At 46.5% G+C, this 144,179-nt stretch overlaps 1 protein-coding gene across 1 annotated transcript; it reads right to left on the bottom strand.

Moving 5' to 3' along the window:
* Nucleotides 1-48,176: 48,176 nt before the first annotated feature.
* On the bottom strand, nt 48,177-108,198 carry fscn2b (fascin actin-bundling protein 2b, retinal). Its single transcript, XM_038777156.1, has 5 exons — nt 106,603-108,198; nt 62,690-62,846; nt 59,767-59,888; nt 58,524-58,691; nt 48,177-48,647 (listed from the first exon to the last, which is right to left on the bottom strand). The coding sequence occupies exons 1-5, from the start codon at nt 107,423-107,425 to the stop codon at nt 48,442-48,444; spliced, it is 1,476 nt and encodes a 491-aa protein (XP_038633084.1). The 5' UTR covers nt 107,426-108,198; the 3' UTR covers nt 48,177-48,441.
* Between the last annotated feature and the right edge of the window lie 35,981 nt (nt 108,199-144,179).

Consider the following 144,179-nt stretch of genomic DNA (forward strand, 5'->3'; position numbering starts at 1 on the left):
TCTTACAGCAGACTTGTTATTGGTGCTGAGAATGGTTTGTTAGATTAAAGCCTCTTCATTTCTGTTACCAGGGACACGGTTTTGCAGTTTGGGTTCAGCCCTCGATATCCGGGTTAAATACAGTTCCTGCCTCTGCACAATGTCGGGAGCAGTAACGTGACAGAGATTAGCATAGAATTGGCCAAACAGTAGTCAGGGGGCGTGCTCGCCATCCAATTAAGGACGGCGGTAGGACTTCCAAAGCTGCAGGGCCAACAGAAGGACCTCCGACACTGAAGGTGCTGCAGCCTGATGTTGCAGATAAGGGAGAGAAAGGACAGCTCCATCTTGAAGCAGCCACTCAGCCACTTTTAATTTCCTTGAGTTATAAAATGGCCCAGGCTGCCAGGCTACCATTATGATGGGCAAACTATCCCACAGCCTGGCCTTTGACCATAGCTGTGGTGAGGTGCTTAAGAAGGTCTCGGAGTGCTTGTTCCCCAGTCTGCTGCTGGACAATTGCTGTTCTCCCAGTGCTGCAGGGGGCCCGCAGAGCAACTGGAAAATAGCACAGCAGCCGGCGGTGCAAAATTACACGTCTGCCCACCTCTATTCCCACCCCAATCGGCCTGCCAAAATCCTGGCACAGTTTCAAAACAAGCACATATTGGGCACGATCTAATGGAAAAGTTTATAAGCGTCATTTGTGGTGGGTTGTTTTTTCTAGAATCCCTACAGTGCAGAAGGAGGCCACTCGGCCCATCGGGTCTGCACTGACCCTCTGAACGAGCACCCTACCTAGGCCCAATCCCCCACCATATCACCGTAACCCCATCTAAAGGCAATCTAGCAAGGCTAAACCATCTAATCTGCACATTTTTGGACTGTGGGAGGAAAGGGGAGCGCCCGGAGGAAACCCACGCAGACACGGGAAGAATGTGCAAACTCCACACAGTCAGTCACCCAAGGTCAGATCCGAACCGGATCCCTGGCGCTGTGAGGCAGCAGTGCTAACCATTGTGTCACCGTGCCGCCCCTTTGATGGGGGTTTCTCCTTGGCGAGTTCCCCAACGCTATCTAACCACATGTAGTCACATTTTTGGGCCCTATGGAGTTTCTCCCCGGTCACGCCCACAACTATTTTCATCACTGGGGAGCTGAACTCACTGGCCAGACTGGTTCCTTGGAGATCGGGCTACCATTTTGAAAGGGTGACCTGATCTCTAAGAGGGCTTGTGGGTCACCCACACCCCACACCCATGGGCAATGATACCTCCCCACACACATGGGCAATGATACCTCCCCACACACATGGGCAATGATACCTCCCCACACACATGGGCAATGATACCTCCCCACACACATGGGCAATGATGCCTCCCCACACACATGGGCAATGATACCTCCCCACACACATCAGCAATGATACCTCCCCACACACATGGGCAATGATACCTCCCCACACACATGGGCAATGATACCTCCCCACACACATCAGCAATGATACCTCCCCACACACATGGGCAATGATACCTCCCCACACACATGGGCACTATCCCAGAACTCCCCCAATTGATGACACCCCACTATGGGGTCACTGAGTCTCCCTCTTTTCATGTGCCCTTTTGCCCTCCCCCTATCCAGGACCCTCACGTTTCACCCCCCAACCTTCCAGAGGCCCCTTTATACCCGTTCTACCACCCCCCACCCTTCATATCCCCCTCCACCCTCCTTTCATGGGCATTGCTCCCCTGGCCCTTGGCAATGCAACCCTGGCACCCATGTACCCTGGCACTGCAACCCTGGCAGTGCTCCTGCTGACTTTGCAGTGCCACCCGAGCATGCCGATTGTGGCTAGGTGTCAGTCTGGCAGTGGCAAGGTACCCGCATTCCTGGAACTCCCTCCCTAACAGCACTGTGTGTGTACCTACACCACATGGCCTGCAGCGGCTCAAGAAGGCTGTTCACCACCACCTTCTCAACAGCAATTAGGGATGGCCAACAAATACTGGTATAGCCAGTGAAGCCCAGATCCTGTGAAAGAATAAATTAAAAGAAAAATCACCCAGAGAGGTATTATGGATTGAGTTAGGAAGTGAAACTAATTTTCCATTTCTTCTGTTAGTGGCTACAGTACATTGTCAGGGTCTGCACAATATTGCTGGAAAGAATGTACACAAATATATATACACACACAAATACATATAAAAATACATATACACACACAAATACATATACACACACAAATATATATACACACACAAATACATATACACACACAAATATATATATACACACACAAATACATATACACACACAAATATATATACACACACAAATACATATACACACAAATACATATACACATACATAAATACATATACACACACAAATACACATACACACACAAATATATATATACACACACAAATACATATACACATACATAAATACATATACACACACAAATACACATACACACACAAATATATATATACACACACAAATACATATACACATACATAAATACATATACACACACAAATACATATACACATACATAAAAACATACACACACAAATATATATATACACACACAAATACATATACACATACATAAATACATATACACATGTACAAATACCTATACACACACAAATACATATACACACGCACACAAATACATATACACATACATGTGGTGATTGTGTATCAGTGTAGATGCAATACAACTGAGCAAGCACTAGAGGGAGCACGGGAGAGCTATAAATACAGAGGGACAGGAAGTGAGGACACACTTCACAGAACTGGGAGCAAGACACACAGGCAGGCAGCATTTGAGGTAGCTGTAAGTTGAGCTCTACAAAACCGCACAGTAAAGGAAGGCCGATTTGCGCTTGCGCGATTGATTCCTACGCATGACGTCACGAGCGTCATGACGTCTGAGAATCCGGACCACGCCCACTTAAAAGGGAAATGCCCGAAAATTGAAAACAAGATATTTAAAGCTGTAAAACCAAATTTCCTTGCCTCAGAAGACATAAAAACGCCTGAACTTAAACCAGCAGTTGAAAATAACTCTCACAACACCCTGGAAAAAGCAGTCTGCACCACCCAAAGTGAAGAGAACAAAAAAAAATCCGAAACAAAAAAAGATGATTTGTTTATCGAACAATACTACTCCGACATGGCTGAGTTATTCGGATATGCTGATCACAGCATCAGCGACACGATCGCAAAGCTCAACACAAATCTATTCGTGGTAGATGAATCCAACACCATGGTGCCATGGCAGATCGTCAATACATTGGATGACAGCAATACCCAAGACGAAGACGACGCCACACAGAGAGCACAGAAAGACTCCACAGAGCGAGCAATGACAGGCTCCACAGTGAGAGTGATGAAAGACTCCAAAAGGGAAGCAACAAACACTCCCTGGTGAACACCATGCATGAATAAGACCATGAAGGTCAACCCGCCGTATCTGAGCAACTGCAAGCAGACTATGAAAGCCTACCAAGCTCACATAAACAAGAAGAAGACAATGTACATCTACCCACTTCATGCGAAAATAGTGACAAGGTGATCACACTCGACATACAGGAGGTACAGGATCACAGCGAGACTGACAGTTCTCAGCTTGTCTGTACAGAAGCACAGAGTAGGGCCACCCAAGAGTCCAGAGAGACCACGCCAATAGAAACCATGCAGATTTTGACTCCAGGAGAGGAGCACCAAGAGTCCAGTGAGACCACGCCAATAGAAACCATGAAGATTTTGACTCCGGAAGCGGAGCACCAAGAGTCCAGAGAGACCGCGTCACATGAAATCATGAAGAATTTGACTCCAGAAGAGGAGTACCAAGAAAGCAAAGACGAGGAATCAAATCCACCACAAATGACTGCTGTCACCAGCATTAATGCAACATCAGATCATTCTCACCATTCTCGAGACCAACTCGCACCAATAACTGTGACAATGTCTCAAATTATCCACACGGGACACTCATTGAGCATAACAAGAAAAACAAAAACCACAAGAAGCACAGCAGAAATGAGAACAACAACAGCAAGACCAAAAGCAGCATGAAGCACGATAAGAACAGCAAAAATCGCAAGAAGCACAGCAGAAACAAGAACAACAACAGCACCAACCAAAACTACAAGCACAACGACAAAAACTACAAGAAGAACAACAAAACCAACAAGAAGCATAACAAAGATAGCGACAACAACAAAGATAGAAACGACAAAAACAGCAACAAGAACGGCAACAAAAACAACAAAGACAGGAACGACAGAAACAACAGCAATGAAACAACAATTTGTACAAAATGGTACAACTCTGCACATGAAGGACAATGCCACAGCACACTGCAAAGCAATGACAAGACGGCAAACATGCCATGGGATGACAACAAATCGCACAAACTCACATCTGCTCCAGGACAAGCAAGCACACCAGCTTTAAAGGCAGATGACATACTAAATCGATACCACAAGCACAGAAAAAAGTCCATGTCAGTCAACATCAGTGGTTCGACCATGCAAACACCATGGGATGATGTATTGGTTACTTAAAATAACAAGAACACCGACAACATTCACAACGGAGTTGCAATATCAATATCACCACGTAAACAACAAAAAAAAGAAAAAACTGAGTGAACAAATTCATCAAGTTTGGACTCATAAATGTTTTTATTAACATTGGACTCATAAATATAAATTGGCTTTGTAAAATATGCAATAGCACCATCACTTGTATAGATACACATAGCATAAGTAATCTAACTGTTTTGTACAATTTTCTTTAACGATGTACAGCAGAAAATATGTAAATAAAAAAGGGGGGATGTGGTGATTGTGTATCAGCGTAGATGCAATACAACTGAGCAAGCACTAGAGGGAGCACGGGAGAGCTATAAATACAGAGGGACAGGAAGTGAGGACACACTTCACAGAACTGGGAGCAAGACACACAGGCAGGCAGCATTTGAGGTAGCTGTAAGTTAAGCTCTGAAGACAGAACAAATTCACAATAAAGCATCTTCTCCACCTTTGAGACTACGAGCTTTATTAAGACACAAGGAACAACACAATACACATACACAAATACATGCACACACACAAATACATACACATACAAATACATACACACACAAATCCATACACACACATATACATATGCACATGCAAAACCACATTTACACACGCCAATACATGTATATAATTTTTTTTTTCAATTTCAAAATTATATACATTGCTGTTCATTTTCATTTATTATCCAGTCACACAGGTTCCTTGTTAGTTTCTCTATTTACAGTCTGTTGCTGTCTGGCTGGCTCAGCCTACAATCCTCCCTATCGCCCCCCCCCCCCCCCCCCCCCCACAGCTCCCCTCTTGTTGACCCCCCTCCCTTCTCCCCCTGTTTCACTGCTGTTCCCTATTTTGTCTTGCTGGGTCTTGCTACCTCACCGTGCTCCCCCCACTTCCCCCCACTTCCCCCCCCCCCCCCCACTTCCCCCCACTCCCTGGTCCTCCCTTGCTTTCCTCTTTCTATCTTGTCCTGGCTATTTCCCCCTGGCTACTGGCTATTTATTCATTTACGTGTTGGCCACAAACTTGTCTCGGAACAGTTGGGTGAATGGTTCCCATGTTTTGTGGAAGCCATCTTCTGACCCACGAATGTTACATATGCATAATTATCTGGCTATTAGGATCTATCAGAAGAGGAAGGAGGAAATTGGGTGGGATGTAAAAGGTGCTGCCAATTTGCTATCACCTCTTTTGCACACTGTCCAAGTCCAGTTTCACACCCGGAATACCTAACATGCTTTTCCTGTCCATCATTAACTCAAATCATTGTGTTAAAAGTAAAAAAAATTAGAACAGAGGAACTCTTGAAGAACACAAAATGCTCGAACTGGAATTCCTACAACACTTTAATTGACCTCCATATGAACTTACCCAGTGTCTACTTACAAGCTTTCATATTTTTCAGCTTTAGTAGCCAGCTTCACGTTAGCAGAAGAATATTTTTAAAAATAAATTTAGTGTACCCAATTCATTTTTTCCAATTAAGGGACAATTTAGCGTGGCCAATCCACCGAGCCTGCACATCTTTTGGGTTGTGGGGGCGAAACCCACGCAAACACGGGGAGAATGTGCAAACTCCACACGGACAGTGACCCAGAGCCGGGATCTAACCTGGGACCTCGGTGCTTTGAGGCAGCAGTGCTAACCACTGTGCCACCGTGCTACCTTCGCAGAAGAATATTGTATTGTGTTTGAAACCTCAGAGCACTTACCGATACAGTGTGAAAATTGCCACAGGGTACGTTCTTGGGAGAAGAAGGCTATGCTAGTGCAGGTTATTTTCTATCACACTTTGAGATTAACACAGAGTTTGCTGCATCAAAATATAAAATAACAAAGGCAGTAGCTCAGGAGTTGAAGTACCCTCTGACTCACCTTTAATTTGCAGCCTGAACAGCAATTAACCTCGCTCAGAGTTTACTGAACAGTCAGACTCGGCGACACGGGGATGGCACGGTGGCACAGCGGTTATCACTGCTGCCTTGCAGCACCAGGGACCAGGGTTCAATTCTGGCCTTGGGTGACTGTCTGCGTTGAGTTTTCACTTTCTCTCTGTGTTTGCAAGGGTTTCCTCTGGACTCTCCCATAGGCCAAAGATGTGCAGGTTAGGTGGGTTTATGGGGTGGGGTAGTGGGCCTAGGTAGGATGCTCTTTCAGAAGGTCGGTGCAGACTCGATGGGCCGAATGTCCTCTTGCACTGTAGGAATTCTGTGGTTCTATGGATTTGAAGAGGTCGCAGCTTCACCATGGTAACAGAATTATGCATTCTGTATTTTCTTTACAGGAAACTACAATTGATGTAATCTGTACACTACCACTGGAGAATCCTCATATACAAAACGGCATCTACTGGGCAATGCCTTTCCACCGCACTTCAAATGTCACATTCAAGTTTATATCAGAAAGGATCTGAGTTAATGGCGAAAGTGAGGGCAGGAGGGTGGTGCAGTGGTTAGCACTGCTGCCTCACGGCGCCGAGGTCCCAGGTTTGATCCCAGCTCTGAGTCACTGTCCGTGTGGAGTTTGAACATTGTTCCCGTGTTTGCGTAGGTTTCGCCCCCCCACAACCCAAAGATCTGCACCATAGGTGGAATTGGCCGCACTAAATTGCCCCTTAATTGGAAAAAATTAATTAGGTACGCTAAATTTGTTAAAATGGAGAAAGTGGAAGAAGGAGCAAAGACGGTGACTTGCACCAAGAGGAGAAATTCTTCAAGAACTAGAATATTTCAGAGTTCAAATACAACCTCATTACACATCTCACGTGAGACTTAAAAATAAGGCAAGGGTTTTGGAATACTTCATGGCCCTGAACCCACGCTCCCATTAAAGGTGGGGGAGTTGGGTGGGGGGGGGGGGGGGGGGGTACTCAGATGATTTAGTAGGCTGATTACGTCATACTTCCAGTAACTGAAAAATATTATCGGAAATAAAGTTGAACTTTTCACCCCCCAGGCCATTCAGATATTGGAATTTGCACTTGGAACTACAGAGCCATAAAGTATGCTGCTGAGTTTTCGACACCGCTCTTAACCTTGCCTGTGTTTAGCACTCGATTTAAATGATGGATCTTTTTAAAATCACCTCACTATTAGCTCAGCAGGTTTAGCCACTGAGTAATTGGGCTAGCTGACCAAGGAGGCTTGCAGGTCCGATCCCCCACCTGTCCTGAATGAACTGATCTCAGCCAAGCCAGCAGACATTGCAATTGACCCAGCAGCTCCAAGTTACAAGGGAGAAAGCCTGAACAAGAATCTCACTGAAGAGTACTAGTCAGTGACACCCTTATCCGAAAGTGCATGTTTGGCCACTATAGGTGTCACGATGGTCCGCGCCATTGTCAAATAGCTCTATTATGCAAATAGTGGCCACTTGCTGGGCGAGATATTGGAAAAGTGACTGATGCTTGTGGAAACACACCGGCCTAAAGCTTATAAGGAGCCTGAGGAAGAAAATTGATTAAAAGAACTGGCTTTAAAACAATGTGATGAGTAAGTGTTGTTTCTTTGACTTGTGAGTAACAGCAGATAAGAAACTCTGCAAAAGCTGCCATTCTGCTTTTAATTATTTGTATCTCCTCCCAGTACCTACAGTACCAAGGACGCTTCTGACACAGCCAGGCAGCAAAACCATTTCCATATAAGGGGATGCATGGTTTTCATCCAATCAAGAGCCAGCATTGATTATCGGAGGTTAAGTGAGTCATTAGCCTCCAGAACAGAATCATATGGTAAGAAATGAGGAAGAGGTCAGAGATTAGATATTTTCCTTTTGTATTTTTCAAAATAAATGTGCGGCATATTTCTCTGCAGCGGATCAAGAGAGGAGCACCATTTGGCTTAAGTCACTAACTAATATTAACCCTTAAGTTCTAACCCTGTGAGGTATTAAACTGACACAGAATCTGACCAGAAAATGTGATGTTTCTATTGTAAACACATTTAATGCTGCTCCCTCTCGTGTTGCCAATGGCTGAGGGCTTCAAATGTTGTTGGCGGGAGCATTTAGTCAAAACTTCATGCAACGCTCCAATTCCACACTACTATTTACTGCACCAACGGTGTCAGGGTCTGGTTTATTTAACATGGGTGACTAACCAGTCTCAAGAATGACTAAAGTCATTCTGCAATTCAAAAAGCCAAAGGCAGCTTCCTTCCCGTCGCATATGCTTTGATTCTGGCACGTTTCGACCAAATTACATAGCAGTTTCCTCCTTCTAAAGCTTATTATTAAAAATGACACTGTTTGGGAATTTGAATTGATTTGGTGCCAACAGAGAGGAGCTGTGAGGAAATGAATGCATACTCCAAGAACACGCAAAACCACGATGGAAGATTGCGACACGGAAATGATTTTGATGCCATGACTAAAAATAATAAAAGATCAGTGATTGAGGTCTTTTATTTTTAGCCTTTTTTTTGGAGGGTGAGTGCAATTGGCTGCCCCAATGGCCTGGACTGGCACGAACCCCTGGCTGAATAGCCGGGAAAAGGAACCTGGCAGGAGAAAGAAGCAACAGGGGAACCCGAACAGGAAAAAGCAGAGTGTTTTTTAAAGCTATAAATTGGTTTCTGCAAACCAAGGACTGATTTATTCCTTATGTGCAGATTGATACACTGTGGGCATTTTCCCAAGCTTGTATTCGAAGCAAGGAGGTAGTTTAGGTAAGCAAAGGGAGTTTCCTTTAAACTCAAAGCTGTGTGTTGTGAGGGGGCTGAGTTTGTCGTGAGAACGAGGATCACTTTGTCCATGGTTTAATTGCAGACTATCGGCAAAACCTTCCAGCCCTGCCACGACGGGTTTTCCAACAGGGATGTGGCAATTTATTTAAACCCACATTGGCTTCGATGGGGCTGGAAGATCTCACCAGCGGAGGGGCAGGAAAATCTTGCCGTCTGGGCAGAATCATCTCCTGCCATCAGCGGCGGGGTGGCAGGGCGGACAATAGGGCAGGAGGGGAAAAATTGTTTTTCTGGTGGCAGGGATGACAGCGGGAACTTGCGAACCTGATGCCCACAGCAGGATAATGACAGTTCGCTATTCCCGCCTAAGGCCGTCGGGAAGCATCTCATTGGCAGGATTCAAATTCCTAGGTGTGCACTTCACCAGCAATCGGATCTGGTCCACCCACATCGACGCTACGACCAAGAAAGCACAACAGCGCCTCTACTTCCTCAGGAAACTATGGAAATTCGGCATGTCCACACTGACTCTTACCAATTTTTACAGATGCACCCGACTGGAAATGTCACGTCCATTCCCATCCAATCATCTGGCCCGCCAGCATGAGTTCACGTTGGTTTGAAACACAACTGGACCAATGTGATGTGCGCATGTGAGGACCTCGCGGAATATAGGATGCAGGAGATGCGAGATGTGCAGGGGCCAGATTGGGGTGTTGGGCTAGAGGGGGTGTTCATGGAGCACGAGGAAGGGGGAGGACAGGGAAGACACAGGAGAGGATATTGGGTGGGGGGGTGGTGGTGTTGGCATGAAGCCCTGTTGGGTTCTTGGTTGGATGGTGGGAAACAATGCAAGAGCCATGGGGGCAGCACTGGTTAGTGTGGGCAGAGAAGGGTTCAGAGGCTGGGGTAAGTGGTGACAATCATGGAGTCTTGGCAGGCAAATCAAGGGAAGAGGTGGTGGGAGGGAATGGTTATTATTAAAGGGGGCAGTGGGATGAAGAGTGAGGGTTGAAGAGTGAGGGTCCGTTGGTGGCGGGTGAAGGGGCTAGTTGGGGTTGTTGAAAGGGACTTGGAAGTGGACATGGATCCTATTGGTGGGCAGGACAAGGGGACAATGAGTGGGGTGGGATGGCATGTGAATGATTATAGGCTGCAGGGCTGGAAGAAGTGGTGTTCAAAGATGATGATAGGGACGACAAAGGTTACACGGAGGGTGTAAAGGTTATGGGAGGAGGGTGTGGGTTACAGGTGGAGGGTAGTAAGCATTGGAGCATTTTTGGAAGGAACCATACACCATTGCTGCTGAGGCACTGTCCACTCCGCAGTGTCCAACTCACTAAATGCTGCTTGCGAGGAGGGCTATCAGGTTGGCAGAGCTGCAGGTTCACTGATCGAGGACAGGTATTTCTATGGACTGGAGCAAGGGGACAGCATGTGAGAGAGGTTGTTCACAAGGACCTGGGAAGATCAATGTCTCCAGGTGCAGGCACGATTCAGGAGGGCTTTCCTCCAGCTGGGGGCAGGAGGGGGTGGGAAGAAATAATGCACAATCATTGAAATGAACAGAAGCAATAACCACCCAGCAGACCTCATTTACATGCAACTATATATGCACTTACAAGTGTGCAACAACAATGAACAAATGTGCGACCAGAGTGAACTCAGATTTTCTTAATTTTTCTTATCCTACCATTGAATCTTGGTGCTTCCCTGACATCCACAGCAGGGGTAGAGGCAGCCTATTGACCACTATGCTCTCTCATCTCTGATGAGTTTGGTGTTAGTTCCCTGGAGGCTTGATGCCTAGAGAGCCCCGGTTTTCTTTGGACTCTAAGCAGCCCCAGAGGTTGGAGCTAATGGGGTCACAGACAGAGGGAACTCAGAATGCTTGGAGGGAGGTCAAAGTACTCTGTGCCCCTCTTGCGTAGCCACCGTGAAAGCTTGCCCATGGCTACGGTGATCGAGTGCGTCTGTGCGCAACTCCGACAATAAAATGGGCATTCTGCTGGTATCCACCATCCTCCGCATTGAGACCTCAATGCGCACAAATGCCAGAGAGCAAGCAGACGGAATTCTCAACCTTGCCTGCCACTCTGCAGAAGTGCCTGATAACTCTGCTTGATATTTCCCCTCGCTGCATCTCCAGCATCGTGTCCATGATCTCTCCCAGAGGCTCGTTGTCTGACTCAGATTTAGCACAAGCCTCTTTCCCAGCAGTCCTCTGGGTGCCAGAGACCTTGGCTGTCACTGCCTCCTCAAGCAGCGGATGGGTGTCTGTGTGGTGACCACCTGAGTATGAACTTGGATCTAACCTAATTCGGTGACCCTGTGTGTCTCTGGCCTGGTGCAGGGTGCAGGGGAATGCTGTGATGGCTGAGCAGGTGAGAAGTCATCATCATCCTCCTTGGATGTCCGTGGGCTGGGACTGGGATTGAGACCTGGATCGGGGTCTGGCCTCGCCCTCTTGTTGCTGGCACCTGTAGTGGAAGGAGGAGGGAATGAGGGTTCCTCCCCCCCCCCCCCCCCCCCCCCCCCCCATTGCACAAAGCCTCACCCTCTGCTTTTGATGAGCAGAGATTAAACATGTTTCCTTACTGCATTTGGGGGCCTCACGGTAGCATGGTGGTTAGCATCAATGCTTCACAGCTCCAGGGTCCCAGGTTCGATTCCGGGCTGGGTCACTGTCTGTGTGGAGTCTGCACGTCCTCCCCGTGTGTGCGTGGGTTTCCTCCGGGTGCTCCGGTTTCCTCCCACAGTCCAAAGATGTGCGGGTTGGGTGGATTGGCCATGCTAAATTGCCCGTAGTGTAAGGTTAATGGGGGGATTGTTGGGTTACGGGTATACGGGTTACGTGGGTTTAAGTAGGGTGATCATTGCTCGGCACAACATCGAGGGCCGAAGGGCCTGTTCTGTGCTGTACTGTTCTATTCTATTCTATGGCTGGGCGAGGTCGGCCTTCCCATCACTACTGGTCATGGTCCTACCCTGCCAGATCTGCAGCCCAATCCTCACGCTGTGTGAGGGCTCAGAATTTGGGCATGTCCTCTCCTAGCTTCTCGCTCTCGTGCCTGTTGTGCACTAACTTGTCCTGCCTGAGGAAAGACTTGTGATGCAGGTGGCATTCACAGGCTGCCAACCTTCACCCACAAGCCATTGGCAGCTGTGTGCCATGTGAAAGATACTCTAGCTGCACCCTCCAGAGCCACCAGCTCCAGGAGCTATTAGGTAAAAGACAACAGAGGCGTGGCAGCTACAGCATCTGGAGTTTCGTCTTCAGTCAATTCCCCACCCTCCTGTCCCCCCGCAAACTTTGAGCCTTTGTTGTGGCTGCCAGTGACTCACAGTCACCTTCTCACCTGCAGACTGCATGGACTGCAATAAGGTTCTAAGGGCGCATCCCAGCACCTTGCAAAGGACTTTTCTGCAGGGGAAGCACAGATGGTGGTTTTGCCACTGAGGCCCATGTTCCATTTTCCATTCAGTGAGGTAAGTATGGGAGGTAAACTGTGCATTTACCCAGGGAGAGCGGGTGAGATCAGTCATCCTTTTCCTGCACTGCTGGCTGGTCCTCCTATGCGTGGAGTTGCCACTCACCACTCTGGCGACTGTCTCCCATGCAGGAATGGTGAGGCAGGTGGGCCTCCTCCTCCCACCCCTTGGATAAAGGATGGCCCTCCAGTCCTGCACTACTTTCCAAGGTGTGTCCAGCGAGACATTGCGGAACCCTGAACCAGGTGCTGATTGAATCCTGCCTGCCGCGTCCTGCTCCAAATCCCAACACGCGAAAAAAAAATCTGGGCAGCACGGTAGCACAAGAGGATAGCACTGTGGCTTCACAGCGCCAGGGTCCCAAGTTCGATTATCTGTTGGCTCACTGTCTATGCGGAGTGTGCACGTTCTCCCTGTGTCTGCGTGGGTTTCCTCCGGGTGCTCCGGTTTCCTCCCACAGTCCAAAGACGTGCAGGTTAGGTGGATTGGCCATGATAAATTGCCCTTAGTAACCAAAGAGGTTAGGAAGGGTTATTGGGTTACGGGGATAGGGTGGAAGTGAGGGCTTAAGTGGATTGGTGCAGACTCGATGGGCCGAATGGCCTCCTTCTGCACTGTATGTTCTATGTTCTATGAATGAAGAGCTGTCCAGACGACCTGTGAATATGGCGTCTGGATATGGTGGCGGGCACACAAATTCATGCCCGCCATTATGTCCAAGTGCTAATTGTTGGGGATCACCTGGCTTCACGATTAATTATCTCTGCACTGTGTGATTTGGTGGGTTTTCCCGTTAGGCCCTGCCTTCCTGCCCCTGCTACGGGATGTAAGCCTGGAGTGGACAATTCACCCTATGTCCATTACGCCTGCATTAAAAGTAGATAAATACGTTACTGTTTGACTATGCAGGTACAGCCAAAACTAACCAACAAATTATATAATTATATGCCAGTATGATGATTGCACAGGCATTAAAATACTGCTGATACAAACATTTTGAAAACAATGCATTAGATCAGCCCCAGTGGCTTAATCCCCTTCAGGGACAATAATTAAAAAGACCTTTGGAAGAAACAATCTTTCATGTTTGTAGATAAGTTCATTGTTGATGAGAACATAGAGTTCCAATGGTAAAGGAGGAGGACTAAACTGGGCAAAGAATAAAATATATTAAGGAAAGACTGCAGAACATATCTCGGAGCAAACCCGTCTGAATAAAATGCTGCCAATGAACAAGTTCAAATGAAATGGGTAATCAAACCGCAGAAGTTTAGCAGCATTGATTTGAATCTCTCCATCATTGGTGGCTGTGCCCCTGGCTCTGGAGTTTTCTTCTGAAATCTTTTTTCTTCTGTTTTCCTCTTTAAAACCCAACTCTTTGACCAAGGCGTCCTAATATCGATTTACACGCTTCAGGGTCAAATGGATCAATGGGTTGTTGGGAGGGTTGTGTGTTCCCTCCGATGTTTTGACTCCGCCTTTGTACATTCCTGATGAAGTCTCTCGATGTGCTTGGCGCTTTCCCGGTTGAACCTTCTCCGTTTTGGTCAGTCACAAGCTAAGGGCTCCCATGAGTCGAGAGGAGGTTTGACCTCTTCAGTGAAGCTTAATGGAAGTTGCTGAAGTCTCCCGCAGTGACCGAGTTCCAGATAGAGCAGCTGCTTCGGGAGTCTGGAGTCAGGCATACAAACATGTCTCACACAGCGGAGCTGGTTTTGAGCGATTTTGAGTGGTTTTCAGCATCTTGAGCTGGGCTAGTTGGCGAGAGAGAGAGAGAGAGAGAGAGAGCTGTTAGACCACCTTTCAGCCACTGGATTTGGAGGATCTTATGAAGACATCACTGGTGGTACTCCAGTACTTTTAGGTACCTGCTGTAGGTTATCCAATGTCTCCCAAGCATAAAAGAGTGCAGGGTTCATTGCTGCCTAGTAAACCATGACCTTAGTGTCTGGTTTAAGATTCCGGTCCTCAATCTCATAGCCTTCACCTGGAAAGAAGATCACATACCAGGGGATCTCAGAAGTGCTGTGGTTGTGGCTATATTCAAAAAAGGGGACATGTCCGATTGTGGTAGCTACAGAGGAGTGTCCCTGGTGCCTGCCACAGGCTAGATCATTGCAAGGATGTTCCCCATTGACTCTTCGTAGTGGCTGAGCAATTCCTTCCAGTGTTGCTGTGAGGCAATTTCAAGACGAGTGCGTGGAATATCACCAGCCGCTGTACATGGCCTTTTATGACCTCACAAAAGCCTTTGACTCTGTCAGCCATGAAGGCTTATAGAGTACCTGCCACAAATCTGGCAGCCCTCAGAAAATTGAACCACCCTCTCCCTAAGGAATCACTGGCCCTATTTTAAGTGAAGCCTGGGGTCAAACAAAGCTCTTTCATTGCACTAACCCACTTCCCCATTTTCCTCACTGCAACTCAGCACCTCACCTCCAAGAAATCACCCACAGGCATGGAGACCAGATGGGAAACTCTTCAACCTATGCCACCTTTAATCCAAAACCAAAATCACTCCAATCTCAGTTGTACAGTTCAATAGCTGACGCTCTGTGTAGAAAATTTGTTAAAGCGTTTCTCATTGTGCTCTACTGTCTGGATAGGTGTCTTCAGTTTTAGAATTTCTATAAGTTTCAATTAATGTCTGGACCTATCATTTGTTCTGCATATTAAATGCAAGCATTAAGTAGTTTTAGTTCTCTGATAATAATCTGCCTTCTACTCAGCAGGTAGCAGCCACCTACTTACAAACCATTTACAGAAAGTTTCAAGCTTACAACAGTCCTAAATCACTCGTTAAAGGAGATATTTTCAGTGCAGATACAGGCTAAGCACATGAAATGAAATGAAAATCGCTTATTGTCACAAGTAGGCTTCAAATGAAGTTACTGTGAAAAGCCCCTAGTCGCCACATCCCGGCACCTGTTTGGGGAGGCTAGTACGGAAATGGAACCGTGCTGCTGGCCTGCCTTGGCCTGCTTTAAAAGCCAGCTATTTAGCCCTGTGCTAAACCAGCCCCTATTCATTCAAGTGCAGTAACTCATGATTTAACAGTTGTGCAGTAATGAAGTCTCCTTAATGATCTCAAGTCCAACAGACAGCATCTCCTTTCATTGTGTAAACATTTTATGTACATTTTTCTCACCAGTGAGGTTTTACTAGCCAGCTTGACATGGAGTGAAACATCTAGATAGCTGTGTGCAGCAGATGTAAGTAAGTTTATCCACTACAGATGGAGTATTGAGACAGTAATATAAATGGAAACCGTGGTCAGAATTTAATGCTCCCGTAGATGTTTGGTGGTGGTGGGGGGGGGGCGCATTTATTTGGGCAGGAGAATGGACACCTTCCTGCCTCTGCCCCAATTAAGTCCATGCAGGGAAGGACCATGGATGGCCTACAGGTCCCAATCAATGCCCACTTAATGGCCTTGTTGCACCAACACTGGTATTCACACATGGCAGGCGGGGGACTTGCCATGCGGGAAGTTTGGAAAGAAACCCGTTGGACAGCTCTCCAGCCCCTCTAGGAACAGCGCTAAACTGGCTGGAAGAGGTATTGCAACGCCGTACCTGAGTTTAAGTCCCCGGACTGTACTTCAGTTGGGGGGGGGGGGGGGGGGGGGGGGGGAATGTCCCGTGAGATCGACAGTAGGGCTAAAGACTTTTTCTGTTTGGTACCATGATCCAAACAGCATCTGTGATCCAAAAATTGAGGCTGGGTGGGAAAAGGCCTTTCAGTGGCCATTAGGTGGGGCATTGTCGGGCTTCTGGTCTGAGACCCTGCCCGCCTCACGGTAAACATCTCGGTCAAGGAAGGCAGGATCTCAGAATAAATCCTGTCCATTCAATTTGATGCTCCCTCTCTCCCGGGCTCAGAATCAACTGGAGGGGGACATGAGGAGCGTAACATTCTGGCCGAGGGTTTGGTGTTTTGTGAGCTGCTCCCGATGCTTTTACTTCATGTTCTCAACAAAGTCTCCCAATGTGTTCGGTGCCTTTCCAGAATGAACCATCTCCATTTTGGTCAGTCATAAGCCAGGGTGTCCCAAATTGTGGGTATGTTTAACCTCTTCAGAAATGATTGGGCGGCCAGATATGGGTGGCACGGTAGCACAGTGGTTAGCACTGTTGCTTCACAGCTTGGGCCATTGACTGCGAATTCTGTACGTTCTCCCCTTGTCTGCGTGGGTTACCTCCAGGTGCTCCAGTTTCCTCCCACAGTCCAAAGATGTGCAGGTTAGGTGTACTGGCAATGCTAAATTGCCCTTAGTGTCCAAAAAGATTGGATGGGATTACTGGGTTACAAGGATGGGGTGGAGGCGTGGGCTTAAGTGGGGTGATCTTTCCAAGGGCCGGTGCAGACTCGATGGGCCGAATGGCCTCCTTCTGCACTGCATATTCTATGATTCTGGTGCGCACCGGGACCAAGCTCATTGTCGACTCCTTCTCCGAAGTATATGTGAAAATGGGCCTTTTACTCAACACGCAGAAAACTAAGGTCCTTTTCCGAGCAGTTCCCACAGGGAAATATCACTTCCCACCCCATCGATTAAGATCAATGGCAAAATCATGGAAAATGTGGACCATTTGCCGTACTTTGGCAGCCTCCTCTCGATAAAGGCTGACAGGGTGAAGAAATTCATCATTGCCCCCAATGTGCCAGCTCCTTCGGGCGACAGAGGCAAAGAGTTGTTGTTGTACGGAATCAGGTTTTTTGACTCACCACACCTGTGCAGACTTTGTTGTCCACTATCCTTCCAAATGCTATTGTTGACTTGCCTATGTATAAAAAGGACTTGCTGAGATGTTTGTGCCTTACTCAGCCTTGCGTAGCTATTACATCTTTGACCAATGTGTAATTTGATGAGCAGCTGAAACATCTTGGCTGATCTACAGATCAAAGAACCTGCCTCCAACTTGCAGGCAAAAATGTCTTCCATCTTCATATTAGGATTTATTGAAGGAAAGACTGTTTCCACCTTAAAACGATTATTCCAACAGCTTATTTAACCTGTGCATCTACTGACCAGCTCAACATTTGTCCCTCAGTCTACAGCACCAAAAAAATCATTTCAACTGCTCATTCATCCCATTTGTGCAATCCAGCTTTGCAGCCATTGACTGTTGGATTTGCCTACGTAACTGCCCAGGTTTGTTCTCGGTGACTAAGGAACAGATGTTGCCCACACATCTCTTCTGGCCTTGTCAGACGGCTGTCCTTCAAGTTCTTTTGAATAAAACTTTTCAGTTTTCTTGAAGTGGGCAAAAAAAAACCAATGTGGTTGGTACTGTTCCATAAATGAAGAACACCCCAGACTCTGCTAAGGGGCTGGTTTAGCACACTGGGCTAAATAGTTGGCTTTTAAAGCAGACTAAGGCAGGCCAGCAGCACGGTTCAATTCCCGTACCAGCCTCCCTGAACAGGCGTCGGAATGTGGCGACTAGGGGCTTTTCACAGTAACTTCATTGAAGCCTACTTGTGACAATAAGTGATTTTCATTTCATTTCATTTTCACTCACTCCCTGGTCTGTTATAGTTTCTTCACTAGAACAAGGGGAGCACGGTTTAAAAACGACAGATCTCCCAATTAAGACGATGAGAAGACATTTTTGCTCTCAGACAGTCATGAGTCTTTGGAACTCATTTCCCCAGAGAGCACTGGAGGCTGGATCTTTGAATATTTTTAAGGCTGAGGTCGATAGATTCTTGACCAACAAGTGAGTCAAAGGTCACCGCTCCTGATTCGTATGTTCGCATGTGCTGATCTCAGCAGGGCGGGAATTGGCGTGCTGCACTCCGTCTCAAGACTGGAAATCTTGTGGTACAGTGGGCAGCATCCCTACCTCTGAACCAGAAGCTCCTGGTTCAAGGCCCACCCCAGGACCTGATGGCCAAGGAAAGTGGGTTCATAACGTGGCCAAACAGGCTGAGTATCAAACTGAAAAATCCTTCCAACACACGCAAATGACAGGCAGTAAGAGCAGGAGGAACTCCATGTCAGCCATGCTTGATGGGGAGTGGTGCTATTGAAGCTATAAGCCTCTATGTTCCAGGACGTCCCTCAAAATGGGAACAGACGAAAGTCTGCCTTGCACACCACTAGGTGTGGGAAGAGAAACAAAAGCTCAGTAGTCAGCTGCCTTCTGCAACGTCTCCACATGTGGACCTTTGTATAAGCAAAGGATCAAGCTTGGCAGCAATGTTGTCTCAAGTTGACCAGTCAGACAACACTTAGAGCGCAATTCTCCACACTCACGACGGTGCGGAGAATAGCGGGGGTCGTAAATTTTTACGGCCACGCTAGTCTGACGCCCTCCCGCTATTCTCCCCCCCCCCCCCCCACGCCCGACTCCCGACACGAATCGCTGCCGCCGTTTTTTTACGGCGAGCAGCGATTCTCAGCTGGCCGATGGGCCGAAGTCCAAGCCCTTTACGACCGTTTTTAGGAACGTCAAACACACCTGGTCTGACCGTTCGTAAAAATGGCCGTAAAGTTCGGATCTTGGCAACCATGGCACCAATTGGCACGGCAGTACCACGGCCGTGCCAAGGGTGCCATGGGCCCGCGATCGGTGGGCACCGATCGCGGGCAGATGGGTCCGATTCCCGCGCACTCTTTGTCCTTCTGCCGCCCCGCTGTATCCATTCGCGGGGCGGCTGAGGGGCATCCCGGCCCGCGCATGCGCGGGTTTCGCGCAAATGCGCGATGATGTCATCCATGCATGCGCGGGTTGGAGTCTTCCAATCCGCGCATGCGCGGCTGACGTCATGTGACGCGTCAGCCGTCGCAAACTCTGGCAAGCGGGCTTAACGAAATTCGTTAAGCCCGCGATGCCGGAGTTCACGGCCGCGGCATGCTAGCCCCGACCGGGGACCAGAATCGGTTCCCGGTCGGGGGGGCGGAGCCTGGCGTCAAACCCGCCCATTTTTGACGCCAGCCTTACGATTTCTCCCGGTTTGGGAGAATCGCGCCCTTAATACCTTGGCGAACATCTCACACCACTTGGATAAGGCACAAGAGGGCTGCTGGATCTTGTGAAAGCAAAGGCTGGATGGAGGACCTTGAAAAAGGGGAGAAAATTGAAATAAAACAGGAAGCTGCCTCATTTACGTTTCATTGGGCGGAGTGGGGTGCAGAAGAACAAAAAATATTAGCAGGAAAATTCGCAATCCTTGATTTGTTATGTACTCTGGGATAACACAGATTGCAACTGGATGCAGCTTTAACAAAAAGATACAGCAGACCTTGAAGTTAGTTCAATCTGATTTATTGAACCAGTAGCACAGTTAGCACAGTTCTCTATGAGTTCGACTCTCTGCTAACCTAAGTGTGGTTACTCTGTCTGACTGAACCAGACTAGCTCTTAGCCACGTGCTGGAGGTGTGATACTGTACATACACCCTGACTCACTCTGTAGATGTTCATCAGTGGAAAGAGGCGGAGTGTGAGTTTTATCTGTGAGTGTGTGTCCTGTCTGCTTATTGGTCATGTCCTGTTCTCTGTGTTCATTAGCTGCCTGTCTGTGCCTGTCTGTATATCATTATCTGCATGTCTGCATATCATGACAATCCTAACCAGGGCCGGAATGCTCCCCTACCCGGCGGGGCAGGGGGTCCTGATGGAGTGGCGTGAACCACTCCGGCGTCGGGCCGCCCCAAAGGTGCGGAAGTCTCCGCACCTTTAGGGGCCAAGCCCTAAAATTGAGGGGCTAGGCCCGCGCCGGAGTGGTTGGTGTTCCGCCAGCTGGCGTGGAAGGTCTTTGGCGCCATGCCAGGCGGGGCCGAAGGGACTTCGCCGGCCGGCGGAAGTCCGTGCATGCGCCGGAGCGTCAGCGGCTGCTGATGTCATCCCAGCACATGCACATTCGCCATGGTGAAGACTATGGCGAAGGTGGAAGGAAAAGGAAAAGAGTGCCCCCATGGCACAGGCCCGCCCGCCAATAGGTGGATCGCATGCCAGGCCACCGTGGGGGCACTCCCCGGGGCCAGATGGCCCCCCCCTCCCAGGACCCCGGAGCCCGCCCGCGCCGCCTGCTCCCGCCGGTAAGGTAGGTGGTTTGATCCACGCCGGCGGGAGAAGTATGACAGCGGCGGGACTTAGGCCATCACGGGCCGTAGAATCGCCGGGGGGGGGGAGCACGCTGACCGGCGCGGAGCAATTCCCGCCCCCGCCGAATCTCCGGTGCCGGAGAATTTGGGACACGGTGGGGGCGGGATTGACGCCGGCCCCGTGCGATTCTCCGACCCGGCGGGGGATTGGAGAATCCTGCCCCAGATTTCTGCTAGAATGTTTATTTTCGCCTAGGATTGCAACACATGTCGCTGGTTTAGCTCACTCGGCTAAATCGTTGGCTTTTCAAGCAGGCCAGCAGCATGGTTCAATTCCCGTACCAGCCTCCCCGGACAGGCGCCGGAATGTGGCGACTAGGGGCTTTTCACAGTAACTTCACTGAAGCCTACTCGTGACAATAAGCGATTATCTTATCTTTCATGTTTCATTGGAGTGGAAGAGGGGCTCATTAGTTGCTGTTGTGCCAACGATAGTTCTGTTTTACTAAAGTGAAATATTTTTCGGTTCAGAGGAACTGAACCTGTCATTTACTTTGTTTCCTTTTCATTTTTCCATGTTTTCTGATCCTTGTTTTCAGGGCAATGGTCCCAACTGTGGTGAAATCTAATGAGGAGTCCATACAATTTAATTGGTGACAATTAACACACACAAAGGTAACTAGAGCATGCTTAACCTTTATTCTGCTTTTACTGCAGTGCTTTATAAAGCAGATACAAAAAAATGAGCACATGTTCTGCTCATAGTTCAGGGACATAAATGAAAAATTGCCTCTTGAAAGTGTCATGCTAAGGCTATGGCAGTGTGATGATTTACTGGGCTGTAAACCAATTGCTTGGAGAAATGATGTAGAGAGATGAGTTCAAATCCCACCACGGCATCTGGGGAATTTAAATTAAGTTAATTAAATAAATCTGGAATTAAATACTTGTATAAGTAATTGTGACTGTGAGACTACTGGGTTGTCGTAAAACCCATCTGGCTACCAATGCCCTTTAGGGAAGGAAATTCTTACCTGTTGGACTTAGATGTGAGCAAAGACAGTCAGCAGTATGATTGACTCTTGACTGGCCTCTCAAATGACTGAGTAAGCCACCCACCATGCCCTCAAGGGCAATTAGAGACAGGAAATAAATGTCCGGCCATGCTAGTGACGCCCCCACATCCTGTGAATGAATAAAACAAAAACGTTGTGGCTCACTTGGTGCCACTCCTATCTCTGAGACAGAAAGGCTGTGGCTTCAAGATACACTTTAGAGACTTGAACACTGAAAATCCAGGCTGTCACTGCTGCCATACAGCACTAGCTCATGAAGCAGCCTATCAGATTATCAGCCACTGCTTCACACTAAAGTGTGCCAATATGGAAACAACCACAGCCACTTATTAAGTCTACATACTCTTTTTATTCATATCCAGGGATTTTACATATTTACATATTGTTGACGCTATTGTCTTGTTAAAAAAATAATAAAGGCGGCAATGTTAAAGGAATGAGCCAGACTTCTGTTAATTGCGACAATTGCTGTGACGACTAGAGTAAGCATGGGCAGCTGAGAATAAAATAAAACCACATCACACGGAAATGAGAAAGCAGAAGAGGAATTTGTGATGTTTGTGTCAGTCCGTGAGTCATTAGCCAACTTTAGGGCAATGATGCACATATTGACTCATATTCCAAATAAGTTCTCATCTGAGGTTGGGACTGTTTGGGGTAGGTTGGTTGCAGCAATTCCGTTCTCTCAGTGTTGCGATGACTTGCTGTCAGCGTTCAGTTCTCTGGAAAGGAGAGGTGTAGTCCTTCCCCCCCCCCCCCCCCCATTCGCAGCAGTACTGAATGGTTTTCCAATCTAATATGAAAGTAAAATCATGGGTAGACTGTTCAATGAACAGCTGCGGGAGACCAAGAAGGGACAAGTGAAGATCAGTCAGACCCTCATTGTGAATGTCGTTGAATACGTTTTCTAATCAAAAAGAGAAATAGGCGCAATGTAGCAATGAGAAGGTAGAAATTTAGCTTAAATTGATTTCACAAAGATCTGGGAGAGCAATTCCTCTTGCAACTAACTGTGTCTTTTACTGCCCTGAAGTTGATTCCTTTTCCCTAGTTGATAAGAATAGAGGTTCTGCAACTGTCATGTTCCTTGTATAGTTCTCCAAGATAGCTAAAAGTCGTAGTGTTGACAAAGAACATCAAACTATGTATTCAAAACAAAACTAGTTTAGTTACACTACTTTAAATGGTTCGCACACTCTACTAAGTAATAGCTAATAAAACAGTCTTAAATCTAACATTTATCTAACAACAAAATCTAACAACATGACTCCGTTCACATCATATATCTATCCAATGAGCTATGGCACAGCAGGGATACTTAAGTCTCATGCAGACTTCCTGTCAAATAGCTTGTTGACCAGGGTCATAGGTTCATGGTCTGTGCGTCCAACCAGTTAAATAGAATGTAATGCAGGTAGATATTTGTCATGTTGGACTGGTCAGTGGCATAAAGGGGAATCGTACCCTGAAGGTGAGGTCCTCCACTCCTGAGCAGACACCCATTATGCCCGACAAGTTTATGAGGGAAATACTTTAAATGGTGCACTCAAACCAGGGTTATTCCCACCTCCCTCCTTTTTATTTCATTGTGTTTCAAAATGTTATTCCTATTTGCTTGTGTTACATTCAACTTTAGAATGATGTAAGTCAAATGCAGATATTTGCACCTAGATTTCACGAGATGTGTACTATTATACAATCGGCGAAGAGAAAACTGTGTATTCATGCCATGTTATGGGGGGGTAGGGGGAGCTATCTGCTCTACTTTCACGTGTGGCTCTGTGTGAAAATTTACTGTTAAGAGCTGCACCCAATCTTTTTTTTGAGCTGGTCTCTAACCATTGCTGTGCAATAATGCGCATTCCTGGGCCTCCAATTTTCTCTGGATCCGCAGATGCTGAAAGTTATTGCTTAGCCTGAGCACTGTGCAAAGGCCACTTTACACTCGTGGTTTCTAAAGTACACAACGGAAGCTGAAGAACGATGTGACAGCTTGACTTTGAAACAGAGCAGCCTTGACATATCTGATCATGTAACAGAGAATGAAGTTCTGCCTCTCCCTACCTGTAAATTGCAGCCTCACCCTGGTGTGCAAGCATTCCAAACACAATGTTCAGGTTCTAAGGGTGTATCTCGAGTTGATAGCTCTATCAGGCCACCACGGTGCTGTGACGCAGAAGGGATAGGAACCTAATTATACTGAGGGTCATCAAATTCTAAGACCATGTATCATGAAAGGACAGGGTAATAAAGCTAGAGTATCTTTTTATAATTTTCCTTAATTACACTATTCCTCTCATGATACATGGATTTTGATGCCCCTCTGTGTAATTCCTTCTACGTATCTATTTATAGCTACTTAAAGGCGAGAAGGATGATGTAATAAGGTGCAATTTCCTGTGACAAAGTAATTGGGAAGGTATACCTGAAATTATGCTCATTTGTGCATCTATTTTGTCAATGCCTATTTACACCCAAATTTCATTTACCAAGTATGAAAATGAACCTAAACAATTGCTTCTTTTTAGGCCTGAAAATAATTGCGGAGTTTACCGATCACCCCGCTGCGTGTTTTTCTGAGGCGGAGACGTCCCTGACTCCGCCATTGTCAGTGGGATTTCTCGTTGACAGCACTCCTCGTCGCCGGGAAACCCGTGCGCCAATGTGGGACCAGAATGTCCTGCTGGCGTGAACAGCCGGTAAATCCCTCATAAAATATCGAAGACATTTAATTATCATTCATGCACATTAGACTCAGGGGACAGATGTTCCACTGGTTGTTTCAGTGTGATTCATCTAAGGCAAAAGGTTGAGGAATATGCAGTGTATGTTGCATCCAGTGCAAATCAGGTTGCAGCGATCTTTTGCACGCTTTTAAGAAACATCCTGCAGGAAATAGAATCATAGAATTTACAGTGCAGAAGGAGGCTATTCGGCCCATTGAGCCTGCACCGGCTCTTGGAAAGAGCACCCTACCCAAGGTCAACACCTCCACCCTATCCCCATAACCCAGTAACCCCACCCAGCATTCAGGGCAATTTTGGACACTAAGGGCAATTTATCATGGCCAATCCACCTAACCTGCACATCTTTGGACTGTGGGAGGAAACCGGAGCACCCGGAGGAAACCCACGCACACACGGGGAGGATGTGCAGACTCCGCACAGTCAGTGACCCAAGCCGGAATCGAACCTGGGACCCTGAAGCTGTGAAGCATTTGTGCTATCCACAATGCTACCGTGCTGCCCCTTTCACTTGGGCTTTCCTTTACCACTTTAACAAATCCTACGTCTTATCCTGTTTTACCACAGCAGCCTTCCCAGTGCTTTTCTTCTCATTCAAGTATCCCTTCCCCCAAATCGAATGAATTGTGACTTTTCAATTATTGCACCAACTGTGGCCCTTTGAAGATGATGTTAAAATGAAAGCTCTTTTTAGGTGTGCTAAAAGACACGATTTAAAAGTTTTTAATTATGGAAAAATGTTTAAAAGCTAAGAAACTGACTAAGGCACTAAAACGAAACCAGTGAATGCTTCTGTATAGTTTTTTTCAATGCTACTTTCAATTATTTAAAAGCAGGTTACTCACAGGAGTGGGCAAGAGGCTCCTTCAAAATGCTTATTTATCGTGATAAACCCGTTGAGGGGTATTGTCGCTGGGCTAGTAATCTAGAGACCAACGGTAATGCTGTGGGAACCTGGGTTCGAATCCCACCAGGGCACATGATGGAATTTGAATTAATCTGGAATTAAAAGTCTAATGACGACCATTGTCGTAAAAACTAAGGAAATCTGTCTTCCTTACCTACATGTGACTCTAGATCCACAGCAATGTGATTGACTCTTAAATACCCTCAGTAATGGGCGATAAATGCTGACCCAGCCAGCGACGCCCACATCCCATAAACGGATAAAGAAAAAAAACTTTCAGCTCTAAAAGCAAAACGTCACCAGGTGACCACTGACAAATAAAAGAATATTTTTTAATGTAAGGGAGGAGAAATAAATTGTCACATTCTGAAATGTTGCAGTCCTGGTTGGTGGACAATGTTCTATGTATTTATGCAAATATGTTTGAGCATGACTTGAACCAGAAGGTCACTTGGAAAACCAATGCAGCTCTGAGCAGAATTTGTGCCCAGACTACTGATTACGCCCAGGGTAGAACTGAGCATGTTTAACGACCTCCAATCATGGAAAACCTTCCAATTTTAATGTGACTTATACTTAACCAATTAAAATTCAGTTCAAGGGCAGCACGGTGACGCTGTGGGTTAGCCCTGTTGCTTCACGGTGCCGAGGTCCCAGGTTTGATCCCGGTTCTGGGTCACTGTCCGCGTGGAACATAGAACAGTGCAGCACAGAACAGGCCCTTCGGCCCTCGATGTTGTGCCGCGCATTGTCCGAAACCAAGATCAAGCTATCCCACTCCCTTGTCATTCTGTGTGCTCCATGTGCCTATCACATTCTCCCCGTGTTTGCGTGGGTTTTGCCCCCACAACCCAAAGATGTGCAGGGTAGGTGGATTGGCCACGCTAAATTACCCCTTAATTGAAAAAATAATAATTGGGTACTCAAAATTTTTTTTTTAAATTCAGTTCTAAAAAACAGAAATTAGAGAGTAGATTTCTGAGGATTGTTGTTTCTCTTCCCACACCTAGTACTGGACAAGGCAGACTTCCTTCTGCTTCCATAGCCAATTTTACCTGGAACAAGTCACCAGTCTGTCATCCAGAGGCTTATAGCTTGAGGTGACCAGGAGCCTCCCCCACTCTTACCGCCTGCCATTGGCGTGTTGGAAGGATTTTACAGGTTGATACTCCACCTTTCTGGGCACATTGTGAACGCACCTTCCATGGCCATCAAGTCCTGGGGTGCGACTCAAACCTACAACCTCTGGTTTAGAGGCAGGGACACTACCCACAGCGTCACAATACCTCCCCCCCCCCCCCCCCCCCCCCCACCCCACCCCGTAAGGATAAGTAGAAAAAAATGCTTTAGTTTCCTGCTTCTCATAAAATTCTGCTGTTAATTCCACTTGTTTTAAACCAGGTAAATTGCAGGAAATTTTGAGTGTTCAGCACTTTACACCGGGGGACACATCTTTGTCACGAGAAGGGAGGAAATTCTGCATCAGCGTAAATGCCTGTGTAACATGCATGCTCCAAAGTTTCCTTGATTCTTGAGCTGGGTATTTGCTTTACATCGGACATGTCTCATGAATTTGTACACATGAATTTCAACTTCATTGTGTCTGGTGTAACAAGCTGACAATTTAAATCTTTCATTTTAAAATAAAAGTCTAAAATATCTCACGTGAGTTTTTTGGATTTTGATTTTTTTTTTGGATTTATTTATTGTCACATGTACCGAAGTACAGTCAAAAGTGTTCTTCTGCGGCCAAGGAAACGTACACAGTACGTATGCAGTAGCCAAAAAAAACCACTCTCATTCTGAACACTGAATTATCAAGCTTGCTGCCATTTGGGCTTATCTCGCTTAGATTTTTAAACACGCTGAAATGTTGTAAACAATTTATTTTGGCCAACGAAGAAATAATGTGCAAACAACACCACGTTGAACTCAGGTGAATGGATCCTTGACTCAGCGCAATCACAATGAATATCCTTTCTTTCGCAGGTGCAACACTCAATCAGCAGATCAGATGACTCAGGGTAAGCCAAGTCATATCAATTAACGTTGCATTCGCATGTGCCCTTTACGCCACTGTGCTAGACGAGCCAACAACAAAGCAACAAGGCGCAGGCAGTGACTTTAAGTTAGCATTAACTGATAATTAAACCAGGCGCGGCAGTCTCTGAAATTCCTATCAGGTAATGGAACTTGGAAAAAGTACCAATTGCTCAACTGCAGTCTTATTGAAACATATTTTGGGGATTGCTGCTGCTATAGATACGGATAACTGCTTTAAAGGCACAAACCTCCCACATTGTAAACTTCTTTTATCACACCACTGCCGCTGGAAGCAGTATGCTAATGACAGTCTTGTACTTTCAGTCTGCCAGCCTGCCCATCTGTCTTGGCAACTCAGCAACTTCAGAGTATTTTTGGATGTATCATGGTCTCCTTCAACTACTTGTGAAAATGGATCTGAAGTGTGTTACGTATGTCCCAGTAATGTGTCCATAGCATTACATTGTTATATAAACCCTCCTTATTACGTAGTACTGGGTTTATGCTGCTGGATCTAACTGTGCAGGCCAGCAGTAACCAGAAAGTACTAAGGTTCACTAAGGTCAGCCTGCCCAGGAAGACGTTTATTGCAAACTGGGGTTTCATGATAGCAGGCTTCAGAGAATGCACGATAACACAGTGGTTGCTTCACAGCGCCAGGGACCCAGGTTTGATACTGGCATGGGTCTGTCTGTGCGGTGTCTGCACGTTCTCCCTGTGTCTGCGTGGGTTTGCTCCGGTTTGCTCCCACAAGTCCCGAAAGAAGTGCTGTTAGGTGAATTGGACATTCTGAATTCTCCCTCAGTGTACCCGAACAGGCGCTGGAGTGTGGAGATTAGGGGATTTTCACAGTAACTTCATTGCAGTGTTAATGCAAGCCTACTTTTTGTCGTGTTAGGTACACTGGTCTAACACTGGCAGCAACTGGATGCAGCTTAGATCGGAAAGATACTCCAGACATTGAAGTTAGTTCAATCAGGTTTATTGAACAAATAGCACAGTTAGCACAGTTTTCTGTGAGTTCGACTCTGCTAACTGAAGTGTGGTTACTCTGACTGAACCAGACTAGCTCTTAGCCACGTGGGGGAGGCGTGAGATTGTAACAGCGCCCTTCACTGACTCTCTAGCTGTTCATCAGTGGAAAGAGGCGGAGTGTGAGTGCCTCATGTCTTTTATAGTCAGATCCCACCCCTGAGTGTCCTGCCTGCTTATTGGTCATGTCCTGTTCTCTGTGTCCATTAGCTGCTTGTCTCTATATCATTATGTGTGTGTCTACATATCATGGCACTGCTGCCACTAATAAAGATTCTTATTACTATCATTAGTTTAGTTTGCAGTTGTCTGCCATTTCAGAATGATTTGTTGAGATTTGACTTCATTAGGTCTTCTGAAGTACAAACTCAGCTCAGCCCTTCCCAAGGGAAATTAGGGATGGTAATTAAATGCTGGCCGAGCCAGCAACCACATCCTGTGAAAGAATAAAAATATATTGGGTTGTTGTTCCATAGAATTTTTTAGTTACCTCAGAACAGGTCCCTCCTTTGATCATCCCTTGGGACTATATTGCACACAGGACTGTCCAGGGGGCTCTCGTACTTCATTTTCAGCTTTCAATTAGCCATCATTTTGATATGCGCACTGGGCCACTTTGTTTATTTGATGCCAGCTGAGACTGCAGCTGGGTGCAAGAAGCAGTCCTAGTGCCTTTGGGCATTAAAAGGGAAAAGTTCCCTGGGATCCCGATGATTGTTCTCTCGTGATACTTGCTGGACAAGGTGGGTATGAGGAGTGGTGAGGGCAGCGTCAGGCTTGGAATGATGCTTTCGAGAGCTGAACAGGATACTGGTACTCGCCAACCGGGCCCACACATGGCGAATGGACACTGGTAAGGGGCAGGTGAAACCTGGTAGGTGTTAGTGCCTTCAGTAGGGCAAGGTGTGGTGTCCATACAGCAGCAGAGGTCCATTTCTTCAGCAGTAATGAAAGTGAGAACGGGAGGGCTTACGCAACTACAGAAACTGCTCCAGCAAATGGAAAAGGCAAGAGTTAAACTGTGAAAGAACAGCATGCACATGTAATCAAATTTAGCTCCACATCTATCAGCAACAGTTTCCTCAAAGTCTCACTGTAAGAAGCTGATTTAATTGAATGAGGCCATCCTCGCTGAGTAACTTCCTTTTAATGTGATTTCGTTTTGAAGCACATGCAACAGCTGCCCATACGTCACACTGACACATGTCCAATTCTTTGGCTTAAGAGTGGTTTAACCGCTGACAGACCTCTTGCGATGGTTGGGTCATCAGGATTGAGGTGTGACCATCAATACAGCAGTCAGTATGGCTTTGGGCATGCTCTAGCAATCCCACTGATTATGTTTGGAAAAAGAAGTGTGAAACAGATCTCATAATGGAGATCAAAGGAACACACCAAGTGTTATAGGAAAGAAAAACTCTTCACAAAATACAAATAAAGAAAATGTTTGCATTTGCGCCATGGCCTCAACCTCAAGTTTATGCACTGTTGCACAGGTTCCCAGTTTAACTCTTAAGTTCCTGGAAACATATTTCGGAGAGTGAAGGAAAATTGTTCTGTTTTTTGGGTTCATTTGACTGCTAGATATGCAGCAGAAAAGGAGGACACTTGGTCCATCGCGCCTTGCTAGCCCTTTTCACCTAATCGCATTTCCATGTTTTCCTCTCATAATCTTTAAAATTTCAACATTTTGAATATCTATTTCCTTTTTAACTATGGTAGATTCTGCTTCCGCTGTTGCTTCTGATAGGGTGTTAACTGGCCTCTGTGTAAATAAATTACTCTCTCTCCCTTTATTCTAATGATGATAATTTTAAGTTTCTGATTCCTAACTCGTTGACCAGTGGGAATAGACTTTCCCAGACGATGGCATTAAAATATTCTGAAATTTTGAACACCTCTTTCACATTTCTCAAACTACTTTATTCAACTGGAAGGAGCCTCAGATCCTCGAGACTTTCTTCAGAACTAAGCTCAGAACTTTAAAGGCAGCATGGTAGCACAGTGGTTAGCACAGTTGCTTCACAGCTCCGGGGTGACAGGTTCGATTCCCGGCTTGGGTCACTGTCTGTGTGGAGTCTGCACGTTCTCCCTGTGTCTGTGTGGGTTTACTCCGGGTGCTCCGGTTTCCTCACACAGTCCAAAGATGTGCAGGTTAGGTGGATTGGTCATGCTAAATTGCCCTTAGTGCCCAAAAAAAGATTAGATGGGGTTGCGGGGGGTGATAGGGTGGATATGTGGATTTGGGTCGGGTGCTCTTTCCAAGGGCTGGTGCAGACTCGATGGGCCGAATGGCTTCCTTCTGCACTGTAAATTCTATGATTCTATGAACTAAAGCTTGGCATAACCGAAGAGAATCTTTTTTCTCCCGTGACCCTCTCCACGTTTACGCCTGATTCCGCATTACACCTGATCCATATCACGCCAGGCTCTGTATTAATCAAAGCTTCTATTGTATATCTGGTTCTATTTTAAGCTTCCCTCTAATTTATATCAACTTTTATATTGCATCTATTTGTGGATCTGATGCTGAAACAAATGTAGAAGCTCTTAGACCTGGTACGAAGAATGTTTAAAAACAGGAAACTGTCACTTCTGATTATTCTCTATTTAAGGTACTGTACATCTCCAGTGGCAACTACATTAATGGAGATAAGCCTTTGGTTTAAACTAGCATTTGCTTGTTTAAACCATATATAATTGTGCAGCTTAGACATCATGCAGCTAGCTACGGTTATTTAGTCCTCTGAGCAGGATTTTCTTGACCCCAGAATGTGGGGCTGGGAGGTCTGGAGGAAACCAGTCGAAGAATGGGGAGCCATGTTGGGATGGCTCCCGCTCATGAGGTAAGCTGCCAAATAAATTTATTAAAGCCCCTACTAGGTGGGATCTTCCTGGCCCACCGGTGTTTTACCAAAGGCAGAGGGGCTCTCCCGAAGTGTATGGAGGCTGCGAGATTCATGGAGGAAATCTGCCTACAGCCACAATGGGGCATCAGAGATGGATGCTCCGTGCCCCAAAGAGGGGCCCACGAGTAGGAAAGGCTGACCCAGTGGCCTCAATCCAGAAGGCCTTCCCACTTGGAATCTCTCATTTTTAATTTTATTCTTCCCCGCCTCCCTGAGCTGCCCATCCAGGTTGGGTCGGGATTCAAACCTTGGGCGGGATTCTCCGACACCCCGCCGGGTCGGAGAATCGCCCGGGGCCATCATCAATCCCGCCCCCGCTGTGTCCCGAATTCTCCGCCACCCGAGATTCGGCGGGGGCGGGAATCGCGCTGTGCCGGTTGGCGGGCTCCCCCGCGGTGATTCTGCGGCCCGCGATGGGCCGAAGTCCCGCCGCTGACAAGCCTCTCCCACTGATGTGGATTAAACCACCTCTGGTACCGGCGGGATTGGCGGCGCGGGATCCTGGGGTGGGGGGGGGGGGGCGGGGGCGATCTGGCCTAGGGGGGTGCCCCCACGGTGGCCTGGCCCGCAATCGGGGCTTACCGATCGGCGGGCGGGCCTGTACCGTGGGGGCACTCTTTTTCTTCCGCCTTCACCATGGTCTTCACCAGCAGCCGCTGACGCTCCGGCGCATGCGCGGATTTAAGCCGGCCGGCGAAGTCCTTTCGGCCCCGGCTGGCGTGGCGCCAAAGGCCGTTCACGCCAGTCGGCGGCTTGGCCCCTAAAGGTGCAGGGAATTCCGTACCTTTGGGGAGGCCCGACGCCGGAGTGGTTCACGCCACTCCAATACGCCGGGACCCCCCGCCCCGCCGGGTAGGGGAGAATCCCAGCCCTTGTATTGGACCAGTAGCATCAGGAGCTTGCCAAGCCTGGAGCCAGCCAATTAGGAGGTCAGCTTCAGTAAAATCGCTGAGGCGCCCCTGTTACTGGCAAGTGTAGACTCGGGAGCCCCATGTCCTTCCGAAATCAGGGTTGCTAAGCCTCTGGCTATTGGATTTATGCTGATTTTTGCTGCGGCAATCCAAAAATACTGCCTCACCTTCTTCCCCCTTTAATCCCACAACTCCTTCCCCTTCAAGTGTTTCCAACTCTTCTCATTAAACAAAAGGCACAATGGGTTCAGACTCAACGCACTGTGGCCAAAATAAATCTCTCCTAAACCTTTTTTCTCACTCTCATAGTGATGCTTTTAAATTGATGACTCCTCAACCCTGATTCCCCAGCCAAAGTATTTTTTCAATTCAAACTTTAAAAAATCTTTATCATTAAAAAAAAACTCCATTAAATCATCTCTGGACTTTCTCTGCTCCAACGGAAATAGTCTCCACCAAGGATGTGTTCTCTCATCCTGACATCATCCGGCATAATATATTTTGCAGGCTTTGTATGGCTTCAATATTATTCTGCATATAAAAGTTTAACGAACCTATCGGAATTTCTACAAATGGAGAAAATCAAATTCGACATCCGTGGGTCGGAAGAGGGCTTCCATAAAACATGGGAGCTATTTACCCGACTGTTCCGAGACCTGTTTGTGGCCAACACGTAAATAAATAAATAAATAGCCAGTAGCCAGGGAGAAAAAAGTCAGGACAAGACAGAAGGAGGAAAGTGATGGAGGGCTGGGGGTGGGATGGGGGGGGGGGGGGGGGGGCAAGGTGAGGTAGCAAAACACAGCCAGAGAGAATGGGGGGCAGCAGTGAAGAAGGAGGGAAGGAGGGAGCTCACTGGGCTAAATCGCTGGCTTTTAAAGCAGACCAAGCAGGCCAGCAGCACGGTTCGATTCCCGTACCAGCCTCCCCGGACAGGCGCCGGAATGTGGCGTCTAGGGGCTTTTCACAGTAACTTCATTGAAGCCTACTCGTGACAATAAGTTATTTTCATTTCATTTCATTCACAGGGGAGAACAAAAAAGGGGAGCTAGAAGGGGGAACAGATAAGAAAAACAAAAATGGGAGGGTGTGTGAGAGCACAGGGGAAGACAACAGTGACGGCAACCACAGCGCGGTGAGAGAACGCAAAGAAAAACGGGAAGGCGAAATGAGAAATGGCCCAGTTAGATGATTGGTAAAAAGGAAAGAAGAGAGGGGAGGAAAGACCCCTCCCGTCCGGGTATATTTCCTGGAGCCTATGTGTTTTGCTTTGCAAGGTTTATACCGGTATCCATAACTTGGACAAAACTGTATTTTAAAACAATTATAAAAAGGGAGGGTGGGTAGCGAGAGGGGAGCTGGAGAGGGGAGGGGGGGGGGGGTAGGGAGGATTGTACGCTGAGCCAGACGGCGACCGACTGTAATTAGAGAAACCTAAGAAGAAGCCTTTGTGTACTGTACAATAAATGAAAACGTACGGCAAAGCATATAATTTTGAAAAAGCCAATAAAAATATATTTTTAAAAAAGTTGAATGATAGTCCAATTATTGCTGTGCACAAACTGATAGTAGTTCTTCATTCTTGTACACTCTGCACCTATTTGTCAAACCCAATGTGCTATTTAACTTTTTTTTATGGATTTCCCTCCCGCGCTTGTCTTCAAGGAATAATGCCCAGCTCTCTCCATTTCTCTGTCAGTGCTTTTCAATTCAGTCCATATTGTTATTTCCTTTTATACATCTCAAGTATATTCCCACAAATATCTCCGTGTTAAATTGCATCTGCCACCCATTTGCCCATTCCGCTATCCTGCTTGTGCCCAGTTTGAAATCGTCTGCCACCGTCCTCGTCGCGCCTTTTGCTGATTTTCTTATCCGCATTCTGCAACGTTCCCCTCGGGATGATAGCGTGTGATCAGCTGCTGCCAATTTGTGCCATTGTTGTTCTGTTTGCAAGTTGGGTGGGGGCACGTGGTGGTTGTTATTATGGATTCCTGCTACTTTTGTTATTTAATGTCAACACTGCACCCCCCCCCCCCCCCCCCCCCAGCTCCCAACCCCCTCTCCCCAACCTCTATTGAAGCATCTGACCTCTGCTTGACTCAGTTTTCCAGAGAGTAGAGCAGAAATCGATAAATTTTGTCTGGGGCATTCCAAAAACTCTTGAGCCCACCACAGCACCAATCCTGTACACCAGACATTTCGACTGTAAATGATTTAAAGAGGAGTCTCACAGTGTGCACATTTTGTGCGGATATGCCACAGTTAGTAATAACTTTATTAATCTTTGTGACCCTTCAACAGATGTCCAACATATGAATTGGATTCGAAATTTCTTATGAATGTGCAACCCAATTAACTCACTCTGTGAGTGTACAAACGACAGAAGCAGTTTTCCTTATTTGGACTTTGCTTACAGAATATTTGTTCCTGTTCAATGAGTCCAGTCAATCTGAGAGAAAAGTATGCAAACAATCTGCCAAATCCAACAACAAGGGACCACAGAGAATTGTTGCATTGCTACTTTTGACTTAAACCAGCCAACAAGTGACAACAAGTGGTGAATAACTAAAAGAAGGGCATTATGTGAAGCTGCTCACAAAACATACCAGATGCACTAATTTCTGGTGAGATGAAGTAGTAAGCGATGCACTATTTACACTGATCACTGCTGCAGTTTTGTGAGGATTCTGATCACAGTCAATTTAGAGGAAAATATAGAGCGCGACCTAATTGAATGGGAACAAAGTCCCATAATGAGCGCGTTTAGCCAGATGTTTCCTGGCACTCACAGTGGTGAGCGCTCGCCCGAGATCTCTGAGGTGAAGAGGTTAGATCCCAATGTCTCGGGTAGGTCATGGGAGAGCATATTAGAGTGAGACTCGCTGTCTCACTCTGATATGCAGATTTGCAAATAATGAACCGGCCCATAATGGACGGGGTTCAGCTCGCAATGTCTTGCAGGTTTGCATTAGATCTCGGAAGGAGCCAAGCCGGGCAGGTCCCGGAAGTGGGAAGAGGGATCTCCCGGCATCTACCGTCTGCACCATGGTACCTTTTGGGCGCAATTCAGCTGATAGATTGCACCTACAGACGACTCTGTATATCTGGCTGAGCTTCATAAATGGGAGGTTAATGTCAAATTCATTGGATATGTGTATGGGCAGGTCATATACAGCACTGGCTGTCATTGCCACTCTGACTGCAACTTCAGGACATTGTACGTATGCAGTTTAGTGCAGAAATCCTGCTTTTAGGCCAGCGTTTATTGCTGTCTCTAATTGCCCCTGAGACGGTCATGCTGTGCTGTCTTCTAAAACCACTGCAGTCCATGTGGTGTCTGTACACCCACAGTGCTGACAGGGAGTTCCTGGACTTTGACCCAGTGGCAATGAAGGAACAGTGATGTATTTCCAAGTCAGTATGGCATGCAGCTTGAAGGGAAACTTGAAGGAGCTGGTGTTAGAATTCCGACAGTGCAGAAGGACACCAATCGGTCCATTGAGTCAACACCGACCCTCTGAAGGAGCACCCTACCTAGGCCCACTCCCCTGCCCCATCCCCACATCCCACCTAACATGCACAATAAGGGGCAATTTATTATGGCCAATCCGCCTAACCTGCATTTCTTGCAGGTGGGAGGAAACTGGAGCAGCCGGAGGAAACCCAGACAGACACGGGGAGAATGTGCAAACTCCACACAGGCAGTCACCCAAAGCCGGAATTGAACCCGGGTCCCTGGCGCTGTGGGACAACAGTGCTAACCACTGTGCCATGCTCCCATGCATCTGCTGTCCTTAGTCTGTTTAAGACTTCCAACTTGTTTCTTTCATTGGTAATGACTTTATTTTGTTTATCTCTATTTGGAGGAGATGGAGGAAATGTGATCGTTTTGATCATGGGTTTGGAAGATGATGTCAAAGGTCCGTCAGTCCATCACTCAATGCTGCAGAACAGGTTGTACTGTGGGCTACCCCATCCCCCACCACTCCACCCCCCCTAACACCCTCCCCACCAATCTAACAATCATTTACATCAATGAGAACTTCAACTGAATGTTTTTGTCAGAATACTTCCTACTTACACCCCGCAAGTATCTGCCAATCTTTAATTTGGCCAACTAATCAAAAAAAAAAATTATTTTATTTTAATGCCATTAGTTTTCTGTTTGCACGTCTGTGAAAATCCAATAATGTGATGGGTTGTTTGGACTGCCTGATGGCATCAGTCCAACTCCACGCTGTGAATTCCCAGAACTCTGCCATTAATTGCTATACCGCTGAACAGTGCTTGATCTGAAACTCTTAGCTGAGGATTGCTAAGTCCGTCGAAGTCAGTGACAAAAGCCGTCGCCCCACCGCCTATCACAACACCCAGCCCATTATTTCCTATCAAATCACATTTGGATGCAAAGCGGTCAATTAAATGTCAGTGTGGTAATCAATAAACCAGATGACGTTTGGAGGTCAAGGTTGTTCAATGACAGTGGAACTCTCCTACGAACATAGGGTTTAGAACATAGGCAGAACATTCGGCCCTTTGCGTCTGCTCTGCCATTCAATAAGATCGTGGCTGACCTGAAATGAAAATGACACATTGTCACAAGTAGGCTTCAAATGAAGTTATTGTGAAAAGCCCCAAGTCGCCACATTCCGGCGCCTGTTCGGGGAGGCTGGTACGGGAATTGAACTGTGCTGCTGGCCTGCCTTAGTCTGCTTTAAAAGCCAGCGATTAAGCCCTGTGCTAAACCAGCCCCTGGTTGTGGTCTCAACTCCACTTTCCTGTCTGTCCCTCGTAACCCTTCACTTCCTCATCTAACAAAAATGTCTACCTCTGCCTTGAATAAATTAAATAATCCAGCCTCATTGCTTTCTGGGGAAGCGCATTCCGCAGACTCTCTGAGAGACAAAAATTCTCTTCATCTCAGTCTTAGAAGGGAGACGTTTTATTCTTAAACTGTGTCTCCTAGTTCTAGTCTCCCGCATGAGTGGACGCCTTCTCCGGGTATCCACCCTATCATGTCCCCTCAGGATCTTTTCAAGTTTCAATAAGATCACCTCTCATTCATCCAATGGGCACAGACCCAACTTCTTCAATCTTTCTTCACAGGATAAGCTGACTCATTCTGAATACATGTGGCTAAAAATAGTCAGCAAATTAATGGTAATATAGCGAAGGAAACAGCTCATTGGTCCATTGGAATCATCACTGGAAATGCGGAAAGGCATTAAAGATTGATCCAAAAGCCAAAGAGAGACCTAGAGAAATAACTGGTCGCAGAGATTGAACAGAAGAGTGTAACAAAATGTCAGCACTGTTTCAGTAAAAGCTCTCAAAGATGAAAAGAGGATTGAAATGGACGGTGAAGACAAAAAACAGTAAATATATCAGATGATCATGTCTTCCATTTCCTCCAAATAGAGATAAGCAAAGTAAAGTGTTCACCAATGAAAGAAACAAGATGGAAGTCTTATACAGACTAAGCAGGTTCAGAACAAACAAGCTGCCAGTGATGGATGGTATTTACTCCAGACGGTTGAAATACGCTTCGGGAAATATTGGTGAGACGTGGGACCCAACCTCTTGGGCAGTGTAATTGGGGGAGTGGGTACCTCAAAGAAGAGTTCCCATGGGAACTCCCCACCTCTGCAGGTCTCGGTCCACCCCCCCCCCCCCCCCCCCCCCCCCCCACCCCCCGGCCCCCTCTTGGGAACTTTCCACTCCTGCAGAACTCTTCACCCCATGGGCACTCGCCACTCCCATGAGACTTCGACCTGGCTTGGACAACCTTCCATGCCCCAAATACCACCATTCCCCATGGGACTATAACCATCCCATGATGGGTGTATTAATTAACCTCTCCCCACCAAGACCTGGCTTTTTACTGCCAACCTCCCTTCTCCCCCCTCTACCATGGTGTGCAGGCCCTATTCCCGTCCCCTGGCTAGGACCGACACACATCCCCTGGACTGACTGCTGTCCCTGGGCTACCACTGGCCAGGCCCAAGTGCTGACCTTTCCTGGCCTACTGCAACTAGTGCCATACATAAGGGTTTACTTACCTGCACCTAATTAACTGAGCGGCCCTCGATGGTAGGCCCCAGGAGTGTGCTGCATTGCCGGATTACACGCAGCCTGGGTGAGATAGGATCACCGGGATTTCCTGGGAAGTAATTTCGAGCGGAAGAGCAATATGATTCACTCGCCGCTCCAGCGGAAGATACGGCCCATTGAAAGTCATTGAGGGGATCACTGACTAATGGGGAGCTACCAGCAAATTGGAACATGGTGAGAATGTTGTTTCCACCTTTGAAAAAGGAAATGGAATGCGCACAGACAAATATCACTACTCTGCATTAAATATTAGCATCAAATATCATCAGTAAATCTGGTAACTGTCAACAAAATAATTGAGTAAATATTAGTCAATGTGATGAACTGCTTCAACCTCTTTGGGTCAGGGTCATGGTTATGATAAGTGAGGGAGAGGTGGATGGATTCCTCCTCTTTCCACAGTCCTCATTGAGTGCAACAGGTTTTATTTAACAAAAGCATATACTTTCCAATTCAGTGAGTTTAATTGTTTATGTGCTGTGGCTATAAAAGGTACAAACAGACAGGTTTTCTTGAGTCCTATTATAAAAGAAAAAAGTATAGTTTTTATTGTTCTTAACCTGGTCTGAGAAAAATTATATAAACACTCCAACTTTTGTGTTGAGGTAATACAGCTCTGGTCGATCGATGAATTGAGTGGATCCAGGCTGAGCTCGGTGTCCATTCAGGTTTTGGTATTTGAGTTGTTTTAAAGATGTAAATGGACGATTTATCTGTTCTGGAGACAGCAGCTGCTGGGTTGAGTTCTTTAGAATCTCTGGGCAAAATCTAACGACTGCATGGCGCCCGATTTGGGATGAGGCGTGGCCGGTAGATCTTGCGAGAGTCCTCTCGCGAGACTTACCCACCTCACCACACCTCGCGACATCTAACGGGATCGCGTGAGACATCGCAATCTGGATACCGCCCACGATGGGCTGGACTTAATTTTGCATGTTTAAGTATGCAGTTAGGCACACTTGATTATGCACTCGCCGGATCTAACCAGCGCTCAGGATCGAATCCCCTCGCCGAGGAGACCCCAGCTGAGCGCCATTTAGCAGTGGTCTCCACAAACGTGGACCAGGTGTACTGGTACTAGGAGGGGGTCTCCCAGGTGATCCCTGGGTGGTTGGGGTCTGGGCAGGATGGTACTCTTGCACCCCTCATACCACCCGGGCACCTTGGCACTGACAGTCTGGTAGTGTCAAGGTGTCCAGGTGGCATTTTGCCCACTTCAGGGATCGGGCACAGGATGGAATCCGGAGAGCTTGATGACCTTGTTATAAATCCGTTGAAGTGTTCGGGGTGGCCAGCAGAGCTCGCTAGTGAAGGAAATGGGATGAGTGTGGCCTCAGCTGGGCATTCCTCGCCGAGGCCCGGAATGAAACAGAGTTTTGTTTAATCGCAGGGTTTTTCTCAGCGCTGGGAAACACTCGGCTAAAAATGCTCAACATATGATTATCTGGATCTCGCCCTCGCTGGGTGCCCCGGGTCGGGTGTCTCACGTGCCATCCAGCACCCGGCAAGAAGCTAGTTTTGGGATTCTCCCACGATGCACCCGGCGCAACGGGAACAGCGCCAGATGCAACAGGGTGGGAAAACCAAGCCCAGTAAGACTGAGAGGACATGGATGACAAAAGGTGTGAATTTCACAGCTGGTTTTGCCTCACCAAATCCATTTAGGAAGGGCATCCAACAGAGGGTTAAGAACATTCCGGAGTTCTGACTCTCGGAGGTCATCTTAACGGCTTGCTGTCGCAGTCGTTTAAAACTGAATGGTTTTCTGCCATCAAATTCATAGACATCTCTTAATGAAGCATGGCTTCACAACAGTCAACGTAGGTGGGTTCAGACTTCCAAAAGGCCATTAAAATTAAAACTGCGGCAATTCAGAATAAAATATGGGAATGGTGGATAAGTAATGGACTGAAAGGATGGGAATAACCTGTTAGAATATTTATGCCTGAGTGGAGGACGGCATTGTATGGCATCCCTCAGGGCTGGATGTTTGTGCCACTATAGTTTCTAATTTACATACAAAAGATTGATTCAGAAACTCAACGTAAAGTGTTCAAATTTGCCAAATGATACAAAACCAGGAAGAGCAATGGAACCGGAGGAGACAGCTGTGTAAGTCCCAAGTGAACTATTTGTGACAAAGTCAATGCAATATCTATGGTATCAACAATAATGCGTTCAAGCAATGTTTGAATCAATCAATTTACACCCTCAAATATGAAGTGTTCTTAGACTGTCCAACAGCATTCCAAATGCACCCATGTACCAATGTGTCCTTAGACTTTAGCCAGAGTTTTCTACATTTCTGGAATGTGAGGGGAAATACAAAATGGATATTAGTTATCTTGCCTGTGAAGTAAAAGGGAAATTCCACTTGTAAAGCGTCCTCAATGATTGCGACGCCCATTCAATTTCTCAGCCAGTCCCGGGGTTTACCCTGGATGCCCACAACTTTCGATTTAATTCATAGATTTTCAGGGGAAGCTTTGCCAAAAACCCTTCAGGAAGTTGAGGTTCGCCAAGTTAGAGAGCTTACTACAGCCTGCTTGAGTTATCACTTCCTTTAAGAAGTAGAGTCAGAGAGGCCGACAAGCACAGAAAAGGCCATTCAGCCCATCGTGTCTGCGTCCGTCAAAGACAACCACCTAAATATTCCAATCCCGTTTTGCAGCGCCTGGCCCATTGCCTTGCCTGTCTCGACATCGTAAGTACACATCTAAATACTTGTTAAATGTTACCAGAGCCTCTGCCTGCACAACTCTTTCAGGCAGTGGGTTCCAGACACCCACCACCCTCTGGGTGAAAAGGTTTGTCCTCACATCCCGTCCACGGTAGCATGGTGGTTAGCATAAATGCTTCACAGCTCCAGGGTCCCAGGTTCGATTCCCGGCTGGGTCACTGTCGGTGCGGAGTCTGCACGTCCTCCCCGTGTGTGTGTGGGTTTCCTCCGGGTGCTCCGGTTTCCTCCCACAATCCAAAGATGTGCGGGTTAGGTGGATTGGCCATGCTAAATTGCCCGTAGTGTCCTAAAAAAAAAAGTAAGGGGGGGGGGGGTTGTTGGGTTACGGGTATAGGGTGGATATGTGGGTTTGAGTGGGGTGGTCATTGCTTGGCACAACATCGAGGGCCGAAGGGCCTGTTCTGTGCTGTACTGTTCTAAACCTCCTGCCCCTTACATTAAATCTACACCCTCTGGTCATTGATTTTTCACCAAGGGGAAAAGCTCCTTCCATTTATTCCCCTCATAATTATATACATCTCAATCAGGTCCCACTTCAGTCTCCTCTCCACCAAGGAAAACAACTCCAGTCTATCCAACCTCTCTTCATAACTCAAATTCTCCAGCCCAGGCAACATCCTGGTAAATCTCCTCTGCACCCTTTCCAGTGCTATCACATCCTTTCTATAATGTGGTTTCCAGAACTGCACACAATATTCGAGCTGTGGCCTAACCAACATTTTATGCAGTTCCAGCATAACCTCAATGCCGTCGGCTAATAATGATAATTATACCATATACCTTCTTAACCACTGTATCTACCTGCCCTGCTACCTTAAGAGAACGGTGTACATGCACACCAAAGTCTCTCTGATCCTCGGTGCTTCCAGGGGAGGACGGTGGTGAGACAGAATCTTCACTTTCTCGATCTCACCCATTCCCCCAGTTACCACATGGGTTTGAAGGTTATGCTGTCATATTTAAATGGCGCCCAGGCAGTCATTCATTCTCTGCAGGCCAGCTGCCCCAGATAAAATGTACATTACTGCCCTGAAACAATGGCAAACTCCATCCCCATCTTTCAGCGAATCCTCCATGGAGATTATCCTCCAGGCCACCCAGGAAAGGCAGGAGGCTCTCCTTCCAAGGAGTGGGAGCAGGAGGTCCTCCCACCTGACCATACAGCCAAGGAAGAAGACTCTGGGGTGGGGAGTTCATGTCTATGGGATTCTTTCTGTGTTAGAATTGGATGAATGATCTGCTGTGCTCTGCCAGGGTAAGTGCACAGCCTACTGACTATCACACATGACCAGCAGATAGGACATCAGCATGATTGTGTGCCAGACATTTTAAGATCACCATCTAATATTAGCTTCTGGGCAAAGAGCTTCTTAATCACTTACTGGGGAGGCAATCAGCAGCTACAATAGGCAGTACTGCTTCTGAACAACTCAAACCGCCCAATTTTATCACAGTCAATCCTTCTATTGTCCTGCAAGACAAAATGCCCATAAGAAGAGAGAGCGTGCTGGCAGCCCGGGATTCCGCACCCTTTCAGACTTCAAACAATTGGCCACAGAGTTGGCAGGAGAGTCGCCCCACTCCAGTGCCTGTTCGGGTACACAGAGGGAGAATTCAGAATGTCCAAATTACCTAACAGCACATCTTTTGGGATTTGTGGGAGGAAACCGGAGCACCCGGAGGAAACCCATGCCAACACAGGGAGAACATGCAGACTCCACACAGACAGTGACCCAAGCCGGGAATCGAACTTGGGACCCTGGAGCTGCGAAGCAACAGTGCTAACCACTGTGCTACCCTGCGGCCCAGTAGGGAACTACTGGAGCTGTACATAATAGCTTAACGTGTTAAGTAAAATATAAGTTTTGATTTTCTTTCCAACTTGGTTTGGACTCCTTTCGTTGCCTCTTACAACACTTTCCCAGTGTGTAGTTTATAATTTCACATCCTTACAATACACATCACTTGTGATGCTGCTACTCAGCCACTACATCCGTCAGCCAGCTTTTGCAGGAAACCATCCTCGGGAGATGTGCTCATCGCGATTATTGATTTAAATGCTGCTCCTGCACAGATGTCTGCTCTTTGGGGATGACGCGTGTCGTCGTTGTGACTTCCGTTAGATTCGTATGCCCAACGTATTGTTTAGACTGGCTTTACTGTGGAAGAGGCTCTTTTTGAAAAATGTACTGTAAACCTTTGATGCCCATAGACAGTGGCCTGGTGGGAAACTTTGAGGGAACTCTAAGAAAATGCTTTGGCCATATAATTTCAAAATCTACTATCGCATTGTTTTTCTATGTATTCATCATTTGAGTCCCCAAATGTCATTAAAAAAGATGCTTTATGTGAAAGTATTAGCACCGGTAGGTAGCGAGGGATCGCCGAGACGCGAAACGTATCCCCACAGCTCGAACGCAACATGTTAGTGTCCCCCTCCTCCCCACCACCCCACACCGGGCAACCCCTGCCCGAACGCGCATGAGCAAAACATGCCAGCTTGGCACCTTGGCAGTGCACCTACTAGCTGGCACTGCTACCTGGTCACCACCAGTGCACCAGGCTGGCATTGCCAGGATACCCAGGTAGCACCAGATGTGCAAGGGCAGCACCCTGCCCAAAGGGCATGCAGCTGTGGACCACCGACCCCCTTGGAAACCTCCCACGAGTGCCATTCCAACTGGTCCTTGTTTATGGGGCCCAGTAGCAAATGGTGCTTGCCGAGGGCCCCGAAGTGAAGCGATTGAATCCCAAAGCCTCAGATACCTTGGGAATCTGCACATTAGAGTAAGGCTTATTGCCTCGGTCTAATATGCAGATTTGCTAAAAGGTTATCCTCCCATTGTGGGTGGGATTCACCTCGCAACGTCTCGCGAGATGAGGTGTTGCAAGCCAGGTAGATCCCGGGAGCGGCGTTTGAAGAAAGCTGATGTTGGCTCAGAGTGTGAGATCTTCCAGATTCAATGAAAGGTAAAGGCACAATTTAAACTGCAAGTCCATCAAACAAGCAGCGACATTGAGTCCGGAATTCTCCAGCTGTTCGCTGGCGGCGGGATTCTCTGGTCTCGCTGGCAGTGCACCCCCTCCCGTGGGTTTCCCAGTTTTGTGGCATGGCTTCAATGGGAATTCCTATTAACGGTGGTGGGAGCAGAGAACCTCACCTTAGCGAATGGTGCACTGCCTCCCACCATCAGGAAACCAGCGGCTGAGAGAATTCCACCCGGAATCTAACAAGAGTTTTACTCAGATCAGGTAAACTGCACAGGATGCAACTCGCCAAGTGCTGCAGGAGGTGGTGATGAAAGGATGGCGGGAACCGTTTCTGAGGGGACAGAGCATCGCAAAAGCGACGCCGCCCCTTATTTCCGCGCAAACGGGGATTCCCCGGCCGATCAACGAACGCGATTTCAGCGTCGGCGACCGGAGAATCCCTCCCATGATCTCCACACTTTCCCCGGTCCAATGGAAAGGCTGAGGTAGCAGTCTAAATTGTCAAAGGGATCATCAAAAAATTGGGTAGACCCAGTACAGGTCTGTGTAAGGCAATCTTAGAGCGGAGAAACACACTTATTGAAGACATAGAAAGTAGTCCAGTCCAGCAACGAATGTCACGCTGCATCCAAACTATTCTCCCAATAGCAAAAACACCACTAAAGCCAAAAGGAGTAATAGGAGTGAGTGACAAAATCAAAGTGAGCAAATTTCCCTTTGTTAAACCATTGCCAGAGCTGAGAGTTGGAGTGCCGGCTGGCGTGCAAACATTCAACACACTCAACAAAAGTCATCCCACTTGGTAATTTGGAACTTGTGCAAAGCAATTGTCACCTTGATCATATACAGTGAAGTGAATGAGCAGATCCAATATGGTAACTGCAGACATATATGTACAACTGGAGAAGCTGCTTTCTCACAGCAGACAGCAGAGGAGGAAGATGTGAATTCACCAACCCCACAAGTAACGGAGCAAATATCCATTCCAGAGGTTAACCATTCCCCAATAAAGGTCAATAGCAACAATTGCCAGAACAACAACACTCATCACGGCATTAAAATCCCTTGGCGAGGCAACGTCACCCCAGGAGCGAGCCAACACTTGCCAAATGACCAATAACAACCCACATACGTGCCATTAGAAGCCCGGACTGCTTTAAGGATTATGTGTGCAATATATGTGTTGGGACAAATGAAGTTGGATCAGACTAGAATGAGTAAGTGCATGATTATTTTCATTGTAGACCATGCATGTGCCTGACTTGCAGCTGTAAATTATAATACATGCAGATTGGTATTTTAATGTAAAGGGAGATGTTTGGAGAAGTGCCTTTGTGCAATATGGCCATCGGCTTGCCATAGTCATGTGACCTCTAATGTTATCCTTGATGATTAAAAGCTTGAGAGCAGAAACCATTTCATTCCACTTCTTGGAGCAATTATGGAGCAACGTTTAAGATCAGCTCCCAGGCTTTCAGATGCAGCAGTGGACGTGCTGATTCAAGAAGCGGAGGATACAAAAGTTGTTCCATTCATCATTTGAGGGTATCCTAACCCAGAGGGGAGCTGCTAATTAGAGGCACGGTGACACAATGGTTAGCACTGCTGCCTCACAGCGCCAGAGCCCCTGGGTTCAATTCTAGCCTTGGGTGACTGCGAGTTTGGACATTCTCCTCGTGTCTGCGTGGGTTTCCTCCGGGTACTCTGTTTTCCTCTCACCATTCAAAGATGTGCAGGTTAGGTGGATTGGCCATGCTAAATTGCCCCTTAGTGTCCAGAGATATGCAGGTTAGGTGGAACTATGGGATTATGGGGATAGGGCAGATTGGGGGGGGGGGGGGTGGTTTGGGCTTCTTTCAGAGGTTCGGTGCAGATTCCACAGGCCAAATGGCCTCCTGCTGCACTGTAGGAATTCTATGATTCTATGGAAGAATTGCTGTTTCCTTAAAGTTGCCCCTGGGTTGCATTTCTCAAGAGAAAGGGATCTAGGTGCTTGTCTCAGTGAACATACCATCAGTGGACTCAGCAATTCTTCCATCTTGCAGGTACCTCAAAGTCCAAGGCCAAATGAATGGCCCATGTAGTCACTTGGACCTCCTGATATGATGAAATGGTCTTTATGAACTACCTCTTGGTGCATCTATCTACTACCCATTGCCTGATCGCGAAGATGTCCATGCAGCCTGGAAGGAGCCATAAACAAGTGTGATAAGCTGGAACATCACAGTGAACCTACCTTTAGTTCATATTGTTGACTCGTTTAAAATGATCCAGACAATCTCCGTATTAAAACTTCAGTCACCACATTTGTTACTATTTTATGATAAATATGGTTATAAATTTACTGTTTTTATGATTTGTTTTTTGTGTTCCAAAAACTGAAGCAGTAACATCTTGAAAGTAATAATTGAACATTGCACAGGATGACATTGTACTCAATCACTATTAACGAGGATAGTGCCTAGATTTCAACAATAACGTGCAATAATTTACATTAAAATTCACCAGAATAAAAGCAGTTAACCAGATAATACAGATACAAATGGTTATTTGAAACACAAAGCAAATCAAGCTAGGTTCGCGATGTGAACAATCCACATTCCCAATTACAAATGCAAATATACAAAAATCATTTGTGCACAGATATGTATATGCAAAGTGGTAAACAGACAAACTTGCTTTGTATAATCAAAGGTGTCTCTGAGTTGTCTCAACACTTAGTAATCTCCTCTGACAATGCTTGTAACACTGATCAAACTCCCATGGCATTGCTCCTAATGATTAGAGGACAACTTGTTTCCTGGCAATAGTGATGTTTTCAACAAAATGCGACCAAGTTGTAGGAAGTGAGCATGAGACATGCCAGAAATGTGTGCTTGGTGCAAAGCATTTAATCTATTCTGATTAGGGTTTGGGTTCATCCCAGGAGCTGCAGGTTCTTTTTTTCACCTCCTGCTAATTTTCTCCCATTTTGTTCACTGCTTTTCTGAAAATAGGGATTCTTAATGTTGGTTGTATTCGCACTGGCAATCTCTCAGTACTTGACTGAAGTTGCCGTTTTATCCCGTGTGACTATGAGCGATGCTTCACTGTGAACCTGTGATCCACACATATGCAGACTCCAGCACAGGATAATGGTCATGATTGGTATTGGGAATCCTGACTGAGTTCCTTTGTTGCAAACTAATTCTGCCTCCATAGCTGAGTGCAGTAAATGTATGTTTCTATGAAAAGCACACCTTTAAGACAATTCTGATTCTATTTTCCGTGGACTTGATCTATGTATCATCATCATTAATGTTTTTAAATTCAAGAGATGGTGGGTCTCGCTGGTCGAACCAGCATTTGTTACCCATCCTGAATTGCCCCTCAACTTTCAGAATGTGTTGAAGAGTCAACCACATTACTGTGGGCCTGGAGTCACATACGGGCCAGACCAGATAAGGATGGCAGATTTCCTTCCCTGAAGCACATTACTGAACCAACTAGCTTTATTGATTTCAATGATTTCACAGTCACCGTTCGACCTTTAATTCCAGATTTTTATTGAATTCAACTTTCACCAACTGCTGTGGTGGGATTTGAACCTGAGTCCCCAGAGAATTATCCTGGGTCTCTGGATTATTAGTCCAGTGCCAATACCACTATGCCACCAATTCCTCTGTTGGTTACAGTGTATTACCTACTGGATTTTATAGAACCTGTTATATTCATTCCAATATTCCCACTCCTGCGCAATGCTGGTGCAACAAGATCATCTCTATTCAGGGATCAAATGAAACTAGCTCAAATCCTTCTGATAGCTACAAAACAATCAGTTAGCACCTAACTGGTGTGAGTTTGAAAAAAATCTTATCCTGTATTAAATAACAGAAAATAAAGCTCACAAGACATTAAAAATCTGATATACCACTTTAAATGAGACAGTGGTCACAAGTGAATCAGCAAATCAGTATCTCATCACAGGTCCAGATATTTATAGCATGAGGTTTAAAACGGCACCTTATTTCGGATGACAAGTTGAGATGCTGGATTCCTATCAACGGGCATGAATGAACATTTTAATATTAACCTCTGCAGGTAGTCCTCAAGTTTTGCTCCACATGTCCTTTAGATTGTAGATAAGGAATACAGCTGGAGTTCAGCCCGAGGCTGCTGCTATCCTTTAATATTCCCATAGTGTTGAACTATCCACTTCATCTGCATCCGCCCTAAGTGTGCCTGCTTGGTTTCCTCGCAGATATTTTTTGTTCTGTCCTTTGATAGCCAGTCGACCATGATCTCGGAACTCTAGGTAAAAGTCTTCGGGTATGACACCGTCAGTACAGATTGTCCCGGTGCTGGCTATATACCAGAACTTGCCATCGGAGCCTGTGAAGAAAGAACATACGCGCTCAGGGATATGAGAGTACAGAGCGAGCGCCCATTAAACCTAATTATAAAGACCGCCACACAAAGTCATCCCTTCAATATGTGATCGGGCTCCATTTGCTAGTTTACTGGACAACATTGCTCTTCATCATGAATTATTTCCTTACAAATGTGCTGGTAGCGGTCTGCATTTACAGTTTAATCCTTCTCCAGGTTTATTTCCTTGTCGATTCGTGCATCTGCTTAGTACCATGGATGCCTACACTCCTCCAGTCATTTGCCACCCTACCTTAGTAGAATCCTTGGGTGATCTTTTAAAAAATTACCAAATCTCGTGGTGTGGGCATTGCTGACAATCCCAACATCAAGTTGTCTTGAGAATGTGGTGGCGGCTCACCTTAAATTGCTGTAAAGTCAGTTAGGGGGCAATCACCTCGGTGTGGGATGCCACACAGCGCAAGAACAGCGGCCTTCATTCCCTGAAGGTATCACCGAACCACATGGAGTTTCGATGATGATCCAACAGCTTCATGATAGTCACTTGTTACTGATATCAGATATATTCTTTGAACAGAATTCAAATTCTCAAACTGCCACGATGGGATTTGAACTCGTGTTCTCTGGACTATTGGGTCCAGCCAACCCTCTTGAGATACTGAGCGTAGCTGCGGCCCTCCTTTCCTGGAACTGCAAATTCTTTATCCTTCTGCCAAATGACCTGCCTCAGATTAAGATTGGAATTTTAATCTGGATTAAATATAGATATACTTAAATTTATAAAAACACATTTATATATGCGGTGACATGGTAGCACAGTGGTTAGCACTGTTGCTTCACAGCATCAGAGTCCCAGGTTCGAATCCAGGCTTGGGTCACTGTCTGTACGGAGTCTGCACGCTCTCCCCGTGTCTGCGTGGGTTTTCTCCAGGTGCTCCGGTTTCCTCCCACAAGTCCCGAAAGACGTGCTGTTAGGTAATTTGGACATTCTGAATTTTCCCTCTGAGAACACAAACAGGTGCCGGAATGTGGCGACTAGGGGCTTTTCACAATAACTTCATTGCAGTGTCAATGTAAGCATACTTGTGCCAATAAAGATTATTATTATATATGTATAAAAATCTATACCTCTATCTTAATCTGGTCTAGATAGTTGGGATGTGAGCATGCACATTAATGATTTATTTCTGTATTTGGTCATATATTGCTGGATAATCTTTTACTGCATTCGTGGCTAGAGACTTGATAATTTTTAAAAAACATATTGTGGCTTTTCAAGATTTTGAAAGTTATACAGCCGTTTTGAATTACGAAGTAACATGAATGATCTCTGTGTATCATCATGCTGAGTAAATGCAGCGCCCTAATTAATCAAGGGTAGAACATTCGTGAATTGCACAATGTGCATTGTTTTATAGAATTTGCAGCAGCTTATTTCAGCTTTACATCATCCTCCCAGTCTCAAGTTTATAACATCTCATTTGGATGGGAGACTACACGAAGCATGAATTCCCCACGGTAATGCCAGGGCATTGTGTATTTAAAATGAATGCACCAAGCTAAGAGATGGCAGTAAGCTTTTCAAATTCTGTCAGGAAGGAAGAGCTCACATTTGTAGAAAATCTTATCATGTCCTCAAGATGTTGTGAAGTAATTCCTATGCAATGAATTTATTTTTTGTTCCGAAGTGTGGCCATAATTGTTCTGCAGGTAGATGTGGCAGCCAATTTGTACACAGTGAAGTTTGACAAGCCCAATGAGATATGTGAATAATTGATCCATTGTTGGTTAAGGATTGCTGTTTGACCTGCACCCAAGGAAAGCTCATTGCAATTTGTTAAAGAGTGCCATAAGATCTTTTACATCTACATGAAATGGTGAACAGATGGGGATTGATTTTAACCCCTCTCAGTCAGTGAAAAGCAGGTGAGTGGGCAATTAAAACAGGGCAATGTCCTTACCCTCTCATAATGCAATCCTTTTGCACCATTTTGAACTGTAACCAACAAATGGGGGCCTCATGAAGCTATGCAAAAAGCAGCCTGATTACATTTTAACCGGAGTCTAAGCAGGAAAGCTGACACTGAGGTGCTCCTCCATGACCCACAGGAATGTCATGACCTCCCATGCCCTAGTCTCCTCTCTTTCCCTCCCACGAGGCACTCCTAAGATCCCCTCCCTGCCATTTTGTGGAACCTGGAGGGTTCACTCAATGCTTTTCTGCTGGTTGTTGCCCTGCACAACTTCACTCCCGGCATTGGAATGAAACCTAGTGGTTTAAATCGCCCGACCTCCTACTGCAATAGGCAGGTGAGAAACTAACTTGCTCTAAGTTAAAGTCCACATCATGACACACTGTTAGCACCAGGGTCCTGGGAACTGGGTTCAATTTCGGCCTCGGGTGGCTGTCTGTGTGGAGTTTGCACTTTCTCCTCGTGTTTGCATGGGCTTCCTCCAGGTGCTCCAAAGATTTTTTCATTTTTGTTTGTTTTTTGTAAATTTAGAGTAGCTAATTATTTTTTTGTTCCAATTAAGGGGCAATTTAGCATGGCCAATCCACCTAACCTGCACATCTTTGGGTTGTAGGGGTGGAACCCATGCAGACACGGGGAGAATGTGCAAACTCCACACGGACAGTGACCCAGGGCCGGGATTCGAACCCGGGTCCTCAGCGCCGCAGTCCCAGTGCTAACCACTGCGCCATGTGCCACCCTCAGGTGCTTCAACGATGTGCAGGTTAGGTAGATTGGCCATGCTAAATTGCCCCTTCGTGTCCAAACGGTTAGGTGGGGTTACTGGGTTATGAGGATAGGGTGGAGGCATGGGTTTAAGTAGGGTGCTCTTTCCAAGGGCCAGTGCAAAATGGCCTCCTTTTGCACTGTAAATTCCATGATTCCATGATTCTTTGGACTCTGATGTCTCCTCTGAACCAGAATTTCAGTCAGTGCAGCACTCCCATAGTAATGTACTGTTGGCCAGATAACACGCTCAAGTCTTGGACAGGGGGTTGAACTGGGCAACTTTCTGACTCAAGGGTGAAAGTATGATATCTTATACGGTAAATATGCACCCCTCCTATTCCAAAGACTTATAAACTAGTGGCTCAGCCCTTTCTGAGGTGCCACCACTGTCATAATATACACACAGGTATATGATGGTGCACAGACAGGCAGTGATTGACACACAGGATGACCAGTGAACACACAGAACACAGAAGCCAATCACCAGACAGGACACGACCACTATAAAGCCAGAGGGCACTAGTATTCCCGCTCTCTCAGGATCCAGCCTCTGAGACAGTCAGAGCTCGTGAGCAGCAACTAGAACACACACCATGTGGTAGTCAGATAGTCTGGTCAGGCTAGCCTCAGGTCTCCAGTCAAGTCAGCATAATGTCAACCCACAGTTAAAGCATGTATTATAGTTAAGAGTTCAATAAAATCGAGTTGCATTTCTTCAAGTGTTGGAAGCCTGTCTCTCTCACCACTGCAGTAAACGCAGTCCTCGCAGACCCAGCTTACCCAACACATCAACCACGACACTGAAGCGACTGGCATCTAGCTATGTCATCTCATTAAGGTCAACTTGCAGACATGAAGATCACTATTGCACTAAAAGTTTACACCACTGAATCCATTATTAAATCAATTAAATATAGCAAGTAAGTGATGGATGTTTACAAGAGTTAATACATTCATCACTTTCCCCGTGGAAAAGACAGAATACTGGGAAAAGAGAAAGACGTCCACCCATTTAGCTCTTTTCACAAGCACTCAAAAGTTTTTTTTTACAACCAATGAGGTACTTTTAAAATGTAATCACTGTTGTAATGTAGGAAAGGCAGCAACTAATTTTGCACACATCAAACCCCCAGAAAGAGCAACGTGATAATGGCCATGTCATGTTTTTTTTTGTAATGTTGATTAAGTAAGAAACAGGATGCTAGGGATAACTCCCAGATCATCTGCAAAACAGTCCCACGGGATCTTTACCACCCATCCAAGCTGACAGACGGGACCTTGGATTGATGGCTCATTTGAAAGGCTTGAAATTATTAGAAATGTATTTTGAACCTTTAAATATACATACACGCTCAATCGCTTAACTCGAAAGTGCCGCATTCCTTCAAACTGGAGGTTTTAGACCTGTGTTCGGCAATAATTACGTTGATTGTTGGTGTAAGACCAAAATGGTGGTCGTGGTTTATGCAAGCTATTTAAATTGCTTGTGTCCATAAAAGTAAACATAATCAGCTCATTGCACTTTGGGATAGTTTGCACTGACATCCAGCCAAATCTGACACAGACTTTTGTTACAATTGCAAGTGTAAAGTGGGAGAACATTGTAATAGGTTCTGGTATTTACAGGGTCAATGTGGGACTAAGTGCAGTACCACCCACACAAGAAAGCACATGAACCGAAGCCAGGGTCAGTCTAGAAATGGACAGAGTTGTGTAAAGAGCGAGGATGGAGTCAGCTCCATACCTGTACCCTCAACTATATATACATGTATAGTTATGAGTTGTTAATCAAGACTTAAGGCGGTACAGTGGTTAGCACTGCTGTCTCACAGAGCCAGGGACCCGGGTCTGATTCCAGTCTTGAGTGACTGTGTGGAGTTCACACATTCTCCCCATGTCTGCGAGGGTTTCTTCCGGGTGCTCCGGTTTCCTCCCAAATCCAAAGATGTGCAGGTCAGATGGATTGGCAATGCTAAATTGCCTCTTCGTATCCAAGGGTTAGGTGCGATTACAGGGTTATGGGGATATGGCAGGGGAATGGGCCGAGATGATTGGATTAAACTGGATTGGTTTATTGTCACATGTACCGAGGTACAGAGAAAGTATCCGAGCAGCTCAACGGATCATGAGTACATGAAAATAAATTAAAATTTTTAAAAATACATAACAGGGCAACAGAAGGTACACAATGTAACTACATAAACACCGGCATCGGGTGAAGCATACAAGGTGCAGTGTTTTACCAGGATGTTGCCTGGTATGGAGGTTAAATCTTATGAGGAAAGGCTGATGGACTTGAGGTTGTTTTCGTTAGAGAGAAGAAGGTTAAGAGGTGACTTAATAGAGGGATACAAAATGATCAGAGGGTTAGATAGGGTGGACAGCGAGAGCCTTCTCCCGCGGATGGAGGTGGCTAGCACGAGGGAACATAGCCTTAAATTGAGGGGTAATAGATATAGGACAGAGGTCAGAGGTGGGTTTTTTACGCAAAGAGTGGTGAGGCCGTGGAATGCCCTACCTGCAACAGTAGTGAACACGCCAACATTGAGGGCATTAAAAAATTTATTGGATAAGCATATGGATGATAAGGGCATAGTGTAGGTTAGATGGCCTTTAGATTTTTTCCATGTCGGTGCAACATCGAGGGCCGAAGGGCCTGTACTGCGCTGTATCGTTCTATGTTCTAATGAGGTCAGTCCATAAGAGGGTCATTTAGGAGTCTGGTAACAGCGGGGAAGAAGCTGTTTTTGAGACTGTTCACGTGTGTTCTCAGACTTTTGTATCTCCTGCCTGATGGAAGAAGTTGGAAGAGTGAGTAAGCCGGGTAGGAGGGGTCTTTGATTATGCTGCCTGCTTTCCCCAGGCAGCGGGAGGTCTAGATGGAGTCAATGGATGGGAGGAAGATTCTTGTGATGGACTGGGCTGTGTTTATGACTCTCTGAAGTTTCTTGTAGTCTTGGGCCGAGCAGTTGCCATACCAGGCTGTGACGCAGCCAGATAGAATGCTTTCTATGGTGCATCTGTAAAAGTTGGTAAGGGTTAATGTGGATATGCTGAAATTCCTTAATGTCCTGAGGAAGTATAGACGCTGTTGTCTTTCTTGGTGGTAGCGTCGATGTGGGTGGACCAGGACAGATTTTTGGAGATGTGTACTCCTAGGAATTTGAAACTGCTAACCATCTCCACCTCGGCCCCATTGATGCTGACAGGGGCGTGTACAGTACTTTGCTTCCTGAAGTCAATGACCAGCTTTTTAGTTTTGCAGGCATTGAGGAATAGATTGTTGTCGCTGCACCACTCCACTAGGTTTTCTATCTCTCTCCTGTATTCTGACTCATCATTATTCGAGATCCGGCCCACTATGGTCATATCGTCAGCAAACTTGTAGATGGAGTAGGAACCAAATTTTGCCACGCAGTCGTGTGCATGGGGAGTATAGTAGGGGGCTAAGTATGCAACCTTGAGGGGCCCCGGTATTGAGGACTATTGTGCAGGAGGTATTGTTGTTTATTCTTACTGATTGTGGTCTGTGGGTCAGAAAGTCAAGGATCCAGTTGCAGAGTGAGGAGCTAAGTCCGAGGTTTTGGAGCTTTGATACGAGCTTGGCTGGGATTATGAGTGTTGAAAGCGGAGCTGAAGTCAATAAATAGGAGTCTGATGTAGGAGTCCTTATTGTCGAGATGCTCCAGGGATGAATGTATGGCGAGGGAGATGGTGTCCGCTATGGACCGGTTGCGGCGGTATGCGAATTGCAGTGGATCAAGGCGTTCTGGGAGTATGGAGTTGATGCGCTTCGTGACCAACCTCTCGAATCACGTCATTACCACTGAAGTCAGGGACACCGGACGATAGTCATTGAGGTGCTCTTTTGGAGGGTTGGTGTAGACGCGATGGGCCAAATGGCCTCCTACTGCACTGTAGGGATTCTATGTTTTGCTGTTAATATACTCAAGAATAATTCATTGTGTTTGAAACATGGTGGCAGTATCTGGGTTAAAAACTCTTATCCTCACACGAATGCAGAAATATTAAGAAAAAGGACACCTTCAATGGATTCTCAACTGAAGCCGCAGAAACGGAGCAAATTCACCAGAAAGAAAGCTCTCCGAAAAGAGAACATGTAAGTGAAAAGGTAGAAGTTTTACTCCAATGAATCTCCCTTGCAAGTCCAGCATTAGCAAGCAGAGCACACAGCACAAAATTCAGGCCAGTCAGCCTGGAGAAACCCGGTCAGAGGGACCGTTTGAAATACACCCGTTGCTAATCCTTCTCCCAAGTCTCAACACGTGGCTCCTGCAGCTTTCAAAGAAAAGAATCATTAATAATCAATTTTAATCTACTTCAAGTACCTTGCGACCATCCAATTTCCGAAAGAGCAAGCCTGCAGTTCTTCTCTATGCGTCCCGACTTGCAATGCAACACTGCTGATTACATTGAGTTGGCAGGCAAGGTGGTCCTTTCTTCTTCAGGCAGAACCATTTTGGAGAGCCCGTGAAAAAAGCGCAGGAAGATTTGTTGTTCAGTCGTGAACAGGCTTGCCATCTTGGAAGCCGATAATTCTACACCCACCCTTTTAAAAATCTTCAAAATGGATCACAACTTCATGCTTTCAGCTCCACTGGGATTCACTCCATGGCCCAGACCAGTCACAGATTTGGAGGCTTTTGAGAAAACGATTTGCATAAATGCTTCACAGCTCCAGGGTCCCAGGTTCGGTTCCCGGCTGGGTCACTGTCTGTGCAGAGTCTGCACGTCCTCCCCGTGTGTGCGTGGGTTTCCTCCGGGTGCTCCGGTTTCCTCCCACAGTCCAAAGATGTGCGGGTTAGGTGGATTGGCCATGCTAAATTGCCCGTATTGTCCTAAAAAGTAAGGTTGGGGGGGGGGTTGTTGGGTTACGGGTATAGGGTGGATACGTGGGTTTGAGTAGGGTGATCATTGCTCGGCACAACATTGAGGGCTGAAGGGCCTGTTCTGTGCTGTACTGTTTTATGTTCTAAGATACAGCATTGCTACAGATATAAATAAAGAATCAGCAGCAAAATAAGTCAGTACGCTTCTTTATTCAATTGGGGCAATTGCAGATGACATTATTGAATGACAAGCTATTGATGAGTGGTCAAATTTGATGTTTTAAAATCTTTCGATGTATATTTCAACCTGAGGTCCAACAAAATATTGGAGCGAGCCGAATTTAATAAGGATTTCCAACTGCCTGGGGAATCTGTTGATTCCTTCATAAACAATCTCTACAGGCTGATAGAGGGATGATGTAAATGTGGCAATTTATAGTCTGAGCTTATCCGAAAGAGAACCATGGTGGGTTTTGCAGACGATTCAATCTCTGACCTTTTAAAAGCTAAAGATGACCTAACTCTTGACAAAGAAATCCAGCTGGTTAGACTACCTGAGCTACGTGAACAACACATGACCATCCTAAGGTGGAAGAAACATACCTGGAGTGGAACCCAAACTTCAGTCTTCAATTTCAGGTCACAAAACCACAGGGACCGCCCAAGTCAAAGAAAACAATTCTTGAACCATCCATAGAACATGCAGTGCAGAAGTAGGCCATTCGGCCCATCGAGTCTGCACCGATGCACTTAAGCCCTCACTTCCACCCTATCCCCGTAACCCAATAATGCCATCTAACCTTTTTTGGACATTAGGGGCATCTTAGCTTGGCCAATCCACCTAACCTGCCCGTCTTTGGACTGTGGGAGGAAACTGGAGCACCCGGAGGAAACCACACGCGGACACGGGGAGAACATGCAGACTCTGCACAAACAGTGACCAGAGCAGGGAATCAAAACTGGGACCCTGGTGCTGTGAAACCACAGTGCTATCCACTTGTGCTACCGTGCTGCCCAAAGTCTAACCAGCAGGGAGATGTTGCCAGCCTCACTCGAAAAATCGATATACTGATGACAAACAGATCTTTGACCTGAAATATGATGTCCGGAATCAGCCTTTCTCTCTTCTGAGCAGAGATGGCAGAAAATATCAAGATTATCACAGTCGATAGTTGGCCAGAGCAGCAGTCCTGAATCCTCAAATGCTAAAAAATATTCAGACTCTGATTTCACCTGTGATCTCTTTTCTCTTTTTGTGGGGCAGGATGGTCCATCACCATTCCAGGTCCTGGAAAGTTCCTAAAGATTAGACCAAACTACTGCACATACGATTACTATAGCGCCTCCGGTGGAAGTGAAGGATCAAAAGTCTGAGGAGCCTCTACCTTCAACTATGATGATGATAAATACGCCCACCACTGTGCACACGTGGCAACTTCCAGAAAATATGCCAGAATCACAAGGGATGCTGGAACCTCATAGCAGTCTCGCACTGTCAGCAACTAAAAACAGAAGTGATCATGCCACTCCAGAGGAATGCTCTTCCTCAGCCTCAGAGAGCTTCCTGTAGGCCCAAATGAAAAATGAAAAAGAAAAAGCAAGCAGACAGACACTATTTTCCCCCACCCACTCAAGAATAACAAGAAACATACGTGCCCAAACCAGTCAGGCGAACCAGACTTGGTTTAACGTTAATTCATGGAAGAAATGGATGAAACCGTATCCAAATATCAGTCCAGCCTCCAAGCCAAGATCAGGAACCAGAACCAGAACCACTCTCCCAATAGAAGAACAAAGAAGTGGGAGGGTCAAATGACCTCCAGACCACCGAAGCTTCCAAATTCAAGGGCTTGAAGTGAGGGGAGGGGATAGTGAGAATGTCGTTCATGTTAATTATGTTAAAGCAATAATGGTGCAATGGCATTAAGGTTGTCTGAAGTTTCCAAGCACCCCTGGGAAGTCATTTTGAAGTGAGTCACTAAGGATCTTGACGGAACCAAGCCATAATGCCCTTTAAGATTCACAGATCAAGTGAAATACACTGAGCCAGTTTATCTTTGTTGAGGTGAGATGCTCTAGGGCAATGAGATGTCATACTCAACAGCTTATCTGAGGGTTGGTGAAATTCCTCCTAACCACTTAAGCAATTGAAGCATGTTATAACAATTGTTCTTGAAGCCAGACTAAAGGACCGAGAGGCTCCTAGAAAAATAAGTTATCTCAATACTTTAATGCAGAACTATCTGTAAATGATCTGTGCAAGTGTCCCTTAGGGTCCAGCCGCTCACCTTTAATATGATAGGCTCCATTTTCAAAATCGAGCTGAAAGACATCATAAACTGACCGATTGGCATCAAGTGTGCTTGAGCTTTTGTGGTAACTGACGAACCCATGGTCTCCTCGTAGTACCAGGATAGGCCTATTAATGAGTCTCAATGTAAACTCTTCATCTTCACCTGAAGCAACATCAAGATAGAAACATTACCTTGATTTTAATCACAGCTTCAGCTGTAATGACATACAATCAATTATTCTGGGGGAAATTATCTTACCTTTGATCTTTTCATCATAGATCAATTTTAGCATCCTAGTAGGAATGTATTTGTATTTCAGCAAAAGCATTAAAATTGTCTCGTGTCTTTATTAAAATACCAGGCAAGAAACCCATATGAATGTGCAAACATATTTGTTACTAATATTGCACAGTGGAATTTCAAGCCAAAGCTTTTCAAACACAAAATTTAGAAAGAACCTTTAATAATCAAAATCCGTCTGAATATATTTTCCTAGATCCCAGAGCGTAACATCCAACGATGTTTATATTGTATAAATTTAATGTAAGTAACTTGTATATCAAGGTATTGTACAAATAACCCGCTTCTATTTCTCGTTCCTTTCATTTGCATCTTAATGAACAATTCGAGAGTTAAATGGAATGTGGTAAAGTATGTCATTCCCTGAAACATTTAGATTAATGAGATTCTTGGCTTCGTTGCTTTGAATAAGAAATTCAAAGTGATGATTTTGAAACCAAATTAACAGCAGCCATTTACTCATACGATTCAATAATTGTGATCGTTATAGGAATAGCTAATAAATACACGCAGGCTCGATGTGATCACTGAACCTTGGTCACCAACCAGGAAACTATTTCTTCTGGATTCCAAGATTGTGAATAATATGCAGCTTTTTGTTCTTGGAACAAGGGACGAATTAGTGAACTTAAATTTGATTGGGATCCGTATTGAAGGTTCTCATTAAATCTTCTGCTTTTTTCCTTTGCAATTGCAATTGTCCCAATATGTTCGCATATTCATGAATTTCTTACCCACCATTTGAATGAGGAAATTAACCTGTTTCAAATGATAACCTTTGTAACACTAAAAACAATATTCCTGTTAATTACTGGTATAATACCAGAGGCAATGCTGGGAATTAGAATTGACAGGTTGTAGTTACCGAAAATAACAGAATTAAACCCATCACTATAACTCATATTTTTGAAGATTCTTTGACTCTATATTAACTTACCTGCTGAATCACTCACTGATGCAAGCTGCCCATTTTTCTTTGTACAAATGTATTTGCCATTGTTAGCCTTGATTGCTATTCTTCGTTCACGCCATTCAATTTCAAACATACAGTTGGCATCTCTGGATTGGTAAAAGGAAAAATCTGTTCAGAAAACTGGTCATCATCCCATCATCTCTCACTAGTTCCTGTCCAGGGAATTGCCTTAAACCTGGATACCAAAGCTGCAATGTATACCACTTCCATGTGTAAAAAGCTGCTTGGTAGTACAAATCTTCAATGTTGCTGAAAAGAGACATGTCGTCAAAGCTTTTCATCTCTGAACTCATCAGGACACAAACAAGAACACCAAATTTCAAACGATCACAACAATTTATACAATGGGAGGGAAGGGTGCTGATTGGTTGGCAGTCGGAACTGATTGGCTGAGGCATTGCCATGGAGAAAACAAACAGGATCTACAGGCTTCCCAAGTCCCCCGCAATTCAAAAAAGCTAAAAAACTAGATATTCCTTTTGTTTGCAGAGAAAGGGTCCTGGTGTGTGTGAGATGTATGCCGCTTCTGTGAATTTAATTTGTGTGCGTTGATGGTATTCATTAAAATTAGGGGAGGTATAGATTACAAAACTCACTTTGTTACCAGTTATACATAGTGTTACACATGTCATAAACATAACACAATCAAAATCCAGTAATATGATCCTGGTGAAGTAATGGGAGTGGTCATAGCATGATATTGAAGAGCTGTGGGTAACTTTTCATTGAGGAGATATTGGAAATGAAATGACAAAATGAACAGTGACTATGGAAATAACATTTACACACCATGAAATGTTGTCATATCATTCACACAATTTAGACCTTAGGTTATAGAGACAAATGGACAGTATGTGTCTGTTATATGTCTCTTCAATTTTTTTCATGGACATTGAGGTTGTGAAATTGGTTATGAATATGGATTGGTCCACTGTCCTCCACATTATTAACCTGAATTTAAACCTTCATTAAGTTTAGGGTTGATTTCTCAATCTCTCTCTTACCAGCCTCACTTTCTATCCTCTTCCCAAACCCAAAGTTGCACCCGGATTCCATGGCCCATATCTTGTACTGTGCTGACTCCTGTATATTATCTGTCCTGTCTTTGCTGATCTCTATCTGTATTGCAGCAAACTAATTTCTCTGATCTTCACCCTAACTCCACTGTATCGGAGTTCAGCTTCTTCACCTATATGACCCTACTTGCACTCCCCACCTCTGACTTCAGATCATTTCTTGTTCCCCTCTATGTCTGCTGCATCTGTGCAGGCTGATTATTTAATCACTACAGTCCTGCCCTCTTGACGCATCTTCCTCAACTACTTGGCCTTTTTTTGACCTAATTTCAAACGCCTCTTTAAAGTGAAGCTATTTGATCATATGGCAGATTAATGCAAGCTTTGGTAACAATAGGGTCAATTTTAATATCAGCAAGTGTTTGGGATTTGTGTGATTGTGTGTATTTGGGGTGCTGCGGTTTAAATCGGAAAAAATTCCCAATGTGTCAGAAAGCCGACTCCAATCTACCACCTTATAGGTCTTGCTGGGAAACGGCACAGGTAACCAATTCCCAAGAAGTGAGTTGATATTTTAAATACGTTAATGAAGGAAGACAAGGGCAGTTTTGAGGAGAAGGTACTTTGGAGCTCTGCTTGTGTACCAGGAGGAGGGGGAGTGCCCCCTTCCTGCTCCTCAAGCTCCTCTTTATCAGACCACCCCCGACCCCACCATTATGTAGACCCCTCAGGGTCGGGGATGGCAACGCTCATCCCAGTCAGACCTCCCTCCCTCCCCAGAGCAGATCTCCTACTGGGAACCTATCCAGGCCAATTGTCTCTAAATGGGTTTTTTTTTAAACCTATGGCTGAGGTGAAATTTGTTGGCTGTTTTAAAGGTGGAAGATACTTGTTTCAACATGCTGAATACAATTTCAGCTTTCTGACACAAAGGGTTTTCAATATTAATAATATCGATCTCCTGTTGCAGTGCTCACTGGAATCAGCGAAAACTCTGGTGACAATGAAGAGTGTTGAAAGACAGGCTTCCCAGTAAATATCCAGACCAGTGTTTCTGAGCAGAAAACTACTGACTTGGCTTTGAGTCAGTATTTGGACTAATAAGTAAATGACTGGTATGTACGTAGGGACAGAAACCATCAGCGGGCTTTGAAAAGTTTTTTTTTAAATTTAAAATGCCCAATCCTTTTTTTTTCCAATTAAGGGGTAATTTAGCCCGACCAATCTACCTATCCCACACATCCCATGGGCAGCACGGTAGCATAGTGGTTAGCACAAATACTTCACAGCTCCAGGGTCCCAGGTTCGAATCCTGGCTTGGGTCACTGTCTGTGTGGAGTCTGCATGCTCTTCCCATGTGTCCGTGGGTTTCCTCCGGGTGCTCCGGTTTCCTCCCACAGTCCAAAAATGTGCAGGTTAGGTGGATTGGCCATGCTAAATTGCCCTTCGGGTCCAAATTGCCCTGAGTGTTCGTGGGGTTACGGGGATAGGGTGGAGGTATGGGGTTGGGTGGGGTGCTCTTTCCAAGAGCCGGTGCAGACTCGATGGGCCAAATGGCCTCCTTCTGCACTGTAAATTCTATGACATCTTTGGGTTGTGGGGTGAGACCCACACAGACACAGGGAGAATGTGCATACTCCACCCGGACAGTGACCCGGGGCTGGGATCAAACCAGGGTCCTCGGCACTGTGAGGCAGCAGTGCTAACCACTGCGTCACCTTGCCACCTCCACGGGCTTTGATAAGTAAATGGCTGGTTTGTATGTAGGGAACGACACCCTCAACTGGGTTTGTCAGCTAACATGACAGTAAAATAGTGCAGTCTAGATTTACAATGAAAAGGTTATGTTTTGAATGACTTGGGCAACTTGCATTTCAGAAGCTGTGGATTGGATCCCTCCATGGGTCACCAATGTCCAGAAGTTCCCCGTGTGTGTACGTAAGATACATTTCTTAGTTTCTTTGTCAATTTCCATTTGATATGTTTCCTGATTTGTTTCTTCATCCTGATTGGCTGAGATATTCACACCTGACCAAAAAAAAAACCAATTGGATTAAATGAATGACCTGGTCACAATTTTCTACATATTACTTACGGAGAAATGTCTATTTCCCCCTGGGTACCTACTCGGTTTCAGTTATTCAGTGTTGAAAAAATGTAGATGCATTTAAGGAGAAACTGAGGGAAACAGGAATAGAAGTGTGCGTTGAAAGGGTGAGTTAAAATAAAAGTGGAGGAGGATCAGTTGGAGCATAAACATTGGCAAAGGTCTGCTGGCTCAAATTGTGTATCCTTGCGTGTAATGGAATACAGCACCTTCCAAATCCACGACCACTACCATCTAGAAGGACAAGGGCCGCAAATACCTGGGAACCCTACCACCTGGAAGTTCCCCTCCAAGCCACTCACTACCTTGGCTTGGAAATATACCGCCGTTCCTTCACTGTCACTGGGTCAGAATCCTGGAACTCCATCTCTAACAGCACTGTGGATGTACCGACAACTCATGGACGGCAACCGGTTCAAGAAGGCTACTCGCTGCCACATCTTCAAGGGCAATTAGGGATGGGCAATGAATGCTGGCTTAGTCAGCGACAACCACATCCCTTGAATGAATAATAATAATAAATGATGGTGTACCAGTGACATCAGTCTGTTATGTGTTAGACTCTGAGACATTGGGGCACCATGCTCAGGAACAATATGCCTACTTTGTAACCTGTTTAGGTGTAGTACTAATAAACAAGTGTTAAACAGATACCAGCATGACTACAGTCTGTCCAGTAATCAAGTACCATCCCTGTCATGATATGCAAACATGCAACCAATGAACACTCAGAATAGGACACAACCAATCGGCAGCCAGGACACTCAGAGGTGGCATCACCACAAGGGGGCATGACATATAAAAGAGATGAGGCACTCACACCCGGCCTCTTTCCACAGACAGACATCTAGAGAGTAAGACAGGGTTGATCAGCAGCATCACACCCCAGCACGTGGCTTAGTGCAAGCTGGTACAGTTAGACTGAGTTACCACAGTTAGATGAGCAGAGAGTCAAACTCATTTGAGAACTGTGTTAATAGTTTAATAAAAACGTTGAACTCATTTCAGAGTCTGGAGCATCCTTTAGTTAGGACTGCACCAAGTAGCAGCCTGTGTTACCCGAAGCAGCAGAACACAACAATCCCTAGAGTCCACAGATGAAAGGACCATCTCAGAACATGTATTACTAGGAAATAAGTTTGTGAGAGAATTGTTTCCCTGTCTTATCAGATTGACATTAGGAATTCCCTGGCATTGTTACAAGCAAGGGTCAGGTGAGTAAGGCCAATCTCTGTCTGACTTCTGATATTGGCGAATAATATGAAACAAACTCCCCTCACCACGTACGCAAAAAGCGGCTTATTTTGCATCTCTGACAAGGTGAGATTTGTTGGTTGTTTTTAAGGTGGAAGGTGTTTGTTTCAACATGCTGAACGCAGCGTAGGTTTTCTGAAATAGGAACACAAGATATTCAAATATTACTAATTGATCTCCCATGACAATGCTCATTGGGGCCAGACAGAGTGTAGGCTGCTGGGGCTGGAATTCACAAGGTATGGGGTGGGATATATTGTTCACCAGTGCAAGAGTTGACTAGCAGCTGAGGCACCTGAAAAAGCCCTCCCCACAGGCACTGCCAATGGGCTACGACTGAAGATCTGTATTCAGTACGAGGAAGACCTGTCCTCAAGAGCTGCCGGACGATTTGATTGTCCAGCACCTCTTGCAGTCCCAGCATCATCGGAAACTAGGAAAGGGCACTGCTGGGACTGCAAGCAGGCCCATGTAGAACTTTCATGGATCCTGAAGCCAGGTAAGCTCCTTGCTTTTAGGGTGGCAAGAAATCAAAGAGAGGTTGAAGGCTTTGAGAGCGCGGGTCTTGGAAGCCAGACAGAAAGGAATAAAGTAGGGGGGAGGGGGGTAACATCTTAGGAGGGGTGACCCAATTTACACAGGGCACCCCCACAACTAAAAAATAACCAACCTGCCCACTCCTGCGCCAACCATATTATGGTGTGGGCCGTGAAATATTAGGGTTAGTTGGCTTGGTAAGAAGCTCAAATTACTGTTAATTATTATTTTTTAAATGGTGGGTGAGCCCACCGACTGTATTATTGGGAGACAGCTTGGGGATGGTGAAAGGTGGTGAGCTGGCCACCCCTCATATTTTACATAGCCCCCTCTGTAGTGATCGCTGTATATGTATATGCATAAAGGGTTAATGTGTAGTCAGTACAGTCAGGAGAGCACTAGAGGGCAACACTAACAGCGAGTATAAATACAAGCTCAATCTGTTTTCCCGCTCTCTTCGGGTGTGTTCTGACTGGGGAACAGAAGCGTAGTGTTAGCTCAGAGTGTAAGCATAATATTCATAGTTTACTCTAATTCCATCTTGTCTAATTTCATAGCTAGTAAAAGTATTAAAGAATCACAAGTTAATTGATTAGTTACTCAATAAATTATTTGATATCACCGGACGACTTTGAGTATTCGTCATCATCAAAGTTAAGAACTTCTCGGCATAAACAAATGAGTAAGACATGTTCCTTTAAGTAATGTAACACCGTCCACCCCACGAAATGCAGTGGGGTTGGAGGGCGGAGATTACTGAATTGGTTGTGAACTCATAACGTACTCCCCATAGAGGAATATAATTTAAAAAACAAGGAAATCATCCTGAACATATACAAAACACTAATTAGACCTCAACTGGAGTATTGTGTATAGTAATTTGTGTTACTCATTTGTTTATGCAGAGAAGTTCTTAACTTTGATGATGATGAATACTCAAAGTCTTAGGCTCATTTAAATACCTGGATATCGCATTCACCCAGGAGTCAACGGACGTGCCTGTGAGACCGCGACCGGGTGCCGTATAGCACTGGTTTCCAGAAACATGGAACAGGCATGGCACCACTTTGGGCGTCTGCCAGGGCATTAAGAGACTTCCGGGTGGTCGGGGACAGGGAACAATGATACCCTAGCATCCCCTGGCACCTGGGCCCATTGGGACTGCCAGTCTGGCACCTTGACACTGTGAGGGTGCCCTGGTGCTACTGCCAGTGTGCCAGGGTGCCAGGCTGGCAGTGCCAAGGTGCCTGGGAGCCAGGTTGGCACTGATGGGGTGGGCCAGGAGGGACAAAGAATGGACTTGAATATTTAACGATTGATGACATTTAGGAAGGACAGAAAGAGCATAAAAGGTGGAGGGTTGCCCTATTAATAAAAAGTGACATTGGTACAATAGAGTGAGATGACCTTTGTTCTGAAGATTAAGATGTACAATCTGTTTTCGTAGAGATTTGAAATAGTAACGGTAAGAAACCACCTGTGTGAGTGATTTTTAGACCCCCCCAACAGTAACCACGCTGTAGGTTGGGTACACATGAAGAAATAATGGTAGCTTGTGAAAAAGGTATCGTGATAATTACGTGTCATTTCAATCTAGATGCAGATTGATGTGGAGATGCCAGCATTGGACTGGGGTGAGCACAGTAAGAAGTCTTACAACACCAGGTTAAAGTCCAACAGGTTTGTTTTGAATCACTAGCTTTTGGAGTGCAGCTCCTTCATCAGGTGAGTGAAGAGGTGAGTTCCACAAACACATATATAGACAAAGTCAATGATGCAAGATGATAATTTGAATGTGAGTATTAGCAGGTAATTATATCTTTAAAGGTCCAGACGGTGCGACTGGAGAGAAGGGTAATCACAGGTTAAAGACGTTGAATTGTCTCAAGCCAGAAAAAAATGATTGAAAAAGACTGGTCTAGAATGATGATCAAGCCAAGCTTCATTCATTGAAACTGCTGCTGAGAAAACTTCTGGTCAGCGCCCTCATGACTACAGTTTCTAATTCCCCCTTCTGTGCCTTCCACTTGTGATGAAACCCCAGTGACCATTGATGTTGTTAATTGTTACAATACAGTGACCTTGTCCCAATCAAACTGTTGTATGGGTCCTTCTTGTTTATTCCCTGTCCATTCCCTTGTTTCCCCCTTTCTGTTATTTTTGCCGTTACATTTTTGATACTTGGATGATTTATGGACATGTGTCTTTAAAGCAGCCTGCCATTTTAATTCAAACAGAAGGTTCCAAAAGGCTGTGCTGATTTAAATTGTGGACCGGCACCAATGACAGAGGTTGGCTAGGACTCGGGTTGATTGATTTGGCTGATGGTCAATGAATTGGTCAAAAGGCTGTGCTCTGCTGGTAACAGATGATGATTGGATCTGATCCCGCTGAAATGGTTCAGGGACCTAAGGAGCTTTCAGTTTTATTTTGGCAACTTAGAGGGGAAACCCACTTTTGTTCTACTCCGGTTTTCTCCAGAAAGATTGTGTTTCTGAACTGGCGAATGTGTGTACAGGAGAACCATTACAGGCTGCGCAGGAAATATTCATAATCTGATAACTCTCTGCAGAAAAGTCTGATGCGAACTGACAAATTCTTTCTCCAGAAAGGCAGAGGGGCCTAGCAGCAATGATTTATACGAAGCAAGGGGCCTTTCCAGTAGAAGCAGTAATATTGCTAAACTGGAAGGAAGATCATTGCAGGCTGTAAACCAGAGACATTAATCCACAAGCATACTGTGAATAAGATCCTCATCCTTATTATTTTTACCCCTTTCCACCCCTCTGTGTTTGTTTGTATTGTGTGTGTGAGTAGAGAGAGTGGGGCAGCAAGTTACAGAAGGAGTTGGGTACTTATTAATATTTAGCCAACTGTATCTGCTACATATTTCACCATTAATCTGGTTATCAATAAACAGTAATTGTGTTTCAAATTACGAACCAGGTGACTGTAATTATTGTGCAGCAAAGGGCCAAAGACCTCGAGAATTTTTATGTATAAGATTATTGATAAATTCACTGGTGTTGTGGCTCTGAGGTATGTGGGGCTGCAATTAACTGCGCACTGGCCAAGGTGGGGTAGCAAAGTGCACAGTCCATCGCCCCAACTGTTAAGGCAGTTTCCAACTTTGCAACCACAAATCCGAGTGTTGTTTATGCAAAACCACCTTGCCATCCAGTGTCAGATTTTGCTTGATCGTCCCAAGGAATATCATCTCTCCCTTCTACAACTAGCACGGCAGCACACGTGGCTAGCACTGTGGCTTCACAGCGCCAGGGTCCCAGGTTCGATTCCCCTCTGGGTCACTGTCGGTGCGGAGTCTGCACGTTCTCCTCGTGCCTGCGTGGGTTTCCTCCGGGTGCTCCAGTTTCCTCCCACAGTCCAAAGATGTGCAGGTTAGGTGGATTGGTCATGCTAAATTGCCCTTAGTGACTAAAAAGGGTCGGAGGGGTTATGGGGGATAGAGTGGAAGTGAGGGCTTAAATGAGTCGTTGCAGACTCGATGGGCCAAATGGCCTCCTTCTGCACTGTATGTTCTATGTCTATGTCTATGCCAAACCTTCCTACTGTTCCACTGGAGGGCAGAGACAACCCCAAACTCCTTTTTTCAGTGGAAAACTGGCTCCTCCAACTTCTTTCCATCAAAGCCTCCACCTTCAGCTCTGGCACCAACACAGGAAAATGATAAACATTTTAATCTAAAGGATTGAGATTGCAGTAGTCCCCCTTTATAACGCGGGTGTTGGGGTCCAAGACAGCCACCCGCGTTGCAACCGAGCTGCGGATATCCACGATGGGGGTTTTAAATTTATTTTAAAATCTATGCTAGCGCTTCCCATTGAGAGTCTACGGGGGGCGGGGGGAGAGGTCAGATCCCCGTAGACTCACAATGGGAAGCGCTAGCATAGATTTTTAAATAAATTTAAAACCCCCATCGTGGATCTAATTAAAACAGTGTCAATTTCAGCGGCCGGCTCACTTTGATCCGGAGAGGGAAGCTGCTCTCTCACTGAAACAATCAGCCGGCCGCTGAAATTGACACTGCCCGCTGCTCTCTCCCTCCAATCCAACTTTTAAGTTTTAATGTTTGTGATTGGAGGGAGAGAGCAGCCGGCAGTGTCAATTTCAGCGGCCGGCTGATTGTTTCAGTGAGACAGCAGCTTCCCTCTCCGGATCAAAGTGAGCCGGCCGCTGAAATTGACACTGCCGGCTGATTGGAGGGAGAGAGCAGAGAACACAGGAGGAGGTCATACGGGCCTCTGCAAGACCAGCATGGTCTCACATCGCCCCTCCCCTCTGTAGCTGGGGTACAGGCTGTGGCTGCTGGGGTTCAGGCTGTGGCTGCTGAGGTACAGGCTGTGGCTGCTGGGGTTCAGGCTGTGGCTGCTGGGGTACAGGCCGTGGCTGCTGGGCTTCAGGCTGTGGCTGCTGGGGTACTGTGGCTGCTGGGGTACAGGCTGTGGTTGCTGAGGTACTGTGGCTGCTGGGGTACTGTGGCTGCTGGGGTACAGGCTGTGGCTGCTGAGGTACTGTGGCTGCTGGGGTACTGTGGCTGCTGTAGTACAGGCTGTGGCTGCTGGGGTACTGTGGCTGCTGGGGTACAGGCTGTGGCTGCTGGGGTACTGTGGCTGCTGGGGTACAGGCTGTGGCTGCTGAGGTACAGGCTGTGGCTGCTGGGGTACTGTGGCTGCTGGGGTTCAGGCTGTGGCTGCTGGGGTACAGGCCGTGGCTGCTGGGGTGCAGGCCGTGGCTGCTGAGGTACAGGCTGTGGCTGCTGGGGTACTGATTGGAGGGAGAGAGCAGCGGGCAGTGTCAATTTCAGCGGCCGGCTGATTGCTTCAGTGAGAGAGCAACTTCCCTCTCTGGATCAAAGTGAGCTGGCCGCTGAAATTGACACTGCCGGCTGCTCTCTCCCTCCAATCAGAAACATTAAAACTTAAAAGTTGGATTGGAGGGAGAGAGCAGCGGGCAGTGTCAATTTCAGCGGCCGGCTCACTTTGATCCGGAGAGGGAAGCTGCTCTCTCACTGAAACAATCAGCCGGCCGCTGAAATTGACACTGCCCGCTGCTCTCTCCCTCCAATCCAACTTTTAAGTTTTAATGTTTCTGATTGGAGGGAGAGAGCAGCGGGCAGTGTCAATTTCAGCGGCCGGCTGATTGTTTCAGTGAGAGAGCAGCTTCCCTCTCCGGATCAAAGTGAGCCGGCCGCTGAAATTGACACAACTGACAGTTGGGGTCCATAAGCCCCCCCCGCGGTATATCGCGAACCGCGGTATTGCGGAGCGCGGTATAACGGGGGACTACTGTATTGGCATTAACCATTCCCACCCATTGAATGTATCTGGCACATCACCAACACAGTCGTTTCTTCCTGGTCCTGCATAGTCACACCTGACAAACTCTTGGGGCCTGTGTCACGGATGAGCCAAGGCATGGGCGGCACGGTAGCACAGTGGCTAGCACTGTTGCTGCAGAGCGCCAGGAACCCCGGTTCGATTCCCGGCTTGGGTCACTGCCTGCGGAGTCTGCACGTTCTTCCCGTCTCTGTGTGGGTTTCCTCCAGGTGCTCCGGTTTCCTCCCACATGTCCCGAAAGACGTGCTGTTAGGTGAATTGGACATTCTGAATTCTCCCTCTGTGTACCCAGACAGGCCCTGGGGTGTGACGACTAGCGGCTTTTCACAGTAACTTCTTTGCCGTGTTAATGAAAGCCCACTTGTGACAATAATTTTTTTTTAAATTTAGATTACCCAATTATTTTTTTCCAATTAAGGGGTAATTTAGCGTGGCCAATGCACCTACTCTGCACATTTTTGGGTTGTGGGGGCGAAACCCACGCAGACACGGGGAGAATGTGCAAACTCCACACGGACAGTGACCCAGAGCCGGGATCGAACCTGGGACCTCAGCGCCGTGAGGCGGTTGTGCTAACCACTAGGCCACTGTGCTGCCCTTACTTGTGACAATAATAAAGATTATTATTATATTCTGAGCATTGCGATGACTGAAGTTGTCACTTCCGGCCTCGTGGAGGATTCTGTACTCTTCCTAATGATTCTTTCTGCCTCGCCAGCTGGTCAATAAGGATGTGCCAAGGTGTATGTAATTTCACCTCGATATCTTGCTGAGTTTCAAATCAGTATCCTAGCATGCCACCAAGATTGTTTACTTCTACCTCTGTAACAATAATGGATAGAAACGGATAGAGAGGGGGTATGGGAGGAACTTCTTAATATTTACTCTTGGGGGCTGTAGCTCGATGCCAGAAATATCTGTCAGGAAAATTAACATTATTTACTTTGATACAGAAATATCAAAGTATGCAGCTAAGATTAAATAATGAAATGAATTTTGTTGTACCATTTGTCACAACACACTTATCTATTTCTGAAGCTTTAGGTTACAGGGTCAGGAGCAAAGCAATTTGCTCCAATAATAGTCAAGTGGAATACATTTTGATGCATTTTCAATCGGTGATATATTGTGACTCCTTCGGTTCAATATACATTAGGAAAAGTGTTCATCGTTATTCATCTGCTGTTGAATTTGTGATTTTTTTGTACAGCACTCATCAGTTTATCAAATTACTTAAAGCATTAGCTTAGATTGTGATAGGTCGGGGGGGCGGGGGGGGGGGGGGGGGGGGGGGGGGGGGGCGCGGTTGTAAAATCATCAAACCGGATAGTTTCTGGTAAATGGAAGGAGATTGTTAATCCGCAGAGACTGAGTGAAGCCTTTTGTAAAGAAGTGATTATTTAAAATAGAAACATAGGACAGTGGGCATTCACAAAGGACGTTAGCATGGGCGGAATCTCTTGGCCCCCCATCAAGATGGGGCAGGGCCAGAAAATGAGGCGAGCCGTTCAGATGTCCATTGACCAACGGGACTGAAAAATCACCCTTGAGTGAGGGACTATAAAACTCCACCCCGTAAAGCCAGCACTTTCAGGTTGGCCACCCATTATACTCTGCAGCTGGGATTTAGAGACATTAACAAAAACAGAAAATGCTGGGAAATCTCAGCAGGTCTGACTGCATCTGTGGCGAGAGAATAGAGCTAACATTTTCAGTCTGGATGACTCCAATGTATCTTTCAACTTCACTCGAACTGAATGTTGATTGGAGAGGATAAGGAGTGGGCAATGCGATGCCGCTCCTCTCACCTGTCCTGATTCAATGGTACCATCCTTACCTCTAAATCAGAAGGTAGGAGCTACAAGTCCTAATCCACAGGCTTCAGAACCTTGTTGCAGGATCGGGGTTCTTGCATGGAGAGCTGGCGAGAGACCTTCACTGCATCTTTTCGGGAAAGCCAGCTGGACCACGCCAATCAGGCAGTGGCAAGGCCAACTGCAGGCCTTCCCCTGGAATCATGACCCTGGAGTGGAAGTCTCACCTCTTGGAAGCTGCTGGCCAATCAGAGCTCGTGTGCTCAGCAGTGCCACAGGGGAGGTGGTGTTTGCTGCAGGAGGTGGTGGCATAGTGGTATTGTCACCACACTGGTGATTCACAGACCCAGGGTAATACTCTGGGGCCCGGGTTTGAATCCTGCCACGGCAGATGGTGGAAATTGAGTTCAATAAATATCTGGAATCAAAATTTTAATGATGACAATGAGACCATTGTCGATTGGAGGAAAAAAACCAACTGGTGCCCTTTCGGGAAGGAAATCTGCAGCGCTCACCTGGTCTGGCCTACATGTGATTCCAGATCCACAGCAATGTGGATGATTCTTTAACGGCTGAACAAGTAACTCAGTTGTATCAACACAAAGTTACTATTAAAAAAAAAACGGTCGGACTACCTAGCATGGACCTAGGCACTGGGAACTACAATAGCAAACCTAGCCCGGCCAATTCTGCAAAGCCCTTCTTATTATCATCTGGGGGCTAGTGCCAAAATTGGGAGAGCTATCTCACAGACCAGTCAAGCAATAGCTGGACATAGTCATACTCAGGGAATCATACCTTACAAACAACGTCCCAGGCACCACTATCACAGCAGAGGTGGCACAGTGGTATACAGTTAGGAGGGAGTTGCCCTGGGAGTCCTCAACATCGACTTTGGACCCCACCAAGTCTCATGGCTTCAGGTCAAACATGGGCAAGAAAACCTCCTGCTGATTACCTTGGACCATCCACCATCAGCTGATGAATCAGTTCTCCTCCATGTTGAACACCACTTGGAGGAAGCACTGAGGGCACTGAATTTACTCTGGGTATGGGACCTCAATCTCCATCACCAAGAGTGACTCAGTAACAAGACTACTGGCAAGCTGGCTGAGCCCTAAAGGACATGTGCTAGACTGGGTCTGCGGCAGGTGGTGAGGGGACTCACAAGAGTGACAGTATCGGTAGGAATGGCACCGCACAATCCTTGTGGAGGTGAAGTTCTAGCTTCACATTAAGGATACCCTTCATCATGTTGTGTGGCACTACCATCCTGCTAAATGGGACAGATTTAGAACAAATCTAGCAACTCAAGACTGGGGGCATCCAAGAGGTGCTTTGGGCCTTCAGCAGCAGCAGAATTATACTCAGCCACAATCTGTAACCTCATAACTCCGCATAATCCCCCACTTTACCATTATCATTGTGTCTAAGTGTGTGTTTGCATCTGTGTGCGCGTGTTTACCTCCTTGTGTGTGTGTGTGTGTGTATGTGTATGTGTTTGTGTCTAAGTGTGTATGTTTTTGTCTGGGTGTGTCTAGGTGTGTGAGTGTATTTGTGTCTGGATGTGTGTGTGTTTTTATTTCTAAGTGTGTGTGTGTTTCTGTCTAGGTGTGCGTGTTTGTCCAGGTTGCGTGTATGTTGGCGACTGGGCGTGTGCCTCTGCATGTGCTTGTGTCTAGGTGTGTGTGTTTGTGTCTAGGTGTGTGCGTGTGTTTGTGTCTGGATGAGTGTGTGTGTGTCTTTGTATCTAAGTGTGTGTGTGTGTCTGGGTGTGTGCGTGCATTTGTGTCTAGGTATGTGAGTGTGTTTGTATTTAGGTGTGTGTGTGTGTTTGCACCTTGGCTGCATGTTTGTGATGAGGTGTGAGTGTGTTTGTGTCTAGGCATGCATGTGTTTGCGTCTGTGTGTGTGCTTGCATCTGCGAGTGTGTGATGTTTGTGTCTGGTTGTGCATGCACATCTGTGAGAGTGTGAGTTTGCAACTGGGTACGTGTGTGTTTGTATCTGTGTGTCTTTGTATCCAGGTGTGTTGTGAATGTGAGTGCGTTTGTGTCTATGTGCGTGTGTGTGTGTTTGCAATTGAATGTGTGTGTGCATTTGTGTCTGGGTGGATAGGTGTATGTATGTATTCATTTGTGTCTGGGTGGGTGTATGTGTGTTTTTGTGTCTGGGTGTGTGTGTGCACACGTTTATGCCTGGGTAGATATGTATGTGTCTGGGTTTGTGTCTGTATGTGCATCCGGCTGTGTGTGCATTAGTGTCAGGGCAGATATGTATGTGTACATTTGTGACTGGGGGTGTTTTGTGTGTATGTGTGTGCTTGTGTCTGGGTGTGTGCGTGCGTTGTGCCATGATATTTGCAGTAAACTGTCATCTTAAAACACAATAAAGTGTTGTGGAAATGATAGGCCAGTGCTAATAATAATTATTAATTTTTCCCTGCTCTTTCCTCAAATGTAATTTGTTGGAAATGGAATTGGGGAAAACAATGGTAGGAACCAGTCTGATAAACAGTTGTTCCGGGGAGGGTTAGCTGTTGCTGCGCCAATCGTTCCATTACATAATTCATAAAACACAAGAGCGAATGACTGAATAGGGCTGGGCCAAGGCTATTGGAAAGTGTCAGCCTTCAGCTGCTTGTCGAGATGATGATGAGGAAACTGAGTGTTGGTAACTTTAAGAGTTTGCGTTGCCTCTTGAAGGGAAGGCACAAAGGGATTGAAGCCATTATCTGATTTATTGTTTGCAGTGCATGCTTGAATTAGCCCCTCCATGCTGCTGGCAGTGAAAACTTGTAAAATTGTTCCCTATATTTGAGAGCAATGCATCTACAAAATGATATAATATTTGTTGTTCCAAGCCATTTGCCTGAGATTTATTTTAATCAAAGGACTCGCGCACTCTTTAATGTTAACTGTTGGTTGCTGAAGCGGTTGTCCTGCTACAATATCATTGCAATTTTCACCTGGTGAGTGACAGATTCCCACTGCTTGAGTATGGATGCTGCAGGTACCCCACCATGCCTCTTTAATAAGGCCGGGCCCAGTTAAATTGGTCAGGGTCAGGATCTGGGTGGCAGAGAAGTCTCCTATTGATCTTCACCCCTGGAGAGGAAACTGGACTGGAGGGAAATCCAACTTGACTTCTCTTTAATTCAGCTGTGGAACCATTGCTCTCACTCTGATGTCTGAATTGTGCGTTCATGTCCCATTTCAGGGCTTGAGCATAACAACCCAGGCTGATACCGTATGGCAGGACTGAAGGAGTGCTGCTCTGTCAGAGGTGCTGACAGAGATGTTAAACTAAGGCTCATTCTGCCCCCACAAATGGATGCAAAAACATCCGTGGCATTATTTTGAAGAAGATCAAGGGATTTACCCTTGGAACAGCACGGTAGCATTGTGGATAGCATAATTGCTTCACAGCTCCAGGGTCCCAGGTTTGATTCCGGCTTGGGTCACTGTCTGTGCGGAGTCTGCACATCCTCCACGTGTGTGCATGGGTTTCCTCCGGGTGCTCCGGTTTCCTCCCACAGTCCAAAGATGTGCAGGTTAGGTGCATTGGCCATGATAAATTGCCCTTAGTGTCCAAAATTGTCCTTAGTGTTAGGTGGGGTTACTGGGTTATGGGGATAGGGTAGAGGTGTTGACCTTGGGTAGGGTGCTCTTTCCAAGAGCCGGTGCAGACTCGATGGGCTGAATGGCCTCCTTCTGCACTGTAAATTCTATGTTCTATCTATCTATGTGTACTGGCCAATGTTTATCCCCGATCAACATCACAACATAATAGATTTTTTTAGTCATTATCACATTGATGTCTGTAGGAGGTTACTCTTCATCAATTAACCGTCACTCTTCCGACATTACAACAATGACATTACAAAAATCACCTCACTGACCGTAAAGCACTTTGGGCTGTCTGGTGGTTGTGCGAGGCACGATATAAATGCAAGCCTTTTCTCATTTTGAGACCTGACATAATTGTAAGTCAACCCAATCTTTTTTTTTTGCTTCGTAGATTATTCCAAGCACTTTGTCCCTCTTAAATATCTGAATCATAGAATTTACAGTGCAGAATGAGGCCATTTGGTCCATCGAGTCTGGACCGGCCCTCGGAAAGAGCACCCCACACAAGCCCACACCTCCACCCTATCCCCGTAACCCAGTAACGCAATCTAACCTTCTTGGACACTAAGGGCAATTTATCATGGCCAATCCGCCTAACCTGCACATCTTTGGACTGTGGGAGGAAACCGGAGCACCCGGAGGAAACCCACGCAGACACGGGGAGAACGTGCAGACTCCGCACAGACAGTGACCCAAGCCGGGAATCGAACCTAGGACCCTGGAGCTGTGAAGCCACAGTGCTAACCACTGTGCCACCGTGCTGCCCTCTTTAACTTACATGTGGATCTTTAACCTATATGTGCATGCTTCAAAATCACTTCTCAGCATTTACCATTTAAATTCTCTCGTGTATATTTCTGTTTTATTTTAGAGTATCCTATCCTCACAAGTCTTTGACTATGGGTGCAATTCTCCAAGCAAATGACAGTCACACTGGGGGAGTTTCCCACCGACTGTTTGGATGCGATCCAGACCTGAAATCACCTGGGACGTGATTTAACGTCGAATAAAGAGTGTCCTGGGCGGGAGTCGAGGAGTTGTTGCTGGCGCTGACCCCGCTATCGAACAGAACCCTGGCAGGGTATGACACGCCAAGGCAGCACTTAGCCACATATTCTGCACTGAGGAGCTCCGGCGGCTCCCGGACCACCACCCCAACCCCCCCCCCCATGCCCCAACTCACTTGTTTGGGTTCACGAGCTCCCCCGCACCCCACCACATTCCGGCAGGGCACCCCAAGGCCCTATCTCCGGCCTGGGCAAAATGCCAGCAAGGCACCTTGGCACTGCCAGCCTGGTACCCTGGCAGTGCTTCTGCCAGCCTGGCTGTGCCACCTGGGCACAAGAGTGACACACTGGCAGTGTCAAGGTGCCTGGGTGACACCAGCAGTGCAAGGGTGCCAGCCGAGCCAGAGACCGTCAATCCAGGGGAATCGGATCGCCAGGGAGACCTCGATAAGTGCCATTTCATCTGGGCCCCATTTGTAGGGACCAGTACTAATCGACACCCGGCTGCAGCCCTCGGTGAGGCCGCTCGATGCGGGGTGGACGTTCGATCCTGTGTCCGCATTGTTAAGTAGGTTTTTAAACTCACTTAACCGAGCAAGACTGGGTCCCGCCAAATATGGGCGGGATCCAGATCGTGATGTCTTGCGAGATCTGGTTAGATCTCACGAAGCGTAACGGCCGACGGGAATCCCAGGGCGGCCTCTTCTGGGATCTACCGGCCGGGTCCTGTGCCAATTCCGGTGGGATGCAGCTGGTGAATTGCGCCCTTAGTCATATTTTTGGAGGATGGTGTGTTTCTCATGTTCATTCAGCAGTGGGGAGCTGAACCCTCTGGCAAAACCGGTTCCTCAGAGATCAGGGCACCATTTTGAAAACGTGCCCCGATCGCTCAGTGAGCTTGTAGGTCCCCACACCTTCCCGACAAATGGACAATGCAACCCCCCACAGACATGGGCATTACCCCCACGACAAGTGAAAACACCCCACTATGAAGTCGCTGAGGGCCCCCACCTTTAGGGCCACCCTTTTCAGTCCCCCATTTCAGGAACCCTCTTTCATGATGCCCTTCATACCCCCCTTCACCACCTCCCTTTCATGGGCATGGCCCCCCTCAGGCCCCGACCCTTGACCGTGTCAGCCTGGCACCCTGGCACTGATAGCCTGGCACCTGGGCAGTGCCCCAGACACCCTGGCTGTGCCAACCTAGCATTCTGTCAGTGCCATGTTGGCACTGCCAGGGTGCCGGGGAACAACCAGGGCATTGTCCTTCCCTGTCCCCGATCACCCAGGGGGGTTCCAATGGCCTCAGACCATCACACCGAGTCTCCTCTACCAGTACTAATCAGCACTTGGGTGAAGCCACTCGAGTGTGGCTGGTGACTCCTGGGCGCCGGTAGAATACAGCCTCAAACAGGCTGTGCATGTTTAAATTAGCCTAATGAATCATTCAAATATGATTAGGCTGTGATCCAGATCACGCCAGGCACCATGGGTCATGACTCGCATGTGGTTATACATCTGGTGTGAAGCCCAATTTGCACCTCCCCCGCAATGCCCCCGGCACAAAAGATGGGCCCCAGGCGCAACGCAGTGGCAAAATTGTGCCCTATATTACAATAACGATGGTTGGTTATGATCAATTCAGTGGGGCAGCACGGTGGCGCCGTGGTTAGCACTGGGACTCTGGCGCTGAGGACCCGGGTTCGATCCCAGCTCTGGGTCACTGTCTGTGTGGAGTTTGCACATTCCCCCCGTGACTGCGTGCGTTTCACCCCCACAGCCCAAAGATGTGCAGGGTAAGTGGATTGGCCACGCTAAATTGCCCCTAATTGGGAAAAAAAAATTATTGGTACTCTAAATTTTTTTTAAAATGACAGATTCAGTGGTTATTTTTCTTTTGCCAGACTTCTAAGGGTTAAGCAGAGATGCTGTGAATAGTTTATGAGGTAAAGAGTTGTTAATCCTTGCATTAATACTATTAGCAGGATGCCGTCTCATTCTTTTAGCATATGCGTGCCAATGTCTGTAAGCCCATTATTACCTTCAGACAGAATCTGATGTGCAGTGCAAAATTATAATCAACTTCGTCATGGGAATAGATTATCTACCTTCTTATAGGGGGCAGAATGGAAATAGATGGCCTATAAATCAGTGTATTGCTGGAAAGCCTTTTAGGCTAGTAATCGCAAAAATAATCATGGGCTAGCTCATCCGAAAGCTCATTTCTGCTTCCACCGTGTAGCAGGGAAAACCCAGTATGCATTTGTGATGAAAATAAACCATAACCGTAGCACAGCTAAGACTGGAGAGAATGCAGGAACAGAAAGAATGACTGCAAAAATAATAAACCTGATAACCTCCAGGTCAACAGATACAAGGTGCGCATCACAAAGTAATTATTATGTGGGGAGGAGAGAGGGAAGACACATTGATTGTATGGAAGATTGAGAATGGTGAGGTGCTAAGTATTGTCCTAACGGATGAGGAAGGCATCATAATTCATGAGTAACAAGTGATTTACTGCTAAACCCACCGCAAGCTTGCTTGTCATTCGAAACAAGGTGGAGAATATAAACAGTTACTCAAGGTACTCAGATTCAGGAAGACATTGATTGAGCAGTTAGGGCGGGGCAAGGTATTGTAGTAATTAACTTAATCTGCCCCCCCACCCCCCACCTTATCCTCCCACCCTGAACTAAATCCTGTCTTTATACCTGTGGCGATTCTGGTTGAGTGCCGACAGAGCTTACCATGCGTGCGGCTGACAGCTTTGCCTGTATTCAAACTTACACATTCAGCAAATTTGCAAACACACAGTTCTAAGCCCCTTGAACAGCAGAAGCAAGTGACCTTGACCATGCAACAACACCTCTCTGTTATGTTTCATGAATCATAACAGTTACTTTTGTAACTATTGTGGTTAATGATAAGGAGTAACCTAAAACAAAAGAGACCACCCAAACACCGACTATGAAGCTGAAGTAATATGCAGCTTTGGGTCAACAATTAGTGATTCGGTCAGCCGTCAAGAATGCTCCTCTAGGCTGCAACTATCAAGAGGTGTTCTTCTTTCTAGTTCTGCAGAAAAGTTTTCTTTTCACAATTTGCTTTTAAAAGCTTACTTTTTGTTGGCGGCAGTAACTATATCCACAGCGTTCGCAGAACAATTCTGAGCAGGGTAGGCCAGATGACCTGACCTACATCTGTGAGGCAATCTAAAACAGACATTGAGGTCCTCCTTTACATAATGTGGAGATGCTGCTGTTGGACTGGGGTGAGCACAGTAAGAAGTCTTACAACACCAGGTTAAAGTCCAACAGGTTTGTTTCAAACACTAGCTTTCAGAGCACTGCTCCTTCCTCAGGTGAATGATTCCTCAGATTCACCTGAGGAAGGAGCAGTGCTCCGAAAGCTAGTGTTTGAAACAAACCTGTTGGACTTTAACCTGGTGTTGTAAGACTTCTTACTGTGCTCCTTTACATATGAAAGGAACTTAAGGTCAGCTTTAGGTGGCTGCCAGGAACATCCGAAAATTGGCCCAATTGATCTTCAGGTCATATGTTTTTCAATACCCCTTGAGGTGTAGGATGTTGGCCCCTGAAATTGGGCTTCATTACTCTGGTTTTCCACCCTTGAATCCGGTGAAGTGAGGTCCATCTTCTCCCACTGGTTGTTGTCTACTTGAACTTCGAGAAGGTATTTGCTAAAATTCTGCATAAGAGATTATTAACAAAATTGAAAACCCCTGGAATCAGAGCTAACCTTGTGACATGAATGGTATTAAATGTGAAGGTAGGGAACAAATAGTAGAGATAGAACATAGAACATAGAACAGTACAGCACAGAACAGGCCCTTCGGCCCTCAATGTTGTGCCGAGCAATGATCACCCTACTTAAACCCACGTAACCCATATCCCAACAATCCCCCCATTAACCTTACACTACGGGCAATTTAGCATGGCCAATCCACCTAACCCGCACATCTTTGGACTGTGGGAGGAAACCGGAGCACCCGGAGGAAACCCACGCACACACGGGGAGGACGTGCAGACTCCACACAGACAGTGACCCAGCCGGGAATCGAACCTGGGATCCTGGAGCTGTGAAGCATTGATGCTAACCACCATGCTACCGTGAGGCCCAATAAAGGATAAAGGAACGTATTCTAATTGGTGGGATATAACAAGTGTCGTTCCATAAGATCTGTACTGGGGCCTCAGCTTTTCACCATATAAATGCATGACTTGGATGAAGAAATAGAAAGTTGCTTACCCAAGTTTGCAAACGGCACTAAATGAGGAGGCATGTAGGTGGGAGCTTAAGTGGCGGAAATCATAAGGTGACTGGAAACAACTACAGCAAATGGTGTTCCATGTGGTGAAAGTCAAGTTGAAATATTTTCTCAATGGCGAGGGACTAGGAGCAAAGCAATTTGTATGCCTATACGTACACATGACTGAACACAAGTTCACAAAGTAATTAAGAAGGCCAAAGGAATATTGGTCTTTATCTCAAGGAAGTAATTCTTCAATTGTCTAGAATTTGGCCAGGTCCCAACTGGGATTCTTTGTTCAGTTTTGGGCATTGACCCTTTGGAAATGTGTATTAGCCTTGGAGGATCAAGTATAGTCAGCAGTGTTATGCCAGGATTTAAAAGGTTAAATCAGGAGGAAAGGTTGAAAAAAACTTGTTTGCATTGAGTTTAAATGTTTCAGTGGTGAACTAATGAGGATTTTTTTTTAATTATAAAGGGATTTGACAGGATAAATACGGAGAAATTAGTTCCTTTTATGGGGGATTCAAGAAGGGTTTTGATCCTAAAATTAGGTCCAGACAAATTAAGGAGTGAAATCAGTCCACACATTACCACGCACCAGGTAGTGGAAATATGTAATTTTCTCCTCAAAAAGCTGTGGATGTTAGATCAATTGTAATGTTTAAGACAGAGTGGTAGAGTTTTGTGAGGAAAGCTATCATAGGATGTGGTGCAAAGGCAGATAAATGCAGTTGAGCTACAGATCAGCCAAGATAAAATTGAATTGCAGGACAGATTAAGGGGGCTGAATGGTCTACTCAAACTCCTATGAGTTACACAGCCAATTCTCTTTGGGTATGAGAGCTTTGGGAATGTGAACAGTTTTCATCAAGTAGTTATACTGCTAAATTATTCAATGTAAGGTGATCGCAGAGGATTTTGATGTGTTTTTATAAAGGATTGCTCTTGCTAAAAGGTTCTTCCAGCTTACTTCATAATATTTTCCCAGAATAATTGTTTCAGTATCTTGTAGGGAGGGATTTTATCATGTTCAAGCGGAAGTGCTTTATTTTTGTCATGCTTTACTGCCTTCCCAACATAATTTTGCAATGCTTTAAGGGAAATTTAATACAAATCCTAATGTATTAGAATAGAATTAAATGAGGCACCCTATATTTATATCACAAACATTTAATGGACTGAAGACCAAATTTCTTTCTCTGGCGTTTTAACAGGGATGTTAACAGGTTAAAACATTGGAGAGAGGAAGATTGAATGAATGCATTAAACATTAGTACAATGAACATCACTGACAGTAATTTGTGCTCGATCATCTTCTTTCTTCAGTAAGTAAAGGCACTGGAATTTTAAACTTATTTTTTATTATCTGTGGAGATTAGGCAGAGTTATTGCCATCCTATGGTGAAGAAGCAGGTGGTGAAGCTCTCCAACTATCACACAGCAGCACATGTGGGTACTATTGTCTTTTTGAAAACTGTTTCTCTGTGCATCAGATCAAGGCTCGGCTATTAGCCAGAAGCATCGTGATGAATTACAGCGTGTGACAAGAGTAGGAGGATGCTGTAAAGTCTAGCGGTGATTTCCAAAGAGGCAAAAAGAAGCCACTCTATAAATTTCTGAAAAGGCAATCCTTTTTAATCATCCGATTTTGTGATTTCATCGGCAGAGCCCTAAAAGCTATCAGACAGAATATGGAAGATCAGCAACATGGAGTGCCATTTACTTGCAAAGCACTCAGCAACGTTGGCCGGCAGAGTCCATGTTCTCAAAAGGCTGTAGGTGATCACAAAATGGTTCAGCATTCATCATAACTTAACCCCTGTGGCTCAGTGGATAGTGCTCTCATCTTTCAAGGCATAAAGTCACGGGCTTAGGTCCCATCCCAGAGATCTTGAACACAAATGTCAAAGCTAACCATCCAGTGCAGTGTGGAAGGAATGCTGTACCTTTGGAATGACGCCTTTTGGAGGATGTGTTAAACTTTAAAAAAAAAATAAATTTAGTGTACCCAATTCATTTTTTTTTAAATTAAGGGGCAATTTAGTGTGTTCAATCCACCTACCTTTGCACATCTTTGGGTTGTGGGGGCGAAACCCATGCAAACACGGGGAGAATGTGCAAACTCCACACGGACAGTGACCCAGAGCCAGGATCGAACCTGGGACCTCGGCGCCGTGAGGCAACAGGGCTAACCCACTGCGCCACCGTGCTGCCCGGATGTGTTAAACTGAGGCTCTGTTTGCACTCTCAGGTTCCTTTTTGTCTTACATCTCAGATGGATGTCAAAGACCCTCAACGCTATTTCGAAGAAGACAGTAAGAAGTCTTACAACACCAGGTTAAAGTTCAACAAGTTTGTTTCAAATCACTAGGTTTTAGAGCACTGCTCCTTCCTCAGGTGAATGAAGAGGTAGGTTCCAGAAACATATATATAGACAAAGTCAAAGATGCAAGACAATACTTTGAATGCGAGCATTTGCTGGTAATTAAGTCTTTACAGAGCCAGAGAGAGTACAGACTTTGTATTTTTCACTCTAAAACAAAAATATATTGGAAACCTACAGCCATTAGTGGGACTGAATGAATGTTGCATAAGGGCAGCACGGTAGCATAGTGGTTAGCACAATTGCTTCACAGCTCCAGGGTCCCATGTTCGATTCCGAGCTTGGGTCACTGTCTGTGCGGAGTCTGCGCATCCTCCCCCTGTGTCCGTGGGTTTCCTCCGAGTGCTCCGGTTTCCTCCCACAGTCCAAAGATGTGCAGGTTAGGTGGATTGGCCATGATAAATTGCCCTTAGTGTCCAAAATTGCCCTGAGTGTTGGGTGGGGTTACTGGGTTATGGGGATATGGTGGAGGTGTGGGCTTAGGTAGGGTGCTCTTTCCAAGAGCCGGTGCAGACTCGATGGGCCAAATGGCCTCCTTCTGCACTGTAACTTCTATGAAACTTCTATGAAAGATGCAAATGGATTTCTAATCATTCACGGTCATGTGAATTTTCACTTTTCAAATCTGTTTTTAGGCAAATTACACTTTATTACACTTTACAAATTACAGAAGGATTCTGTTTTTGTGCTAACATGTATGAAATGGTATTTTAAGTATTAGTTAGATAACGTACTTTTCATTCATTGACAATAACCCTCTTGTTGGATTATATTTTTGCATTTCGCAATATACTGTAACATCTCCAGTTGGAAATCCGGAAACACCAATGGTCCGAATTTCTTTTGTGCGGACCCATGCAACCCACAGCATCATTTTAGTACAGTACTTAACAAGCTGAAACATGGACAGTAAAATATTGGGAAAACTAAAACAATTTTTATTACTGCTTTATAATGTTTTACTAGGAGGTGTTCTGGTGCAGTGGGTAATGCCCCTGCCTCTGAGCTGGAAACACCGGTCAGGATTCTCTGGCTCAGAGACTAAGGCCAGGATTCTCTGTTTCTGCCACTCTGATTGGGAATCCATATCAGGCAGAGAATCTTACATTGGGCCAAAATCAGGATCGGAGCCAGGTGGCAGACACGCCCCAGTCTTTCCTCCCAACCCGCTGGCCATAGTGGCTTCTTGCCCTGCATTGGCAGGAACATGCAAATAGCTGATTTGCATGGATTAGAATACAAACAACAGACTGGAAGCCTGAATCTCCACACCGTTATGCTCCGACCCGCGTAGTGGGCACTCCACTGGGCAGGCTATGGTGTGAGCTTTGCCAAGTGCTGCCCTAGCGTGATGAACCCTGAGGGGGCTGAAGGGGTTTAGTCCATTGCTCCGTGATCCTTTGCCGCTGCCAGGCTGCAGAGGAAGGGTCCCCCAAGGATCCTGGGGGTTGGGTGGACTCGGGCTGTAGGTAAGGGGTTGACCTTGGGACCCTCCCCCAGGATGGGGGGCCCATGTCTGGACTGCCACTTCCAGCCCTCGGCAACCTGAAATCACTTTTGGCATCGTGATCTCAGGAAGCTCTCTGTTCAAGATGTTCAGCCTTGCGCTGACCTGTTTAAACTCTGAAATGGCCTTCTCACTATGAACTTCACTGTCTAACAGCTGATGAGTAGACCAGACAGTTCAATGATGAACCAAGCCAGGAACATTTTCCTTTCTTAACTCACATCTGCTCCCTCAGCCTATGCTTTTAAAATTGTTGTTTTTTGAAGTGTCAGAGCCTTCCTAGAAAGCCCACAACATTTGAAAAGCCTTGAAATCCTCCACGTTTCTTTGAAATTCTAAACATTCATTGAATTTCACAGTACAGTGCCTTGAACATGTCCTTGATTGAAAGCTTAATGATTTAAACACAGATGCCAGCATGTTTGATTATTTATTTTTCCCTTCACGTTTGAATGCATCTGAAGTACCCTGCATTGATCCTACCCACCATATTTATAAACATTCATGTTGTGATTGACAGCTGCTGACCACTTCAAAGCAACTCAGTGGTTTCACTTCCTCTTATCAAACCGCAGAAAGCACTTAGCATTACCTGGGCATCCTGGTGGCCTGGCGCTGGTTAAAGTGGATGCGGAGGCAGTAGTGTAGTGGTATTATCACTGCACCAGTTATCCAGAGATCGAGGGTAACACTCAGGGGATCTGGGTTTGAATCCTCCCAGGGCAGATGATGGAAAGTGAATCCAATAAATATCTGGAATTATAAGTCTAATGAAGTCAACTGTCCTAAAAAACCCAGATGATTCACTAATGTTCTTTAGGGATAAAATCTGCAGTGCTCACCTGGTCTGGCCTATATGTGACTCCAGATCCACAGCAATCTGATTGACCCTTAAATGTTGTCTGATAAGACATACTCAGTGCATCAAAACCACTACAATAAAAAGGGAAAGAAACTAGACAGAACACTCAATATCAACCTAGGCACTGGAAACGGGAACAGAAAACCCAGCCCTGTCGACCCTCAAGTCTTCCTTACTAACATCTTGTGGCTTGTGGCAAAACTGGGAGAGCTGTCTCATAGACTTGTCAAGCAACAGCCTCATACTCATGGAATCATACCTTATAAATAGCATCCCAGACAGCACTACCACCATCCATGGCTATGCCCTGTTCCACCAGCAGGACAGACCCCGCAGAGGTGGCAGCATAATGGTATACAGTTGGGAGAGAGTTGTCTTGGGAGTCCTTAACATCAACTCTGAACCCATGAGTCTCATGGCTTCAGGTCAAACCTGGGAAAGGAAACCTCCTGCTGATTACCACGGACCAGCCACCATCAGCTGATGAAGCAGTTCTCCTCCGTGTTGAACAAAACTTGGCGGAAGCACTGAGGGTGGCAACGGCACAGAATTTACTCTGGGTCGGGGACTTCATTGTCCATCACCAAGAATGGCTCGGTAGCACCACTACTGACCGAGCTGGCTGAATAGTGCTGAAGACGTGCTCAGAACTTGACGTGTCCCCAGCCAAGCAGTTCCAGTATAGCTACAACATTTGTATCTACCCGGCAATGTAGGGGCAGCACGGTAGCATGGTGGTTAGCATAAATGCTTCACAGCTCCAGGGTCCCAGGCTCGATTCCCGGCTGGGTCACTGTCTGTGCGGAGTCTGCACGTCCTCTCCGTGTGTGCGTGGGTTTCCTTCGGGTGCTCCGGTTTCCTCCCACAGTCCAAAGATGTGCGGGTTAGGTGGATTGGCCATGCTAAATTGCCCGTAGTGTAAGGTTAATGGGGGGATTGTTGGGTTACGTGGGTTTAAGTAGGGTGATCATTGCTCGGCACAACATCGAGGGCTGAAGGACCTGTTCTGTGCTGTACTGTTCTATATGTTCTAATGTGGAAAGTTGTCCAGGGAGGTCCTGTACACAAAAGGCAGGGCAAATCCAATCAACATGGTTGTGGTTGTTGGAGCCAGTCATTTCAGTCCTGTGACATCACAGCAGGAGTTCCTCAGGGTAGTGTCCTAGATCCAACCATCTTCAGCCGCTCCATCAATGATCTTCCTTCCAACATAAGGTCAGATGTTCACTGATGATGCACAATGTTCAGACTCTGAAGCAGTCCACATACAAATGCAGTGAGACCGAGACAAAATCCAGGCTTGGGCTGACAAGTGGCAAGTAACATTAGTGCCACAGAGGTGCCACGCAATAACCAACTCCAATAAGAGAGAATCAAACCATCGCTCCTGATATTTAATGGCCTTGCCATCACAGAAATCCCAACTATCAACATCCTGGGAGTTACCATTGACCAGAAACTGAACTGGACTAGCCACATAAATGCTGTGGCAACAAGAGCAGGTCAGAGGCTAGGAATTGTGCAGCGAGTAACTCAGTTCCTGACTCCGCAAAGCCTGTGCACCACCTACAAGGCAAAATCAGGAGTGTGATAGAATACTCCCCACTTGCCTGGATGAGTGCAGCTTCAACAACACTCAAGAAGCTTGACACCACCCAGGACAAAGCAGCCCACTTGATTGGCACATCTTCCACAAACATTCAATCTCTCCACCACTGACACACAGTAGCAGCAGTGTGTACCATCTACAAGAAGCACTGCAGGAACTCACCAAGGCTCCGTCGGGACCACCTTCCAAATCCAGGACCATTTCCATTTGGAAGGACAAGGGAGTGAGGGGGATTCCCGGGGCCTCCCCATGGGTTGCAAGGTATGTCAAAAAGGTGGGAACGTGGCCTGAAAGGGCGGAGTAGGAAAGATCAAGGCTGCCAATCAAAATGGCACCACCGTTTGCGAGCAGCCTTTCCTGGCAGGAAATCCCTCTTAGTGCAGGATTAGCAGGGAAAAAATTCCCCGAGGCCAAAAATACCTGGCAAAGTGCTATTGGATAGCGGCATGTTTCTCTGCGCTGCAGCGAGAGTGGACTTTTAAAAAATGTATTTTATTACAAATGTGATTCAAAAATGTTACAACACATAAACATCCCGGGAAGCATGCTTCCCAACAGTCGACTATACAGTTTGCACAATTTGCCATCCTTTTTCACCCCCCCCCCCCCGCCCCGCGACGAACACCCCACGACGAACAACTCCTCAACATGGTCACGAACATCCCCCACCTTGTCTCAAATCCCTCTGCTGAGCCTCTTAGCAAATATTTGCTCTTTTCCAGCTGCAGGAAGTCATACAGGTCACCCAACCAAGCTGCTACCCCCTTTGACCATGCCGACTGCCACTCCAGTAAAATTCGCTGCCGTGCAATCAGAGAGGCGAAGGCCACGACATCGACATTCCTCCTCTCCATCAGCTCCAGCATCTCCAAAACCCCAAATATCGTAACCAAAGGATCCGACTCCACCTCCTCCGACACTGTCCTTGCTAGGGCCGCAAATACTCCCGCCCAGAATCTCTCCAGCTTTTCACAGCCCCAGAACATATGCGCGTGATTCGCTGGTCCCCGCATCTCTCACACACGTCTGTCACCCCCTGGAAGGACCCACTCATTCTTGCCTGAGTCACATGTACCCTGTGTACGACCTTGAACTGTATCAGGCTCATCCTTGCGTACTTTTGGATTTCAGCAAAGCATTTGACAAGGACCGCAATGGGGGACTTATAAAGAAGGAAAATGCACATGGGATACAGGGTAATTTGATAAGGTGGATTCAAAATTGGCTTAGTTGTAGGAGACAGAGGGTGATAACATACTTTAGTGACTGGAAGCCAATGTTCAGTTGTATACCACAGGAAGCTGTGCTGGGTTCCCTATTATTTATCATTGATATAGTCATCTTAGATGACTGTGGAAGGGGGGGGTGGGGGTGGGGGGTTGGGGGGGGGGGTGGTAGGATCAGTAAGTTTGCGGATGATGCAAAGATGTGGTTAACAGTGAATGTCTTGGGTTACAGCAAGGTATAGACAGGTTGGTCTAATGGGGAGATAAGTGGCAGATGGAATTTAACACTGAAAAGTGTGAAGTGATACATTTGGAAGGAGCAATTTGACAGGGAAGTATTCAATGAATGGCATGACACTAGGAAGTTCTCAGGAACAAAGGGACTTTGGTGTGTTTGACCATAGATCTCTGAAGGCAGAAGGACAGGTTAATAGGGTGGTGAAAAAGGCATACGAGACACTTGTTGTTATCAATCAAGACATAGATTACAAAAGCAGGGAAGTCATGTTGGAGTTACATGGTGAGGCCGCAGCTGGAGTACTGTGTGCAGGAAGGGTGTGATTGCACTGAAAGGGGTGCCGAGGAGATTCACCAGGATGTTGCCTGAGATGGAACATTTAAGTTATGAAGAAAGGAGAGATTGGATAGGCTTGGGTTGTCTCCTTTGGAGCAGAGAAGACTGCGGGGCGACCTGATCAAGGTATACAAGATTGAGGGGCAAGGACAGGATGGAGAGGGAGCAGCTGTTCCCCTTAGTTGAAGGGTCAGTCATGATGGGACACAAGTTCAAGGCGAGTGCAGGAGGTTTGGGGGGATATGAGGAAAAGCGTTTTTACCCAGAGGGTGGTGATGATCTGGAATGCATCGCCTGGGAGGGTGGTAGAGGCGGGTTGCCTCACATCCTTTAAAAATTACCTGGATAAGCTCTTGGCACGTCATAAGGTTCAAGGTTATGGGCCAAGTGCTGGTAAATGGATTTAGGTAGGTAGGTCAGGTGTTTTTCATGTGTCGATGTGCACTCGATGGGCTCCTGGACCTCTTCTGCACTGTGCGATTCTGAGTGGGTTAGCTCATCGTCTCACTCATGAGGCTGTTACTCTGTGAGGGGCTGTGTGCCAGTGAGGGTTTCAGCAGCCACCAGTGTTTGTGTCCTTTGTGTGGGGTTAGCTCTGTTAATTCCCTGCTTACTCTTCTGTGCAGATGTGCATCTAAGAAGTGCAATGAGGAGTCCCAACACCTGGTGGTCCAGCGCTTGGGCATGGCCATGTTCATCTCCTTGACTATACTTCTGAAGACAATGAAAATGGTACATTACCTTGTTGCTCCCCTTCAAAGGCCATGGTGCCAGGACCCCATTTGTAACTACTTGCACCAAATCACACTCGTGTAACTCCCGGCTTGGAGGGGTTGAGCATAACGAGGGGGGGGGGGGGGGGGGGGGTTGGCTACCAGCCTGTTAATTGCATTCAAATGAATGCAAAGGAACCACTTGCAAGTTCCTGCCAGCGCGGGGCATGAAGGCCATTGTTGCCGACGGGGCTTATCACAATAGCAAGATGTTAGGAAATTGGATTGAAGTTGAAGATGGAGCGGGTAATTTAGGGGTTAATAGACTGTGGGTAAAACTGCTAGCACTGAGTCAGAAGTATACGCCCACACCAGGCCTGAGTTGCATTGTCCCATTTAGTCTTAAACTCGTCAATGGGAATAAACAGGACACCCCTGTTCAGCCAGCGTGATACATTCAAGATCCATTGTTCTCCAGGCCACTCTGACCTGACCAGCCATTAGCCCATTACAGAGTCTTATGGCCTCTTTTATGTAAGTGGGAGTGGGAAATCAAAAGTTGAGATAGGGATGATGATGAGTTCAAGCCTGGACTCCCCAGGACAGAACCTTTGTCTGAGGTGCTAGATGGAGAATCCTTTTCAAACAGGTGGGGGAGAAGGATTTGGAAAGCGACCAGGAGAGGTCATGAAAAGCTGGCACAGAGACAGGATTTCGGGAAGGAGTCTGAAGGAAATACATTAACAGCAGGAATATGGGGCTGGATTCTCTGTTTTTGGGATTATGTTCCCACGCCATCGTCAAAACTGTGAACTTTCATGCCAGAAAAACTGGCGTGAAATGGCCACATATTCCGAGCCTTGCAGGGGGCTGGCAGAGACCCGACGGAAAACTAGCAGCTTTTGCTGCAGATACGGGTCGGAGGCCGTGCATGCTCATACCGCAGAGTTTGACACTAAAAATAGACCCCCCCGATCGGCTCTGCGCCTGACCCTGACCGCCTGCCCAAACATTGCCCGGCCGCTCATAAGGCCCCCCCCGCCCTCCAATCGGCCTGCCTCTGACCAGGGCGGCTGCGGACTGAGTCCGCAGATGCCACGCTAGTATCCCGACCGGCAGGACCACATTAGATCTACCCGTCGGGATTTCAGTCGGTCAGGGGCTCTGAGTACGCCGCTTTTCGGGGCCCGCAGAATCGCGGAACTGGCGCTGGTCTGGATTCCGTGAGGGGAAATGGATTCTTCGCCCCACCGCCAGGCCACAATTTTGGTTTTGGGGTGTGGAGAATCCAGCCCATGCTCTGTAAATGCAAGTATCATTGTTGCCTGGCTATGTAAGTGGAGTTGAAAGCTGTCTGTTAATTTTATGTGCTGTTTAATGGGAAATCATGTGTTAGGGTTAAGAGATACGTGTAAGCTCTTCATGTTAGTTTTGAAGTTTAAATACTGTTTTTCTGCTGTTTTAATAAAGTTTTGCTTGTAAAAATAACCAAGCCCTATTTCTTACGCAACACTCCTCGAGCGAATCAACCTTTCCACACAGTCTTAAAAAAAAAATCTTGTAGTTCTGGTCCAGCACCTTAGCTACTGTTGGGGGCTGGTCTGGCGTTGGTAACAAAATTGGGGGCTCGTTTCTGGGATTCATTTTCTTTTGAAAAATATTTTATTGAGGCATATATATTATCACAACAAACATAATCACAAACCACATCAACCGAACAGAGCTGTTAGTAGCCAACACAACAAAATACCCCACCAACCCGCCCCCACATTTCCCAACTCCCCAGCCTCCCCTTTTTAACCCCCCCCCCATCCCCGCATTTCACTACTGACATCTCAACTTTTCTCAAAGCAGTCGTTAAACGGCTGCCACCTCCACGCAAACCACTCCACAAACCCCCTCAAGGCAATTTTTGTCTTTTCCAGCCTGAGAAACTCTGCCAAGTCACTCACCCACGCGCCCCCCCCCCCCCCCCCCCCCCCCCCCCCCCCACCCCCTGGTTTCGGGGGCCCCGGGTCCCTTCATTCTAACAGTATCCGTCTTCGGGCAACCAGGAAGGCAAAAGCCAAGACATCAACCTCTCTGCCCACTGGACGCCCGGGTCTTCTGATACACCCAAGATCGCCACTTCTGGACTCGGGACCACCTTTCCCTCCAGGACCTCTGACACAACGTCAGCAAACCCCTGTCAGAATCCTCCAAGCCCCAGACATGCCCAAAACATGTGGACATGATTCGCAAGCCAACCTGCGCACCGCCCACACCTATCCTCCATCCCTTCAAAAAACCTGCTCATCCTGGCCACAGTCATATGTGCCCTGTGGACCACCTTAAACTGAATAATGCTAAGCCTAGTGCACGACGGGGTTGCATTCACTCGCCTCAGGGAAATCTCCCACAGCCCAGCCTCCAGCTCCCTACTCAACTCTTCCTTCCACTTGCGCTTCACAACTCCTATTGGGGCTCCCTCCCAGTCCATCATTCCTTGTAAATTTCCGACACCTTCCCCTCCCCTACCCCTGTTCTTGACACCAACTTATCCAGAAAGCTGTCATCGATGAACAGATCCCCAAACTGCGCAGTCCCCGCCCGCTGCCACTCCTGAAACCCCCCCATCCAGCCCCCCTGGAGCAAACCGGAGATTCCAACAAATCGGTGCCCAAACTGATGCCCCCGCCAGCCCCAGGTGCTGCTGCCACTGTCCCGACACCCATCACCACCACCGGGTTTTCTATGCCTTTTAGCTTTGACAAAGGGCCATCACGACTCGAAACATTAGCTCTTTTCCCTCCTTACAAATGCTGCCAGACCTGCTGACATTTTCCAGCATTTTCTCTTTTCATATCAGATTCCAGCATCCACAGAAATGTGCTTTTAGCCTAGCAAGACGCTCAGTTCATGGGTAATTATGGTCTGGGCAACAAACGCGAGCCTTGCCTGCGCTATCCACATCCCATGAAAGAAAAATGTACATAATTTCCTGGATATGTATTAACAAGTGGACATTAAGGGGTGGTTAAGATCATTGAAGTCAGGTGACTTTTGTATTTTCTGCCTCAAGTCTCCCCAATGTTCCTAATTGAGAAACCATGCGTGTGGCCTCTCCCTTTTATGGGCATACCAAGATGAAACTCATTTGCTTTTACCCCAAAATTAAAATCTATATACTCCGAAACCCACGATTTCTAAGCTGATATTTAACAAAGGGGAGCTGCAGAAACCAGTTCATCAAAAGTAGGTCTGAATGACCATTAATTCCCATTGTGCAGCAATGGCTTCAGAGTTCCAATCCATTCTGGGTAGACAATGACAGTTGATCGTGTGACTGAAACTAACTTCAGATCACAAATTATTTTATTCCAAGAACCACAGAGAAACTAGTCAGTCGATACAAAACTCCAGCTATTGGGCATCAGCTGCTAAAAAAAAGCAGGGTCCCAAGCCTTCTTAAACTGGGAGATTTCTACATCTTAAAAGTCTTCCAATCTGGTTCTTATTCGAAGTCGATCTGTATAGAAACCTGAATTCCTGATTATTTTTTTAAATAAATTTAGATTAGCCAATTATTTTTTCCAATTAAGGGGCAATTTAGCGTGGCCAATCCACCTACTCTGCACATTTTTGGGTTGTGGGGGCGAAACCCACGCAGACACGGGGAGAACGTGCAAACTCCACACGGACAGTGACCCAGAGCCGGGATCGAACCTGGGACCTCAGCGCCGTGAGGTGGTTGTGCTAACCACTAGGCCACCGTGCTGCCCCTGAATGTACCTTTGTTGAGTGTGTGTGAGTCACAAAGCATTTAAACTTTCTGGAAGAATGTGTGAATAAATAATCCTCTTTACTAAACTCAGGAATGCTGTTGATTATTTAAAAAATGACCATCCAGTCAGGGGGTTGAAAAACACACACACCTTCCTTTCCACAAAAACACACTAATTATGGATAGTAAGGGAAATGCTAAAAGGGTTTCAGTTCTCCCCTCACCCTGTTCATAACAAATACACCTTGGCAGGTGGAAAGAGTGGGAGAGTTTTCTCGTCTGCCTTGCTTGTTGTGGAGTGGCACCCCATAATTTATAGCCATTGGCAACAGCCTAGCGACCAGTTTCAGGAAAAAAACAGTTCTGGAAGCAGATATAAACACGTACTTCGGGCGGTAGGGGGGTGCAGTGGTTAACACTACTGCCTCACAGCGCCGAGGACCCGGGTTCGATCCCAGCCTCAGGCCACTGTCCGTGTGGAGTTTGCACATTCTCCTCTTGGCTCCGTGGCTCTCACCCCCACAACCCAAAAAGATGTGCAGATAATTGGGGGGGAAAAATTGGGTACACTCAATTGAAAAAATAAACAAATATAAATAAATATAAGCACAGTGTTTTGTCAGCCCCATGCGCTTCAGGGATGGGAAGAGAAAAGAAGAATGTTTTATCAGTGTTTTATGCCTCAGGTAAATATGTTTTTATAAATTTAGAGTATCCGATTCATTTTTATCCAATGACGGGGCAATTCAGCGTGGCCAATCCATCTACCCTGCACATCTTTGGGTTGTGGGGGCGAAACCCACGCAAACACGGGGAGAATGTGCAAATTCCACATGGACAGTGACCCAGAGCCGTAATCGAACCTGGGACCTCGGCGCCGTGAGGCAGCAGTGCGAACCACTATGCCACCGTGCTTCGGGTAAATATTTGTATATGGGGTGCCATTCTTCCAAACACGCCGCCCAACCTTTATGACGGTCCTTCATAGCCCCCCCCCCCCCCTTCACCCTCCCCACCGTCATAACGTTCACCCCCCTTTCATGGGCATGGCCCGATATTTGGGAGTGCCAACTTGGCAGTCTGTCAATGCCAGTCTGGCACCTGGGCAGTGCCCCTGACATCCTGGCAATACCAACCTGGAGTGGCCATGTCACCCGGTCTCCGCTTGCGGAGGCCAGTGCTAATGGGCGCCCTAATGAAGCTTTGTTGGTGACTCCTAGGCATCGGAAGAATGAGGCCAGGTCATGCTGGGCACCACGGCTTTGCACCTGGCCAAAGTCTGTTTTGGGTCTCTCCTGTACTGCTCCCAGCACAACAAGATCGTGTAACGGGGTAGGAAAATTGTGCTCATGGTGTTTTCCGGGTAACACACTTGTGGTTAGGCACCTTGACATCAATCTACAGTCCAGAAAATTCCAAAATCCAGAAATGACTTGATCCCCAGAATCCTGGGCTGGAGAAGTTACAGTGTATATCTTATCAACTAATGCAACAGTGGATACAGAAGAATGATTGTTTCTACCACAGCCTGTAAGACTGTTAATCAGTCTGTAAACCTTTCCGGTGCTTCATTCTTTTCTCCAAGGGAACAATGTGAAGGCAATAAAAGCAAGAACCAACAAGAATTATCCCTGTGACATGCCATCACATGAATCTTTTAAAACAAAATGGAAAAAAAAGTGCATTCAAATATTCCTTCACCACACTAACAAGGAATGGGAGATTGTTCAGCTGTCAGCCTGTTCTCTCATCCAGGACCCTTATCAAATGAACTCTTTGCTGGGAGCTCAGGATTGAGGAAACACATTTAATATTTTGACGGCAGTCCCCAAATGCCATTAGCTTTCCCAGCTAAACCACGGGGAAATGAAGAATGGAGGCATTTTAGGGAAAGTTGGTGAGAGGAAGTGAGGATATGAAAGTTGAGAATTGCAATTAGTATTCGATAAATGCTTTCCAACTTTTCTGTATAACTTGCATCACAGCAGGATGAATGGACTCCTGTGCATTATACCTGTACAGTTTTATATTTTGTGCAGTTTAAGAGCATTATAATGACAGAGCAGTTGTGATCCATGCTGTAACACTCTTGCTGGATCTGTGAGTTCCTGGATCATGTCGGCATTTGATTCATTCACTCAAGCTCAAAGTGACTGTTTATTAGGAGCAGTAGGAGGTATATATAAGGGAGGTGGACAACTTTCCAAGAGGAGATCTTCCCACTTGTTACATGTCCCCTGTCACTGCAGAGACGGTGGCGTAGTGGTTATGTCAATGAATTTGTAATCCGGAAGTCCTGGCTCGAGGGATACATGTTCACATCTCACCATGGTGGAATTTAAATTCAATTATTGAATCTGGAACTAAAATCTCAGCAATTCAGGGTGTAATTCAGCGACTCTATTGCACTGGGCGCAAACAGGTGACCCACGCACGGGGCACCGTGCCGGACGCCATGCCAAACGCAGGTCACCCGACTCGATCTTGCCCTCACTAGGCGAGATCTTGACCTGAATATTTAAATTAACCTAATGGTCCATTTAAATACCCAGATGCCAGATTCACCCGACGCCCAGGACTCCCCGTGACCAGGCATAACAGCACCTGGTGGGTCTCCCAGGCCATTGGAGAACGCTTTGTGGTCAGGGACATGGGCAGGGTGGCACTCTGGCAATGTCACTGGGCAACATGGCAGTTCTACCCTGGCAATGCCAGGATGCCCAGGTTGGCACCCTAGTAGGTAACTGACATGGTTAGGCTTATGGCAGAGAAAGATTAATTCATCTTCCTGCTGTCAGGATATGCTCAATAAATTTCCGTGCTGCTGCAATATGTTGCCCCATTTACCCATGCCACACTCTTCCCTTGCCCCACTGAGCCCCCACCCTGCCAATATTTCTTGCCAGGAGGATAATGGTGTTGTTGGCCCACAATCACCGTTTGCCCAGTTGATCTCTGCCCTCCCCAGTATGTCCTATAGCGTCCTCATGTTAGAATTGAAGGGAAAGGATATCCGTTGACCTCGAAAAAAAATGAAAGTGCTGGGAATACACCACAGTAGAGTCGGCATATGTTAGGAGAGAATGCATCAATTTTTGAGTGTAAAACTCTTGCACTGTCCCCGTCTGCTGTTTCTTTTATACAGATTCTATCTGGCCTATTGGGTAGTCCAGTGGGTTTTAGCTCAGACTTCCATTTTTTTTTTAAATTACACTTAGTTTGGTTGATCTTTTCAATAAATGTAATTTGTCAAGATAATTGTAGCATAATTTGAAGCAAAGAACTATTCCTTTATGTGATAATTACTAGTGAAAGGGAAAAGGTCAGGACAAAAGGCAGAACATCAAATTGGGTTTGGGCAAATTTTAACAAGGTGAAGAGTGAGTTGCCACAGCAAAGTTACAGAGCTTAGCGGAACGATTTGTAGAGCAACAACTGGCTATTTCTATGAGTTGGAATATGCTATTATAAATGAAAGAAATCACGAGCCGTTTTAAAATGTCAGGGATAAGGAAAAAGGTTAGAAACTATTTAAAATTGATTAGGGGCAGCACGGTAGTACAAGTGGCTAGCACTGTTGCTTCGCAGCGCCAGGGTCCCAGGTTCGATTCCCGGCTTGGGTCACTGTCTGTGCAGAGTCTGCACGTTCTCCCCGTGTCTGCGTGGGTTTCCTCCGGGTGCTCCGGTTTCCTCCCACAGTCCAAAGACGTGCAGGTTAGGTGGATTGGCCGTGATAAATTGCCCTTAGTGCCCAAAGGGGTTGGCAGGGGTTCTTGGATTACGGGGATAGGGTGGAAGTGAGTCCTTATGTTGGTCAGTGCAGACTCGATGGGCCGAATGGTCTCCTTCTGCGCTGTATGTTCTATGTTCTATGTAGGACCTATGAGGTCAGTATGAATAATAGTAACAAATATATAATGGTGAAATTAAAGAAGGTAAATTAACAGGAGGATAGTTAAGATTGAAAAAGAAGGAGAATTTATTTCAAAGGAGAACCAAAGAAACAGCATGCTACCTTACAGGTAAAAATTGAATTATTAAAGTAAAACGGATGCTCTGGACTTTGGACTTTGCTAAAGATGATTGGAGAGTCGGTGACTCCTAAAGTGGCTGAGAATGGAATGACAAACGTTGTGATGCATTGAAGGGAAATTTTAGATAAGATAGTTAAGCTAAGGGAAGACATGTGAAACATCTTAGGATCCTGAGGGAAGATGAGGGAGTAAATTAGTGAGGCCTAGAAATTATTTCAGCGCTCTGTTGAGCATGGATATTTATAAAACTGGGGTAGAAAGTTTGTCAGGAAACAGAGGTGGTTTTAAGTAATCTATATTTGTATTTGTGCATATTAGAAACAAGGTATTGCTTTAAATAAGTTTCATTTTGAGTTTTTGTATAAGGAATCACGGTGGAAAAGTGGTTAGGTCTTCTGCCTCACAACACCAGGGACCTGGGTTAAATTCCACCCTTGGGTGATTGTCTGTGCAGGGTTTGCACATTCTCTCCATGACTGCGTAGATTTCCTCCAGGTGCTCCGGTTTCATCCCACAGCCCAAACATGTGCAGGTTAGGTGGATTGGCTAAGTGCCATGCTAAATTGCCTCATAGAATCCAAAAGGTTAAGTGAGGTTACGGGGATAGGGTGGGTGCTTGGGCACAGGTAGGGTGTTCTTCCAGAGGGTCGATGCAGACTCGTTGGGCCCAATGGCCTCCTTCTGCACTGTGGGGATTCTATGAAGTGACGGTTAAAACATTAGTTAGTTCATGTTAAACAAAGGTGCCTGTGGGTTTTGGTCATGTTTTGGTCACGTTTTGGTCATAATGTGCCTGCATTGTACTTAAAGAGTTTACAATGTGAAAGTAAACAGGTTTTGAAGGGAAAGTAGGTTGTTGCTCAGCAACTAGGGGTCACCATAGATTAGAAACAACTTTCGAGTTTAGCTTTCGGTTGGAACCAGAAGAAGTTGAACAGGACAAGGTGACTTTTTAATATAGCCTCTGAAGCAGCAGTGTTCTGTTGGCATGGCTGGGTACCTGAGAGAATGTATGGAAGTTTGAATGCACGTGGCAATCCAAGGATGGGGGGATGGGGGGTGGATGGGGGGGTGGATGGGGCTGTGGATGGGGTGGATGTGGGGGTGGATGAGGGAATGGGGGGTGGATGGGGTGGATGGGGTGGATGGGGGGATGGGGGGTGGGTGGGATGGGGGGGGGGTGGGTTTAATGGTTTGATACAGTGTTGTAAATGTTACAGGAAGCAAATATATATCAGTGGATAGATAATTTAGGAAGCTGAACGTAGATCAAAGGCTCAGGAGGTGATGTCACAAACTGAAAACTGAAGTCAAAGCAGTGAATCTCTGCAAAGTCTTAAAGATGAGGGTCTGTCCCCTTGAGTGGGCAGTTGTGCATATCCAGCAATCTCTGATTTACATTCTTCCCCATCTACAGAGCTCTCTGCATTGTCTCCAGACCATTGGGTTCAACAATTGAGTCACATGTTTTAATTTAATCATATTTTATTTTCAAGAAGATATTCAGGATTCCTTGCCTAGACAATGGATCAATGTACCTGTCAATGGTTTCATTTAATATGTGCATTAAGAAATAAATTTGCATGAACAACCCCCCCAACCCCCCCATCCACCCCCCCCATCCAACCACCCCCCCCCCCCCCAAATCCCCCAATCCACCCCCCCATCACCGGCTGCGGACGCTACTTCCTGGTTGCCGGGATGGGCCCGCCTAGTAACTTCCCTCATCCGCTTCGTCAGCCAGCACGACTGGCTGAGGATTTTATTTTGCAGGGGTGAACGGTGACGGCGTGACCCCAGGTCACGCCGTCGGGACTTCGGCCCAATCGGGCCGGAGAGTAGCGGAAGCCTGTGTGAAGCGCCTCGATTGCCCTCTTGGCGGATTCTCCAACGTGCGTGGCGCAGATCCCGATGAAGCCGTTCCCGCCGGTTGGGAGAATGGCGGGACGGCATCAGACCGGTGTCGCGAGGGAAAATGGCGTAAACATCGATTCTCCGGTACGGCGCGGCATGGGAGAATCGCGCCCCACATTTCCCCGATTGGTTTACATGGACTGTATACGTACTGTGAACATGAAAATATAAGATATTATTTAACTTGATTAATCCTTATAAATCTGTGTATACGCAGATGGGCAGCACAGTAGTGGGCGGTGTAGCACAGTTGCTAGCACTGGTGCTTCACAGCACCAGGGTCACAGGTTTGATTCCCGGCCAGGGTCACTGTCTGTGCAGATCTGCACATTTTCCTTGTGTCTGCGTGGGTTTCCTCCGGGTGCTCTGCTTTCCTCCCACAAGTCCTGGTTTGGACATTCTGAATTCCCTCTCTGTGTACAGGCGCCGGAGTGTGGCTTTTCACAGTAACTTTGTTGCAGTGTTAATGTAAGCCTACTTGTGACACTAATAAAGATTATTATTATACCTGCAAAGGTGCAGTGGGAGTGAGGGAGTAGTGCATTATAGTTCAACTTCTGTTATTTAATAAATGCTTTATTATTTTATTAAAAGTCAATTGGCAGTCCTGTGACTTTGCTCATCCACATCGTTAAACATAAAATAAAAGTTATGGAATATTGAACCAGGTTTCCACCCTGGGACCTGACTGCACAGCAGCAACATCAGCTGGGATCGTAACTAGTGTTTCGAAATTTTAAGAATACGAACCGGCCACTTGGCTTAACATCTGTGTCGGGAAAATGTCAGAGTCTGTGTTCGGGAAAATGTCAGAGTCTTTAATTAAAGATGAAATGACTGTGTATCGAGATAAAGAGAAACTAGTTAGATGTAGCCAACGTGGATTTCAAAAAGGATGATAGTACTTGCCAAACCTTAATTCTTTGAGAAGATAACATGAAGGAAATGTAGTGAATATTGAATACATTTAATAAAGCCCTTGACAAGGTACCACACAGGAATTTATTAGAGAAGATTAAGGAAAACTACGGTAAGAAAGGAAACTGGGTTACATATTGGTTACAAGCAAGAAAACAGAGTAGCGATTACCTTGATTTTACCTCGGGGCCAATGTTTGAGTTAGAAACTCACTTGCTTCTAAATGAGTCACAGGTACTGCAATTTTTGGGCTTCATTTAAAGTGGCAGCAGGGTAGCATGGTGGTTAGCATAAATGTTGGGTTACGGGTATAGGGTGGATACGTGGGTTTGAGTAGGGTGATCATGGCTCGGCACAACATTGAGGGCCGAAGGGCCTGTTCTGTGCTGTACTGTTCTATATTCTATAAATCTCACTGGACAACTTCCCAGTTGATCTGAGTGCGAGGTAGTGGAAAATCACCTGGGCCTGGCTCAGAGTCCACCTGAAGAGACCAGGCAAAAGGCGGGAGCATCTGCCAGAACCGCCCTGTGGGAGGGTCTCTCACTTGATCGCTGAATGGAGTGGAGGTCAAATCCATGGAAGAAATAATAATCACTTATTGTCACAAGTAGGCTTCAAGAAGTTACTGAGAAAAGCCCCTAGTCGCCACATTCGGGCGCCTGTTCGGGGAGGCCGTACGGGAATTGAACCCGCGCTGCTGGCCTTGCTCTGCATTACAAGCCAGCTGTTTAGCCCACCATGCTAAACCAGCTGATCTGAGTCCTAATCTTTCTTTGTGGGGTCCAGGTGAGCACTTGTGAATTTGGGTGGTATTCTCCAGTTGTTTGCTGGTGACGGGATTCTCCCACCAGATTTCCCGGCGACGTGGGCTGTTTCAATGGGAAATCCCATTGGCAACTGACGGGAGTAGAGAATCCCACTGCCAGTGAAAGACGCGACACCAAGAAACATGCGGCTGGGGGACCGGAGAATCTAGCCCAATCATGGAGAATGTTTTTTGACCTGCGGAAGTGTGGAACCACCAACTAGAATGAAATTAAACGTCTGCATTTGTGCAGATTGTAACACAGGCAGCTCTAGAGGCTGGTTTAGCACAGTGGGCTAAACAGCTGGCTTGTAATGCAGAACAAGGCCTCCCCGAACAGGTGCTGGAATGTGGCGACTAGGGGCTTTTCACAGTAACTTCATTGAAGCCTACTCGTGACAATAAGTGATTATTATTATTAATTAGGAAGCAGGAGGTTCAAGCTTCACTTGTAGAATGGTGCAACACAGAAAGGTTTACGAAAGGGAAACCATGCTTGACAAATCTACTGGAATTCTTCGAGGATGTAACTGGTAGAGTTGATGAGGGGGAGCCAGTGGATATGGTTTCTTTGGACTTTCACAAGGCTTTCAACAAAGTCTCACATCAGAGATTAACGTGTAAAACTAAAGCCCATTGGATTCAGTGTAGTGTACTGAGATGGATAGACAGGAAACAAAGAGTAGGAATAAAAGGGTCTTTTTCCAAATGGCAGGCAGTAACTAGTGGGGTACCGCAACAATAATAAGATTCCAAAAGAGAAAGATGAGATTGTTAATGAAGGGTAAATGTGATAATCAATGGTTAGATGTTGCTTGCAGGCAATATCTAAGCTTTCTTAACTGTTGGCTGACATGTCTAACTGCTGCAAAAGCTGAACTCCTGTCCTCTGGGCCGGGAATCACATGGGCGAGAATCACTACTAGTCCTGACAAGTCTGGCTCTGACACGGTGGACTTTGTGGCGGGCCAAAGCCTCAACTCTTTAAGGGAGTTGCCCCTTATGTCCATCCGAGGACCATCCTCCCCCTTCACAATGCAAGACCTGCCCACTCCATCTCCACCCGACCCCCTTCCTCCCCCACAGAGACCCCCTAAATAAAGAGTTCCCCCCACAGAGACCTCCTAAAATGGCGATGGGACAGCATGGTGGCACAGTGGTTAGCACAGCTCCAGGGTCCCGGGTTCAATTCTGACCTCAGGTGACTGTGCGGAGTTTGCACTTGCTCCTCGTTGCTGCGTGAGTTTCCTCCGGGTGCTCCGGTTTTCTCCCACAGTCCAGAGATGTGTAGGTGAGGTGGATTGGCCATGGTAAATTGTCCCTTAGTGTCCAAAAGGTTAGGTGGGGGTACTGGGTTACGGGAATGGGATGGAAGCTTGGATGCTCTTTCTATGGGCCGGGCAGACTCAATGGCAGAATGGCCTCCTTCTACACTGTAAATTCTATGATTCTAGATAAAGAGAACCCAGGCAGAGACCCCCTAAATAAAACGACCTTCCCAACGACTCATAAATAAGGAGAGCATCTCCCCCCCCCCCCCCCCCCCCACACACCCACACCCACACCCACACACACACACACACACACACACAGACACTCCCCCCAAAAAGAGATCCACACCAGGTACAAGAAAGTCGAACCAGAAGAGAGACCCTTGTCTCCCAAACGGAGAATTCTGCCCTATGAGTTTGGAAGTGTTGAAGAGATGGGGACAGTGGATTCTGGGAATAACTTCACGGTGAGTTTGACATATTTTTCACAATCAGAAGCCAACCAAGAATAGCTGCACTCATTGCCTGTGTTCAGATTTATTTGTCAATGTTGAAAGATCACGGAAAGGTTTAATCAGTAACATTGCCACATCAAAAGGCACAGAGGCAAATGGATAAAAGCTGACATCATAACAAAAAATAATTTCTGAAAAAATAATTTTGGCTTCTTTTCAGGAACTTGAGAATATAAAAGGCGACTGTCTCATTATAGAATGTCAATCCAAATTCTCAATTTTTAAAAGCAGGCTTGTAAAATTAAGGTTGAAGCATCACAGAAGCTGCAAGGAGCTTGTGTTTAATAGAAAGATTTCTTCCACTTTACGCTTAACTTTTCAAATTTCTAGCAGAGTTATTTTACGAATCTTTTTCACCGAGGGCTGTGCCCCACGAATCTGATTTGCAGGACCGGAGGGTTAACCCATGTCCCTATTCTGATCACCAATTTATTAAATGGAGAGTTTATCATTCTGTTTCCTCACACTGTCCGACGATATGTGGGTTAGGTGGGGTTACGGAGATAGGGCGGGGAGGTGGGTCTAGGTAGGGTGCAGATTCGATGGGCTGAATGGCCTCCTTCTACACAATTCTATGGTTCTATGTTTTTAAAAAGTAGGTTTGCTGTGTGGAGTGGCTTCATTAGGATGCCAGTATGAATACTACATTTGTCCTTCCTCTGTCGGGTTTGGCTGCGATTATGTTCTCAGGACAGCTTACAGCTTGAAATGCAAACAGTTAGCAAAAGAGTCCATCGGTAATGTTCTATTCATTTTCCACGTTAAAACAACTCAAAAAATATGTACAATAAGTCAGCGGATGTCACTGTTTAGAACATTCTAGTTTTATATTATATGCAACCAGTATCAACATCAAGCACTCCCAGGTTAAGTGCAATACAGTTTCATCCCTAATAAAGCTCCCCTTCTTCTCCACAACAATCTGTTACAACTGCAGGGCACTTTCTACTGCAACAGAGTGGGAACCCTGACAGAACTTTCTCTTGCTTGTGCAGAATTATGAAATCAATTGTCGACCCCTAACAGAGTGATTAGCACTGTTGCGTCAGGGACCCGGATTCAATTCCCGACTTGGGTCACTCTCTGTGCGGAGTCTGCATGTTCTCCCCGTGTCTGCGTGGGTTTCCTCCGTGTCCTCCGGTTTCCTCCCACAAGTCTGAAAGACGTGCTTGTTAGGTGAATTGGACATTCTGAATTCTCCCTCTGTGTACCTGAACAGGCGCCTGGCATGTGGCAACTAGGGGATTTTTACAGTAACTTCATTGCAGTGTTAATGTAAGCCTCCTTGTGACACTAATAAAGATTATTATTATTATCCTGGCCGAGATCATTAGGGTTACTTTCACGCTCTGTTGGGGGGGGGCGGGTGAATTTTTACCTGCAAGAGTGGCAGTGGGTGTCTGTAGCGGGTTCAAACAAAATGGGAAAACCGGGTAGTGCGGTGGCGCAGTGGTTAGCACTGCTGGCTCACAACACTCAGGATCTGGGTTTGATATTTTTTGGGAAGCGTTTCAGAATCTCACTCCAACATAAGTGAATGTTTATTTTGTGTGCACACTTCACTGGACTGTATCAAGTGATCTGGACAGCCTCGACAAACCTACTCGTGAAGTGAATACAGCACTGCACTGTCCCTAACGTACGTGGTACTGACTGACAATATATCTTGGAAGGCAAGTCCTACTTGTGTTGTAGGAATGCTCCGCTAAGTTGGAGCTGAGGCACATTGTAGAGCCAGAGTAGAAGGAACTTAATTTTGCATTTGATTGCATAATACAAGGCGGTCAAGTGTTTAATGTGCAAGTGTGCAGTCCTCCTCGACCAAACTACAACTGTATTAAATAGGTATGCCTCATGTTCACACTGAAATGTCACCAGAATGCACCCAGTCGGAGCTCAAAGACATGCGAGTGGAAAGAGATCAGAATGTCTACCAGTGTGACAATAGTTTGGGTGATAAATGCCACAAAGTTCATTCCAGAGTTAAATCCACGTTACTTCCACTGCCTTAAAGAGGGTAAAAATCCATAGCCCTATCAGCCGGGAATGTGCAGGGAGGACTGCAAACTACGCTGCTGCCCAGATATGGAGGGCTGAAGCCCTGCACTGTGGTTTCCAGGATACTTTGGAACAAGTGGCGGTTCGGCGGCCAACAATCAAGACCATCGGCATCACAGAGATTAAGGACTATCTATGTCAGGAATCCCCACGCTCCCTTGAATAATTCAGCATAGGGTTGATGGAAATACACTTGGTGAGACTATCACCCGAATGGCAGAAGTGGAGTTCTCCTAGAGGACCAAGTTGGACTGTGAGGCCTGAAGAAAAGATTGGGATTTTTTCTTCCAAATAGTCAGCATAATGAGATTTTCCAAAGGTTCTCAAGCAACCCTTGTCCATTCACTCTTCCATTGTGTTTTCTGGTCTTCCTGCTGTGGCGAAAGCTCTAGGTGGGTTCCCTGCTATTGCTGTAATAATGAAGAGGACTGCCCCTGCCCCCAGGAAATTTGGCAGGTACAGAAGTCTCAGTTGGTCACATTTCAGCACCTATGCTGTTCCTATTTATTTTCAGACCAAACTTTTGTAGCATTGAAGTTGGTTCAGCGGGAGGGGAACCAGCTGCTGGGGCTCAGAGGAAAGCTGTTGAGGCTGCTAAGCCTTGGCTTTCAATGACTCACTATTTTCATTGCAGAAGTCTTCACTAAATTATGCACAATATTAATTTCCTGAAACAACCAACCAGGTGTCCGTGAAGGTGCCAATTCTATGGTCTGTCTCCACAGGGATTAGCACCCGCCGCCCCCCCCCCCCCCCCCCCCCCCCCCACCCACCCTCCAAAACCTTGTCTCAGTCACTATTATTTGTGTATGAACATTAGAAAGGGAGAACACACTGAAGGCTTTACACCTTCCCCACTTCATTGGAGAATTGGGCATTCAACACCCATGATTCCCAAGTATGCAGGATTCCAAGCTATCCCATCATGCACTTGTTACAACACCATAGTATCTCATGTAATTTAACAAGTGGATCAAGATATACAGAATTGGTAAAACAAAGAATTAATCCCATGCTGGAAAACATGATGTAAAGTAGGAGATCCAATCATTTCTACGCTACCACAATGCACAGTTCCCTTAAACCTTTGCTGTCGGAATATTCTCTTCATTAAAACATGTTGTGATATTCAAAAACTGTTCAAGATGGTACAGAAAAAAACACTTCCTGAGACCACTAATTGGTGTACCTCAAGGACAAATTGCACAGATGTCCTTGAAGCTCCTAAGCACATAAGCTCTTGCAAATCGAGAAGAAAAATTTATTGTATGTGATTACCTTTATAATGCAAAATATCCATTTTTAAGAAATATAAATGTGTTGGTTTCTACAAATAAAACTTCATTCTAAAATTGTTTTTTTGTTTACTTGCATAGGCCTGTAACATTTAATTTAGCAAAGTATATTGCATTACTTTTTAAGTTATTTAATTGAAATTAAATGACTCCATCTCCTTGAGGTGTTGTCAGAAACATTTCGATTGCTTGCCAGGAGGAGGGATTTCTTATTTTACTCCTCTTAGACTGCAATGAGTGCTTTGTAAGTAAGGCCGTTCACAGCGTAAGTCTCAATAAATTGTAAGAATAATGTTCCCTTCTAAATCTTAAGTTTTTTAACTGTATTTTAAATAAACCTGTGAAGTACCTCACCTTGTCTAATGGACACCAGGCGGCCATTAGAGGCCCGTAAAACCACCTGAGGATGACTCTGCTCCAAATCAAAGAGGTCGTCTTTGCCAGGCTTCGAATTCCGTCCAGACCTTAGACTACCGGTTGGCCCCATTGCACTCAGGTATTTTCCTTCATGATCCTTGAAGGCGATCTTCCCAGCTTTAAATTCCAAAGTGTAGCCAGTGCCCTGGTCGCGCTTCTTAATCAGCTTTCCATCGTTTCTGAGAAACCTATTGTCACAAGTTTGGATGCTGTACTTCTTATCTTGGTAGATCATGGTGATGAGGGCATCCACGCCCCAAGGAATGTTGCTGTCAGCCGACAACTCATCTTCTTGGACTGAGAGGTGGGCATACCTTTTTCGGCTGATGCTCAGGAGGTTGGCTTGAGGGTGGCTGGCCAGGTGGATGGACCAAAGTTCTGACTCGGTAATGGTCTGTGCGAAACACGAAAGACGATCTTCAGCTCCACCAAAGTAGCGCTTGTGAGGTTCAGACTGCAGAGTCCATCTGCCATCGGCATGTGCAATAACCGTGAACCTGCAGTCAACGTCAGGTTTCTCTGCCTCACATGACACGTTGCCATCCTTATTAGCCAACAGGTAGCGCCCAAGGTGGCTCTTGAAAAAGACCACAGCGTTGTTGCCATCGTCTTGTTCCAGCACCCAGATTTGCTTCTTTTTCAGGCTGACGCCAGACGCGTTGACTTTAAAACCGAAAGCTTCTGCTGTCAGGTACTTATTGCTACAATTGATTAAGCCAAATTGGATCTTTAAAGCTTGGTGGGTTCCGTTAGTAGGCATTTCTTTTTGTTCAGGTTAGTCTCCTTCTCGCTGTGAGATTTTCAAATGGCTTTTGTGTTGTGAGAGCGCAGAACCACAAACAATACAGGCACTTTTTTGATCTGCTCCTGAGAGCTTTAAAGTGGACCAAATAGCTAAAACACCTAAATCCTAGAGAAGCAGTCAATGACGTCAGCTTAAATGCCTAACTGGTTCCCTGACCTCTTAGCTCATCTACAATACTTCACAAAGCCTTTAATTGCAATTATCCAAAGGGTACCTCAGAAAGTAATTGTCATGTTATGAAGACTCCGTGCTCCAGGTTGGCTTTTGTACACGTCGACTTTTTGTGAAAAAAGTGCTCGTCTCGGATGCTGCAGTCTGCTCTAATTGTTCATGCCGAGGATTATAGGCTCAGAGATTTTAATAAACTGCCAGTGCTTTGTAATTAATAGCAGAGCTTGCTGGCACAACAAAGGGAGTTTTATGCAAAACACTGGCCCTTTTGTGTGTTCTCTTCCCTCGCATTCGAGTGGATATGTTTCTTCAGACTTACTTTGTTGGCTTTCAAGTCCTTTCTTCGATTTTCAGTTCACCTTTGTACACCAGCGTGCTCTCAAATACATCCCTCCGCTTTGCTCGCCCGCTACCTGTGCCTCGGAATTCTTGTGCGGTATTTCAGATGAAAAACCAGGTGACATATGATAGCCTTCCCTGCCGTTGAGTTGTCGTGGTGTCCTCTTTCTTTTTTTTGCAGGAGTCTCGAGTTACTCTGTTCTCTGATTCCTTCTCCCCCCCCCCCCCCCCACCACCCTGGTCACCTACAACCTTTTCCAGTTTTACTGCTTAATCCTCTTTGCCATTATCCCAGGGCCTCAATTTCTCGGTTATAATCCATTGATCCTGTCTTACTCCAAAATACCTTCCTCCATCTGCACTGTCCCCACAACCCGTCAGTTGTTCTTTTCCCTGGGGAAAGACACATTACACAAAAATAAAGCAGATGATTAACTCATAGAGACATGATAGGGACTCAATTAAAGAATTTGGCGGAATATGCTCTGTGTTTCTGCATGTTACTGTGTTTATGTGAAATTTTAATTCCCATGCCTATCAAAGAAGATTGAAAGTCTTCAAAATTCTGCATGCTTTCAAGGGATGACAAACACCAAACAAATTTTTGTGTAAAACCAACTGCATATTTATAGCAAGTTGTGAGGCAAGATTTAACGCAAGGGTTTGAAAGTGTCATTTCAGGCTGGTTTGGCTGGGAGTTTGTCCTTGGCTCTGTCAGTGAGTTCCCCACCACTATCTAACCACGGTTTTTCGAACCCTGGGGAGTTTCTCTCCAGGCTAGCCCCCTAGAATTATTTTCATCGCTGGGGAACTGAGCTCGTTGACCAGACGGATTCCTCAGAGATCAGGCCACCATATTGAAAGGGTTCCCCGATCTCTAAGTGAGCTTGCGGGTTCCCCACACTCCCTCCATACATGGGCAATGTCACCCCCCCAACATACATGGTCATTACACGACACCCCCCCCCCCCCCCCCCCCCCCCCCCCCCCAAGTGACACCCCTTTTCAGGCCTCCCCATGCCCACTTCCGGGCCCCCCTTCAGGGCACCCACCCTCCTAACCTTCCGAGGCACCTTCATACCTGCCCTTCACCAACCCACACACTTCATACCCGCCCCCCCACTCCCGATTTCTTCTTTCATGGCCATGGCCCCCCTCAGGAGCTGAACCTTGGCACCCTGGCGCTGCCATCTTTGTAGTGCCCCTGGCAGTGCCACCCAGGCATCTTGGTAAGGCTAGGGTGGCAGTTTCAATGTGCCAGCCTGGCAGTACCAAGGTGCTTGGGTGCCGGGGGAGAGTCAGTGTGCCACCCTTCCCTGACCATCCAGGGGCCACCAATGGCCTGGGAGACCCCTCAGGTGCCTTTCTGGCAGGTCCACGTTTGTGTGGACCAGTGCTAAACGGTACCTGGCTGGGGTCTCCTTGGGGAGGCTGGGAGATGCTGGTAGCCAGTTCGATCCACCGTCAGCACAATTAAGTTGGTTCTTAAAGCCACTTCACTGTGTGACACTGGGACCAAGATCACGACGTCCTGTGAGATCTGGTTAGATCTGGCGAGGCATACTGCCCGTCGGGAATCCCGGAGGAGACCTCTCTCAGCATTCACTGGCCGCGTCCCACTCTGATTCCGGCGGGACGCGGTCGGTTGATCGCACCCGTGAATGTTATATCGATATCAACTCTGCTTTCAGCTCCCAGCTATCAACAGCCATTGAAAAGGATTTAAACACCAAACCACCTGCTATTTTTTGCTCCAAGAAGGAAATCATTGTGGATATTTTATACATTCATAAAATTCAGATTAGTGTTCAGGCTCATGGTAGTATGGTGATACTTTGAGTTGCAAAGGATACTCTATATATTTAGTTTCTTTCAGCTTCATTGCAATTGAGTCATTCTACTGTCATTCTTCAACCATCAACATGCACCATTGAACTGCCTTGTGAGATCACCCATTGATCTGAAAACAAAGGGAAAGACAGACTTTTTAAAGAGAGACACAAATGATAGACATAATGGAGAAATACAAGTCCACTCTCCAGATTAGAGAGAGGGAGAAAGACTATTTATTGCATTTGTCACAGACAAATGGCCCTTCACGTACTGAATATCACTGTTTTCCATCAATCTGCAGATTTTCAATTTACTTGCCTTCTGATCTTGTGACATAAATAGTAAAAATGTTCATTTTCCATTCCTGTACTTTCAGATTCTAACCTCTATCATAGCTAATGCTTTAGTCTGCCAGTTTGAATAAAGATTAATTTCATCACTCCTGGCTTGTGGTTTGGGGTACTTGTGATAAAGGCATATTCCATTTCTGAGGGGGGGGGGGGGGGGGGGGGGGGTGCTGGAGTAGGAAGTGGTGTTCTATTCCATGGTGGGGATTGAATCGTTACTGCGCTTTAGGAATGCCAGCCAACTCACTTTGAGTTGAATGTTTCCCCTTCTTCTGTCCTATGATTACCTAAAGTTCAATTTTTTTAAAAACACAGTTTTTATTTTTCCAGTTGTTCCATCCATGTTTTATGATGTGGAAATGTAAGTGCAGTGATCTCTGGCTCTGAATGTTGTACCTGTAATTTGATTGACGTCCAAAATGGCATTCTCATCATGCATTCACCTTTCTGGTGCAGGTTGTGCCAGGCATCATTGTGGGTCGGTCAGGAGTGCCAGCACTAGGAGTCTGTGACGGACATATGCAGAGTAGGCAGATCATGATGCCAGTCAGCATATAAAGCTGAATTGACTGTAGCAGTGTCAGTTTCAAACTCCTGCTTCAGCTAACGCCCTCTTTTAACAATACACAGCTAAACATGCATTCAGCAGCAGGAGGACAACAATGTAGGCATTAAAAAGTACTTAGGCCAGTTTTGAACGGTGAAGTGCTCAGGATCGTGAAAAGTGTTATATTAATGCAAGCTCTATCAGCTAATTCAGTGCGCTCCATGGATTGAATGAGGGACTTCCATTTGACTGCTGAATATATCGAGTTAAAACTTATATTGGCAAGTGACAAGATCATCAGTGAGAATAATATTTGGGGCGACTCACTCATCCCATGACAAGAACACAAAGGGGATCATTTTCACCCCCACTGCCTGGGTAGTAACTTGGAGGGGTGGATCACCCACACATTGCAGAACCTGCCTAATTTTCAACCCATTGATTCTGTCTCTCAGCCGCTGGTCAATGGGATTTCCCATCGAAGCCACCCCACGTCGCCGGGAAACCCCGCAGGCGGGACTGCGTTGCCGCTGGGAAAAGCAAATCCCAACCGCCGGAGCATTTCGGCCAGTATTTTATTAAAGAGCCTTTTGGCCCATTCGAATAACCATTTCAGTCCAAAATAAATTTTAAAAAATGAAAGCTTCCTCTGGAGCCTTGAATCGAACAGTACAAGTTGGGAATACTGTTCATGGTTTGTATTTTGGAATTTCCTTCTCTCCTCTACCCTCCACATCCCTGATCGTGCTGCTGACACATAGTGGGCCACAGTAACTAAAGTGCCGCAGCCCTGTTCTGTGGCTGAGGTAGCTCCTGGTAATAAGGAGGGACTGCATGGCTTTAGATTGGCTCTATGAGCTGTATATTTGTTATCGCTAATACACGAGATGATTTGCAACCATTTATTCTCAAGGTTATTTCAGATATTTAATCATTCATTTGTCGGATGTTTGCAGGATAAAGAACCATTAGAATTTAGTGACGAATAGTCTCTTAATGGAATAGCTGTAGTAAAATCAGCTATGACATACATACACTAATCCATAAATACATTACAGTAATGAACATGAACACACAGGCTGCAGAGCCAGAATACGATTCTAAAGGCTGCACTGTAAATTCATCTGGTTATTGTGAAAGATCACTTACAGTGAACCTGAACAATTCAAGTTGGTAAATAGGAATATTGGAAATTTGGAACACTCTCCCTCAAGAATTTATTTAGGTTAGGTGAATTCAAAATGTCAAACCTGCTTTTGATAGATGTTTGCTATGCAAGGATATTCAGAGATAGTGAATAAACGTCCACTCCACATCCCCCTCATCACCAAGACAGCCTACTTCCACCTCTACACATCGGCCATTTCTGCCTTTGCCTCAGTTTAGTCGCTGCAGAAATCCTCATTCATGCCATTGTGACCTCGAGATTCGACTACTCTAACACCCTCTGGCTGGCCTTCCCATCTTGTACCCTCCGTAAACTCAAGTTCATGCAGAATTCTTTTTTTTTTTTAAATAATTTTTATTGAGAAATTTTGATTTTATACAACAATAACGCACCTTAGTAAAATACCGAAAATAACAATAATATTAACAATCATATACATTCGCCCCATCCCCATGAACAACCCAGCATTTTAACAACAACGCAAATTAACACACTATAAAGTTACAGAATAAACACTACAATAATGCACCCCCCCCCCCCCCCTCCCCCCCGGGTTGCTGCTGCTATTGACCCAGTTACCTATCTCTGAGCCAGGAAGTCCAGAAAAGGCTGCCATCGTTTATAGAACCCTTGTATTGATCCTCTCAGGGCAAATTTGACCTTTTCCAATTTTATAAATCCCGCCATGTCACTGATCCAGGTCTCCACGCTTGGGGGCCTTGCATCCTTCCATTGTAACAGAATCCTTCGACGGGCTACTAGGGACGCAAAGGCCAGGACACCAGCCTCTTTCGCCTCCTCCACTCCCGGCTCCACCCCAACCCCAAAAATCGCGAGTCCCCACCCTGGTTTGACCCTGGATCCAACCACCCTCGACACCGTCCCCGCCACCCCCTTCCAGAATTCTTCCAGTGCTGGGCATGCCCAGAACATATGGGCGTGGTTCGCAGGACTCCCCGAACATCTGGTGCACCTGTCCTCACCCCCGAAGAACCTACTCATCCTAGTCCTGGACATATGGGCCCGGTGCAGCACCTTAAATTGGATGAGACTAAGCCTCGCACATGAGGAGGAGGAGTTGACTCTCTCCAAGGCCTCCGCCCAAGTCCCATCCTCTATCTGCTCCCCGAGTTCCTCCTCCCATTTAGCCTTCAGCTCCTCCACTGACGACTCCTCCACCTCCTGCATTACCTTATAGATGTCAGACACCTTCCCCTCTCCTACCCAAACCCCCGAAAGCACTCTGTCCATCGTCCCCTGCGAGGGCAGCAAAGGGAATCCCTCTACCTGCCGCCTAGCAAACGCCTTTACCTGCAGGTATCTGAACATGTTCCCCTGGGGAAGGCCAAATTTATCTTCCAGTTCCCCCAGGCCCGCAAACCTCCCGCCAATAAACAGGTCCCTCAATTTGCTGATGCCCGCCCTTTGCCATCCCCTGAATCCCCCATCCGTGTTCCCCGGGATGAACCGATGGTTGCCACCCAGTGGAGCCTCCATCGAGCCCCCTGTTTCCCCCCGATGCCGTCTCCACTGTCCCCAGATTCTTAGGGTCGCCGCCACCACCGGGCTCGTGGTAACCCTCTTGGGGGAAGTTCATGCAGAATTCTGATGCCCATATTCTAACTTGCACCAAGACATGTTCAACCATTAGCCACATGCTCAGTGACCTGCGCTGGCTGCTGAGTAAGCAACACCATGATTTTAAAACTCTCATTCTTGTTTTCAAGTCCCTTCATGACCTCACCGCACCCTATCTCTGTAATCTCTTACAGAACAAAAGCCACCCAGATATCTGCAGTCTACCAATTCTGGCATCTTGAATATTTGGTGGCCAAACTTCAACTGCCTAGGCCCTTAGCTATAGAATTCCCTCCCAAAAGGTAGAGTAAGTCCCATTTTAAGTTGTTGTTAACATTGTTCAGCTAATAGGGCTGGTTTAGTGTTCATGTTTTAATGTTGTTTTGCGTCAGGTCTGACATAGGGTTGAGCCACCTGATCGGTGCCATTTTAGAACAGCCTTTCCTACCCCCTGAAGCTTCTGGCTGCTGCTGATCTTCCCTCACCAGCCCATCTGGCCATTGTCGACCCTTCATTGGCAGCACAGTAGCACAGTGGTTAGCGCTGTTGCTTAACAGCGCCAGGGTCCCAGGTCCGATTCCCGGCTTGGGTCACTGTCAGTGCGGCGTCTGCATGTTCTCCCTGTGTCTGCGTGGGTTTCCTCCATGTGGTGATATGCATCACTGTAAATACACAAGGGGTTAATGGAAATACACTACGACTAAGTAAACACTAGAGGGAGCACCAGAGACGTCATGACATGCAGACATACAGCTAATGAACACATAGAATAGGACACAACCAATGGGCAGTCAAGACACCCAGAGGTGACACTACCGCAAGGGGGCATTACACAACCCATAAGGACAGGGCACACATGCTCTGTCTCTTTCCACAGGCGACACTTAGAGAGTAGGACAGGGGCAGATCAGAAGCATCACACCCACCAGGTGGCTTGGAGCAGGCTGGTTAGTTAGACTGAGTTACTATAGCAAGATTAGCAGGAGAGTCGAACTCATAGAGAACTGTGCTAATGGTTCAATAAATCACATTGAACTTACTTCAACATCTGAAGTATCTTTTGGTCAAAGCTGCATTGAGTTGCAGCCTGTGTTATCCCAGAGTATATAACACAACATGGGACCAGTAGTACCTGTTGAATCTATATAGTTCAACTCAGCAAGATCTGTGACTACCAGCAACAGCACCCAGGCAAGATGATCAAGACTCCGGTTCCTCAGCAGCTCAGGTACCACGGAAATCTCAGTGCCAACTGGCGTGCATTCAAGCAGAGATTTGAGATTTACATGGTAGCACCTGACCTAGATGGCATGGCCGATGCTGAGAAGATAGATCTTCTATTCACCATTCTACTCACTCAAAGTGCAACAAAAATCTTCAACTCCTTCAAGTACTCCAAAGGGCAGGACAAGAGAGACTTCCAGACAGTCCTGGACAAGTTTGAAAACTACTGCCAAGTGAACACAACAGAAATCGATAAAACCGGCACCTATACTCACCACGAGGCAAAGGTAGGCTTGCAACTGAAGCAAACGGCAATTTTGATTGGCAGCCATCTTGTGCAACGAGCCGCACATGTGCAGTTCCCGAGAAACGCGAACCGGCGAAATAGTGTTTTGCACATGCGTGAGAAGCTGCGCATGCGCAGTTGCGAAAAGAGCGCACAGAGAAGGAAAAGCGATCTGCGCATGCACAATCCATTCCTACGCTCTACTTCACAAGCGTCATAATGCCAGAGGCCCTGGACCACGCCCATTTAAAGGGAAAATGTCTGAAAATAGTGAAAAAAATTTTAAAGCCAGAAAACACAATTCTTTCACCTGGAACGACAGCAAATTGCCTGAACTTCGACCAGTAGCTGAAAGTAACCTCCGCAGAACCCTGCAACAAGCAGTTAGCACCGCCCAAAGAGATGATTTAGTCCTTGAAGACTATGACTCAGACAATGATTTCATCATTGGACGAGCCAACTTCAGTACCAAATCCGCAACCAGATGTGTTGTACATTGAAGCATCCGACACAGTCATGGCCGAGTTCTCTGGATTTGAGGATCCTCAGCTCAGCATAGATGACATCCCGATCCATGAGTACAGGATTCTGCTGCGGCCTGACGCCAAGAGACAGAGAGCGGTACAAGCCCACAGAGAGAGGCCTGACGCCCAGAGACAGAGAGTAGTCCACGCACCACAAAGCGCCCCCGACTCCGCACAGAAAGCGATGACAGACTCCACAGCGAGACCACTGCATGTCTCCACACAGAGAACACAGAAAGACTCCACAGCGAGACCACTGCATGTCTCCACACAGAGAACACAGAAAGACTCCACAGCGAGACCACTGCATGTCTCCACACAGAGAACACAGAAAGACTCCACAGCGAGACCACTGCATGTCTCCACACAGAGAACAATGCCAGACTCCACACAGAGAGCGATACAAGCCTCCACAGTGAGCTCTTTGAGAGACTCCATGATGGAAGCAACGCAAGACTGCAGAACGCAGTCCTTGCATGAACAAGACCATGAAGGTCTAGCAACCTTATCTGAGCAACCAGCAGCAGACGATGCAAGTCTGCCACGCTCAAGTGCACAGCAAGATGACTATGACAGCCTACCACGCTCACGTGAACAACAAAAAAACTATGACAGTCTACCCAGATTATTTAAGCCACCTGAAGAAGACTCTGACCGTCTACCCAGCTCCTCTAACGGACAAGAAGATACCGAAGGTCTACCCACTGTATGTGCGACAAGTGACAAAGGCTTCACAATTCCCATACAAGATGTGCGACATCTCAGCGAGACTGACGGATCTCAGCTAGTACGTACAGAGGCACTCGACAATCAAAGTGAGGCTACCAGTGACTCCAGTGACACCACATTAATTCAAACCTCATCCACGTCAAGAACCTGAAATGACTCCAGACGGGGAGTATCAAGAAATCAAAGGTGATTCAAGTGAACAAGAAAGGGCGCCAGACGGGGAACATTGACAAGCCAAAGATGATACAAGTGAACCGGACATGACTCCAGACGGGGAGCACGCTCAATGAAACAGCAGATGCCACAAAGGACACTGACGCAAGTAACTTTGTGAAGGACTCGAATTCTTCACTCGGTGTCGTCATTGAGCGCAACAAACACGACAACAAAACCTACAAGAACGACAACAATGACAACAACAATAGAACAACAACTGGTACAACACATGGTACAACTCTGCCCATGAAGGACAATGTTACTGCTCAGCTCAGAACAATAGCGAGAGTGCAAACGTACCATGGCATGTCAACGCATCTGACCAATTCACGTTTGCTGCACTACGGACAAGCAAACCAGCTTTCAGGAAAGGTATCATCAAGAATTGCTACCACAAGCAAACAAAAAAAAAGAGTCCAAATCAGACAACAAGTGATTTGACAATTTGAACACCTCCTGATGACTTCTTGGTTACGTAAACAGAGGAACACTGACGGCATTCCCACGGAAATGACAACATCAACATCGACACTTCAATAACAAAACAAAAAAGCCACTCAACCATATAAATTCATGAACTTTGGACTCATAACTATTATTTGGCATTATATAATCATCACTATCATCATGACTTGTACATGTCATCACTTATCCACCTATTTTGTTCAATTTTCTTTAACCAAGTACAGTAAGTATGTAACACGAAAAAAGGGGGACTGTGGTGATTTGCATCACTGTAAATACACAAGGAGTTCATGTAAATACACTACGGCTAAGTAAACACTAGAGGGAGCACCAGAGACATCATGACATGCAGACATACAGCTAATGAACACATAGAATAGGACACAACCAATGGGCAGTCAAGTCACCCAGAGGTGACACTACCATAAGGGGAAGGGGGCATTACACAACCCATATATAAGGACAGGGCACACATGCTCTGTCTCTTTCCACAGGCGACACTTAGAACGTAGGACAGGGGCAGATCAGAAGCATCACACCCACCATGTGGCTTACAGCAGACTGATTAGTTAGACTGAGTTACTATAGCAAGATTAGCAGGAGAGTCGAACTCATAGAGAACTGTGCTAATGGTTCAATAAATCACATTGAACTTACTTCAACGTCTGGAGTATCTTTTGGTCAAAGCTGCATCAGGTTGCAGCCTGTGTTATCCCAGAGTACATAACACAACACTCCAGTTACTGCGGTTTCCTCCCATAAGTCCCGAAAGACGTGCTGTTAGATAATTTGGACATTCTGAATTCTCCCTGTATGTACCCGAATAGGCGCCGGAATGTGGCAACTAGGGGCTTTTCATTATAACTTCATTACAGTGTTAATGTAAGCCTACTTGTGACAATAAAGATTATTATTATTATCTCACAGATCCTCTTATTTGTTGCCGACCCTCCCTCTTACTGCTGGCCTTCCTGCTCCCTGAGCCTCCTGGTTGCTGCCGATCTTCCCTCTGACCGATCCTCCCATTCACTGCTAACCTTCCCTCTCTCTGCCTCTCTAGCTTGTGGCTTACGTCTGCAACTCTGCAGCCCAAAGCTGCTCTTCCTGCCTCTCGCCACTCATTTCGCGAGCCGTCGCTCGCAGCATGGATCTGGAGAGGGAAGTTCAGTGAGCAGGTGGTTTGGCGAGAGGGTCAGTGAGAGGGCGGATCAGCAAGGAAGAGAGTCAGTGAGCTTGAGCAGGGGTGACTGGGAGGGTCGGGGAGAGGGAAGGGCAGCGAAACAGGGGGCAGTAGAGGTGGCGAGCTGGAGATTAGGAGACGCCGCAAGCTCGAGAGCGGGAGAGGCGGCGAGCTGGAGAATAGGGGAGGTAGTGAGCTCCGGAGAGAGCAGGAGAGGCAACAATCCGGCAAGCAGGAACTAATGTGTTAATAGATCATTTACAACATACTTATATGAGAATTTTCAACATCAATGCTTTTGTACATACCAACTCCTTGTATCAGTAAAGTAGCAGAAAAATGTTAAAAAATCAGTAAACGGAATGGAAACAATAAGATTGGAATGAGATAACCGAAAATAAATTTAGAGATAGCAACTTTTACAAAGTATCACTCTTTAGCATGTATGTATATAGCCTCTGTGGTGAGGAATGCTGATCATGAAAACACATTTTATCCGCAATTGTCCCAAAAAATGTCTAAGGGTGTGATCTAACGGCCACGTCGCGCAAGGCGAGAATCCACACAGCCGGCTAGATTGCGGGTGAGGCTGAAATCGGAAACCGCGCCGATCGGCTTCCGATCTAACTGGATCGCTCCCATTGGCGAGATCTGGATCTCACTGCGGCGTGGCGAGAAACCAATACTCACCAATTAAAGCCAATCTCCATCCCATTAACGGGAAGGACCCCCTATCTAACGGCCTCCCGTTATCTAACTGGCTCCCCAAGGAGCAGTCATGCAGGTGCCGTTTAGAACACCCATTTAAAAACGTGAAGCTAGCAAACTGGCTGCTTTGGGGACCGGTGGAGGTAAGTAGCCATCTTGATAAAGGGGCTGCTGCCCCGGTGCTCGGGGTTGGGGGGATTCACCCAGGGGAGGACGGGCATAGCTGGAGGGGGGAGTCAGCTGCCATTGGTGGAAGGTTGACCGTGGGCTGGGAGGGCCAGTGTTCCAGTGCCTGCGGTCCAGCATGCCATCTGCATTTGGGACATGGCCCTCAGCGACCTGGACATGCACTGGAGCGCCTCGGCAATGCCTATCTCAGACTCGGACATGCTCCGCAGCGTCTCGGCAAAGTCCAGCTGAGACTGGGACACGTCCCCCAATAACTGGGCCATGCTGTGGAGCGCCACGGCAATGCCAACCTGAGACTGGGACATGCTCTGCAGTGCCCCGGCAAAGTCCAGCTGAGACTGGGACGTGCTGACTCGGCGCACAGCCATGACCTTCACTGATTGAGCAATGCCTTGGACGCCACCATTCATGCTGCTGGCGTTGTCCTCCAGGCTCTCCAGTGCAGTTGTCTCCATAGCCTCTGGAACTCTTCCAAGTGGCTATGTACCTGCTGGGATGTTGCTGTCTTCCCCTTCTGAATTTCATGGCCGCACTCTTGCGATTGCATCACCTCTGGGCCAGCTTGTTCCAGACGCTCAACATCTGACTGGAACCCAGCTGGGTCCTGGGTTGCAGCAGACCTCTGACTGTTGTCTCCCCTGGATACTCCTGCCTCCACCGAATGCGCATCAGCAACTGTGCGGTGCTCACCAGATGGCGCCCCAGAGGCCTGTCCACTACAATTGCCCGCCGAGGTGTGTGTCTCTGCATTGGTGGCGGGTAGGGATGACAGCTCCGATGGACTGGTGGGGAGTAAGGGCTGTCACCTATTGAAGGTATTGAAGCCAAATGGTTCTGCTTTTGCAAACAATCCACTAGATCCTATTACACGAGCTGTTGCTAAGACGGGAGTTTTGGGGTTGGGGAGAGGTTGTAATACAATTAGTTGATCGTTTTGACTAAAATTAGGTAATATTGTCCAATTAAGTTGATGAAGAACACTCTGGGGCACTGCCGCTTTAGGCAAGGAAAACAGTTTCAATTGTACCGTGGGTAAGATGGTAGCTCACTGCATGGGCTAAGCTGTAACTCTTACATTTAAAATTTCTACCGACTCATGAGGGTCTCGGATTCCAAGGGGCTGGTTTAGCACACTAGGCTAAATCGCTGGCTTTTAAAGCAGACTAAGGCAGGCCAGCAGCACGGTTCAATTCCTGTACCAGCCTCCCCGAACAGGCGCCGGAATGTGGCGACTAGAGGCTTTTCACAGTAACTTCATTGAAGCCTACTTGTGACAATAAGCCATTTTCATTTCAGTTAACTTCCCCACCTCCGATATACGCAGTAACTGTCTAAGGCCAACTGGCATGATGCTACTCAGTGAATGACAAGTGTGTTGTCTAAATATATTCAAACATTTGCCGTATCGAAAGAAAAACACAGCAGGACTGAATCATAGCTCAGTGCAGAGAGTGGTGGGGGTGGGGCAGGGGGGGTTCAAATCGATTCCAATTCATCTTCTGACCTGGGGTTCCACCAAGTTCTGCACTCAACCTGCACAGAGCATGTAAATAATGTTCTCAAATGTCTCAGATTCACTGCTGAATGCGGCTGCAACTCTCTTCAGTATTTATATGATGGATGAAGATACATATATTTTAATGATTAGGTTTTAGAACAGCTCTTCCCAAACTATTTTCCAATATGACCCTATTTTTACACTTGAAAATTAACATGATCCCAAATGCCAATATAAATGAAACAGGAATAATGCAACATTAAAGTTTGTGTGTTATAGATCTTATAAATGTGAAAATTGGTGTTTTTGAAGTTCTTTGTAAAAGTGTTGTCATTTAATGCACTCACCAGTCCGTTACTTCATCTGAACCACTCCAGCTCTTGGACCTTGGCCAGGAAACAGCAGAAGCACAGGTTGAGGTTCTTGAGGTTGGTGATGTTGGAGGACAGATCATTCCATAGCACCAGGCTGAACAGGTTGGGCTTAGACAGTTACTCCAACATCAATGGAGGCATCGCCGTCAAGTTCAGGATCGGATGAGCAGGGCCAGGCACTGCTAGGGCCTCAGTATGAGTATGGGGCGCAGTCTAAGGGGACTGGTACATTTGCGGTTTCTGTGACCCCAGTCGGGGTCACAACCCACAATTTGGGAACCACTATTTAAAAACCGTTAAATAGTGAGTTGCCAGTGTAATAGTTAATCTTGTAGAACATTGGCGGCATGGTGGCACAGATATTAGCACTGCTGCTTCACAGCTCCAGGGTCGTGGATTCAATTCCCACCGTGGGTGACTGTGTGGAGTTTGCCCTTTCTCCCTGTGTCTGCGTGGGTTTCCTCCGGGCGCTCCGGTTTCCTCCCACAGTCCAAAGATGTGCAGGTTATGTGGATAAGCCATGATCAATTGTCCCTTAGTGCCTAAAAGGACGGAGGTCAGATGGGGTTACTGGGTTAAGGGGATACGGTGAGGGTCAGTACAGACTCAATCAGCCGAATGGCCTCCTTCTGCACTGCAGTGATTCAATGATTGAAAATGGTGACAAATGTGCACAGGACAGAGAATTTGGGTTCATTCCCATGAATTAATTTAGTTCATGATTTTGGTTGTATCACTGCGTGGGTGAAATTATTCTCATCATTTACATTTACTAAGTAAATTGGCATTAATTCAAAACTTTATTTTTGTCAAAATTATTCAATAGGTGGAATTTAATTTCTTGCTTTGCTAAGAAGAGATGCCTAAGTTTTGTTTACTTAGGAAGAGACAAGAAATATTGAGAGCCAATGACCGTGGACCACTCCATCACACCTTCAATTCGCTGGTGGAAACTTGCAAAATTCTCCCCTACCTGGCGGGGCGGGAGGTCCTGGCAGAACGGAGTGGCGTGAACCACTCCGGCGTTGGGCCGCCCCAAAGGTGTGGAATCGTCTGCACCTTCAGGGGCTAGGCCCACCCTGGAGTGGTTTGCGCCCCGCTGGCCGGTGGGAAAGGGGCTTGGCGCCACGCCAACTGGCGTCGAAGGGCCTCCGCCAGCCGGCGTGAGTCGGCACATGCGCGGGAGTCATCCCCGCGCATGCACAGAGGGAACCGCTTCCACACCAGGAATGGTGGAGGACCACGGCCTCCGGTGCGGAACAATAGAGTGCCCCCACGGCACAGGCCCACCCGCGAATCGATGGGCGCCGACCGCGGACCAGGCCACCGTGGGGCCACATCCCACCGCGACCCCCCAAGTACCCCGGAGCCCGCCCGCGCCGCCAGGTCCCGCTGGTAAGGGACCTATTATAATTTACGCCAGCGGGACTGGCAAAGAACGGACGGGATTTCGGCCCATCGTGTGCCGGAGAATTCGGCCAGCCCTGGGGCCCATTGAGTCATGCCGGACCCCGCCATTCTCCGAGGCAGGCGGCGCGACTCACGCCGGGGCAAATTTTGGGGGGACGGGAGAATTAGGAGGACGGTGGGGGCAGTATTCACGCCGACCCCCGGCGATTCTCCCACCCGGTGGGGGGTCGGAGAATCCCGCCCGGGATATTTCCCTGTTCTTGACTGAATGAGATGTGCAGATGTCTTACTTTGTCTGTTTAAAATTAAAACTTATCACCATGTTATATTTTTCATGGTCTCATAGTTCTGATTCAAGTCTTTCTTCAATTAACACATGGTATAATTTTACTGGAACTCCTATGGCTCAATGAGCATTATCTTTGCCTCAGGATCTGTGAATTTTATGTGTTTAATCCATTTAAAGCAACAGTGATCAGGCTCTGATTTCCAAGCCGCATTCCTATTTTCCTAACAGCCCAGATTAAGTTTCAACTATGCTGGAATGAATGCTATAGAGCTCAGTCTTGGTAGATTGGTTTCTAATGATTATTTCATACCTAGTCTCATGTCATTAGTTTTGCTTACACACTGCACTCTTCTTTACTTGGTTTTCCTACTACAGTCAGGCATCTATTACCTAATCAATTTGAGAGATAGTTCATTCAAAAATGTGCTGGACAAGAGAACAAATCTTAGCAACATGAACGATCTTGTCTCTTGATACCCTGGTAATTAGAACCTCTTTTAACTCTCTGATGGAAGCATCTTCGGTCTGAAGGACAAGTAATTGTTTTTCCTTCTCTCCTGAAGGCACTGCCTTATCTTGGAGAATGGGCAGCAAACACCTTCTCTGATGAATAGGAAGAACTGAGAAAGTCAATCTGGCATGCTATTTAGATTCAAGAAGAGGAATGTCACCAGAGGACTAAATTCCTTCTCTGAAGCACAGCCCTATCGTGGTGTGCACTGCCCCTCTTGGGATGGCCCTTGCCCCAAAATAGTCTTTCATCAGCTTTACCGATAGACACGGAGGAAAATGTATCCATCAGTCAACAATTCCAGATTTATATTGCCTTTCTTCTACCTCTTTTGAGCTCAAATAGGTTCTGCCCCAAGGTCCTTAATTCTTCCCTTTGGTGCCTCAAGAAAAAAGCCTAGCCAACCTCCATTGGAAATGTCCATCATGATTCATGGGAACATAGGAGCAGGAGTAGGCCGTTCAGCCCCTCAAATCTGTTCCTCCATTCAATTAGATCATGGCTGATCATCTACCTCAATGCCACTTTTCCGTGCTACCCCTGGAATCTCTGTCTCGAACATGTTCAATGCTGGAGTTTCATGGTATCATGAAAGAGTTCCAAAGGTTCACTACCCTCAGAGTGAAAAACTTCCTCCTCATCTCAGTCCTAAATAGTCTGCCACTTATTCTGAGACTGTCCCCTGGTTGTCAACCCCCACCCCCCCCCCCCCCCCCCAGCAATGGAAAACATCCTATCAACATCTACTCTGTCATGTCCTTTAAGAATGTTGTATGTTTCATTGAGATTACCTCTCATTCGTCTAAACTCTCGAGAATACAGGCCCAGTTTCCGCTACTCTTCTCACAGGACAGTCCCATCATAGAACATAGAACATACAGTGCAGAAGGAGGCCATTGGGCCCATCGAGTCTGCACAGACCCACTTAAGCCCTCATATCCACCCTATCCCCGTAACCCAATAGCCCCTCCTAACCTTTTTGGACACTAAGGGCAATTTATCATGGCCAATTCACCTAACCTGCACGTCTTTGGACTGTGGGAGGAAACCGGAGGAAACCCACGCAGACACGGGGAGAACGTGCAGACTCCGCACAGACAGTGACCCAGCGGGGAATCGAACCTGGGACCCTGGCGCTGTGAAGCCACAGTGCTATCCACTTGTGCTAATATGCTGGGGTTTAGTCAGGTAAACCTCTGTTGCACTCCCTCTACAGCATTCATTAGTTACAACTCTACCTCTGGGGATTCAGATAAAAGCGAATCAATTGAAAATCAATGTGCTGACATTGGCGTTTAAGCAAAAGTGCCCAACTCATAATCCAGCCAGCCTATGTTAGTTATAATTTAAATTAATTGTTTAATAATAGTAGCACTAAACAATCTGCTACCATTCACCTACAAACTGCATGCTGTACTCAAAAACATTTCTATATGTATGATTTAAGTAACATGTTTCAGGCCTATATAAATCATTATTTGAACATAAATAAAAATGACTTATCTTGTATGCTATTGATTTTAATGCTTCCAAAATTCCAACCCTTTCTTTATCTGAGTATCAATTTTTCTGTTTTGGTCATTTGTTTGGAGCATTGTTTAACAACATGCAATAGATTGTGAAATGAATTACATTTAGGCACCGAATTATTGATGTTGTGAAAAGAACTGATGTTGGAACGTCATTTTCTGTCTCTACCTGTCGCAGTTGTTCCTCTTAACTGAACGAAAGTACTTACTCCCTTGATTTCATGAGTCTCCTATTAAATTAATTCAGGTTCTGATTTTCCTGTCTCCGGAAACTGGTAAGATCTGAAATCCTCTGGCATGGGCTTGGCTCAGAGGTTGCCGGTTTTCAGGCTGTAAAGTATTGACTGGGCCCATACGGAACCCGAGCCCTGTTTCAGATAACCACCGGCATTTGTAAAACATATTGGCCACTGCTACCAAGCAATTCATTTTGGCCAATTCTAATGGGTGGGCACCTGGTGGCACTGAACACCTGACCCATTCCTGCTCCCGATAGGCCAGCTGTCCCGCTAAGTCCTGGAAATGAGTGACCAAAAACACCAAACTGTTTCAGGCGCAGTTGCATTAAGGCATGTTGAGCAGAGTCCAATAACATCCGTCGGACCCCTAATGTAATTTTCAAATTTGAATATTATCAAGCAAAGTTTGACACGGAGGCACACAAGGAGGTATTAGGATTGATGGCCAAAAGCTTCGTTAAAAAGACAGGTTTTTTGAACTATCTTAAAGGAGGAGTCAGAGGTAGAGAGATGGTGCAGTTTAGGAAGGGAATTTCAGAACTTAGGGCTTTGACAGCTGAAGGTTTGGCTGCCAATGGTAGAGTGACTAAAATTGGGGATGTGTATGAGGTCAGAATTGGAGGAGAGCAAAAATCTAGGAGGGTTGTTGGGCTGAAAGTGGTTACCAAGATAGGGAGGGGAAAAGCTATGAAGTTATTTGATTTTTAAAAAAAATATTTTATTGAGGCAAATATAATTTTAATAACAGTTTTCAAGAGGAACAAATAACAGAACAAATAACACCCACCCAACCAACAACCAAATCCAGCCAACATGGCTCATATACACAGTTCCCCAGTTCTCCTTCCCCACTAAGTGTTTCCCACCTCAACCATCCCCCCATGCCGCCCTCTTTCCTTTTACACCCCCCCCCCCCCCCAGCTATATCTGCTGACAGCTTCATTTTCCTTAAAGATGTCGATAAATGGCTGCCAGCCCCAGCATAGATCCTCTCAGGGCGAACTTGATCTTCTCCAGTCTGAGAAATCCGGCCATGTCACTAACCCATACCCCTGATTTCAGGGGTTCCGTGTCCCTCCATGCCAATAAGATCCGTCTCTGGGCTATCAGGGAGGCAAAGGCCAAAACGTCAGCCTCTCTCAAGTGATTTAAAAACTTGAAGGTGTAATTTAAAGTGGGAGTCAATGGAGGGTGAACAGAACCTGGTGCCAGTTAGGAGACAGGCAGAGATGTTTTCGATGAGTTCAGATTTATGGAGGGGGGAAGATGAGAGATCATCTAGGAGAGCATTGAATAGCATAGAGATAACAAAAAGCATGGGTGAGGTATGTTTTACCTCAACGTATGAGGTACATTCATTGCAAATGCATACTGCAAAGAGGTAAAGGCTGCCAACATGATCCTGTGTCAAGACATCCAAATAGTATGAGGAATACAATCTCATTTAAAAAACATGTAGAGTTTTCTTTCCCTATTTTTTAGGATGATTGACAGCCTCACAACGTGCACAAACCTCACTCCCAAAAAACTGACTGAACCACCACTTTCTGATGATTTTTAAACTGTTGGTGTGAAAAGGTTAAGCTTGATTGTGTATTTACATATTTACATGGTGTGTTAATTAGTCACTGATATTAATCATATTGCAATAATTGCTATAATAAATACATTTTGACTTTTTGCCAACTTGATTTTATTTAATCAATTTCACCCGTCCCATATTTGCGTTATTTCCCCCTCCCTAAAATGGGACACTGTGTGTGCAAACATGACTCAGTTTTCTGAAACCAATGGCCTGTAGTTTGGTACTAGGCTGCCTCATAAAATATATGCTTGAGACAACATTTTACAAGCTATTCAAATTAATTCAACCATACGAAAGAGTTTTGATTATTGCACTATTCAATTCATACCAATGTGAATAACTCCAATACAAATAATCCTTTCAATAGAATAGAACGTTGTACTGGATAAAATAACCTGTTTCAATGCTGCACGTTATCATAAACACTGCAAAGCGCATAATGTACAAATTAATTAACTTGAAATGCAGGTACTGATGTTCTAATATGGAATCCATTTTTCACATAGCAGAATCCAGCTAACAACAATGAGATGAATAACCAGTTAGCCTATTGTCGTACACACAGAGCTGACCATTAGCATATCCTTATTTAAAAATTTTTTTAAAACAAGCCTTTTATGTCAAAAAAGAACAAGGAACAAAGAAAAGTACAACACAGTAACAGGCCATTCGGCCCTCCAAGCCTGCACCGACCATGCTGCCTGTCTAAACTAAAAACTTCTACACTTACGGGGTCCGTATCCCTCTATTCCCATCCTATTCATGTATTTGTTAAGATGCCCCTTAAACGCCACTATCGTCCCTGCTTCCACCACCTCCTCCGGCAGCGAGTTCCAGTCACCCATTACCCTCTGTGCAAAAAACTTGCCTCGTACATCTCCTTTAAACCTTGCCCCTCACACTTTAAACCTATGCCCCCTAGTAATTGACCCCTCTACCCTGAGAAAAGGTCTCTGACTATCCATTCTGTCTATGCCCCTCATAATTTTGTAGACCTCTATCAGGTCGCCCCTCAACCTCCATCGTTCCAGTGAGAACAAACCGAGTTTATTCAACCGCTCCTCATAGCTAATGCCCTCCATACCAGGCAACATCCTGGTAAATCTCTTCTGCACCCTCTCTAAAGCCTCCACATACTTCTGGTAGTGTGGCAACCAGAATTGAACATTATACTCCAAGTGTGGCCTAACTAAGGTTCTATACAGCTGCAACATGACTTGCCAATTTTATACTCAATTCCCCGGCCAATGAAGGCAAGCATGCCGTATGCCTTCTTGACGACCTTCTCCACCTGTGTTACCCCTTTCAGTGACCTGTGGACCTACACACCAAGATCTCTCTGACTGTCAATACTCTTGAGGGTTCTACCATTCACTGTATATTCCCTACCTGTATTAGACCTTCCAAAATGCAATACCTCACATTTGTCCGGATTAAACTCCATCTGCCATCTCTCCGCCCAAGTCTCCAAACGATCTAAATCCTGCTGTACCCTCCGACAGTCCTCATCGCTATCCGCAATTCCACCAATCTTTGTGTTGTTCGCAAACTTACTAATCAGACATGGGCAGCATGGTGGCACAGTGGTTAGCATTGCTGCCTACGGCGCTGAGGACCCGGGTTCGAATCCCGGCCCTGGGTCACTGTCCGTGTGGAGTTTGCACATTCTCCCCGTGTCTGCGTGGGTTTCACCTCCACAACCCAAAGATGTGCACGATAGGTAGATTGGCCACTCTAAATTGCCCCTTAATTGGAAAATATAATTGGGTACTCTAAATTTCTAAAACAATAAAAAATAAATAAAAAAACAAACTTACTAATCAGACCAGTTACATTTTCCTCCAAATCATTTATATTACTACGAACAGCAAAGATCTCAGCACTGATCCCTGTGGAACACCACTAGTCACAGCCCTCCAATCAGAAAAGCACCCTTCCATTGCTACTCTCTGCCTTCTAGGACCTAACCAGTTCTGTATCCATCTTGCCAGCTCACCTCTGATCCCAAATGACTTCACCTTTTGCACATGTCTGCCATGAGGGACCTTGTCAAAGGCCTTACTGAAGTCCATATAGACAACATGCACTGCCCTACCTGCATCAATCATCTTTGTGACCTCCTCAGAAAGCTCTATCAAGTTAGTGAGACACGACCTCCCCTTCACAAAACCATGCCGCCTTTCGCTAATATGATCACTTGCTTCCAAATGGGACTAGATCCTGGGCGAGATTCCCCGACAACCCACCGGGTCAGAGAATCGCCCAGAGCCAGCGTCAATCCCGCCCCCACGTGTCCCGAATTCTCGGGCGCCGGGCTCCTGGGGTGGGGGGGGGGGGGATCTGACCCCGGGGGGTGTCCCCATGGTCTTCACCATGGCGGAGGCGGAAAAGACCCCCTCCCCTGCGCATGTGAGGACTTACGCCGGCCGGCGAAGTCCTTTCGGCCCCGGCTGGCGTGGCGCCAAAGGCCGTTCATGCTAGCCGGCGGAGTGGGAACTACTCCAGTGTGGGCCTAGCCCCTCAATGTGAGGGCTTGGCCCCTAAAGGTGCGGAGACTTCCTTTGGGGTGGCCCGAAGCCGGAGTGGCTCACACCACTCCAACACGCCGGGACCCCCCCGTCCCGCAGGGTAGGGGAGAATCCCGGCCCCTGTCTCGAAGGTTTCTCTCCAGTAATTTCCCTACCACTGACGCAAGGCTCACCGGCCTGTAGTTCCCTGGATTATCCTTGCATGTCTTTGGGGAATTGAGCTAATATTTCAAATCGAGTGGCAAAAGTTAGAAATGCTGCCAGATTTTCTGAGTAATTCAGTCACCTCTGCTTCAATTTCAGGTTTTCAGCATCTGCAGCATTTGGATTCTGATTTTTGGGTCTTTGCTAAGTTGAATATTTAAACTTGACCTTTTTTTTACGGTTTCCAAATACAGCTCATGCTGCCTACTAATTTAAATAATAGTTGCACGCAGCCCAGTGCCAAACATGATGTTATTACGGACAACTAGGCTGGAAAGGGGTTGTGTTTTGCCCTCTCCCTCCCTCCTACTTCTCCACTTCCTCCAGCTCCTGAGCTGCTTGTGATATTATCTTGAATCATGAGAATGGTTCCAGGGATGAGAGGTTTTAATTACGCGGATAGGTTTGTAAAGCTTTTCTCTGAGGAACAGGGATGTTTAAGAGAAATTTGATAGAGGTGTTCAGAATTGTGAGGAGCATCGACGGAGTAACTGTTCCCATTGAAAGAAGGGTCAAAAATCAGATGGCACTAACAAAAGAACCAAAGACGACATTGTAGTGATATGCATGAATCAATGTATATTGTTATGTATCAATGTTCATAGTTATCGGTATGACCTCAGACTAGCAGGTGGCGATAGAGATCCACCATGTGACTTGAGAGATTCGCCAGTTGGTAGTATGTCATGCAAGAGGATAGCTGCACTTAGAGCAGCTCCAGGAGAACTCACTGAATTTATTTAGTTTGTTACTGTCTTATTATAGTTCATTAGTTATCATTCCACATGTTTTTTAATAAATCATTCTACCAGTTAAATAACTAGATGTTCTGTGTGCATCTGTACTATGGCCAAAGCACAGAACATTACATGGTACCAAGAGTGTTGAACAACTAAAGATAACAACAGAAGGGGCAGCATGGTGGCACAGTGGGTTAGCACTGCGGCCTCAAGGCGCCGAGGTCCCAGGTTCGATCCCGGCTCTGAGTCACTGTCCGTGTGGAGTTTGCACATTCTCCCCATGTTTGCATTGGTTTTGCCCCCACAACCCAAAAATATGCAAGCTAGGTGGATTGGCCATGCTAAACTGCCCCTTAATTGGAAAAAATGAATTGGGTACTCTAAATTGAAAAAAAAAGATAACAATGGAGAAGACGGGACAAAACAGGCTGAAGAAAGGAAAAAGATCCTTCCGCCTACCTGGTAAACTACGGCCAACTGCAACTCAACGCAAAAGAAAATTGATAAGTTAGAAATGGACAGTTTGAATCACCCCACCATCTTCAAGCCACCGGTAATGTAGACGCAAATTGCCGTGTTTTCAAGCAGCAATTCAGACCATGTTGCAGCCCTTGGCCTACAGGCACAGCCTGATGAGAGGCATATCGCATTGCTGCTCAATGATATCAGGTCCTCAAGCAATAAACATTTATAATACCTTCGCATTTGACAGCGAAGCGGAAAGCAAGAGCTTTGATGAAGTTCCAAAATACTTCGATCCCTACTGCTCCCCAAAGAAAAATGAAACATTGAGCGTTATCTCTTTCGCACACGCATTTAGACGGCGGGCGAATCGTTCGATAGTTTTCTAAACCGACTTGCAGTTGAAGTTGCAGTCGTGCAATTTTAGTACTTTAAAATCATTAATGATCTGCGATTAGGTAGTGTTCGGCATATCAATGAAAAGTAGGCGAGGACTATTAGGGAAGATGAGCTTAAACTGGAAAACGCTGTCAATATTTGTCATGCCTGCGAGCTAGCATCCTTGCGAGATGTTGCAAAGGGAATCCTGCCCACAATGGGCAGGATCATTTTTTGACAATTCTGCAGATTAGAGCGAGGCAATAAACCTTACTCGAATGTGCAAATTCCCGAGATACCTGAGGCTTTGGGGTTTAATCCCTTAGCATTGGGGACCTCGGGCGAGAGTTGTTTGGTACTGGTCCTCACAAAGGGGGACCAGATGGAATGGCACTCGTGGGGGTCTCCAAGGGGATGGGAGGCCCCCAGATGCATGCCCTTTGGGTAGGATGGTGCCGTGGCATTGCTGGTGCCTCCTGGACACCCTGGCAGTGCCACTTGGGTGCCAGCCTGGTACTGCCAAGTGCCCAGATGGCACTGCCAGCTGGTAGGGGCACTGCCATGGTGTCATGTTGGCATTTTATGCACGCACGCAATTGAACCTGGATTGCCAGCATGGATGCTGGGGGTTGAGGGCCGGCAGGGAACCCTCCATGTTGCATTCCAGCTTCGGTGGGGGGGGGGGGGGGGGGATCGGGGATTTTTCTTGTGGGCTCGGTGATTGGGACGCCATTTTAAAATGGCGTCCAGAACTCTCGCTACAGCAGAGAGTTCCGGTAGCGGAGCTCCCTGTTGTAAAAAATAGGGCGATGTACGGCCTCAGCCGCAAGGTCCCCGTTTAGGCCCTTTATTCAAAGCGAGTCGCGTTAAATAGCTTTGTGTCTCTCGGCACTGCGAGTGCCGAGAAACACGCGACTAAATGCACTCGCTCGGGAACTTTGCTCCCTTTTAGGGAGATAGTGTCCAATATGTTCAAAGATTGTCCTGATAAAGAGCCAATTTCTCAGTGCTGTCTAGTGGTAGCTTATTGGAACTGCAGTATCCGCTCTTCAAACTAACCTGTTCATCGTGAGAAACAGTTCCATCCTATCCAAACATGTTTGCATTTCCAGGTCAATTTGGTGGCACGTTTGATGTAGTAGTAGTCTCAATCTTCCCCTCCATTTCACATCACCTCGATTTATATACCTTGGCTAATAATTTTACCCTGTAACCATTTATCTTTGTACAATTACTAAAATAGCAACACATAGAGAATATGAGCCTAGAAATGATCAAACATTAGCATCAATTTCTAGGTCGATGGTCTTGAAAGAACAGAAAGATTCAATACATTTTGAACAGTTTAAAATGACAACGGAATGCAATTTTGTAAAAATGCAATTCATATTTTATTCGGAGTTAACATAACTGGACTATAATTCCTTCAGGCAGCCTCTGATTACATTAGTCCACCTGATGGATTTGATGGGTTCCCCCATTGCTTCGATGCAAGATTCGAGGCAGCACGGTAGCATGGTGGTTAAATGCTTCACAGCTCCAGGGTCCCAGGTTCGATTCCCGGCTGGGTCACTGTCTGTGCGGAGTCTGCACGTCCTCCCCGTGTGTGCGTGGGTTTCCTCCGGGTGCTCCGGTTTCCTCCCACAGTCCAAAGATGTGCGGGTTAGGTGGATTGGCCATGATAAATTGCCTGTAGTGTCCTAAAAAGTAAGGTTAAGGGGGGGTTGTTGGGTTACGGGGATAGGGTGGATACGTGGGTCTGAGTAGGGTGATCATTGCTCGGCACAACATCGAGGGCCGAAGGCCTATTCTGTGCTGTACTGTTCTATGATTCCTATAATTGTTCATTGAAGCAAAATCTTGATTGTTGAATTGATTGCAATTATCACACTTTGGAAGTGGTGGGTGAAGGTAGCTCACTGGTCTTGCAGGGAACCTAACTCTGTTTCTCCTCAAATGTTACGACTGCTTGATGACAGAGACTTTTCCTTTTGGACATGTCAGATTTGTGGTACCCCCCCCCCCCCCCCCCCCCACTCATATGGTAGGGTATAACTTTCAGAATGTCTTGTATATATTCCACCTACGCCAGCACTAATCCGTTATCTGCCATGGGTACAAACTCCATCAAAACAAATTCCAGGCCATCAGGTTTCACACCAAAATTAGTACTTTTCTAATCCTTTGTGCGTCAGTCACACACTGTCATTTTGATAAAAAGAAACAGAAGTGAGCACACACAAAGTGCGCACAGTGTAACTTCTTCCTCCCTGGCAATAGCACCAGGAAAGCCCACGTTTTAGTAATTAGAAATAATAAAGAGGGATTTCCAGTTGGGAATTTAGGTTAGATTTTCCCTCTCATGGGACTTCTCAGGTTTTGCTTCACATGCTAACAATCTTCCAGTGCATCACAGGGATTCTACATTCTGTTCCAGTCTGTTGTTGTCTTGGGGGAAAAAAAGATACATGATAATGTCGACGGGCGATGTTTCTAAATTCATCGGCGAGGTAACATCTAATGTTTGACAGGACCGTTGAAACATTGTAGAATTAAACCTGAAGGATTCTCGATTACTCCAGAACATCTTGGGCGGCATGATGGCACAGCGGTCAGCACTGGTGCCTCACAGAGGCCAGGGACCCAGGTTCAATCCAACCTTGGGTGTCTGTCTGTGCGGAGTTTGCACACGTTCTCTGTGTGTGCGTGGGTTTCCTCCGGGAGCTCCAGTTTCCCTCCCACAGTCCCACAGGTTAGGTGGATTGGCCATGCTAAATTGCCCCTAAATATCCAAAGGTTGGGTGGGGTTACAGGGATATGGTGGGGATTGGATCTGTGCAGGGTGCTTTCAAATGGTCAGTGCAGACTCAATGGGCCGAATGGCCTCCTTCTGCACTATAGGGATTCCATGATTCCATAATGATCTTTTTTTTTTATAAATTTAGATTAGCCAATTATTTTTTCCAATTAAGGGGCAATTTAGCGTGGCCAATCCACCTACTCTGCACATTTTTGGGTTGTGGGGGCGAAACCCACGCAGACACGGGGAGAATGTGCAAACTCCACACGGACAGTGACCCAGGGCCGGGATCGAACCTGGGACCTCAGCGCCGTGAGGCGGTTGTGCTAACCACTAGGCCACCGTGCTGCCCTATTCCATAATGATCTTGGCAGAGCAATGGAATTGTGTAAAACTATCGTAGCCCTAAATTACAGTCTCCGTGCACTTCATGGTGCAGAGTATCATCATAGAATTTACAGTGCAGAAGGAGGCCATTTGGCCCATCGAGTCCGCATCGGCTCTTGGAAAGAGCACCCTACCCAAGGTCCACACCTCTACCCTATCCCCATAACCCCGTAACCCCACCCAACACTAAGGGCAATTTTGGACAGTAAGGGCAATTTAGCATGGCCAATCCACCTAACCTGCACATCTTTGGACTGTGGGAGGAAACCCACGCAGACACGGGGAGAACGTGCAGACTCCACACAGACAGTGACCCAAGCCGGGAATCGAACCTGGGACCCGGGAGCTGTGAAACAATTGAGCTAACCACAATGCTACCGTGCTGCCCGTGCTGAGAGACATTTTGACAAGGTCTCAATGCTCTTCATATATTTCTTAACGAATACAAATCATTGATCCATTCTTACCCACTTTCCTCTTTTTCAGCATCTCTGGAATTAGCAGAATATACATCAGAAACAGAGCGCCAGCGATGTCATTCAGCAGCAGAATGATAATTCAGAAAAACTGAAGCCCGCTACACGTCTTATCGTTGGTGCTCCTGCTGGGGAGAGCTAAAAGGAAAAGGAAAAAGCTTGTTGACATTACTGGTCTGTGTGGTTGAGCACCATATTAAGTGGTTGGTATATCCACTGTCAGTGATTGAACAAAGAAAATTACAGCACAGGAACAGGCCCTTCAGCCCTTCACGTCTGGACCGATTGTGCTGCCCGTCTGAACTAAAACCCCATATCCCTCTATTCCCATTCTATTCATGTATTTGTCAAGATGCCCCTTAAAAGTCACTATCGTATCTGCTTCTACTACCCCCCCAGCAGCGAGTTCCAGGTTCCCACCACCCTCTGTGTTAAAAAAAACTGCCTCGTACATCTGCTTTAAACCTTGCTCCTCGCACCTTAAACCTATGCCCACTAGTAATCCACCCTGGGAAAAAGCTTCTGACTTTCCACTCTGTCCATGTCCCTCATAATCTTGTAGACTTCTATCAGGTTGGCCCTCAACCTCTGTCGTTTCAGTGAGAATAAACCAAGTTTCCCCAAACTCTCCACATAGTTAATGCCCAACATACCAGGCAACATCCTGGTAAATCTTTTCTGTACCCTCTCCAAAGCCTGGCACAGTGGCAACCAGAATTGAACACTATATATATACCAAGTGTGGCCTAACTAAGGTCTCTAAAGTTGCAACATGACGTGCCAATTTTTAAACTCAATGCCCCGGATGAAGGCAAGCATGCCGTATGCCTTTTAAAAAAAAATTTAGAGTGCCCAATTCATTTTTTCCAATTAAGGGGCAATTTAGCGTGGCCAATCCACCTATCCTGCACATCTTTTGGGTTGTGGGGGTGAAACCCACGCAAACATGGGGAGAATGTGCAAACTCCACACGGACAGTGACCCAGGGCCGGGATTCGAACCCGGGTCCTCAGTGCCGTAGGCAGTAATGCTGACCACTGTGCCACCGTGCTGCGTATGCCTTCTTAACTACCTTCTCCCCCTGCGTTGCCACTTTCAGTGACCTGTGACCTATACACCTAGATCCCTCTGCCTAGCAATACTCTTAACTGTTCTGCCATTTACTGTTTATTTCCCATCTGTATTAGACCTTCCAAAATGTATTACCAAACATTTGTTCGGATTAAACTCCATCTGCCATCTCTCCGCCCAAGTCTCCAAACAATCTATATCCTGTTGTATCCTCTGACAGTCCTCATTGCTATCCGCAATTCCACCAACCTTTGTGTCATCCGCAAACCTACTAATCAGACCAGTTACATTTTCCTCCAAATCATTTATACATATTACAAACAGCAATGGTTCCAGCACTGATCCCTGAGGAACGTCGCTAGTCACAGCTGTCCATTCAGAAACGCACCCTTCCACTGCTACCCTCTGTCTTCTATGACTGAGCCAGTTCTGTATCAATCTTGCCAGCTCACCTCTGATCCCGTGCGACTTCACCTTCTGTACCAGTCTCCCACAGTCCAAAGATGTGCATTAGGTGGATTGGCCATGCTAAATTGTCCTTAGTGTCCAAAAGATTAGGTGGGGTTACTGAGTTACGGGGATAGGTTGGAAGTGTGGGCTTAAATGGTGTGCTCTTTCTAAGGGCCGGTGCAGACGTGATGGGCCAAATGGCCTCCTTCTGCACTGTAAATTCTATGTGGGACCTTGTCAAAGGCTTACTGAAGTCTATGTAGATAACATCCATTGCTTACACTCATCAATCATATTTGTCTCTTCCTCAAAAAACGTGATCAAGTTAATGAGACACGACCTCCCCTTCACAAAACCATGTTGCCTCTCCCTAATAAGTCCACTATTTCCAAGTGGGAGTAAATTCTGCCTCCAATAATTTCCCTACCACTGACGGAAGGCTCACCGGCCTGTAATTACCAGATTATCCTTGCTACCCTTCTTCAACAAAGGAACAACATTGGCTATTCGCAAATCCACTGAGACCTCCTCTGTAGCCAATGAGGGCACAAAGATTTCTCTCAAGGCCCCAGAAATTTCCTCCCTTTCCTATCTCAGTATTCCGGGGTATATCCCATCAGGCCCTGAGGACTTGTCTACCTTAATGTTTTCAAGATCCCATTACCTCCTCCTTTTTGATCTCAACATGACTCAAGCTATCTACACACCCTTCCCCTCTTGCTCTTTATATATGTATAAAAAGCTTTGGGACTTTCCATAATTCTGCCGGCCAATGGCTTTCATGACCCCTTTTAGCCCTCCTGACTCCTTGCTTACATTTCTTTCTAATTTCCTTGTATTCCACACTTGCTTTGTGTGTTCCCAGCCTCCTAGCTTTGAAAAATGCTTCCTTTTTTTGACTCGGCTCTCAATTACTCTCGTTATCCAAGGTTCCCGAAATTTGCCATAGTTATCCTTCACCTTGCAGGAACGTGCCGGTCCTGAATTCCTATCAATTTACACTTGAAAGCCTCCTATATGCCAGATGTTGATTTGCCCTCAAACATCTGCCCTGAATCTACATTTTTCAGTTCCTGCCTAATATTGTTGTAATTAGCCTTCCCCCAATTTAGCACCTTCACCAGAGGACTACACTTATCTTTATCATCAGTACCTTAAAGGTTACTGAATTGTGGTCACTGTTCCTGAACTGCTCCTCTACTGAAACGTTGACCACCTAGCCGGGTTCATTCCCCAAAACCAGATCCAGTACGCCTCCTTCCCTAGTTAGACTACCTACATACTGTTTCAAGAAGCCTTCCTGGATGCTCCGTACAAACTCTGCCCCATCCTCGCCCCTAGCGCTCAGTGAGTCTTATTCAATATAGGGAAAGTTAAAATCACCCACCATAACAACCATGTTACTTTTATACCATGCCGAAATCTGCCTACATATCTGCTCCTCTATCTCCCGCTGGCTGTTGTAAACCCCCAACATTGTGACTACACCCTTCCTATTCCTGAGCTCTACCCATATTGTTTCACTGCATGAGCCCTCCGAGGTGTCCTCCCACAGTATAGCTGTGATATTCTCCTTAACCAAGTAGTGCAACTCCCCCACCCCTTTTACATCTCCCTCTATCCTGCCTGAAACATCTGTATCCTGGAACATTAAGCTGCCAATCATGTGCTTCACTTAACCAAGTCTCTGTAATGGCAACAACATCATAGTTCCAAGTCCTAATCTGAGCTTTAAGTTCCCTGCCTTCCCTGTTACACTTTGCACATTGAAACATATGCACTTCAGTCCACCAGACCCTCTTTTGATCAGCAAACACACCATGCCTGCTCTCCCTCTGAGTCTTACTGGCCCGACTCTCTAGTTCCCCCTTCAGTTAATTGCCTTTGGTTCCCACCCCTCTGCCAAACCAGTTTAAATCCTCCCCATGTGACACTGGCAAACCTCCCGGCCAGAATATTATGTCCCCTCCACTTTAGATGCAACCCGTCCTTCTTGTACAGGTCCCACCTGCCCCAGAATAGATCCCAGTGGTTCCAGATATCTGAAACCCTCATCCTACACCAGCTGTTTAGCCATGTGTTGAGCTGTACTATCTTTCTACTTCAAGCCTCACTGGCCTCCTGAGGTTACAACCCTAGAGGTCCTGCTTTTTAACTTTCTACGTAACTCCCCAAACTGCTGCTGTAGGACCTCAACACGCTTCCTACCTATGTTGTTAGTACCAATATGTACCACAACCTCTGGCTGTTCACCCTCTCCCTTCAGAATGCTTTCTCCCCATTCAGAGACATCCTGGACCCTGGCACCAGGGAGGCAACATACCATCCTGGAGTCTCTTTCTCGCCCATGTGCATTCAGAATTTATTAATGTTTCTCTACAGGTGGTAAAGGTAAAGTACGAGACAACACAAATTTTAAACCGTGGAATGCATTACGGTTGCCTTTAATGCTCTTGAACTAGAGGGGGGAGAAAATTAGACCATGTTTTAGTTACTAATTGCTAACTGTTGAACTATGCTAAAAAGTGCTTCTGGGTGAGGACAGGATAATGTTCATCTCATGATCAAATCCCCTACTGTAACTCACTGACACAATGAATAGTCACTCTGATAATGTACCAGGGAGCTGCAGGTATCCATATGTACATACACCCGCAAAAAAAAAAAAACGGGTGAGGAAAAAAGCATTAATGTATGCGATGTGATGGCCTTCTGATGGAAATTGACATTAGATCTCAGGCTGACCTGGCCAGCAACTCTCCGTGGTGGACCCCACCAATGTGCAATGGTGCTTCCCTGCTTTCCAAGATTGGTGTTATTTTTCTTTTGCTGTCCTGAATAAGCGTGAAGTGAAAACAGAAAACCACACAACCAGTCAGATCTGATGAAAGGTCTTTAACCTGAACCGCTCACTCATCTTCACTCTCCACAGATGCTGTCTGGCCTGCTGAGAGTTTCCAGTAGTTTAATTTCAGATCCCACCGCACCCCCCTCCGCCGTGCCTGTGAGATTTATATCGTAAGAGATTTTATAATATATATTGATGGTACATCACAGCTGAGTGGAAGGAGGGCTTTTTTTCACAAGAAGGAAGGTAAATAGTTTAACACTGTTTAAGTGTGAAGTTCAGTCAGTCCTCCTGATAAGTTTTGTTTCAATTTCATCAGTAAGTTCTGCTTTTCATGCCATATTTATAATGATCAAATCTTTTTTTTTCTCTTTTTAAAAAAATTTAGAGTACCCAATTATTTTTTTCCAATTAAGGGGCAATTTAGCGTGGCCAATCCACCTAACCTGCACATCTTTGGGTTGTGGGGGTGAAACCCACACAAACACGGGGAGAATGTGCAAACTCCACACAGACAGTGACCCAGGGCCGGGATTCGAACCCGGGTCCTCAGCGCCGTGAGGCAGCAATGCTAACCCACTGTGCCACCGTGGTGCCCTTAATTATCAAACCTGAGGTACATTCATATAAAATAATATAATAATGCTTTTAGATCCAGCAATACTAGATTCAGTCTCTCAACTGAATATTATACGCTGCAATTGAAATTTCAATAAATCTTGTAGTAATATTAGGTAGAAATTGAGAAGACATGGTGCAGGGCGCCCGGGGGCGGGAGGGCGGGGGTGTGTGTGTGTGTCTGTGTGTGTGTGGGGGGGGGGGGGGGGGGGGGGGGAGTTTAAGGGTTGTAACCATGTTATGATTCTGCAGGTACAGAGGCAAGCAATGGAGATCATTGATGGTATCAGGAATTTAAACTATGCAGAAAGGTCATGGAAGATGAATATATTTGGCCCGTATTGGTCGAGTGTTGGTCGAGTGAGAAATTAAATGAGACCAAAGTGTTGCAATTCACAATGAAGCAATTGTTGGTGGCCACAAATGTTAGCAAGAACGGAAGTCTGGGAACTGAGCAAAGGAAGTTATCTTGTGGGCTACTCTCTGGGACATGTTTTATGATTCTTTAGGCACAAATATGGGCATAATTTGGCATTCTCGGTCTAAAGACGCTCCTGAAAAAGGAATGCAGAATTTTTGTTTTTACTTTCTTCATCTCCTCGAGTAGATGAGTCTGGCAAGAGTCCATGAGCTCCAGCAGGCCTCTGGCATTTTCCTCAAATTGCAACCTACATTTGCTTTATCCCAGCCAGAGCGAGTTGGAAGATGTTGCAAATGTGTGGATTTACTCGAGGCAGCTTTAAAGTACAGTCCGCATGCTATCCTCTAGTTTATAACTGCCAATAGCCGCACCTAAGTGTAAAGAACAGATTGCTTCTGTATGTTGAAAGAAGTAGTGATTTATCCTTTGTGTTTGTCTGCTGACACGCGGCCTGAGATTATATTTAACCCTCTGCAAGATTCTGGCCCTGAGAATTTCTGGCTGTTCCAGCACACTTTCAAGTGGAACTTCGCCCGGAAGCTGATACCTTGGTTCACAGCCTTGTCCCCAAATCTCAGCAAAAGCCTGCTGAGGGCATTTGTCTTACAAAGACAATAATCAGGATTGGGGGGGGGGGGGGGGGGGGGGGGGGGGGTGAGGTTCAGAGTGGGGGAGACTGCAGTTGTCTCTGAAAGCCGGTGCTCCCACATCCCAAGCTCTCAGTGGAACACAGAGTATGGTCAGCAGAAGTTAAGTCCGGACAGGCCAGATAAGGTTCATCAACAGGAGCAGATGTGGATGGAGGATTGTCCAAGGAATAGACTGAGCGAAGACCTGCAGCCCCCAGGGCATAATTCTTATACATCCTCAGTGGACGGTCACCTTCCATACTCATACAAAAAGAGACCCACCCCCTTAAATCTGGAAAGTCTGCCATGTTCAGCAAGGGTCGGCAATAATGCTGAGATACGTTCATTTCAATTTATTTTCAGGGCCACGTGCCAGGAACTGCAATATTAAGTGGTGTCTTTTAATTTCATTCCGACTTACAAAATTCCAATGGCAACCTCATATTGAAGTAAGTCATTACTTACCCTCGTAGGACGATCTCCTGATTGGCAACATGTTTCAATCTGCAAAGGGTTCCCTTTCAGTTATTAATTTCTGAGTTCAGATACTGGACTGTAATGTGAGCTTGTATTACACACACGGAGATTCTATTCCCGCTGACGTCGTTAGTCCAGGAAATGTAGGCTGGAATTCTCCGGCCGTTGGAATTCTCTGTCCCTGCTGGCACCCCGCCCACGGGTTTCCCGGTGGAATGGGGTGGCTTCAATGGGAAATCTCATGACAAGCGGTGGGAGTACGGAATCCCGCTGCCTGCGAATGGCACGCCATCGAGAAACGCAGGCTGGTGAATCGGCGGCATTTACAGGAAAATAAAGAAGAGGCAATTGGAGAGAGCCTTGTTTGGGATTCAGACATTAATGGCGCGATTCTCCGCTCCCCACGCCGGGTGGGAGAATCGCAAGAGGGCCCCCCGACTAATTTCACGACCCCTGGGCCCCCCGCGATTCTCCCACCTCCGCTCGGAAGAATCGGTCGATTCACGGCGACGGCGATTCTCCGCGAGCAGCCTGTCGTTCGCGACCGTTTCACGACGGCGGCAACCACACTGGTCGCTGCCGTTGTGAAATCGCCGTGAGATGCCCGTTTTGGGGCTTGTAGGGGGCCTGGTGGGGAATAAGCACCATGACTGTTCTCGGGGACAGGCCCGCGAGCGGTGCCCACCGATCGTCGAGCCGGCGTCTCAATTGGACACACTATTTCCCCCTCCGCCTGCCTCGCTAAAATTCAAGCCGCCACGTCTTGCGGGGCGGCTGAGGGGAAAGATGGCCCACCGCGCATTCGAGCTGTCAGCCGTCGTGACGTCAGCCGCACATGCACGGGTTGGAGCCGGCCAAACCTGTGCATGCACGGCTGACGTCACATAGGCGCCGCCGTCGCGTCATTCTTGGCGCGCCGGGCTTTGCGCAAGCGACAAGGCCCCGGCGGGCCCGAGAATAACGGAGCACCGCTCCTAGCCCCCTGGGTGGGGTGTGAATTCGGTGAGAGGATGCGGGCTCCGAGGTCGTTGTGAAACTCGGCCAAGTTCACGACGGCCTTCACGATTCTTCCCGGGAGCGGAGAATCGCGCCCTAAGGATCTCAAAGCCACATGGAATAACATGGTCAAACAGGATGCTCCATGAATGGGAGGATGCAGAATTAGTTGGATAGTGACGGCGATGGAAAGCAGTTGTGGTGAAAGCTGCTGAGTTGATGGAAGTTGAATCACTAAAAGAAAGACTGTTTTCATTTTCAGGATTTGAGGTTTCACAGCAGGATGGTGAATCAGTGGCAAGGCAGTGTGGTAGTATGACTAGGGGTATTACCGGTACTGGGAGTGTGAGCTGCTATTGGTGTATAGACGGCTCGCTTGCCCATTGGCCCAAAGTGTTGTCTTCTCAATGGTCAAGAGCTCCGCCTACAAGGCGAAGTATAAGAACCCGTGTTTCCCAGCAGCCTGGTCATTTTCTGTACTCCTGCTACTGGGCACACTTCTTGTAGATTAAAGCCTTCGATTCGGACGGCTCCTTCGTTTCTGTGTTCATTGATCGCGCATCAGGCAGTAAGGTGGATGCTCTGTGAGGTTGTGGGCTGAGGGTATAAGATTGTGAGGTGTTCGAAGTATGGAGAAGGAGCAAGAAAAGTCAGGATGTACTGTTGTCTATTTCATACAGTTACGAAACGTTGAAAATACTATGGGCACGATCTATCGGCTTCATTGCACCCGAAAGGCAGCATGGCCGGTAAGTGCGGGAGGTTCATTTCCGAGATCTACCCAGCCTGCCACTCCTTCGAGATCTACACGATTTTGCAAGACATCAGATATGAATCTCGCCCATTGATCTACCTGAGGGGTATGATCTACGTCCCCAGCATTGGAGATCAAGGCAAATGCAGTCAGTGTGGTCTCCACAGATGGGACCAGGACGGACGGAACCCATGGGGGTCTCCAGGGGATTGAAGGCCCCCAGGCGCCTGCCCTCTGTGCTGGATGGCACCCCGGTACTGCCAAGGTGCCCAGGTGGCACCGACAGGGGCACTGCCAGAGTGCAAGGCTGGCATTTTTCCCGTGCAGGGATCTGGCCTGGGGGTGCCATGCGTAGGTGGGGTGGGGGTGGGGGGCTGTGGACTCCCTTTTAGGTGAGTTGGGGGGTCAATGGGGGTGGGGGGTGGTTGGGAGATCGGGTTGCCATTTTAAAATGATGGCCCGATCTTCTCCTGCACTGCAGAGTTTTGCCGAGCGGAGCTCCTGAGTGCAGGAAACGGGACTAAGTGCTGCCTCATCGGGGAGTTCCCTGCTGAGGCCCCGAATATAACGAGAGTTCCGGTAGATAGCATCGTGTTTCTCAGCGTTGTGAGCACCGGGAAACACCCGGGAAAACACGCTCATTACAGGACTCTGTTCCCATTCAGTTAGATCGTGCCCAATAAATGTTAAAATAAAATCCAAAACTATGAATCGCAGAGAAGTGATGTCTTCTTTTATCGATTGGGGTTTTGTTATTGACCCTTGTTATTGACCCTTATTGACCCTATTCTGGCCAAGCTGAATCCTGTAATATAGCTGTTATAAAGTTGTAACATGAAGCCACGCGAACAAATGGACTAGAATGACGCATGGGTGAACTTTTGATCTTTCACCTTCAAAACAATGGGGATGCTACTGTGGTGACACTTAGCACAACCAAATGGCACAGCAACTTTATTAGCTGGATTAATAGTTCCTCGGGAAGATGGTGTAATCGCCATGGGCATTGTAAGCACTTTGGACCTCATCTCAACATCACCTGAAAAAGACCAAAGAATACGGTGTTAAAAGCAGTGCTAGCTGACCTTCTATAGAATGAGACAATTCATTTTTAAATTATATTGTGATATTTTTACAATTTTCTTTTCTGCCCACCAACCCTGTTCTTCTTCTGAAGACAAGTCTCTTCTAGATTATAGTGGCACAGGTTCTGGTCGCTGTCTGGTAACTCAGTTACATTGAAGGTAAATAATATTGGCAAACTATCTGATTATGAGTAACATAAAAGGAAAGCTCAATGGGCTGCTGGGCAGCAATCATAACCAAGCCAAATTAGCTCAAACCTGGAATTAAGCATGGGCCTTCTGTGACTTAGTACTGATTGTAATACTATCTTTACCCACTTGGCTATGGGAAATGCGAATATTTATATCGTACCAGTAGGTAGTTTACGGACACAAGATTGGTTCTCGTCTCTCTAACTGTGGTATTATATTAATAATGAAACAGTAAGCCAGGTGATAGGATCTGA

The sequence above is a fragment of the Scyliorhinus canicula genome, chromosome 18, assembly GCF_902713615.1.
Source record: "Scyliorhinus canicula chromosome 18, sScyCan1.1, whole genome shotgun sequence".
In the NCBI taxonomy this organism is placed as follows: Eukaryota; Metazoa; Chordata; class Chondrichthyes; order Carcharhiniformes; family Scyliorhinidae; genus Scyliorhinus; species Scyliorhinus canicula.

Excerpts from the sequence above, each read along its gene's own strand:
- fscn2b (XM_038777156.1), bottom strand. The coding sequence starts at position 107,425 with ATGCCTACTAACGGAACCCACCAAGCTTTAAAGATCCAATTTGGCTTA. Across the intron at positions 62,847-106,602 it reads CCTGGTGTCCATTAGACAAG|GTGTGAATATCTCAGCCAAT; the intron begins GTGAGGTACTTC and ends TTTTTTGGTCAG. Across the intron at positions 48,648-58,523 it reads TGGAGCCTATCATATTAAAG|GCTCCGATGGCAAGTTCTGG; the intron begins GTGAGCGGCTGG and ends CTTTCTTCACAG.